This window comes from Pseudopodoces humilis, chromosome 1 (genome assembly GCF_049639895.1).
Source record: "Pseudopodoces humilis isolate 2021_Gansu_Grassland_sample_001 chromosome 1, ASM4963989v1, whole genome shotgun sequence".
Classification (NCBI taxonomy): Eukaryota; Metazoa; Chordata; class Aves; order Passeriformes; family Paridae; genus Pseudopodoces; species Pseudopodoces humilis.
The window spans coordinates 147,972,382-148,116,560 of NC_142200.1; the positions used below are offsets into that span (position 1 = coordinate 147,972,382).

The 144,179-nt window shown below is 43.8% G+C and overlaps 1 protein-coding gene across 5 annotated transcripts; it reads right to left on the reverse strand.

The window, feature by feature from the left end:
• Nucleotides 1-4,079: 4,079 nt before the first annotated feature.
• CTDSPL (CTD small phosphatase like) lies at nt 4,080-83,685 on the reverse strand. Of its 5 annotated transcripts, none has more exons than XM_005527772.3 (9): nt 83,195-83,685; nt 38,014-38,168; nt 31,455-31,487; nt 27,884-27,937; nt 24,662-24,763; nt 19,523-19,579; nt 12,307-12,399; nt 10,498-10,683; nt 4,080-8,638 (listed from the first exon to the last, which is right to left on the reverse strand). In XM_005527772.3, exons 1-9 carry the CDS (start codon nt 83,268-83,270, stop codon nt 8,513-8,515), a joined length of 882 nt encoding a protein of 293 aa, XP_005527829.1. In that variant the 5' UTR covers nt 83,271-83,685; the 3' UTR covers nt 4,080-8,512. The 5 variants fall into 5 exon arrangements, with proteins under 5 accessions (XP_005527829.1, XP_005527830.1, XP_014112239.1 ...); XM_005527773.3 differs by lacking the exon at nt 83,195-83,685 and adding an exon at nt 82,453-82,567; XM_014256764.2 differs by lacking the exon at nt 83,195-83,685 and adding an exon at nt 55,233-55,378.
• Between the last annotated feature and the right edge of the window lie 60,494 nt (nt 83,686-144,179).

Consider the following 144,179-nt stretch of genomic DNA (forward strand, 5'->3'; position numbering starts at 1 on the left):
ACCTGCCAGCTTGGCACCACTTGGATTTCTTCTTTCTTTTTTCCTCCCCCTCCTGGAGATTTAACATTTGTCCACAGTTCTCCTCGTGTGCTTCAGCCAAAGCTCAATTTAAAATGATGTTGCTTGGAAAAAAAAAAAAAAAAAGGGTGAGCAGCAAATTTTTTGGAGGAAAAAATGGTTTAGCACGTTAGGGGAGGTGTAAGAACATAATTTAGAATCCAACTATTTGAGAAATACTGATTTCCCTCTGTTATTTTCCTGTGCTGGTCACCTATTTCCACATTTTCATGGAAGAAAAAATAATCAGTGACTGGAATTACCATGAAAACTTCCCCTGTATTCAGGTGTGGAGCCACCGGTTCCTTCCTCAAAGGAAACTCAGGAATAATTGGGAAAATGAAGAAATTACTTGTGAAATACCAAAAGAGATTTTTTTACCTGAAGGAAGGCGCTATCCATGGAGCTGTGGAGCACAATCCTGCAGGGGACTCAGGCATCCAAAGCTGTGGTGATGCTCTTCCTTGAGATAATGTCCTTTAAATTTCCTCTAGGGCGCTTTTAAAAGGCAGCGCTGCACGGCTGCACCATCTCGTGGTGTGGCCGGGCCCTGCATGGCCACAGCCTTTAAAACCCTGGGGTTTTTTCCATGATTTCCACTACAGACACATCAAATCCAAATGCTGCCACTGCCAGACCATGGCACGGTTTGGACCACCACAATCCAGAGCCCTCCAGGCTTTCCTCCCTCGTGCTCCTTTTTGGGATGCAATAATCCAATCGTTTTCCAAGCATCATCATCCCAAGCATTTGCCTGATCCCTCTGGTTGTTATTCCAAGATCTATCCAGCAGCTCAGGGATCAGACCAGGGGATGATCACTCATCTGAACTTGCTCTAAGGTCTGTTACAGAGGATTCCAGTGAGACCAAGGCTCCAGTCGCTATTTAGAGGAAAAATCAGAAGGAAAGTTGAGTCACAGAGCTCCAGCCCCATGATGCAGAGCCAAGGGCAGGACCTGTGCGTGCTCAGCCTCAGCCCTACTCCTACACAGCACCTGGTCCCTCTCAGCTGTGACTCTTTTCCAACCAAAATGACTCTGTAATTCTGTGATTAAATGGGTTCTTCAGGTCTTGACAAAAATCTTCCCCTCTTCTAGATGCATTTGCTTGTGAAGGAAAAAGATGGCCCACTTCAAGTGCACTAAAAACCCCACAGATACATTTCACACCAATCTCTGGTTCTCAGTCTCTGAGGGTACAGCAGGTATTAACCAGGGAATTAAGTAGGGATTAGAATGAAAGAAACCTAACAGCACTTATAAAATATTTTTCCTATTAAAACACACACATGAAAATGCCAGACTTCCACCTTTCTGTGGGTTTGTCTTCCAGCAAATGCTTAACTTGCAACCACCTCCTTCAGCCTGATCCTTCCATGCAGACCTGACTTGGGACGTGTGCCAGGTGAGAAACTGCTCCACATGGGCACCTTGAGCCAACCCAGCTCTGGCACCAGGCAGCTCCCCCAGCTCCTCCTTTCCCCCTGGGGATAAATGTTTGGCTGCAGACTGGGTGACCCCAGAGCTGTGCCAGGCCAGCTGCTCAACATCAGCTCTCACAGCAGGCACTGCCACCACAGAGGTGACACTGCAGCCTGGGAGAAAGGCAGCGATCCTGATCCTCTCTCAGCCCCACTTACCCCTAAAAATCCAGGACAGGCGGGTGAGGAAGCAAACAGTGCTTCAGGGATGCTGTGAATGTCACACAAGGGGCTGCATGCAGGGACTGAAAGGGGTTTGTACAGAAACCCCAGCAGCCAGCAGCGCTTCTGCCCCTTTATCCTCCCCCACAATCCAGGATCTTGCTCCTTTTCTCGGCTCCATCTTACAGGCTTCAGTGGCCTTGGAAAGCAGCCAGATGGATTTATCCAAAACCTCAGCAGGTTAACCAAAAGGAACAGGAGCTGAAGCCTTCTGCCAAATCTGCTGCCAGAGGAAGAAGGCCTTGGTGCTCAGCAGTCAAAGCTTTCATCTTTATTAAAGCAGCTCCCAAGAGCTGTGAGAGGAATGGAATGAGAACTTTCTGGCCTGATTCTCTGAAGCCTTTGCTTCCCCCTCCCAATGTTTCCCCCATGGAGAATGGCATGTGAACAGAGAAAGGGGGATTTCTGGGAAAAGACCTAAACTATTTGCATTATCAGACATGAAGAGAATGAAAAAAATAACACAGATAGTTTATTGTCAAACTGAATCAAAGCATGAAAGAAAAAAATTACAAGGTTACACTGTAAAGAAATTTGGTTTTCATCACAAAAGCTCATTAAAATCAAAGAAAACAACCCATTGTCAAGCCAGCAACTCCCCAACAACCCCCCCGACCTTTCAAGTGCAACATCTACTGAAAGGCTGGGAATTCAGAGGTGGTGACATCACGTTTGTAGGGACAAAAGGATCACCCCTCATTATCTGGAGGGCCAGAGGTTCTCCGGAGGGGTGGCTGAGCGGTGACTCCTCTGTTCCCTTGGAGCAGCAGCAGCAGCAGCAGCAGCAGCAGCCGCCTTGTCCTTGCTGGAGCGCAGCCCAAGGTGAGGAGGCTGCCGGGTGCCAGCGGTGCTGTGCTTGTGTCCAGCTTCTCCGGCCATTTTCACCCCTCCAGGAGTGTCCACATCAGAACCTGGCTGCAAAACCGAGCGACGCCAATTCCAGAAGGGTGCTAGGAGCAGCACGGGGGACACAGCCACAGCCAGCACCTCCCAAACCCAGCCTGGCCTCACCTGAGCCACGGCCAAACCTCGGCAGCAGATCTTGGTGCAGAGACAGGTTCCTGCCCCAGGAACCCGGCTGATCCCTGAACAGTCACAGACACCTCGCTCCCAGCTCAGCTCCTTCCCAACAAAACCCCTGGGAGCTTCCCAAAGCTGTGCCTGCCAACCTGCCCGAAGCACTGGGTCACCCACGGGTCATTCCTTCTCCAGCAGCTCCAGAGGAACCCAGGAGAGCTTTGCCCAGGCTCCTGCCAGCGTGGCTGGGCTGGTGGGAAGCCTGGATGGCAAAGGTCCTGTGTCAGGGAACCTTCTGGAGGCTGCATCCCACCTGGAACAGCCCTATCCCATCCTGCAGGGAATTGCAGAGCACTTGGCTTTCCTTCCGAGTCAAAAGACAACAAAAAGAGGGGCAAAACCCACTGGAAAGCCTAAAGGTGTACAGAATATTGTGTATTCAGTTCTGCAGACACTTGGTTTCTGTCAGCACAGAACAACAGGATCTTTCTCACCACTATAAATGAGCTGTTTTATGAATTTTGAAACACTTCTTTTATGAAAAAAAAAAGAAAAAGAAGAAAAAAGAAAGGCATCTTTATCCTAAGTAGCAGCCAAGGAGATTGGTAAAATTAAAAAACAAAAACAAAACCAAACCAAACCTAAAAAAAATCAAAAACCCGACCAACCAGTAAAAAGTAAAGGCAGGCCAGGTCATTCCAACCGATCACAAGACTAACTAAAAAATATTTTTAATTGCAACTAATGTGCTATCTTCAGCCAGCTGCTAATTCCAACAGGCCTGAGGTTTTCTGCTCATAAAGCATCAATAATATGTGCCTTTTCCTAGAAAGGAAGGCTCTGCGTAAGTCATACTGTGTCAGATAAAAAGTCCCAAAATAGATTTTTCCAACCAAATAAAGTGTTTTATTCAGATATTCATGTGGATATGGCAGTGATGTTAAGAACAGCTATTCAAGTAGCTGAAGTAAGCCCTTCAAAAGAAGTCACACAGCTTTGAGACTTGAACAAATTATTGTATGATCTCATCCAAGAGATCTAAATAGCTGGAACATCTGCAAGAGTCGCCACCAATTTATTTAGCAGAGTTCATCAGTAGTTCATCAGCTCTGTTTGCACAAGCAGGTGCCAGGGCAGCCACTGAGGAGTCCTGCACGTGATGGACAAAGGAGAGGGGGAGGAGGGAAGGACAGAGATGGGTGATTTTACCCTCTACCATGGATGTGCATTAGCAGGAGTGAAGTCCCTGCCTGTTACTGCAGAAATGCTTTTTCCCAGACAAGTATTACATGCACAAGTAACTATATTGTTAAAATTTTTTATTTGTGACAGTAAAGAAACCATTCAATACCTGATTGACAACACTCCTCTCTCCTGCAAACACTCATATGGTATCTGTAGTGTTTCTCAAGTATTGCTGGATTGTTCATTGCATCAAAGTGTAAACAGCTCCATCATAAGGAACAAAAAAAAAAAAAAAAAAGGAAAAAAAAAGAAAGAAAGAAAGAAACATTTCCATTGCTTACTCCTCTGTTGAGGAGCTCCCAACAGATCTTTAACAAGAAATAAGAGAGAGTCAGCTGGGATTTTACAACATCATGTGAAACAGAAAACTGACAGCTGGTTTTGCATAGTTAGCCCAGAGATTTTGAAGCAATTGTCCCACGCCAGTCTCACCCGCCCCTCCTCGCCCCACAAAGGCAAAAAAAACATCACAGCACCTTGGAATCAGAGGCACAAACTTGTTTTTGTTTTACAAATAGGGCTGTGCGGAACTGTGGTTTATTAGGTTAAAAACAATCTGTCCAACAGAGGGTTAATGCCTTCGGAAGTCACAGAGCTACAGATTCTTTTTCTTGTTTTTTTTTTTGTTTTTTTTTTTTTTTACACTGAAATTTCAAAAGCTGCAACATCAGCACACACCAGTGTCATTTAGATACTTTATTGTCCCCAACCAGTCTAATCAAAATCATGCTGTAAGAAAAGTGATTGCGTACACTGACAACCAAAACGTCTCCAGGTGTTGAGTTTCTTCCACGCGTAACTTTTTGCTGTTTTAATAAAGATCAAAAGGGCGAAACAAAGAGACAAAATTATTCTTCCAAAGCTACCTAAATGAACACAGCAATATTGTACATTTGCCACCATCTCCCCATGCCCAGCCTGCCACGCTTCCTGGTGTGAGCAAGGATTCTGAGCACAGCCCTAAGGTTACAAATGGCAATTTCACTGTTAACGCTCCCGTTGGAGTTTCAAGGGTCTAAGGCATTCTGCCTTTCAGCTTAATTTAAAAATACCCATACAGGCAAAAAAAACGTTTTTTAACCCAACATAAAAAGGACAACAGAACTTCAGGCCAGGCAGCATCTCTTTAGAATGACCAACTGGGAAAAGACTTTTTTAGTATTTCTATAATATCCAGAAACAGAATTGAAACCCAGGGTTTATAACAGCCCTGGTGACCTGCATGCAGTAACTGCACTTCAAAATACGCAAGAGATTTAGGGAACAAGTTGTAGGTTTGTTTTTTTTTTCCTATTTGAATTTTTATTTTTTTTTTTAAATCTCGTATTTAAAATACAATCAAATACCCGTATTGCAAATTTTACAAACATTCCACTCGTTCTCTGACTTTATGGACAGAACTCTATTGCTTTTTTAGAATCTAGAAACTCTAAATATATAGCGTATATATATCCACACAAACTCAGCACTTGAAATTTCAAGTATGATGATAGTGTCAAAATAAACAACTGTGACAGTTTGATCCCTTTGGCCAAATCTGAATACCCAGGGGAGTCCAAACCTGATTGCAGAGCACTCTGAGTTTTATTTCCATACAAGATGGGTGGGTTAAAAAAATAGAACTGATCAGAACTTATAGAAAATACTCTTAATACTAACAGAGATCAAAGCTGTGCTAAGTTTTTTTTGTCTTTGTATTGTCATTTTAATGCTGTACTAAGTTACAGTAAGTTGGGCTTTTTAAAATTTGGGGGTTTTAAGAGCCAAAATAATACAGTCCAAGTGTGGTTGTACAGAACAATCAGAAAGCAAACATCAGAACCGTTCCTCCAGAGGCTGGTGCAGAAGTTCAGTTGCCCATTCTATGTGGATTTGAAAACAATACAAGACACTTTAATAATATAATCAACATTCATTCACAGACTTAAGGCAACTGGTTCATGAAATCGCTGCTTCCAGAGATGCAAACGGGTGACATGGTTTGTCTCACGTCCAACAGGTCACAACTGTCACACGGCCCTGTCTTGTGGCTTATTTACTCATTGTCTGATTGTTTGGTCTAATGCTAATGAGAAAAAGTCTTTGAATTTCTTCAGCCATTCCTCTCATACCTGCAAGACTAACTACAACCTGAATACTTCCCTGCAAACTGCACTGGGGCCCAGGGGCCACAGGCACAGTTGAAAATACTGCTCAGAGAACAACTTTTTTTATTTTATTTTTTTTTGGCAGCTTACAGTTTCGTTACTCTGGAGTCAAATACAAAATTAAACCATCTTAAACTGAAAGTAAACGTTAATGGACTAACCAGAATCCATACGTCCTTTTTTTTGTTTGTTTTTTTTTTTGTTATATTTTTAAACAAAGTAGGCTTTATGTTTTTTTTTTTTAAATTTTTAAACTTGACAGTTTATCTTTTTGTTGTGGCACAGATTTATACAGTACTAAGGTGATGCCAGCTGGTTAAGAAACAAAAGGGTGCTGCCCTACAGACTCACGGGTGTGACGGGACTGCGTCCAGCACCCCCTGGGCCCAGCCACAGCTGGAGCACAGCTGGAGCACAGCTGCACTGCAGGGGGGGCTCAGGTTGATCCTGCACCCACCACCACCCACTCACTGCCTGTGCAGACTGGCCTGCCCCTCTAGGATGGATTTGTTAAGCTGCTTCACCAACGCTCTTGAGACAAGGATCACAAGCCCCAAGTCCATCGCTAAGGAATTTTGGTTCTTTCCCCAAGTCATCGGGACTTTTCGAGGAAAAGAGAAAAGGCAAAGGGGGTCTACAATTCAGAATTTAGCACAAGGCTAATTAGAAGCACCAAATAGTCCATTTAGTCTTCTCTGATGACAGCCAAATGCAGCTGCACTTTTTATGTTTGCAGATTTCTGCTGTGGACTGAAATAACTGAAAGGTGACACTGGAAAGCAGGGGGGGAAAAAAAACGTGTGCCTTGTTCTCTAAAGGCATAAAGTATTTAAAAATCATTCATCTGAAAAGGTACCTATGGCACTGCAGAAGATGTTAAGCAGGCTCTCAGATTCAGAGATGAGTCTAACTCAACTCCAAAGCCAGAGGATCAATTTTAGTCTAGGCTAGTAACTTCTGCCCTTCCAGCAAGACTTGATACAGCTCCTAATCTGCACCTTACACCTTGGGGAAAAAGAAACACAAATCAAAGGTGTGGGCAAAATACTTCCTGCATTTTCACGTATCAAAGAAAGGAGAGGGCTTCATCTTAATTAAAGAAAAAAAAATAAAATTCCTTTACAGGTCACCTTTAACTGGGTTCTCTGGTATATCAGATACCAGTGGATTAATCCAGGGGGGTGGGTTATGAAGCCTGCATTTTATTTATTGCCCAAGTTTGCAGCTTACAGAAAATGTCTCATAGCACAGGCACAGTGGCAAAAACAGTATAACAGCCGATGGTCAACTCCATTTGGTGAGTATACAGTAGCAGCAATTTAAAGAAAAAAGTACTCCAAACAGCTCAATATAGATCCAGCTTACCCTTACTTGGGTTGTTTTGAGAAAAGAATGTTAAATTAATAAATAGATCTCCTCGCTGTTCTCCCAAGATAAAGGTTTTCCAAAAAAGAAGAGGCATGGCAGTTGTGCGTAAGCAGAGACAGCAGAACTTCATCTGTCTGGTATTAAAGGTGCTTTAGGTCTATCAGCCACCTCGTTTCCTCAACTCCATCACTCCCCTAAATACTCAAACAACTGCAGATATGTTTTAAAACTGTGCCCAAAATCCTCATCAGTGAAACACGTTAGTGACCCCAATTCACCTCTCCCACGAACGCCTGAACCTTCTGAGCATGACAAAGTGTAACACAACTCAATGTCATCGTGGAGACAGGAACCCAGCATCTTGGTTTCAACTTTTTCCTTTGTTATATATTACAGTGCTCTATAAATTTTTTTTTTTTTCCTTTTTCCTTTTAAAGCATTTAGACAATACAAGACTAAAAGATGTCTGGAAATACGTCTTATACAAAAATGAATTTTTATCTTAAAATAACATTCAAAAAGGCACTTCATTCTGTAAGAAAAAATTCAGAGTCAGGTCAACTGCTCTAAGCAGGGGGGTAAAATTGTCTGCATAGTGGGAGGGGAAGAAAGGGAGAGAAATTCAACTGCTGAAATACAAGCTTCTTTTTTTGGCATGTTTTAAGAAAAGCTGATCCAGTAAAAGATGTCCATTTATGAAATTAATTAAAAGAGTCCCATTTAAAATAGCTTCTTTTTTTTTTTTTTTTTTTCCTTTAAAAAAGTAGTCTGAACACATGACCTTAGGAGTCAGGCTTCTGAAGGCTTAATAGCATCACTCATGATTGTCCTTCGTGTCCAATGTAACAGGAAGATCAAGAGTAGCACTTCTGACAGGGGTGACCTCCCCAAAGCTTACACTTGAAAGAGCTGAAAGAGATGGAGACAGCCTCTAGCAACTGCAATCTAGGAGCAGGAGTCAGTCAGAGTTAAGGGCTACCTGTTGCAGAGTTTATGAAGCATACTGTAAACTTCTTCCTCTTTGCTTAGTCCTTCAAAGAAAGGAATAAGATCTAGCAGCTCTGTGTCTGTCATGTCATCAAACCAGGACTGCACAGGCACCTGAAACAAAGCAACCAACAAACACTGAGAGGCCTTCACGACGGAAGAGACACGTGAGTTTTGTCTGGGTAGGTGTTCTGTAATCATCATCACCATGCTGTAATCATCATGGCAATTAGCTGCTCATCACCATTCAGGTGGAGCAGCAGGTCCAAGCCCAAGCAGGACAGCTGACCTTCACCTGCATGTCCAGGAGACCCACACAACCCCACACTGGGCAGCTCTCCTTGCTTTGTCTGCATGGTATCCAGAACAGACTGGAAGGCAGACACAGGTTATGAAGCTGCACTGACACTTTATTTACAGGCAATTTTTTTTTTTTTTCCTTAAATTTTTTTTTTCTCTAAGAATTATCAGGGTGAGTCACCAAGCACAGGCAGGCAGCAACAACCCCTTCCAGCACAGGGTTTGGAGTTTGGTTGTTAAGTGCAGAACATTGTTCAGGTTCAAATGTTAGATCTAGTGAGTGGGTTCAGAAAACAACACATATAATAACCCTTGTGAAATATGTAGGCTGGATTTGGGGAAGGTGCTCTGTGTATCTTCACTATGGGAGCACACTGAGGTCTTTTCAAGACGCTCTTGGATCTTGTTACAAGCTCTGGTTTCAGCAGAGACTCGAGTATCAGTCAGCCAGCAGCACTTTTCTATACATGATTAAACTACTCTGACAAGGCCCTTCATTTCATCTCCCAAATTTCTACAGCTCATTATTTTCTTGGCACTGATTTCCGAGATACCAAATGATGATCTTGGATTGGGTTTTTAATTTTAACCATGAACATAAATTAGAGCTACAGGTCCTGATTATTATAAATGGCAGCTTTAAGCCATGTGTGGCACCAACCAGAAAAATGTTTTCACCACATCACTTAGGGCATCACAATATTAGGATCTGAACTTGAAAGCTGACTGCTGGAAGATAAATAGCTCATGTTACAAAAAAAAAAAACCAAACAACCAAAAAAACAAAACAAAACAAAAAAAAGCTATTCTGGAGAGGCAGGACTATGCTCTTAATAAAAGATTTTAGCAGTTCACAAAGAAGGCAGCCTAAAAACATCAAAGCAAACAGTGTACAGCCTAGTTGTCTGAAAGTCAGCAGATCTGAGAGTTCCAGCTCCTCCTCTGGCAGCTAAAGCAGATGTGAGCAGCTGCAGTGGCTGCAGCCACGGATGGAGCACCCCAGAGCTCCTGGAGCCGACACAAACACACAGGGAAATACACACTGCTCCTCATTGCTCTCCCCCACAGAACTGCTGCCTGCCCTTTATCCATACTCCTAAACCTTGATGAACTTGTTGACTAACAGTTCTAATTATGGAGTTATGACAAAAATAACTGAGAGAGGAGCCTTAACAACACAACAGGATTTTGATTTTTTTTTCGTTCCCTTACCCATAAATGCAGATCTCAGTAGCAACCAGTAAAGCATTAATTACCTTGCCTAATAAAATACTATTCACACAATAAAAAAAGATGGGAGCACCTAAAGAAGCTCAGGCAAGCCATTCTTTCTGTAATCACTACTCCAAAGAACTGAATCTGTGCTGCAGGGCAGCTTTGTTTCTCAGAGCTAGGTTGGTTTTTCAGGTTCCACACCACTTGGTGATTCTCAGAACTGCTGGACCTGGAGCCCGCAGCCACGGCTCCGCGCACACGAGCGCTCACGGCTGTGACACGCTGTCAGGATCAGTTTGTCCTTCAGCACTTGGCAGTGAACCCCAGAACCCACCTGCAGCCTAAGAAAACACCGAATCTGACACAAACCAGCGCTCTGAAAAGTCTATTTTCTGAATCACAAAACCTGGGCAAGGGCCAGGGAGATGCAGTCACGCTCGAGTGCTCTGGATACTTACTGCATTTTCAGGATGGAAGATGTAAGATGCAGGAGAATTATCTACTATAATAACTTTACTCAGCTCACGGCCCAGTCGACTCAGATCCTTCACGTAATTCCCTCGGTGGAAAACACAGGATTCTCTAAAGAGCCTTGCCCTGAACACACCCCAGCGATCCAGTAAGTCAGCTACTGGGTCTGCATACTTAAAAACAGAAGTCAGAAACATCGAGTTAGCAATGTGCAGGTGAGGCTGATTCACAGAGCCAAAGAAGAGACATGAAATAATTTCAGATAAAATGCCCTTTTTCTCCATTTTCTTCCCTGCTCCTTGTTAATTAACTCACTTGCCTGCAAACCTGAAGTGATTAATAAAGAGATAAAGCAGAAGTAGGACAATCACCTTTCTAGAGAAGGCCAACTTGCACTCTAAATGTTTTCTGTGATTTATTGATTAGATTTTATTCTCAGGGCCAACAAAGTTACCCTGAGAGTTCTCCAGAAGTTGATGGATCCAGAGATCTCACCTACCATTACCATAAAACCAGCCAATGCTAATAGAAAATCAATATGAAGCTTTTCCCCAGCTGATTTGTTTCCATGTGCCTCTGAAGATAAACTGCACTGAACAAATCTGAGCCTGACGTGGCTCTGCCAAATGATGCCCTTGGAGCAACTGAGTCAGCAAGACTCTTAAGTTTACCAAATTGCATAATTAGGGCCAAAAAATATCAGCTAAAGATGTTATTAGTAAAAATACTCATGTACAATACCAGGGAAATTCTCACTTTTTACATAAGATGATACTTTAAGTGAGGCACAGCTTAGAATCCAACAATTTACATAAACTGACCAAGAAGAAGTATCCAAATGAACTCAAACATGAATAACCACATACTTGAAAACGGTAGTTATATCTTATTATTGCACAACAGGCGTTACCATTTTCCTGTATTTTAAACCGAGAAAAAAACCTGATGTTGAAATCAATCATCTTTCGATTATGAAATAAAGCACATAATTTCAGTATGAAATTGGGGCAGTATCTAGGATTTTTTCAACATGACTGAACAGTAAAGTGGTAAAGAGAATGCAGGGAAAAAGGCTTTATAGAAATCAGGGTCCTGTCCCCTTCCACCATCTCTACACTGGGCTGGAGCAAAAGCTTGCCATTCTAGAGCATTATTTAGAAATCACCAATATCATTTTACAAACAAGACACCACAAATACAATACACTGAAGGAAGTGAAGAATTCCAGATCAGTCTACTACTGTAAGATCTACCACAAAATCTACCTACGAGCCACTACTGCTACTGCAGAACCAGAGGGCACAAAATATTCCTGGGAACGTTTCAAGCTTTGCAAAAAGGCCTCATTTTCTAACTCCAGGTTGCAATTGCACCTTGACAGAACAAGAACCCAATGGTTCCCAATTTCCAGTGAGTTTCTGAGTCACTGGTTGATGGTGTGGACAGGGTTTAATTCGGTGCTTTATTTCATGCCCAGCTTTAATGTGCTGCTTCACTCGCACGCTATTTGTTCTAATTTCTCACTATAACCATGGTAACTTGTGAGCCTTTCATATTGGCATCATGAGCAATGCATGGAGGCTACATTATGAGACAAGCCCATATGTGATGGTGTTACCATGGAAACACTTACCCACACACTAGCAGACAAAGTACACACTGTCAGACAAAGAAGCAGAAAAGAAGGGGAAAAATTAAGATAGTACCAACTGTGGAAATAATTATCCATAGAAAACCCAACCAAAAGTCCACTGACCAGCACCAGAAGGGTTAAAGAGATGAAGGCAGGAACAAACCTTGGCTAGACTGGCTGTGAAGAGTACACATTCAAAGAGCTCTCCCATCCTCTGAAGAAACTCGTCCACATGTGGTCGTTTCAATACATAAACCTGGAATGATAACAGCATTTAGGTCAGATGGTGCTCAAGGAAAGAAAAGAAAAAAAATCCAAAACCACTCCTGCAATCCCAGCACTTGAAACAATAGTTAACAGGGAAGCAGCTCAAATGAAATGCTGGGGAAAAAGAAAAGTATGCAAGATAAAAGTAGAGATCCCATAATGAGAGACTGGCAGGCACGGGCTGCCAAGCCCCTGCTGATTCTGCATCTGCAAACACCGAGCACCAGCAGGAGCGGTGCTCCTCGGAAAATCTCACTGGAGGCACAGGGAGACAGGAGTGCTTCTCAAGAAGTGAGGATTCAGATCTCTCCACCAAACCCATTCTGCTGCTGGAAAGCTGCAGAGCTCCACAGAAGGAATAAATCTGATGAAGCCTCTTATGACAGCAGGAATTGCACAACAGGGACCTGTTTTCCTTCTGTGGCTGACTCTTTCACTCCTGAAATGCCAGGTGCCAAGAGCCATAACTCATTATGGAGAGTGATCAAGCCCTCCAGCTCTACACAGAACTTTCCTCACCAAAAATCTTCACAGCACCATGCACAATGTCTAAAAACGCTGGGTTTGAAATTTGCTGACCAAGTTCTACAGCATCTTCTAAAGAGGGACCTTGCCAAAAGATGGCAAATTCCCAGGATTTCTCTGCTCTTCAGCATCCTGCCTTCAGCAGCACTCTGCTGCCCTTTAGCACAGGCTTGGCTGCCTGCTGTCAACAACCTGATTAGCAGATATTAAAACCTCCCTGCCTTCTCCTTCCAGAGCACACAAGATGATTTTGTGCTCGCAGAAGATACCAAAACAAGCAAACTGCTACTCAGAAAGCTTGGAAACAGCTCACAATATACTGGGAAGCTGAAGAGGGGAGTCTGCTTGAAAAATATTTATCTGTCTTGTTTGCAGTTAGATTAAAAGTTTGAGAGAAAACATTGGCAGCATTTTATCTTCTTTTGTTTGGCAAATAATCCCTAATACTGGAAGTTTCAAGTGGAGAAGTCTGGCATAGAGCTGAATTCAGGAGGAACTGCAAGACTGATGCTATTTCAGGAATTTCATTCTTTGATATGTAAAACTAGATTAATTGTATGTATTTTACTAGATTCCTATTAATAAGAGGTAAAAAAAAAAAATTTAAAAAATCAAGGTACCCAAAGAAAAAGCCTGAAGGAGAAAAATATGGAAAGAGCAGCTTGAACTCAAGTGTAACAATTAAAGCCTTCAGCAAGAGAAGAAAAAAAGAAACTGTGTAATTGAAATTGAAAACCTAATTTTGAAAGCAAAGGGTTTTTTAAAACACATATGATGGAGCTGTACCTTAATGACTGAAGCAGAAATATTAATTTTCCCCTTTATGCAGCATACAGATCATACCATAAAGTCTTTATCTCTTTTAAGTTATTTCTATGAAATTTATCTAAACTATTTCTGGCCACAGAAATATTACATTCAAACTTTGATACAGATAACATTTTATAACACAGATTTTTTTTTTTTTTTTAAACAACTATAGCAGCACCTAACCCATCAAACAATTGTGACATTTTATGGATTAAAGACAGTTAACAGATGCACTTCAACAGCAATCTCTTTCCAGATAATTACAGCAATGTTTCCTGTATTTCACCAGGCATAAACCAAGTAATTTCCTCTCCTATAACAACGCAATTAATTTTTCATTTAATTCTTTCTGCATGAAGTTGTGCTGTAGTATTTCCTCTCCAAATTCTACCTCTGAATTTTTTTTTTAAGACAGAAAGACAGCTGCAGTCCCTCTGCATCTGGGTATCCAGAGAGTATCCAACTTCCCAGATGTGAGAGGAAAGACAGCAGGATCCAAGTTAATAATTAAGTTCTCAATTCTTTAGCCTGAAGTTTTATTCCTACACTTTTTTTGAGGGCACAAAAGGGGAACCTCAGAGTCTTAACATCATTCTTGGAGAGCAAGTCCTGGAATTTAATATTAATTTCCCATTTAAAGCCCAGTGCTTCCAGCCTCAGAAGAAGAAGTCTCCTCTTTGCTTCCCATCCCTATCTCTGCCCCTGTCAGTGAAGTATTTCCACTTGGAATGTAATTACAAACTCCCTGCCAAGGATCTGAACTTTGCTGCTTGCAACACAACCCACCTCCTGCACCAGGAGCACACAGTAAATCAACCCAGAGCTGCAGCCCCAGAGCTCTGAGCCACAGCTTGGGCTGCATCTGCCAGTCCTTGCAATAAACACTCTTTTGGCTGTTTTTAGGGCTCCTAATGCTGCACCTAATTCAGGATTAGCTGTGAATACACAGCATTTTTAGTTGGATGGTCTCCCTTCTGCAGTTTAGGGCTCCTGATCCACCACAGAGCGCTCACAGCCTCCCCTACTTGGGTTTCTCCTGCTGCTTTGCCTTAAATCTCTCCCTACTGGGATCTGGCCAAAAGATTTGCTTCTCGTGTTAAATGCCTAATTAATAATAAATGTCATCTCTTAAGATGAAGTCTCACCAAATCTTCCCCTTAATTATTTCCCTCTGTTAAAAGCCCCAATTCCTTTGCCTTGTTTGGGTTTTTTTGTTCATTTTTTTCACTAATTTTTCTTTTTTTTTATTTTATTTTGGCAGAACAACATATCTTAATACTCTGGATAGTTATTCTCCTTGAAGTTTTCTTTGAGAAGTCCTACTTAGAGTCTGGAAGCAACTCCAAAATGTACTGGTATCCTGGGCTACAAAATCTCTTTGGTTTACTTCACATAAAAAGCTTTCTTCAGCTGACAGTGCAGCTCTTTTCTCCTCTTCCTTCTCATTTGGAAATTTTTCCCCTTTACTTTGTTAGTGGCTGGACTTGAATCTCAATGCTGCATGGTTATTTGTGGCTTGGCTTTTTCCTCCACTGCCTGATGTCTTCAGTTGAAATCTCTAGACTAACTGGCTCCTGGTATTTTTCTGAGATTTATATACTGTCTTCAGGGCATTAAAAAAAAAATAAAAATCCATCCTTTTTGTACTGTATGCCCACTGTTTTTTTCCTTATCACAGCAAGAATTTAGAGGAATATAGTCTTTTTTATTATTATTATTATTTAAAATGAACCCTACTCAACATTTTAAGTACAAATCAGGCACTAGGCATGTTTCCACAGGATTCTTACAGCTGCTAATGGCAGAACACAAGCAATTATCTTTGTTTTCAAGCATTTCATACTTCCACGTGAATTTTCTATACCCCAAAGCAACCTCAGCCTACAGAGACTCAGTATTTGTGAAACCCAAAGGCAAACCCAGCTCATTTTCAATCAATTTAACAGGACACACAGAACTGCCTTTCAAAACCAGCTTCACAATGAGGAAATCTGCAAGTAATGACCAAAACATCTGCCCATGACAACTCCAACTCCTGTAATCTCCTGTTTCATGTCTCCTCTGAGCAGCAAGCAGAAAATCCCACGTGTCCCTCGTGGGTCACACAGTTGTGGCCGTGTCCCAGTGCAAGTAACCAAGAATAGGCCAGTTAGAATGGATACAGCCTATCCTGGATTACTTGAACCAGGCCACAGCCTTCTGCAAGAAAATCCGTGAATTCTGTGCTTTACAGGAAGGAAATTTATTATTCAAACAGCCTTCCCTCCCACCTTCATTAAAAAAAAAAAAACCAACACAACAAATTTTGCATATTGTCTTCAAAGTATACATGCCAAATATTCCTTCAGCTCTCAACAATTAAAAATAAGCAATTAATTGAATTAACTCCCCCCTCGCCCCAGGCAGTCACTTAAAAATTAGTTTTACTCAATAAACAAATTATATTTAAAAATTCAATTCAAAGGTACACCAAATCAAACTCTTCCTGGCTGCCCTCATTATTCTTGGGGCAACAATAAAAAAGGCACAAAGGCACTGGAATTCAATTTGGATGGAAGATGAAGGACAGGCATTCCCTAAAAAACCTTCCCCCACTGGGGATTAAAGCTATATTTGATGCAGTTTCTGGTCTGGGGGCTGTGGTCACTCTGCACTTGGTCAGTGGGAAGCAGAGTCCAGAGGAGAGGATTGTTCCTGCGGTTAAATCGAGGTGCCAAAGGGGTTGGACATCTCCCTCCAGCCACCACTCCCACCCTCACCGAGCCTCCTTGCAGCTCCAGCACATTCCACTGGATTTCCCACACCTTCTCCCCTGGAATTTGGAGGAGGAGGAGACCAGCTCTGATTTCCTTTCACCCAGAGTGGAAGGAGAGAAGTGGCCAGAAGGGTCAGCAGAACCCTGCTCCTGTAGCTGGGCTTCACCCCCAGCACAAAGCGTGGCATTCTGCCCCAAAACTCTGCTGGCATCCAAAGACCCACAGGAGAAAGAGAGGGAGGTTCCTTCACACCTGATTTATTTCCTCCTTAAAATAAAATGACAAATCCTTTCAAAACATAAGGTAATTTAGGCTGGAATAAGAAAGATGGGAAAGGGAGAAGGGATGTTAAGAAAAGCTGTTTTTTAATCTAGTGAAGCTCGTTTACCCAAGCACCCTTTAAAGATGATGAATTGTCCTCCCTATAAAAAAATCCCAAGAGTCTTTCTGACCTTTGGATTATAAATTATATAAGGGAAAACAAATTCCCCTAACTGAAGACATTATTTTTTTAAGATCTCTGTTGAACTGCAAAAAAACCCAAAACCCAACTAGCATTTACCATGAAAAAACTTGTTAGATAAGTCAATCTCAAAACTCTTTCAAGGAGTACAGCAATTCAATTTGCCCACAACTTGTATTTTTTTGGTATATGAGATCTGAACAATCTCATACAATTTCAAGTTTCTCTATGAATGGGCACCTCTGAAATGGTATTTCTCAGTTTGTTTCCACTGGGGTTCTGCCTAAGGCAGAGTTCAAGGACAATAAAAATCTGTCAACCTCCTACCTGAGAAAGTAACAGGCTCCCTGGTAAAACAGGGATATGCACTATGGACAGTGTGGTTCCCTACACTTCTACCATTTCCCATATCCTGTTTTGCTCAGGTGGAAATGTTTCTCAATGTCAGTGAAATCCTGGAGTTTATAAACTGCTTAAGAAAATGGACATGCATTACACAGATGACAAATCCTGATAAATGACAGAAACTGTTCAGTTCATTCATGCTCTAAGTGACTACAGAATTACAGGTTTGAAGCGGGAACAGGTTGTCAGAGCTCTACAGCCTGTGTTCATGAACATCAGACTCATACAGAATACCCATTTCTGCCATTTATCACAGTGTAAAACAAAAAAGAAAAGATTCCTGAATGTCAGCAATATTACAAGAGGTATTACACACACAGGCTTTGTCTATTCTGTGTGCCACACTTATCACCTTTATTTCAAGGATCACAAATTCCTTACAATTACCTTCAGTTTTACCATCCAAACGTGCCTGAGGTATTTACCTATTTTAGAGGTTAACAACTTGAAATACAAAGAGTAAAGCAATTTCCTTGAAAATTATGCAGGGAGTTTAGAGAAAAGCACGAAGACCAATTTCACTTGACCACCTCTGTCAAAGGAGGAGGAGATGCACAAATCCATTCCCTCTGGACCCAGTTGTGGGGTTTTTGTTTGTTTGGAGGGTTTTTTTGTTGCTGTTTTCTCTTTTCCCCCACATGGAGCCATCTCCAAGTGCCAAACTGCATCATTTTTGGTGAACAATCAGAGTTTGCAGCAGGGAATGGAAAAGCAACAGGCTTTTGAAATGTTTGACTATGAAGCCCAAGCCTTTTACTGGGATTTGTTTCCAAATGTAAGTATGTCATCCTGACAAGCTAAGTGATCACAACTCTAAGCCATTAAAAAATTCACTTTCAAAAGCATTCTGCAAAGTTTTAGGAGAAAGAATTTGTCTGTTCCACAGCACCAAACACAACTACAGCCCACATCAAATCAGGACTGAAAATCACAAATCCCCCAAAACATCACTTAAATGTTGTAAACATCAGCTCTGGTGAACATTACAGGTGGAAGTACCCTAGATATTGATTTTTTCTACATAAAACAGGCACAGTGTAAAAACTGTCAAAACAACTATTACTTTAAAGCACATTTCAGTCTACTGACTGATATTCAGTAGTCATTTTAAGAGTGACAAATACATGGAGAGTTTCCATCACAGGAAATCAGACAAAATTGTGAACTAACTTTATGATCCACCAATTAGTACAGGATTAAAATACACAAACTTCTTTGTCTAAGTAGAAATAATCCATGAAGAGAATATATAAACATTTCAGAATATAAAGTACTTGAAATTTCTGTTAAATCACATCTAGGAAAGGTTTGCTCCTCACTAACTGTAATATCCAATACCAAACAGAAGATGTTTCACACAATTTACAGAGTTCATGTATTAGAAAGGCTCAACTTCACATTAACCTGTTTAATTCATCTCCAGCAAGAACTTCAATGTCTGCCTGAAGAGGGAAAGTAACAGCACTGTAATTTATTTTATTCAACCCTTCAGAAATGATTACTGATTAAAGACACCAATCCAAGATACACGGAGGGGAGTGATTTTCACATTATGGGCATTTTGCTTTTACTCAACACCATTCCCTGGAGCCTTATGTGAAGTTCTTAAAGAATAAGACAGAGAAATCAGTCTCTTCATGGTTTTGTCCACACCTTTCAAATATGCTGAAGTATATAATAAACTTCTATCAGAGGAACTTGAATTACTTACAGGAATAAAAGGGGACAGAAATTGAACATACACTGCCAGAAAAATTGAATAAATGTCTATTCTTCCTTTATACTTCCATAAAATATAAAGGACCTTTAGCATATGAGCTACCAACAGATATTAAAGCCAACTTATGCCCTATTTGTGTTGGACTGAATGAAAAATTCAGTGTTCAAGCAGCTTTTTCTGGGCCCAGCAATGTTTGAAACCCCACACATACATCATTTCCTGTTTGAAAATGTTTTAAAATTGACAAAGAGTCAAGTATTGAAGTCCTAAGAGAGAGAATCCACCTGACCACACAGGGATGCCTGTCTGCATTCCAGAATACACAGCTTCCATGCTTTCCAAAAGGAGAAATTATTGGATGTAAAGCAGCAAATGGAGGAAGAGAACGTTCTGGGACTCAGGACACAATGCTGAAGGGAAAAACAGCACTTACCTGATGTATGGTTCCATCAATTTCAACAGGAACGATGAAATCAGCATTGCTAATTGGCTAGAAAGAATGACAAGGAAATAATCAGCATTAAAAATAAGATGGTTAGAGGGAAAATTTCAGAGGTATAGAAGGGAAGAGTACCTAATTGTGAGGAATAAGTTAATAATCATTATTGACTACACATATCCACTCTGTGTGTGCTCTTACACAAGTTAGAAGCTCACAGTTGTAACTCCAGATGCTGCACTTCCCTCTTCTCTCCTATTTTTAAGATTCATAAAATCTAGCACGCTTCACTGCTTGAATAACCCCATTACCACTGAGTGTGTTCATCAGGAAAACATCTCTTTGGATAAACTCTTCCATTCAGTCTTTGTGGATAAATGACCATCAAGAAAATTAACTGTGTACTGCACACATTCTGCTCGAGGTCATCAACTGGTGACTAAATTAGAAATAAAGACAGTGGTAAAAGTAACACCTAATGAATGCATCAGCAGCTGCAACAAGACTGAAGTTGTATAGCTAAAGGATTCTAAACATGCCAATACCAATCAACCTAATAATGTAAAATTGCATTTTAATTCCAAAGGGAAGAGCAGGCACACTCTGCCCAAATCCTTGAATCTGTTTTTCCAGACTGTCGAACACAACTTAATTCTCAAGACTTACTGTGAAAAACTGCTGGTCAAGTAAAATTGCCTTGGAAAGCAGGAAAGCAGCCTTGTAGTCAGCTCAGGAGTACATAATCTAATCTTGGCTAGACAGCAGGGGTAGCTGGGAACAGGCTGCTGCCAATGTTTACTGGTTCAAGGGGACACACACTTAGGCAGAGCTCATGCACTGTGTCCATTCTGAAAAAACAGACATGCAAACACGCCTGGCTGAAGCCTGGAGCTCATTCCATCACCTGCAGCCTGGAAATGGCTGAGACAGAGCTGCCAAGCACAGCTTTAACATGACTGGTGAACAGCCAGCATCTTTCATGGATGCTGCCCAGTCTGTAACTGGTATTAGCAAGCTGAGGCTGGAAAACATCTTCACTCAGCTCTGGGAGATTTGTACAGATGTTCCCACCTGGTTTTCTGGATCAGTCAACAGGCTGATCTTGGGAACCACCAAGAAGATGGCCCTGAAGTATCTGTGGGACTGGAAACAGATTTTAAACTCATGCAGAGGGGCAAAGGTATGCCAAGAAAGCAGAGAAGCAGCCGAGGTAAAGTGACTTAAGAAGCAGATCACAAACTGGGGAGTCTGAACAGGTGCTCTGTGAAAAAATGGTGGGAAAAGAGGATCCTGCAGTATTAACCTGCCAGCAGCACTTTGATCCCACTCCCTGGATAAACCAGATCCTAATTCCACTGTCAAACAACCTTCCTGCCAGGAGAGCAAAATGACCACAAGAATTTATGTGAGGGAAACACCCTTTCTCAGGAGCAAAGAAATAAAGAGGAAGGTTTGATCTGACACCTGCAAGTGCTGGGTCTGAGGGCACAGGAGAGGCTACACATGGAATCCTCTCATCCTGACCAGCCAAGATTGGCAACCAGACCTCCAGAGCAGCTGCTGATGGAGAATCCATCCTCTTGCTGACCCCTGTGCTGGTGTGATCTGAAAAATTCCTCAAATACACACAGATCAATCTAGATTTTTCTCATCTGACACTGAACAATTTCCCCTTTCTGCTCTGGAAAAAGACAGAGGGGAGGTCCCCATCTGTTCCCTGCATGAAGCCCCTCAGATAGGGGAGAGATCTAACAGCCACAGAACAGCTACACAGAAGTTCTGATGCTTCACCTTAAAAAGAAACCCAAATTATTGTCAAGAAGCCCCAGCCACCAGTTTTCTAGTGGGTGCCAGCTCCCTGCAGACTTTGACGAGGCTTGCACACACTTGAAGGATTTATATATGCATGACTCCCTTCAGCAAGAGAAATACTCTGCAGCAGCAGCAGAAAAAGAATAGGTCAAGCTGCTGAGGTTTTGAAATCCACTGATAAAACTACAGCTTTTACAGAATTTAATCCCAACAGGAGCAACATCAACCAGATCCAGAGAAAACCACACTCAGTGTGAGCAAGTTCGTTTTTTTCTAACAAATAAAACTCACCCTCAGACTTTGTAACCAAACTATTCCCAGCTACACATTTGTTTCCCCCACCTGTACTTCAGGTATTGTGTTGCTCTCTTGCTGGCACTGTTGGTAAGGAAAGGAGCATGGACTGGAGCTGTGTGCTCCTCAGGGAGGGAAAAGAGGAGAAAAGTCTGCAGCACTCTGCTGGGTAAAGCTTTGTGGTACTGTGCACATGAAGCACATCCATGACTCCAGTGGGAACCACCTGGAAGAAGGCAATGCTTTTCCACTGAAAATCTTCAGCTCAGTTAGAACCTTTTTTTAAAAAAAAAACAACAAAACTTTCAGCACTTTTAATGTTCTAAAGGTGTTTCACTGCCACTTTGGAATAGGACTACATTCCAGGCTTGCATGTGGTTTGATGCATTTTATACAAAACCATGTTTACATCTCCTTGATTTAAGAATTTATTATTTTTTTCTATTATTGTTTTATGATGTGAATGATAACTATCCTGTCTATCTCTTCCTTTTTTACTCTTGCCAAAGAACTCCAAACTTTATTCCTTTAATATGCACCTAACATGAAAGACTAGTACCTCCTTAAAGCTTCACAAATATGCAGGGGCATAAAAAGATGAGAATTACCCTCCCTCAGATGTTGCTGCTTTCATAAAGAGCACTTTAAATATTCTGCCTCTCTGGTTGTGTCAAAAAAACATGTAATCTGCATTTGAAATATGAAGCCTATTTCATAACAGAATTACGAATTCTGAAGTATCAGGTGTTTTAAATAAAGCCTTTTGTACTAAAACTCTCAAATTTATGTATGCTTTTCCAGCTTTTAAGTGGGGACCTACCTGGTTAGAGCAGGTTTTAATGGAAGAAAAATCCCCAAAATACCCCCAAAACCCTTACAAACTAAAAATTTACAGAAGTAACTTGACTATCCAGGCAGAGCAGGGTGCACAGAGGTGTTCAAAGCCCTGCTCTGCTGGACTGTATCGTTATTTCTGATAACAATTAATGGTCTTAATTCAGCTAAAGAATTTCCCTTCATGAAACAAAACCCAAAGAGCACCACTGGGCAGTGCCAGCCACTAAACAACCAAATTCATTTCCTCCAGCACTTTGTCTCACACACCCCCATAATCACAGGGTTTCATACTGAAATAACATCCATTGTAACGCCCAAGACTCAAACACTGCACGAACTCCAACATCTGCCCAACTCTATGACCTCACACAGAAAGAACCAGTTTTCTTTCCCTCACACAAAATGTTATTCAGTGCTCATCATCAAGCAGAAAAATATTTTGGTTTTTCTTAAACATCTACTGAACATCATTTAAATACCCATTAAATATTATTTGAATGAATGGGAGGACTAAAAGGAGCCCGCTAAGAAACACTCTGCAAACCTCAGTCCTACCAGAGAGATTTGCAACTGTGTCAACCATTAAACATGCATTTCTTTAAAATGGTTAAAAAGGTAATAACCACCTAAACTGAATCTCATTTTGTTTCAAAACCAGAAAAAAATTACCCACAGCACTCAGAAAGCAAGCCTGTATTTTCACCTTTCAGGTAACAATAAGCCTAATGCTTCATTTTTATTATACACAATTAGACTTTTAAATTCAGCTTTCCCTTCTTATTTTTGACTCTTGTTTAAACAGGAAGGAATGGCTCCTCCTTTCCCAATCCAGATGTGGTTTTTATCTCCCTGTAAAGTTCTCTAGAACAAGCTCAGTCTGGGTACAGAAGATAAATCTGGCACTGAGGCTGGGAGGTTCCTGCACACCACCATGAATTGTTCTGCACCATCAGGCACAGTAGAGAAAAAAAAAATAAATCTTCATTTTGGTTTGAGGCACAGGAATATTTGTTCTAATATTTCCATATAAGGTTTTCTTTAAGTCAATAAAGAGAGGCTGCTGCCAAATTCTAACCACAGCATGAATTACAAATTTGCATTTTGAATACTGGCAACTAACACGTGAAGGATTAAAAAGTGGAGTTGATGCTTCCAGTGAAAAATGGGTTGCAAGCACCTAGAAGAGTGTAAGGGTGTTTAATCTGGTTTGGTAGTAGTAAGGTAACATTTTTAATTCTTACAAATTCTCCACTGTATAAAACCAGCAGATACTTTATCAGTATTAGGTGTACTAATCAGAAATGCTACCCTAAGGCAATTTAGACTCTGTATTTCTGAAGTCTCCTAATTTCATCCCTAGTTAAACAACAGAAAAAATACCAGTACTGTCACCACATACTGAACTCTGAAGGGTTACAGGAGTTGCTTCTTGAAGATGACTGACTCACCAGCAACACCCAAATGGTATTTGCTTTCCTGCTCTGAAAACTAAATGTCTAAAAGCAATTACTGTGATCAGGACAGAAAACAACATCCTCCAGCAAGAGAGAAGAGCCACCACTGGTGCCCAAAATCTCCTGATTTTAAGGTTACACCTAACCCAGCATAAAGCTGTGCTGATTCTTCTACACTAACTATGGCATCATTTAAACTGCAAAAACAAAACCCTATCTTCAAAGCAACAAATTTTGGACCTGTCCAAAACAAAGGTCTTTGGTAGAATACTTAAAGCCATGGAGTCAATACCTATTCCAGGCCTTGTTGTAGTCAGTGTGATTGTCTCAAAAAAATAAAAGATAAAAATAAAAATAAATAAAAAATAAAAATAAAAAAGAAAATAAAATAATAAAATTAAAAAATTAAAAATTAAATAAAAAATGAAATTAAAAAATGAAATAAAAATAAAAAATAAAAAATTAAAAAAAATAAAAAGTAAAATAAAATAATATAGCAATCTCGCTTGTTACTACCCTGAGAGCTAATTAGGATTATTAATGATCCTTAGGATCATTAATCATATGATTATTGATGAATAATCAATTATTAATTAGGATGAATAATCACAGGAGAGGCAATGAGGACTCCCAGGCAGAGGATGTAAGAGGAGTTCAAGTGTTAAAAGGCTTAACAGTTCCTGCAGCATTCACTGACAGATTCAAGCTGCAAGAGATCCCTTTTGAATTTACTTACCTTAAATGAACTGTGCACTAAAGTTTCATCTAAATCAATGACCACACACTTCTTCCCATAGTCTGATGCTGTCAGTTCTGGCAGGAGGTATTTAGCTGGTGGCTATAAATAAAAAGAAAAGAGGAAGACAACAAAAAAAAGTAAAACCTCGATGGAAGGGGCACCCTTTTGTCAACATTGCTATTCAAGTAATTACTGGGAGTTGGAATACATGACTTGAAATCAAATGCTTTTCTGGGCTCATCCCAAGTACATGTATGGATATTAATGGCTCATGCAATTGCAATACCCATACAGACTTTTCTTTTTTAAATTAGAGACTTATTTTGAATGACCTCCAAAGCACTGGAAATTAAAATGGTAAAACACTACTACTATCTAAAAAAAAATAAATAAATAAAATCATAAAAACAGGATATCTGATACAACATCTTTTTCCAGTGGCTCCTTTCCCAATGCCTGGTTTTGGTTGCTGCTGTTATCCTATTTCCAGTCAATGCCATTTGCAGCCAGATCAGGCTGATGGACATTTACACAAATCATTACTTCTGTTTGCCATGAAAAATGCTGAAATTGAGGAATCCATCCTGATGGAAGACAGCACTACTTATTTAATCTTCCAGTACATGTCTTCACTCTTGTTTTTACCACTTATGAGGGTGGTGATCAACTTCCATGTGAATTATGCTCCCAGTCAAGGCATTAAAACTGCAGAGAAGAACCTAAACTGGGCTCTTCTAACAGCACACTGCCCTTACTAAAAACAGCACCAATCCCATGAATTGACAATTTTTTCTGAAAGCACTGCAGACAGCCTCATATTCTTTGGGTCATTTCCCACTTCAACACCCCAGTTTGCGATAAAAATATGTTGCTTTAGATTTTGGTACTGGATACTTTCTGAAGTCACAGAAATGGGACAGAACGCTTCCATTTGGAGCTGAAACACTGCTGCCACTCAGATTCTTTTTTTTATGAAGGAAAAGGATTAGCTGTTTAGAAAAGCATCTATAGGGAGAAACTCAAGACTGAGAGGAAATGAAATTAATTTAGACTTGGATACACAACTCTAACTCCATTCTTTTCCTATTTTTTTATCTGTTCACTGCCACTCTGGTAAGGATTCATCATTTATCTTTCCTGTGGCCCTTTGCAGAGGTGCTGGCAGAGATCTGAGGCCATCCCTGTGCAGGCAGGGGTGACACAGGTGAGGCAGACACCTCTGGACACCCTCCAGCAGCCAGGACAGATTATCAACCACTGCCTGAATTCAAATGTCACCTTGACAGATGTGGCCAGATCTTGATAGATACTGGCCAATGAGGCCTAATGAGCTCTTTAAATAAAGCACCTAACAGATCAGATTCTGGACTTAAATTACGTGTTAAGAAAGGAGTTTTTTTGGGATTTTTAGGAGTGTTCACTGAAGTTGATGTTGTTCCTTACAATTAACATTGGACAAGAGTTCCCACCCTGCTGGAAGCTGCCCTGCCTACCACCCCCTTGTCTCAGTGCATTTCCTCTCAGCACACATCTGACAGTTAATTAATTAAAACAGCTCCTGCCCAATGCCTAATCCACCCACCACAGCCACCTGACCAGGCTGAAATTTATACAGCACCCTGGCTAGGGTATGGACAGCCCCACAGCTGCTTCAGCTCCACCTCTGCTTGTTGGCAGCTAGAAAAAGAGCTAAAGAATTTCTGTTTCTCTCCTATTCAAAGCCTAAAAGGTATTTAGCACCCCAACTCAGTTCTTCAGATTAAGAAGGTTCGAAATTTACAACCTAAATAAATGAAAAGCTTGTTGAAATAAAAATCCAACCCATTTAAAAACAATGATCTTCAGAACCCACGTTCTAATACTTCTCGTCTTTGAGGACGAAAAAAAGGCAGGAACATCCCAAGAAATCTTAAATATTCTGTTTTAAAAAAATTAATAGTTCAGTTTATTGTTGTACTCAAACCTTATCTCCTCTGAATTTTTGACCACATTAATCTGCACAAGCAGTTCAAAGCCAGAAATTCCTTCTGTTATGTGAATTCCTTATCAAATTGAAAATATCTGGATCTATGGAAAAGGTACGGAAATATATATTCTTCCATATAAAAATACACATATGAAAAATATCAGCATTGTCTTACCACAGGTATCTTAATTTTTTAGCTGAAAACTGTTGCATTTGTCACCAAGGAAAGAATAGAGTCACACCAAGGACTACAAAATGCAGGAACTTTCATCTCTGAGAGCCCAAATTCCCTGAATGCACAGTAAGGAGACCCGTGACTGTTCTTTTCACCTCTTCATTCTCAAAAGCAGTGGCTGGGAGAGGCACAATTTATCTGTGGTACCTGCACAGGGATTCTGGTTACTGCTGGAGCTCCTCTCCCTTCTCAGCACTTTAGGAGATCGTGTGCAATTACTGACCTAACTTCATCTAGCAAGAGCACAACCAACTCTCCCACAAGCTTTGGCCATCCTGAGTTCAATCTGATCGTCTTTCCTTAAATTCACACCTTTTGAAGGTCAGAAGAACAAATTTTCCATTTCACAAATTACAATTCTATTGCTCTCAACTGAGAGAGAATTCAGCCTCTGATAATGGGGATAAGGAAATTATTCTGAAGCTGAAGTCACTACAAGTTGTGAGGCTGCTAAATAGCTGGTGAAGGATTTGGGAGCAAGGGTGGCGTTTTTGAGGCTTTTAGGAACTTGAAAGGATTTGTATGCAAAGTACCAGCCCATTTGTTTTGCTGTTTGAGCTTTCTGATCTAAAGCAATTTCCACCTGTCAAGGGTAGCAAAGCTTTTAGGCAGAAACAAGCATTACTCAACATTGTGTTTTAATTTTCTCACCAATGGAGACATCCCCACAAAGAGTTCTAAATACCAGATTTCCATCACAGTTAACAGTGAATAGCTGTGGAAGTTTAATAATGTGGAAGTTGGATAATGTCTTCTATATTTTTTTACACACACAGTTTAAAGACACCTGAGATGATTAAGAATATTTAATTGTGGCTAACAGCAACTCATATTTACTATGCAACACTCCCCCAAAAGGCCAGAGACTTCCACAGAACTCAGCAGAAAAATTACACGTGGTATCTCACTGGTTTGCTCTTCAATTCCAACAAGACACAAACTGCACAGAAGTTAAACTAGTCACTGTTTGGGATTTATGCATTCCAGCCAGGTCTCGTGGCTGATCAGCTCAACAGACCTTGTAGTGAAACGACTGCTGCACTGCTTCAGTCCCGTGGAAATAGTATATTCCCTAAGAAAACAAAACAAAAAAAAAGGGGATGGTGGCGGCAAGAGAACAGGACTTCTGGTTGAAGCATAAACAGCTGGTCAACACAAATCTTGCAGAAATTCACTGTATAGAACAATCATCAGCTTTCCTCCCTGTAGGCCTGTACTTCCCACAGAGATAGGTATCAGAATTAATAAGCCTTTTTTTTTTTTTTTTTGCCTCTCTGTCCTGGCAGTGCTGTCAAGCCCAAGTGCAGCACATTAATTCAGTGTTCGTGTCCTCCTCAAGCTCTGGGCTGCACTCTGCAGGGCTAACAGCTTCTCCCAGCAGTTATGTGCAGAAATATACTCCTACAGAAGGTAAATTATTCCTACTTAAAACACAGCTGCCAGAAGATGCCAGCTCCTCCTGTGGAACAGGCAGTTCCCAAAATTTCTTCTAGAAAAAAGTTATAATAAGGATTTAGCTAATGTAGGTGAGGACAAGTGGTAAAAAAACCCCCAATATCCCTGTGCTAAGATTTAACTTCTGCAGGGATTCTGAGGGATAATTTTGATACCACTGGTTAACAGTGGAATTTTAAGCTGAACAAAAGAAGTGGACACTCCAACTCATTTAAGAGTTGTTTAGGAGAAGTTTGACAACATCTCATTTAAGATGTTGCATGAGTGTGGCTTTGTACTTCCATCAACCTCTTAATTCAAAATAATATAAAATAGTGAAGCTGCTATGGGTCTGCTTTGATTTGGGGGTTGGGATGAGATAATATTTTAAAGTTCCTTCCAACCCAAACCATTGTATGATTTTATGATTTCTCTACCATACTCCTTTCCAAACAAAGCTGAATAAAATCCATGAAAACTTGGGCATCCTGAGCTACATTTAGCAGATTTTTAATCACGTCTATCGAAATACATCAGCTGGGAATGTTTTGGGTTCGCCTTTTAAAAAATTTTGTGGTTATTTCAGCCCTAAAAATAATTAATTTTGCAGTATTAGGAAAATTATCAATTATGCTGCTGTTTAACCTATGCCTTATCTGGAAACAGTTTCAAAATACGAACTACAAACATGGTAAAGTTCATATTTAAAATAACTCAGAGTAATGCTGTTTTTATTTTCTGAAAAACTTAACTAGAAGCTGGAATATTTCTTGTTTAGCTGTCATCTTTATCAATAACCAAGAGAAAATTCATATTAAGTCAAGCTTTTAAATTCAGTGCAATTAATACAGGACAAATCTGACTGAGCAGAAGATCCATTTCACTGAACTGCACACACAAATGCAAATAAAAGCAATGCAAAACGCACATAAAGCAATGGAAGCTTTCAAACAGGTGACCTCAGCACACTGCCAGGTTTCACACACGATAAAAAAGCACAATAAAGCTCCAGAAATCCTCGTATTTTGACTGGAGGCTTCAATTTGAAAGTGGGGAGTGGGCAGAGCTCTTTTTAGAGTCACTCAGGAAATCTCTAAACACTTGAACTGATGGCATTTGCAACAAGCCCTTTAAGTCCACTTAATTGTGTCCAAGCTCTGTCTCTTTGGAAGATTTTTCTCCTGGTCTGTACAGGACCCTGCAGTTCACACAGCCCAGTTCTCATCCCTAGGTAGCAGAGAATCAAGAATTTCTGCCTTAATGGGTCTGAAACACAAAATCAGAGTTGTCTTGGAGCAAACCAATGCTCAGGACCAACACCCCTCCTAAGACCAGCAGAGCAACACTTTAATTTCAGGTGTTTTTCCTAACATTTCCTGCATTTTTCCTTCCCAGCACTTCCTGCATGCGCAGCTCCCTCGTGCCTTTATTTAGATGATGATTCTGGTTCCAGAGCACTTTGATACTGGGGAGGAAATGTCACACCAGTGCCCAAGGGCCACAGCTGCCCAGCCACTCTCCCCTGTCCTGCTGCCAGGAGAAGCATCAGATGGCACTGGACAAGGGGATGGAGTGTTTAAAGTCACCTGCTCCCTCAGAACTCTACATCATGACTGCAGGGATAAGTTAATTTTACTGACTTGTTAATGTTGGGAATGGATGTTTGCAAAATTACAGCTGAGCTTAAAAAAAAAAAAAAGAGGAAAAAAAATAGATATCCCTTCTTGAATCATTCATTTTTCCTACCACTGCCCAAATCTAACAGAGCACTGCTTTAACACTGCAAAGACAGTGCTTTAACAAAGCACCTGATTTAATTTCTGTACCTATGTTCTAGTCATTTCTCCTTCCAAAATTTTGTTCTGTTTGAATTATTATTCTGTTGGTAGCTACAGTTACTCTTGGGAAAGGTTTTCATTCCAGGTCAGAGCACAGCCAGAACATGTTCCATGTTCCAACAATTCCTAGTGGAGCAACTACAGTCACCTAACAGAATTTGGCAGGTATGTAAAAAAGAAAAGTAGTTTGAAAATCAGTATTTTCTGATTTACATTTGAGGTTTTCTATTCCTAGACTCGCAGGAATACAAATCCCATGCATGTTCATGCCTGTCTGCATACACACCATGCAGGAGCCATGTCAGAAATAACAGGGAAGCAATGAAGAGGAATTTCCAACAGGTCTCAAATCCAAGAAAAACTGCTGGGAGAGGGAAGATGTGCAGTCACAGGGATCTCCTGGCACTGCTGCACAGACAGGGGGTTTCTTGCAAGAGGTTTTGGAATGCTGGGCTATGTGAGAAGAAAGGGAAAGAAGAAAAAGAATTGCATCTTGGGTAATATCCAAGTCTTTAAAGGCTACCAAATATCTCAGACAAGAGGGCTGGGTCATTATCTCCACACATCAGCACTGCTATTTTCTGGGGAACTGTGCAATGATGAAGTATTGTAAACAGCAAAGGAGCTCAAAAAAAAAAAAAATCCTTTCAGCCTTACAAAGCCTTCATCCTTGTAAAAAACAAGAGCAGCTTTTTGACCAAAAAAGGTTAAAACTAATTAAATTAAAAGCTTCACTTTGAAGGACTTGGGTTTTTTTCTTTCTTTTATTTAGCTTTGAAAAATAATTCAGATGCCAAACAGCATTCCAGGTTTAATCCAGGGAAGATAAACAGAAATATTAAGGCCCATAAAGCAGCAGCTGATACCAAGAGCATCATCTCAAACAAGTGCAGTAATGAGCAATAGTCAGTGTGCTCTGTTTTCTTAACGTGACTTATTTCAAATAAATTATGCAGTTTCCAACTCTTCTTTTCAACTGGAATATAGGGGAAAATGAAAGGAAAAGGTCTTTGTGTCTCACATAGTGATGATGAGTCACTTTTTGCCTCTATTAAAATAAATAACTTTCAGACGACTTCATGTGTTTTCAAAATGCTAAAAATTCAGATGAAACCCAGCTAAAACCCAAACTCTTCTTTCAGTCCCTGTAGAAGACATGCAGCTCAGTTCACCTCTGGGGATACAACAATACAGACAGAACACAAAATCCTTTTTGTTAACATGCAACACAAAACAGACCTGTTAGACTGCAACATAAAATGAATCAAAGCAAAAGTCATGAAAATTATTAAAAGAAAAAGGGATAAAAATACATACACTTGGTATAGGCATGACCTGCATCTGGTCACCCTGGGGAAAAAGAAAAAAAAAAAATCACTGTAAAGGTAATGGCTTTTAAAGGGTAGAACAAAGGTCTGGAGCAGTAAATGTAGCACTCAAAACATTTTTAAACCAAAAGTTCAAAGTATTCAAGAAACCAGGGTAAAAAAAAAAAAAAATAAAAACAGGATTTTGCATTTTAGTTGCTGAAATGATCTGTTAGTATACTGGCATTTATGATTTTTAGGAGACTGGACTGATAAAACCCATGCTATGATTAATAAGAGATGGCAAAAAGAAAGTACCTGTATTTACTGGAACTTTTTCAGCTTTAAGATATACTAATGGGTATATTTGTCAATTTTCATTGCAGCAGCAAGAGACTGAGCCAGAGCCTGGCAGCAGGGCAGAACCCCACTCCTTGAACTCAACTTCATTTGAAAAAACAGCATTTTCACTTAGGCAACAGCAGAATGTCTGAGAAGGACACGATGATGTCCTGATCTGAGGAATCCCACTTTCCTCATCCAGCAGTACTGGTGCTGTTCCTGTGGCCTCACTTTTGCACTACACTTGGGTGAAGGCAGGAAATTCTTGGCCAACCTGACCTTTCCTTCTCATCTTTGGACATCCAGAAACAAGGACAGCTCCAAAATGCACAAAGCCTGGCTGAAATGTGTAACTCTCACTCAAACTATCACTCAAACTCTCACTCAAACGCGTAATTTTTGAAGCTGGAGCTCTATTTTCAAATCTCTCTAATCCTTCAAAATCAACTTTGTTTTCTGGTGGGCACAGCACATGAAAAAAAAAGGGAAGCTGATCCTTCTAGCATAGATGTTGCTTGGGTAGATGATTTTATTCTTTGCTATTTGGACAACACAGGCTCTGATCTCCAGCAGAGGACTATTGAAAGGGCTGTTTTCAACACTGGAACAGCCTCTTCCAGCTGAAGGAGCCTCCTGCTTGTTTGTTTTCAAGTCTACCAGTGTTGACACATCACTGACAAACAAATAATTCCGTATTATTTTTAAAATGCTCCTTTTTAGTGCTGCTCAGCAGAATTTTTTACTGAAGTTTGCCCAAAATCCTGAGAAGCTGAAAGAGCAACTACAGAGCAGCAACTGTCACGAACTATCAAAAATTTGGCACTAGTAAAAAGCACCTGATTTCTAGAAAAACAAAAGTTGGTAAGAATCCAAGTTTTCCTCAGGGTAATAGCAATAAGAATAGAAAAAAAATGTAATTCAGTACGTTAATGTCCTGTGGACATGAGTGGAACTGACTTTCATGGGAACTTAAAACCAAAGTTGCTAAAGGACTTGCATTACTGTTTGCCTAATTTTTCTCACAGAATTTCTTAAATTAAATTTTAAAAAAAGGGGGAAACAAGCAAATTTCTTACAAGGAACCCTAGAAATACCTATGCAAAGATCAAAACAGCAGTAACAGTGATGAGAACAGGAAAAACAAGCAGAAAGAAGTGCAAGAGTCTGCTGGGAAAGCAAAAGTGTTCAGGAACAGGCAAATGCTTAAAAACAAGCCTGCTCTGGGAAACTTCTTGCAAGTGTCCTGCCTCATTTCCTAAAGCCTTGGAACAGGAAGGGAAATGGGTCAAACAGCATCATTTGAAAGAGATGACGGATGACCGCATTTGTTGAAGGCTTTCCACGAGCTCCTGATGTTGGTAACAGAACAAAGCTGTTCCTAGAATGCCAAAATTCCCCTATTGTATCCCTAAGACAACCCAGGAACTGATTTGTCCCCAGCCATTGAAATCAGTTTTTTTTTTTTCCCACAGATTTTATTTTTTCCATGCTATATACAGATGGAATGATAAATCCTAGCTTTTCCTTTAGCTGCATAATTGTTAGCTTGAAACAACAATATCCAGCACTGTGCTCCTCACTAACACTGTCTATGGTCATGTGTAGCCTCAATGAGCACCAAGTGACAGGCCACACTATTTTGCTTTTATTCACAACAGTCTGTACTCAAAGATAAAAATAAAGAGCTGTTTCACTTTAGAGAAGAAGCTGACCAAAATAACAGATTTATCCTATTAGTTTCTTTAGTACCAAGGTTGCTCTAGACCATGACAGGTTCTTTAAAAGCAGTAGTACAGTTATTATTTGACACTTGAGTGATTTGACAAACTCTCAAGCTGTCTCTTAATAAAGAAGACTTTTTGGGAGGCAAAGAGGGTCAGAAGGAGTGGGCAAAGAGAGGAACCAAGCACAGGTGTGGAGAGGAGATCTTGTTTTCTAAACACACTTTCCATACCACATCTTGATGGTGACCAACAAAGCCAAACTTGTGGAATTTTCTTGCTCCAATCAGCAAAGGTTAAGCAGGAGAAAAAGCACAATGTTTTACATCAATCTCAACTGTCTTCCTCCACAATGGAGAGCGATTTCCATGTCTGCTCAGAAAGCCTGTCATTAATGATGTCCTCATCCCAGAGCCCACACTCCTGCTGCACCTCCAGGTCTCCAGCATGAAGCAGATTCCTCTTGTCCTCAAGAACTGCTCCCTACAAGCTGTTTTCCTCATTTTGCTGGGCCATATTCATGTGGGACAGACAGAAGATCCCTTTCCCTGTGCTGTGGTATAAATAGAGATCCCTGAAGCAGAGAAGAGTGCTGGAGACACGACCACAGGGCATCTGCACAGCTTCCCAGCATCACCTGGGAGATGATGGCATCATGCATGGGGAGAAGGAAGCTTTTGGAGTGAGGTGGAAATTCAGTGACAGGAAAAGCAGAGGGAGCAGCTGCTGCCCCCAGAAAAACCCTCCTCCTAATTCTGTCTTCTTTCCTGTTAACTGAGGATCAAGAGCTTCTCCTCTAACCCAGCAAGTATGAGAATCCTTTTCCTCATTCATGCTTCATCTCATCATCTGGAGCCATCTGCCTGGTCTGGATCTCGCTGTGAAACAAAAGCCAGGATGACTCCAGTGGAAGTGGGTTAGGAGTGAAATGGCAAGGTGCCCACAGACTTGTCAGGGCTCCCTCACCCAGCACAACTGAAAGCAAAGGGAAAAAAAGAGTTTGTACCTTGCTTTTCTCACCTTTATCTGGATGCCCCTTCATGCCTGAATGAATCAAATCTGTATCCACAAACACCTCAAAAGTCAGGTAACAAACTTACCAGAAGAAAAAACTTACATCCAGAAAATACAAAAATTGGGTCAAGTTGCTAACTGAAGAATGAAAATTGAGATTTTAATTTATCCTGAAGAGAACAAAATACAATTCTCTCTCCCAACACTCTAAAGAAAAGAAAAAAAGTGGCTGGAAGGTGTTGGGGAGCTGCCTGCTGCTGAGGAGGTAGGAAAAAATTACGGAAGAGTTCATGAGGCTGAATATTTTGTGCTCCCAGTGGCACATCTGGCTCAGCATCCGAGCTGCAGGCAGGCTGATATACCCATTGTCACAGATATCACATCTTACAATGCATCTTCTGCTGTGCTGAATAGCTGCTGCATTTGAAGGAAAACAAATATGCCACAGTTTCAGTAAATACAAGTTATTATTGAAAAAAATGTTGTATTGGAACTTTAGAGACAGAATGGACCATTCATTACCAGTATTAGAGTCACACTTGGACAAGCAGCTGCTCTGTGAGTAGAAGGTTTAAAAGTGAACTCAATACTTTAAAGAAGTTTTTGGGCTTTTTTCTCCCCCCCACTTACAGAATAGAATTCAGCACTGAAAATAACTGTTTAATCAAAACCACACTCAGTTTGGTGTTTCTTCCAATCCCATGAAGAAGTGACAGAACACTTGATGTGTCAAGCACCATCAAGTCACATCATGAAGTACTGATTAATCTGAAGCACTGATTTCATTTTTTTTCTACTAAAGCCAAATAATAGTAACAAGAATTGTCTCACACATCACAATTACTCTGAATTTCAGTGCTGTGTTTTCAACTACTTCATAAAATACCCTCCCCCGCTTTCCCTCCTTTTGAACAGGTCAGCATTTACAAAAATCAAGATTCCTAATTAGAAGGAAGTTGGCTTATCACATCAGCTTCAGAATGTGCCAGAAGCAACACAAAACACTGAATTCTAGTGAAGCCAGCAGAAGCTTCCCTCATTCCTTTCCTTCCTCTGAAGTCTTTATCACCAGTTTTCATGTACTGACTCCACTGAACAGCAAAGACATAAGAGAAGTACATCCAAGCCATTTTATACTCATTTCTAGTGGTAACTGCTTGACATTATTGTGCAATTTTCCTTGTCCATTTTTAAGGAAAGGGTCACAACACATGAACTGACTGGGCCCAGCCAGAAGTGAAAAGTGCTGTGAAAAATAATTAGTAAAGCATAAAAGAGAGAGCAGATTTAACTAAGTGACAATCTGAGCAGCAGCTTAACAGAATTGAAGCAATTCCTACCTGGCAGTGAAACTAATGCAAAAAAAGAGCTTTAATGAAACAGCAGAGGAATTTAAGCAGTGGGTTGTCAGGTTTTATTTTCTTTCCTGGGAGGCAATTTTGTCACTCCTGGACATTTTATTTCACCAATTTAGAATCCAAGGCCCACTGTTGTTTCCCCCACCTTACTTATTTCTGAATCTAGACAAATGCTCAATGTAAACTCCACCAAATTCAAGCAGCCTCCACAGCTCTGAAACAGCTCCCCTGGTAAAAATCACTAGTCTGACAGTGTAACAATATTCAAACATATTCAACTCTTCAATGCTGGTTTTATTTCCTTAGAAGATTTTTCTACTTATACTGTGTTAGCACTCAAAAAAAACCAGTATAAACACATATAGAGTTTATTAATCTTTAACACTGCATTTAAAAGAGCAATGTCACAGACCTTTTTAACCTCAAGAACCACCTAAAAGTTTAGATATACTGAATTCTTCTAAAAAGATATGAATATCTGAGTGCTTTTCATTCAGTTGAAGAGAACACTCTTTAATTAGATTCTCTTCAATATATTCTTTGAATTTTTTTAAATCTTGCAAGTTTTGATCTGGTAGTTTTAGGAATGCTGTGATTTATGGCCTGGTCTTGTGTACAAGTATTGCACAACCCCAGAACTGCTCACTGAGGCAGCACAGAGTGAGGATGAGAACTTGTGTGGACACACATGCAATCTCTCAAGGCATAAGATATATTTAGAAAGTAACTGCTTTGTAAAATGCAATCTGGACACTACTGACTCCAGACCATTGTAACTCACGTTTTTCTACAGAAAAAACAAACCTGGTTTTATGTTTTAGTTTGTACTGAAGTCCCATTTTCTGTCAGCTGTAATTTTGCCAGTAGCCTCACTTCTGCCTCCTTTCCATTCCGCAGCATAATGGAAAGGAAATTTTAGTAGCTTCCCATCCCGTTTTTTCCTCAGATGAACGTGTGCATACATGCTACACGCTCCTCAGCTTTCCCTTCAGCACATCCAGGCTAGATTTCCCTCCTTTCACTCCAAATGTACCTTGGCTAGCAGAAGAAGTCTAAAAATACATGTACAGTCCCTCCCCTTGGCAGGATTTTCAGTGCATTTTACCTCTGTGAGAGCAGTTTCAGCAGGAACTGTTATAGCTCAGACTTCACTTCCACACCTACTCGAAATCTCCCATCACTTTCATCTGCTCTCCTTCCCTCTCTCCCATCAAACAGTTCCTTGCTCTTTCTCCTGAGCTTTTCAGAATTCAAACACAACCAGCAAAATTCAAACCAGAATAAAATGGACTGGAGAAGGGAAGAAAGGAATCAGCTGCACTAGACATGAAAAATTGTGCAGAAAGCAGAAGGGTAAAAAAACCCATGGAGACATTTCCATTTCTGCCATTATTCTCCACCATGGGTTCACCAGTATTTGCAATCTCAGAGTCCTGGAAACTGTGTGGAAAATTTGGCATTCCTATGTTTGTCATATTGGACTGAAATTCTTCAATTCATAACACAAATGCTCTCAGTGTTATCTTTATAAAGAACATACAAATTTGTTGCACAGATTGTATTCTATCTGTATTTGCATCTAATATCTCCATCCATTTAACTCATTAAGCCAAACTTAATAATCTGGAAAAATGGCCAAAAGCTGTTATCCCTGGACTCAGCATGTATTGAATGTAAGTGAACTGCTTAAAAAAAAAAGTCTAAATAATATTTTTTTTTTAATTTGTTTTTATGTCACTGAAAACCCTTTGAAGTCATGCTCAGAAGGTTCCACTACGCTCCAGTGGGACACATTTTAACCTTCCTGGAACCAGGAAAGGGAACCAAAGTTGTGGACAACTCAGCAGCTGAAATTTTATGAGAAGTCTCCATTTTTTTTTAGTATCTTAGTCAGGTTTTAAATGTTGGTTGCTTATGAAATGTAGAGTGCCAACACCCATAACAGAAATATTAATTTTATATTACAGATGAATAGTCAGTATTAGCAATCCACCATCAAACCAGTAATTTTTTTTTTCCTGTAACTCACAGCTGTTCCCCACGCGGAAAATTTGTAAGGACAAACCTTTGGAAGCAGAATTAAGCCTTGCTTACAAAACACCCACATGACAGCAAAATAAGACAAAATCCTGACCTTCTGAAGTCCTCCATTCTCCTCCACCAAAGGAGGCAGAGCACTGGTGCTGTTGGTAGATGGTGGCTCGACATTGTAGTCACGAAAGCAGCAGAATAAGGTGCTAAAGATACTTCGACTCCTCTGCTTCTTCAAGCTGATATTACATTGGGACACTGGGGAAAAAAAACAACAAACACAGCAGAAAAATAAGTTCACGTGCTACAGATCTGGGTTTCCAGATTACAACAACTGAATTGAAGGTGTAGGGTTTTTATATCCAGAAATCTTTATCAAGTCTTAAGACTACTGAGATTTTCCAGCATACTGAGACCCCTTTTCTTCTTTTTTAACACATTTTTTCCCTTGCCAGACTCATGCAGTGACATCCTGGAACTGCATAATCACACTGAGACAACACACAGAGCTTTCCCAGTATCATCCAAGGTGGATACTGTAATTACACAAAATAACTGGCTGCTAAAATTTGTGTCGGGACTGAGGAAGCTGAAGAGATTTAAAAACCAGAGACGCACTAAATGCCTACTGTAGTGTTTCTGCACATCTACACAACCCTGTGTGGAACATTCAGAAGTCCTGCAAGGGTCAAGGAAAGCTGTGAGATGTTTCTGAGTTTCCTCTCTTGCTGTCTGTTCTATTTGCTGGAGCACAGAAGACACAACACAGAGGCTGCAGGAATATACTATTTATACTACTAAAGAAACAGAAGCCCTGGCCTTGACTTTCTTATTGGTCTACCAGGATAAAAAAAACCAAAAACCCTAAAGTGGTAAAAAAATTACATACAGCTGAATGAAAGCAAGTGTAGCATTTTTAAAGAATGGAAACTGTAGTTACAAGCAACAGTTTAGAGAAAAGAAATGCATGTAAAACATCTAGGAGTTCCCCTAAGGAAAAAACTCCTGAACACACATTAAAATAAAAAAGAATAAAATAAAAGGGCTGGAGAAAAGTTTCAGAATGTTTTAAGTAATGCTTCATTTGTTCACCAAATATTTTAATGATCTATTATCATACTTGTAGATAATATTTATTTAGAAGTATTTCTTTCCTACTTTGTATAGGAAACTAAACCCCAATCATTTCAAAGTTAGAGGGTAAGTGAAATTCTTAGTAAGTCCCATGATTTCCATATTTACCAAAATACTTTTCCACTTTAAGGCAGTGAGCACTGCCCAGGTTCAGTTACTAATTGCTATTAAGAGCAAAGTGTACCAATATCAAAAACTAAACAGGTTTTATAGACTTTCACCAATTTAAAAAGCGCTCCAATAACAGGATAAAGTCAGAACTGTGCAGAGATTTGTGTGCTTAAGGAAGTGTTTCATTACTTTAAAAGACATCTGCAAACTGAAACCAATCCAGCACCACTTTATCAATACTCCAGTTAAACAGAAAACACATGAGGAACTCTGGCCACCACTGCTACAAGGTACAGTAAAAGACCTAATTCTCAAAATGTCATATTCTGTTTGCAACAACACAGCTTTAGAAATCCCCAAAGCATTCCTGGGCAGTTGGGAAGGACATTTTCAAAGCACTCAGAAGAAATGATATTGCAACCACAAGCAAGTCAGTTGCAATATAATCCTGGCAAGGAGAACGCCTTTCCGACATTAAAAATTGAAATATGCTGAAATTAGAATGGGAAGAACAATGCTGTGTGTCCTGCTGCCTACAGCTACTGCCAAAGAAACCTTGCTAATCATTTCTGGTTTGTTTTCAGCCTCTACTTAAAAATATGAGGGCAAATGATCTAATTTGAATGCAGGTATCAATTACAGCAGGGTGCTTAAATTCCTAACTCACAGCCTCAGCTGCACAACGGATCAATGGGAACACCAAAACCACTCCAGAACTAATACTTGTATGGTTTCTACTTACTACAGAAAGAGACAGTAAGTTGTCTAAATAAACATTCAAAAATCTCTAGACAAAAAATACCAGTTAGTCCAAACCTTCTAAGAATACTTGGATCCAACCATACATTTGAAATCTGGCCACTCCCTTTCACTTATTGAAACATTTTACTCAGAAAAATAATCCTTCATGTTGGTTTTTAGTCTTGACAATTCTGCCATTCATAACACACTGCTCTTTTAAACAGGTCTTTACACTAATTTAGATGTCATTTTAACAGGATTTTCTGTAATAAACTATTACAGAGGCTTTACAGTGACTTAATAAGGGATAACTTCGGATGCAGTACAGAACAGAAATTCTCAGGTGGCTTTATGTGCTGTACTACGTTAAAATACAAGTACTGCACACACAGAAAATGTTTGCAGCCATATCTCATTTTTTAGCAACTCTGACAGTGCTGTGCATCATGGAAAATAGTTCCTCCTTCCTTTAGTTACCCTGAGCCACCTGCAGTCCATGTGCTGTTTGCTGGATTTGCTCTCCTTGGAGCAGTGACAGCACAAATATAACAACTATAAAGGTGCAAAGGAGCACTGATGTTGAATTACCAACACAAATTTAGGCATTCTGGATGGCAGCAAATTTTTAAGAGAAAAAGAACTACTGAGGACAAAACCTGGCATTCCTTGAAAGCTCATAGGTGAGACTAGGTACTAACAATAATGGAAGGGTAAATGGAGTTATCCAAACTGCAAGTCTGAGCAGCACCCAGCATATGGAATTTAAAAAAAAAAAATTAAAAAAAAAAAAAAATTAAGATTTTCTTTTCTCCTCCCTCCATCTGTTAGAAGTTACAACCTCAGTTTTTGGAGCTGATTTCCTACACCCTCCCCAGACACACTCAGTGCCGAGGACACTTCAGTGACGTTTCACATCTCAAACCCTGCACATGGAACACATCGACACTGTGTCCCAAAAAAGCCCAGGCAGAACAACCCCACAAAGTGAAAATATGTTATCTGTGAAAGCAGAGAAGCCTGAGAGCAGCAGGTGTCTGCAGGAGGGTTGAGGAAGGATCAGGGTGAGGCTGGAGAGATGCTTTCCCCTCCCACCACTCCAGGTTCACTCCAAGTGCAGTTTAAGGACCTCCTCACCTGAACACGCCAAATGTGTGTGTGCAATAATCCTCAAATTCCTCCTCCATGGCTTTGCCCCATCACTTTTTGATCCTAGAGCAACTCCTAGAGCCCAAAGTATCATATGGCAGGAAGATCCACAGGTCAGCCAAGAGTTCAACTGCTTCAGATCTCCAAGCATCCTTGTTTCTTACCTTTCTGCAGTCCCTGATTTGTATTTTTGAAGCAGGAAGAGAGGGACTGGAAGCACACACTACATCCAGGATAAAAGGAAGAAATTCCACCATGACTTTATACACCCACGCAATGCTCTGCTCTCTTGCCTTTCTAATAATTCCTAATATCTTACTTGAGGTTTACAACAAGTGAGCATTGGGCTAATGTGATTTTTCAGATCTGATTACAACACCAAGATCTCTTCATTAGTAGGGATTTCAGGCATCACTGCAAATATAAATCAAGAATTCTTATATCTTCCCATGCAGAAAATGTCACATGTATCTACATTTAATTACATCTGCTATTTTAAAGGCCAGTCATTCAAAGTCATGCTGCCTTCCTACAACTTTTCACAGTTAAGTTTTAAATCTATATACAGATGCACATACATCTATTTACATGCACCAACAAATACATCACCTCTTCCCTCACTAATTTTGATCACTTTACTTCCTTTTCCACAGGTTTATTTCCTTTTCCACATGGTTTAGGGCCACACTGAAGAGCAGAGTTCACCAGGGGTCTCCTGGTGGGCTGCAGGAACCATCAGTGAAGCACTTGGTCAAACTACCTGAATTTATAAAACACTGTTTACAGCCAGGGTCAGAAACAGGAGCACAGCTCTTGCTGTCTAGAAGGGAAGTAACTCTGCTGCAGACTGCCCCCAGTTTAGGGTCTCACCTGTAATTTCCAGCTGCCATCTCTAAGAACAAGCCTCAGTGCCCACGACCCCTGTGCCACCCACTGTCTGAGGATGTGTTAATCCCTGAATTGTCTGGAATCCACAGTCCCAGAGCTGTGCTTATGGAAGTCTTCTGGCAAGTCTTAACAAACCCACAGAACTGCTGAGGCTGGGGAGGGGCTCAAGGAAAGATAAAGGCAAGTTTTAAAATAAATTACTGCAATCACATAAGCTTAAATGGGAGGTATGGAGCTATAATGGGTGGTTTACAAGAGAACAGGGAAAAAAAGGCCACAACAAGCAACAAGTATTAACACACACAGATATAATAACTCAAATGTTATAACAGAAATTAATACAAGAGGTGCTAATAGAAGTAATTTACAGCATCTTCTCCAGGCTCCTTTCACACCAAGGAAAGAGGAAGCAGAAGGGGTTGTAGATAGAGGGTTCTGGAGGCAGAAGGGTTGTGCTGCTCTACCCCCAGGACACTTCCAGCAGCAGCACAAGTCACACAGCCAAGAAAAAGATTTTCCTCTTGTGCACTGTACTCTACAAAAGTTTAGTTGAGGGCTTCCCCCATCAGATTTTGCTGTAGTGGTGAGAAATTACAAAAGCAGGTTCTTGTGCAGCCACCTTGGGTGACTGGAAGGCTCCAGTCCCACCCCTCTGCAGCCAGGAGTGAGCTAATTAACGCTGAACTTTTCCTAATTAAATGAAAGCAATATCCCGCTCTCCTGGAAATAACATCAGCTGGGGAATGAGGAGACTTCCCTGCTAACAGATGAACTCGCAAAATGCAATAAAATGAACATGTGGGTATGGTGAGCTCTCACCGTAAGTTTGTTTATAACACAGGATGGGAAGAGGAGAGTCAGAATTAAGTGATATTAAACAAAGCCTTTCTTCAAAGGAAGCAGTTTTGAAATCCATACACGATTAGAAATGTCTCATTTCTCCAACTTCTTAAGACGCTGTATCTGATCTTCTCAGAAAAATGAAATTTTATATCCCACACGTCTCAAGATAGAAACAGTTAAGTAGAATATCATCAACTTGCTGACACAGCTGCTCCTTTTGTGATGTGACCAGGACAGAAATTGTTTTACAACACTTGGTGCCAAATCTGCATGTGATGCTCTTGTAACTTTGGTTTTAAAATGCCATTTGCAGTTTATCATTGAAAGGTTTCAACTCCCATGTAAACTTTGCAGCAAATCCAGCAATAAAAGCACGGTCACATACCTGGACCAACCACCCACAACTGGTTTAACCTTCAAGCATGTATAGCCCAAGCTAAATTAGCTAAATGCTTAAATTCAGTGTTATACCCCAGAATTACCTTAATTTCAACTGAAACTGGCAATCTTTCTCCCCCCAGCAGCACCGTTAAGTAAAAGTAAGGTTTTCTACTGGAATGATTACTTTGAAGGGAGGGATCCCAGACTAGTTTAGTGAAATAAAAATCTCTCCAAAACATTTGACTCTTCTTCTCCATCAACCTATTTCCCAAGAAATAGGATGGAGTTGATTAAATAATTATGGGCAAGTAAAAATGCTTGAATACGTAAGGCAGGTGGGGACATGAGGGAAAAATAACTCATTTTTATTTTTGAAATAATTTCTTTAGGTCAGTGCACTTGGATCTGCAAAAAAAGTCAACATGATTTAGGAGCTTTTAGGGAACTTTAGGAAAAAACTGAGCATTACTCTTAGTAAATCATTCCATGATGTTCTAGAGAACAAATTTTCGAGTTGCACCTGTATGCTAGGATGAAATAGCTACACCAGAACTGCTTTTCCTGTAATTTATCCTTCTACCTACTTATTCTAACAGAAGCTATCCAGTGTATATCAGAGCACTATAGTTTCACTTCCATAGATCCCAAAGTCCTCTGGAAATACAACTTTACATAGTACCTAGGACAAAAATCATCAGGATGGATGCTAATTCATCCATCAATTCATCTAAAGCTGTATGAAGGAAAAAGAACTCTACCAAAGCAAACAAAGCTTTGGAAATGTTTCTGTTGCAGCAGCTTAAAGCTAAAACGACCCCCCCCACCTTATTTCACCCTGCATAAATTATTTATCAGTCCTCAAATCTGGGTAGATTAAATATCTGCTGTTGGCTATTGGATGCTCATATTTTAAGGATCAAAGGTAGTGAAATTCCAAAGTCACTTTTAAAAGACACGACTGAGAACTCCACTGCTGTCTCTGTAAGGGCTGTGATGCTTCATGAAACGTAGCCAGTAAATGTTAAAAACACCAACTGCACACAGAATCCTCTTAAATGACAAGGAGGGATTAGAAACCATGAAAAGGCTCAAAACAGCACAAGAACCTGATGGATCTCAAGGCAAATTCCAAAACCTTAAAGCTGTTGCTGTACTTCAGCCTTCACACTGTGGTTTGGCTGGACACATATATATGATGGTATAACCTTCATACATGTGTCAGCTTCTCATTTAGGCCATGATTTAAACATCTTCTGCAGTATTCCACAAGTGAGGAGAGCTGCTACTAGGCAAGATCATGTAAAAATAAATTCATCTGTCAGAGCAACTCTGGCATTTATTCAGCCCTAAGACTGAAGGCAGATCCACAGCTTCAGGGGCATCCACATTTCAGAGCGAAGCTGAAAAGTTAAATACTGCTTTAAGAACCCAATTAACCTGCTGAACCATGTTCTGAGCAAAATACCTTCAAGCCCAAATTAAACAGAGCAGACTTTGGCCACCTCCTCCCCTGCTCCAGTGCCTGACAAGCTGACAGGGCTACACCGAGACCACTTCCAATTCCAAGAAGCAGCACGTGTAGATCTGTATCTCCAAAGGACTGAAAAGTAGGGCTCCTGTAATCCAGGAAGGAACTAATTAACAAGCAGCACTTTCATTCTTGTGCCTGCATTGCTTGCCACCGAAAGAGCCGCTGGGACAGAGGATGGATGAGAATACAAAGGAGAAGTCAGGAGATGCTCACCTCCAGGAACTCCCCCAGATGAGGAGCCAGGGAGCTGTCAAACCTTTGCCTTTGACATAAATACCTGGACTTAGTTCTTAAAGAAGAGCTGAATGTGCCCATCCAGCCTTGCCTGTGCTCTCCTTGGAGCAACCAGGATGGATGTGCCCCAATCTTCCAAGGTTTACCTGTGCACACCTCCTTTTCACACAGGGCTGAAAAACTACTGAACACACTAAAAGAGGTGCTACAGGGATAGACAGCAATTTTTAATGCACAGCTCACAGTAAAATCTTATCCTAGTAATTGCTTTTTTTTTTGTAGCACTTCGTAGGTTCCAGAGCAGCCTGTGAACACACATGCTCAAAATATACATCTGCTTAAAAAAAAATAAGTAAATGATTAAATAAAATAAGTAAGTAGCCACACCCCACAATCACCCTTCCATCACCTGATAGTCTGAAACATGTACAAAGGACCAGAACCACTTCAGGGGGAAAAAAAAAAAGATGAAAAATTAAAAGAAATAACACACTCATCTGACACTACACTACGCTCGTTTCACACTACACTCAAGGCCAGGTTTGCTGGCAAAAGTGATTCAGCTCCAAGCTTTTTGCCTTGAAATCTTTCACTCCTGGAGCGAAATTCATGCAGTGCAAAAGCGATGCTTCAAACCAGTTTAAGGGCAAAGTAAAATCCAGCAAATAATGAGAAAGTAGATGCAGTGCCACGGGATTGCCATGGTTTGTAACTGGGTGGTAAAACCAAGCTAACTGAAGTATGCAAGCAATGCTATGGGGCTGTATTGTGACACAAAATAAACAGAACTTTCTGCAGTGGCATTATGGAGCCATCTCCTGTAGCAATTCAAGGGTTTTGTCTTAGCCCAATAACTGATAAATATTACAGAGGAACAGCCCCAGACTGATACTTTTACAGCACTGGCGCACTATGATGGTTCACTTTAGAAATGATTAGGTTTTTTTTGGTGAAAAACAAAGCATTTTGGACTCTGCAGCGTTTCTTTGCTGTTTGAGCAAGGTTGGAGCTGCTGGATCTGGATATTTTCCCAGCGCCGAGGTCTGGAGCAGCAGTTGAACAGGAAATACTGCGCAGTCTGTGCATGCATTACATTCCTGTCCCGCCCCGAGCAGCCGCCAACAAACAAACCTTTCTTCTAGTAAAACAGAGAGAGAGAGAAAAAAAATACACTGCACAAAGTTCACCAGCAGATGTGGCCTGTGAATGCAACCCAGCCTTTTCTGCTGATAAAAAGAATTTGATGTATTTGCAGTGTTGGTGTAACGTCATAGTTTGGTGAAGCTGGATCAGCAAAGATCCAGCAGTTTAAAGCTGCAAAATCTGCAGTACTGAGGCTCTGTGAGCTGCTGCACCCATGGCAGAGGGTTTCTCTTGAGGAGGGTTTGCCAAATATTAGCAGCAGCTTACAATAAAAAGGATTGTTTTATTTCCATTTTATTCAGCACTTAAGCTTGTTTAACACTATCAGTAACACACAGCAACCGGATCAGATGTCCGTGGATCTCAATTTCCAATCGCTCCAAGGTTGGCCTCTTTGAAAAAAAAAAAAAATCTGGAAAATATTTAATAATGATTTATTAAACACTTGGGAAGGAAGACAAAGGAGAAACAAACAAATGGGAGCAGGAGCAGCACACAGGGTCAAAGTGGCCGGATCTCAGCATTTGTCAGTCAGGGCATTGGGAGAGGATCCGAGTCGGAGCGGCAGGGAAGCGAATGTAAACAAGCAAGTGTTTGTAGAGCAGAAATATGTCCAGCATCCTGCTCCGGCCTCTGCTGACGTGGGACACGGTGGGAAAGGCAGGGAAGAACAACTTGCTCCATCCCCAGCAGCTCAAACTCAGGGAAAAAGCAGAAACAGGCGAGCAATGGGCAGCACCTGGAGCTGTCACACAGCCCAGGCAGTAACTGCTACCCCCACACACTAATTAACTCACAGCTGGCATAATAGTAATAATAATAATAGTAATAATAATAATAATGACTGAAGTCTTGGAACTAATGCTGATTTTACAAGAAGGAGGGATAAACAAGCTAAAGAAAAGCCCTTTGGGAGAGTGTTTCTTATTGCACAGGGTATGGACAGAAGGACGGACACTTGCATGTGGCATGGACACACACAGCTTCTGCACCCCCAGGCCACATTTTCCTGAAGAATTTATGCCAAGAAATTAGTATGAAGTTACTGAAGAGCTGTAAAAACCTCTTTTTCTGTGCTCCACAGGCACCACACAGTGTGTAAAACACCAAGCTACCCACCCTGACACACAGCTTGACTTTTCAAGACAGATCCAAACCTAAAGAATATTGCTGGACATGGTACCCATAATCAGCTCCTTACCTCATCAAACCTGTTCAGTTTAATAAACTGATCTTTACAAGGATTTTATTAGGGTTTTCTTTTCCCCCAGTGACCAAATTCAGAGCTTGAGCTTGTGAAATTAAGCAGAGCTTCTTCCTGCCTCCTGCCTCCTGCCACAGACAGGTTGACTCAAATTTAAGTGACAGTTTTAGTTCTTTTTTTTGACTTGAAAAGTGGAAGACAAGTCGTTCACCAAACACAAAGGTCAAAGAAATTCCTCTACTTTCTCCCCTCAAAAATACCACTACACCTCCAACCAAAGCCTTATCAAAACCTTGCTCATCTGAGGGGAATAAGCTTGATTTAATTTTCCTAAATATAGCCCAAAAATGTTCCCATAGAGACAGCAACATTCTCTATGGTACTTTCTGCAGCAAATACTTCACCAAGACATCAAATCCAAAGCATTAGTCTATTTTTGCAAGCTTTCTTCTCTCTTTCCTAGGAACAGCTCCTCTCTAACAAATTCATCTTGCAAAAATATGTTAAAGGGTGCTCCTCTGCAAAGAAAAGTTTTGTTTCTCCATTTTGCCTTATGAATTTTTCATTCCCTCCCTGGGGATATTTTTGGGACAGGCTACAAGTCTAATTCCTGCCAGGGAAATTCACTCATCCAAAGTTTGCTCCCCAAAAGATACATCCCTAATAGCAAAAAATAAAACTGGGACATTTTTTCTGCAGTTCCTTTGATTTCTCTTTCTAAACCCCATTTATTTCTCCCAACCCACTGGTATTTTGTGGCTATTGAGTGCAGATCTCATAAAACATTCACCCTGTGAGAAAATACACATCTAAAAAGATGCTGCTTCTGGTGTCATGTTCTACAGAACCGAAGCCATTTACATCATGTAAGTTCTGGGAAAGATTCTAAACGGAGCAGGGAACAATGTGTGACCATGTACGAAATATTTACCTTGTTTCTTTGGAAGAAAAATAGAGGTGGCTTAGCTTCAAAAAGACACTGACTTAAAGAGAGATGTAGATTTATTTGGTGTGATGACTGTTTTTCCCCATTCCTCCATGCCCTCTTTAAATTTCTCTATATTATTAAACCCAGATATAAAGGAATAAAGAAGAATCCCACTCATTTGGAAGAGGAGACTTTCTCTGAACCACTGTATCATCTGTGCTTCAGTCATCAGCAGATTCTAAAAGTAACAGCTGTTTCTAATAACAAAAAATGCTCTTAAAATCAATTTCAGGCATCATACAGCAAGTATCACTTAGCAGGTTACTCAAATCCAGCCCTTCTGGGAGCAAAATAATAACATCAGATTTTGATTACAAACTTATTTGTTGCAGGGATTTCTCAGGAAGAGGTCTGGGTTTCACTGGAGTGTATCTGCTGGGACAGAATCTCACTTGGAGAAACTGTTGCCAAGGTAATTTCTTCTCCAGCTTCAGCTTTCATGAAGCAGATTTTACCCTATCTTGCATTACTCTTCATAAATTCTTTTTTAAAGATAATTACAATATTTATAGACATGCAATACAAATGCCTATTACAGAGAGAAAAATGGAATTTTATTTGCTGTCTTCTTCTTCAACCTGTTGAATCCACCCTCACCAGTTAAGCTGGAAAGAATTTTGATCAATTTACGTTTTCAGTAAGACCTACACATCTTCTGCAACTATTTTAGATCTAAGGTAATTGCAGTATCAACTACTGTGGGTTTTCAGTTCAATTGAAGTGTCACCTGCAGAACAGCAGCTCTGCCAGGTATCTCTAACAAAAATTGAAGCTGTAACAGAGCATCTATTGTTACACACTAAGTAAAGAAGTAAGGAAAAATCCCCCACAGAAGCACATTGCAAAGTCTCATTAATAATTTGCTAAAATATCTCACATTGCGCTGGTGCTGCATCTCTCCTTCCCTTTTCAAACTCTTTTTTTTTCCCTATCAACTGTGTTTTCAACTGATCCCAAGAAATCAGCTGGAAAATATTCAATCCTAGCTCTTCTGACCTTGTACTTTAGAGTCATGAGTATTTTATCCATTCAGCATTCCCAGACCATTAAAAGCAGCACATTCCCACCTGGAAATATGATATTTAGAAAGCTAAAACTAGATTAAGAATGAAACAAAAGATACAGGAAACTGCAAGCTTTGTATGATAAAGTGACTACAGTTTTGACAAAAAATAAAAGCAGTGAAACTTGATGAACTTCCAGCAATTCCTTCCTAGAACAAAGCCACAGTTTACCTCCTGTTGAGAAATTCAGCTAATAAGAAAAATTATTTTTTAAAAAGATTTTTAAGAGGAGGGGATTTTCTGAAAAGCATTTTGGTGTCTTAAGCACTCAGATGCCTCCACCACACTGACAATTCAGCTGCAGGTTGGAACAGCTGCAGATACATTTAATTGCCTCTCCAAATACTCACAATGTGGAGTACTTTTGACCTATCTGAAATATCCTAAACTTTGTACTAAAGGAATGCACAAGATTTAATGCCCTTGCTTCCACTCCTGACAATCCTGTGGCACTGAGAGCAGCCCACTTGCTAATTCACAGAGAAGGCATGAGAAATCATGAATAACTGAGTGCTGTGTAACAGGATATTAAATAACCAGTGTCTTCAGAACTACAAGTTTAGAAACATTAAAAATAAACTGTTTCCTTAATTATATTAGGGGGAAAAAAGCCCAACAAAACCAGTACAGTAATTTTTTGCTGCTTACTGGAGCAAAAATTATGGTAATTGTAACTATGTGGATTCATCTTCCAAACCCCACTCCTGTTATCCCCAAACAAAAGCCACACAGTGGCCTTTGCAAAGGCAGACTAAAAGGAGTAGAAGAATTGCACCTGACCCCATTAAGAAGGCTGAAACTCTTCCCTAGCTTACTTCTTCAGCATGTGCCTTTGTGCTAATTTTAAAAGAGAATCCAGGCGTGAGGCAAGAGAAATTATTCTAATTCTGCATCTTGCCCAAGCCCCAGCCTCTCTTAGCCTACATTCCTGCCCAAGCTGTTTATGCAGAACACTTCAGATCAGCTGGTCTCTGCCCAATCTGGCAAAAAAACCCTGCTGTTTTCCTCCAGCACTGATGCAGAGGCAAGGGTGAGCTGTGTATTTAGTACATGATCATGCAGTGGTATCCCCACTGCTCTGCATACTTTTCTCTCTTGGCATGGAAGAGCCAGATTTTCACCATTTACATTAAACAGATCATCGAAGCCTAGAATGGTTTGGGTTGGAAGGGGCCTTAAGGATCAGCGGATTCCATCCCTTTCACTATCCCAATGCTCCAAGGCCCATCCAAGCTGGCCTTGGACACTCCCAGGGATGGGGTGAGAGACCTTACAGCCCTGCTGGTAAAGGAAGCCAAGTCTTTCAGAGCACACTTCATCCCCCAGGGAGGCAAGGGCCTCACCATCAGCACTTGGAATAGCAGAGGTCCCACTTTGGCTCAGGGCACAGAAGCAGCGATGAGCTCAGGCAGGAGCCCCGAGCAAATGACGGATCCAGCCCATTTACTGCACTCAGCTCAGATGGGAAACCCCAGGCATGAGGACACATAAATGCTAGATCACATTAAGTCTACACTTACAGACATACCCAAGCACTTAGAGAGCCTCCTGAGTTCCTGCTGCTGCTCCTCTCCCAGCAGCTAACAAGCTCCAAGCCGAGGGAGCCTCGCTCACACCCAGCATCGCTCCTCTCCAGCCGCCTCCTGCTCCCAAAACTGCTCTCACCACCTCAGCCTGTGTCCCTCTGCACTTCAGGGGTCTGCACAGACCCCACACAACAGCCCCCTGCCACGTGGGTTGTAACTTGCACTGTAGGAAAGAGGGACACAAAAACAACAATTTCTAACCAAAAGCCCTCTGGGTGCCTCCAGGACCCCCCTCAGCTGTGTGCACTGAGAAAAGCAGCGCCTAAGACAGTCACACCTGCACAGCTGGGTGTGTTGTTTATCCTGATAGCTTTAAAAATCCCTTTTGGCACAAACAGTAAGTATTATGTTCTGTACTGTACCACGGCACAAGCAATTTGAAAAGCCTTTTTCTCTCTCCTGGCTGAGCGCTATCAGTTTGGGCACAGCCCATTTGGCTCCTTCTGCCCAGCCCCAGCACATTCAATGAATTACTCAAATCTAAACAGACTCTGCATTTGAATTGCTCTCCCCAAGCTCTACAGAGCTGCAGCAGGAAAGCTCTGTAAGCGCTGGCAGCCCTGCTGCAAAGTAAGATAAATATCTGGCACCTCTCCCACTGCTACATAACCAAAACGAGGACAAATAGCTGCATTATTGGCTTCATTAGGGCCTGTCTTAGATCTTATTTCTCCTGATGACACGGCGCATGTGACAAGGGAGACACTGGAAAGGGTTGCCCAAAGAAACAGTGACTGTCCCATCCCTGGAAGTGCCCAAGGCCCTGGAAGTGCTGGATGGGTTCTGGAGCTACCTGCTCTTGTGCAAGGTGACCCTGCATGCATGGGAGGTAGAACTGGATGATCTTTAAGGTCCCTTCCAACCCAAACCATTCTGGAATTCTGTGAAATCCATGACCCAACAGGACTTTCCCAGACCAAAATCTAACAAATATCAAGAGTACAGATCCAGGTGTAACTCCTGCAGCACTGCAGGGATTATTCTCCTTTCTGCTGAAGAACTGCACTCCAGTGCCACAGGAGCAGAAATCAAGGCCTGAGTCCCCTCTCACAGGTCCCCACACACAGACGCAATTCCAGCCCTACAAAATAAACAAAGTAAGGTCCAGTGTGTTTGAGACACTCACTGCCAAAAACCTCCTGCCAAGACCCAGCCAGCTGCTGGGGAGAAGTCTCTGGGTAGGAACGGGTCCCGACAGTGAAAAAAAAGTGGTTTATTTTCTTGTTTTAACTACATCATTATAGCTCCCAAGCAGTTTCTGTGAATATTCTCCTCATCCTCCAGGCAGCTCGGCCACCAGCCCAGCTGACCACAGCAGAGCTCACAAAGCCAAGCTGATAAGCACTTGCAGGACACAATGCATCTGATTTGTCTACACCAGAACCCACCCTAAAAATGCCAATATAGCTTTTCTTCTCTCCCCTGGGAACCCCTGATGAACAGCTCAGCTGTTTATATTGCAAACATTTACAGTTAAGGGAAAGATCACCACCCCCTACACCACTGCTTCAGTCCTTCCTGTAAGTCACTGGAGCTGGCCAAGGCCAGGAACAGCACAGCAAAACTTGCTTATCCTAAAAATGCTGTGAAAGAACCCCTTCATTTCATCCTTCTGCTTCTGTGCCCAGTGCTACTATTTCCTCACTGCTCCACACTGCTGACCTGCATATCCGAAACACAAATGGAACATGTTGTTCATAAGGAAAACAAAACACAGGACTAGGGCTTAAGGTGAGGTTCCTCAGCAAGGCTGAGCAGGGAACTCCGGGCACACAGCACAGTTCGCTGCACCTCTCAGGTGCTGCTTCCAGGATTCCTGAGGAATCCTGGCAGTTCTCCATGAGGTGCTGAGAGAAAAATGCCACCACACAAAAAATTCTGATGGCAGAACGCTTAATGGAAGATTGTTTGCTTCAAGTATTTTGTGTAGCAGCTGAAAGACCACAACACGATTCCCAAGGGAAAGAGCTTACACAAAACTTCTGGATGGGCTTTCACAGCAGTTTTTTTTCAACACTCTTCCTTCCTCCTTTCGCCCAGAGGTGAAAGTGGAAAGTTTTCTCAGGCAAAGGATGCCTTGGACACTAAGCACTTAAGCAAACACATTATCTGAAAATTTGGGTTTTTTTCCTCTCTCATTTTAGAAAATTCAATTGTTGAAAGGCCTTATTTAATCAGCTGGTGCACACCTACAGCTGAGCCCAAGCACTGAGGAGGCTGTTTCAGCCCAGCCTTTAATGAAGGATGAGCACAATTTCCAAACACCTGTGACAAGCCACATGTCAAAACTTGCTTCCACCACCACCTGATAACACCACCAGGTGATTACAACACTCCTGCGATGTTTGTACCTGCTCTCTGGCCAGGTTTTAAGTTTCCCACCGCTATCTTACATCTTCTCTTCAATCCCAAAGATTATTGTATTCAGGGTTAATATTAATAAATCACAATTTCTATAAATCTGAGACATTCCTCCTGTTCTTTTGCTTATAGTACTCCTGTATTAGTTTGTAACTTATGTCACTGAAAGTTTCACAACAAATATTAAGGAATGTGCTCCAAGTATGTATCAAACAGGTATTTTCTCTTGCAACCCCAAGTTTTGGACACTCCCATCAAAAGGAAAGACAATTCAAAAGTTCCAAGTAATGCCAGAAGGTATTAACTGTTCCAAGTGACAGCTGGGAAAGTGGAGTTGATGCTTCCTAAACTCTGGATCAAGTGGCAAAAAGACAACACTGCATTGTACTTCTTCATAGCATGTATGTCCTGCAAAGCACAGGGAATAAGGCCAGCCCCACCCATGAAAACCAGTTCAAATATAAAGTGAGCCTGATCCACTTTTCTGCTTCAGTCCAAATCTCCATTTTTTTCCACAAGCAGCTTCCAAGTTTTTGTGCAACAGTTCCTTGTCCATAATTTTTTAAACCCAGTGTAAAAACCAACTGCAGAACATTCTCTGCTTCAGTTTTATTCTCAGGTAAGGCACAGACACAGCCTTTCAGTAGGACCTTGGGGCTGAATATATATTAAAAATTGAGAGATGCTCATAAAATTTAATAGCAGGTTCTAGAGAAGTATTTAGCTTGTTACATCCTAACTTTATTCCCTTACTACACAGAGCAAATATTCCTGCTTTGTCCAATGTCTAGAAATGACATTAACCATGTCTAGGAAATCCTGCAACATGAAGTCTTAGCATTTAAGTAACAATTTAAGTTCTGCCTTCTATAAGATATAATTGTGGTCTTTAGATATTACTAATTACTGATATTTTTCTTTTCCAAAAGCTAATTGTTGTGTAAGATTCTAGCAAGGCAATGGAAAATATATCGCTAGAGCTGCTTAAACATGAAACTTATTTTGTTTTTTTTTTCCTGGAGTCATCTCAGGCAACTAAACCAAGCATGATCTAGGAATGAGAAAGTACAAAGGAAAAAGAACACAAAAAATTATGTCACTTGGCTTACACTTCTTGTTTATAGTTATACCACAGCAGGAAATACAATTACAAGCATCAGTTTGCACTGGGTATAAAATATTCCATACTGAAAAGATGCAGTGTATTACATAATACTATATAGTTTCTCCAAATTCCAAAGCTCACACACGTTTCTGCTGCCTTAACAACCCAAAAGTACACACAGATCTGCAGGAATACATGGTGTGCACATACACACAGTATCTGCCAAAGCCAGCTTGAAAGTGCCACGAGTAACAAAAAATGCAGCCCAGCCCTGTATCCAGACCAGAGGCAATAATTCTTAGACATGGAGTTTAAAGCAACTTCAATAAACAATCACTCCATCATTCTAAAAAGCACATTCTAACTGGAATTACCCTGACTTATTTTAGGAATTGAATTCCAGCAATGTTGTACGAATTACTTGATGATCCTATCAGCTTATTTTCAACCAAATTTTGTTTTCTTTTCCCTGAGGAAATTCCAGCAGTACTTGCATGCACCACACCAATATTAGCAAGAGATAGAATCCTTTACATTTTTTCTTTTTTCTATACAGATAATGTATTCTTCAAGCTCATTTCCACCGAGGGGAAGAAAAAAAGCTTTCAGCTTGGCTTTCCTCATGAATAATACATTAAAAATTTAATATTAGAGCACAAATCTTCTTTTTAAGCCTCCAGAAACAGTACTATATTTGCCCTATTACTTTGAAAAGATTCATGTACATATTTAAATAAGGGTAAACCATAAGCTCCTGTTCTCCATAATTAAGCTGCAACAAAATATTTCACCATTTATCAGCCCAATTCTGAAACAATTCTGTAAAGCTTTGTAACTGTCATTAAAAAAGATAATCCCTTACCGTATCCACAATAAGGAGTGTAAGACATTTTGTTCCATAACTCAGTGTTACAATCTGAAGCGGGGCAGATTTTTTTCAGCCATTCACAAATGAATTGTTTTGTTTTTTTTTACACAGAAGAGAATCCTGATTTCAAGGAGGCATCTACAACCCCCGTTACTAACGGAAGATGTAAATAAAACCCAAACCCACAAGAAAAAAACAGCTGCAAAAATGATGTAAGGGAGGAGAGGGAGGGAAACAAGCGCCTGTTGAAATGCAAACTTCTAGGAAGAGCAGAGTCCTTCTAAGAACAGCAGCCGCATCGATCCCGTGCCACTTGTTCCAGGCCTGACTCCACAGGCTGAGGGCTCTGAGGCCTCAGGCTCCCGAGCTCGTACAAAAATAAACAAACTGTGCATCACAGCAAACATTCCAGATGTTTCAGGAATCAGAAAGCATGAGTCCCACGACGCAGCTACGGGAGAAGTGTTTTTAAGTGTTGGCGTCTGGCGCGGCCCGGGGCTCAGCTCCCTGGAGGCCTCCAGCAGCTTCTCCAGGAAGCCAGCAGCAAGTTCACAACACTCGGAGGAACTGGACAAGGTGTCCTCTGAGAAAGAGCACACGGGCTACAATCTGCAGCACAAAGGACAAATATAACCAGCACCAATTTTGCTCTCACCGTTTAGGGCAGGGCCACCGGAGCAGCCTCAGCACAGAGCAGGACTAATGGCTGGGTTCAATGCTCTAAGAGGTTTTTTTCCAGCCCAAATGATTCTAGGATTTGCATGCACTGCCTGGTGGAAGGATGAGCCAAATGGGAGAGAAGAAATGGCAAAACAGTTATTTTTATTAAGGTGACTGGAAGAAATGTTACGAACTTGACTGTATGGCTGTAACTACAAATTTCAGCCAACCATCACCCCCCCATACCCTTTCAAAATAAATTCTAATTTCTCTTTAAGGTACCATGCTCCACATGAGTTAGGATACTCTGCTCATTACTACAGCAAAACAGTAGGAAACAACGTTTTCTTCTTCACCTAATTTATCACAATTTTTAAAATTAAGTTATCTTCATTCACAGATTTCACTCTGGTTTGGACTTCTAGGTGGCTCTTCATGTTCTCCAAAGAAAAGGAGATTTAAGGCGCAAGACAGGGGAATCAGAGACACTCTCTCATGCCTGTTCTGCAGAGAATCATCTACAAACACAGTTTGCTGATCTGCTCCCAGATCACAGATTGTGGAAATGAGCTGTAAACCCCGTCACAAACACATTTCTAACCCAGCTTTCAAAGGGAAGTGAATTCCAAGCAAGGTTTGGAATCAGCACTGTGAAGCTGCTCCGTTTTGCAGTGTCTAGGAAAAAGCTCCTACAAGCCTGTGGTGTCTTCCACTAAAGACGCGTGAATTTCTTGCGTTACTTTTTTCCCCACAAACTTCTGTTTTCCTCCTTCTCTGCCACAGTCTTAAATACAAAAATCCATAAGGTGCTCTTGCACCTAAACCCTCTCAGAAATAAACTCCTATTGCCTTTTGAGGTGCTAAACCCATGAGGAGCTCCCTCAGCCAGTTCCTGTGCTCAGCCTTGCTCTGACAGTGACTGTCCCAAAGGTCCCCCATGTCCCAGAGCAGGACGTCCCCCCAGGAGCAGCTGCCCTGATCCACACAGCCTGTGTTTGTCCATTACCCTTTTCCTTCTGGCTGCTGCCTTGGCTTCGTGAGCTCCTCTCCCCTTACACAGGAAGCTGGGGCCTCAAACTTAATCCTGCACATTCAGTTCTCTGCTCTTCCAGCTACCACTACAAATGTACTCTCCCAGAAAACAACAAAAAAAAAAAAGGCACACAAATCTCGCAATCCAATCTTTGCTAAACTTCTCTACTGTGAGATTATTTTTTTTTTTTTTCTGGGAGAAAACTGAAGGAAAGATTAACAAATTCCTGCAGCTGAACAAACACACTGAACATTATTCATCAAGACAGAGAGCAGATAATCCAAATCTAAAAGGTACAAACAAACTTTGCAACACTGCTACGGCCAGAAAATCTGGAATGTCCCAAGATCTTTATTCACAGGTTTCCAGGTTACTCATCAGCCACTTTCACTCCTGTGGAGCTGGGAAGCAGCAGCAACAGCACTTGTAGGAGATGGGGAGGAAGATGGAGAAGATGTGGTTGAAAGAAGATTGAGCTTGGCCACAGCAGCGTGGGAATCCAGAGCATCAGATCAAGGAAGCCAAACACGGAAGGAGTCATCTCCAACTCTAATTCATCACCTTTTTTTCTCTGAAAGCTGCTGAGTTTCCCTGCCTGCTCGCTCCATGCCAGCCTCTGGACTGCACCATCAGCCCCTTCCATCCTCAGGACAGTCTCCTTCTCAACCTAAAAGCATCAGCTTTCTTCTCCTGTCTCTTGGCCATTACAACATTGCCAGGCTCACCTCAATATGTTACAGGGGAAAAAAACCCAACCAAACAACCATAAATTGAAACACAGTGTTTTGTAATGTTATTTGTGTGTGTCCCCTCCCAGCAGCTTCCTCAATTCCTTCTTCCTGAACCTCACAGCCCAAAATAGAGTAAAAAAGCCTTCCTGTCATCCTTTCCAGTTATTCTGGCACTTCCTCAATTACTGACTGTGGGTAAAACTCCTACACCACACACAAAGACATCTGCAATTTGTTTAAATGCATCCATGGCACTTTGGAAGGGCAGGATTGCCTGGATCCCAGACTCACCATTCCTTCAACTGGGATCAACAGAACACCACCACAACTTTTACAGGGTTTACACTAAATAATTTTACAGCATTTGAAGATGCACAGCAGCAAATTACCGTACTGTTATATCAAGAGCCTCATCCAAAGGAGCTGATGCCTCTTTAATGCCTGGGCTTGGCTGAGGAACAGCAGCTACTCATGGACATACCAGGGGATGTGTAAAGGGCACCACAAATCAAAGGTGCTTTAAGGCACCTCCTTAAAATATTCTGCCAAAAGCATTTTAATATGATTAAGAGAAAAGGTGGTTTCTGAAAAGGGAGGGAAGAATGGGCACTGCTTAAAGCACCAGCTGAAGTGATTTATTTCAGGTTGTCTGAACTGCTGATTCAAGGTGCTTCCTACGGTATGAATGAACCTGATGCTTTTAAACCCTCACTCTTTGTGTTCAGCTACAGATGTAATGGTTAATAATGGAATAGGAACAAGAGGTGGGAAGAAGGGAAAAGAAGTGACTATATGTGGACTACCTGCAGAGTTAACCACACCAACACACCTTCTCTACAAGAAAATCTGCGCCAGTATCAGCACTGCTGTGATTTCTACTGGCAAAGTCACTGGTAAAATGCTGTGGTCACATCAGCCACAGAAACCAGGGGCAGATATGTAAATAAAGAAATAAAAATCATGATACCCCCTCCCAAGATAAAAAGAAGAAATTCTCAATTTGTTCAGCCTTTTATTGCAAGTCAGATTTTCTACTCTGTTTTCTCCCCGCTCCTTGGAAAGCTCTGAACTCCAAATCCAGAGGACAAAGCTTTACACAGCAGCTCAGAGAAGGAGAAATCTTTCCAAAACAGGGTACAGCAGGACGACTTCACCATTCCTAGAAATCAGCTGTCACGATGGAATGTGTAAACAGACATGTATGTCTTTTTTTTTTTCTTATTGCTACGTGTCAGATCTGACTACTACAAATACCTCAGGATTTTCTAAGGTCTAGCATCGCTTCCAGCTGTCTTCTTGTTCTCAGTTTTTGCAGTGATTTATTCCACAAAAACTTGAAATAATCTGATTAAGTAATATGAAATCCACACAATTTATGTTTTTTTAATTTATTTTATATTTTATGTTCATAATACTAAATACATTTTATGTTCATTATATTTTATTTGTTATTTTTATTTTATATTTTATGTTCAACCAGTCCCTTTCCATTTTTAGTGTAAACACCCAGTATGGCTCCTTTTTCAGCACCTGCAGATTCAGAGTCTGCTCCACTGCATTACCCAGGTCATCAATGACTGACCAGACCTGGATACTCCCACCTGCCACATCCCTCTAAAGGCCCTGACTATTGATACATCAGCAAAGACTTCTGCACTCATTTCATAGCAGCTTATATGCAGACCAACATTTTTCTAGTTTATTCTTAAAAAGCTTCTTTTCAGCTTGTGGAAATCTACTCGTCTTTCCTCTCCATGTTACCACGTTACAGAATTAAGTTTGGTCTCTGTGGCATGGTTTATTTTTGAAAAGAAAAATCTGCTGGGTATTATTGGCTTCCTTGGTTTCTTGCAATATTTCTCAAGTTTCTGTGCTCCTTTCTGAAAACTGAAATTGGAAATTATGAATAAGGCAGCCTAAGCACTATTTTAGTTCTTGGGGGGTTTTTTTAGAAGCTTATTTACTCTTCCCAAGGTGTCAAAGGTAACAGCTCACAGTTCTGAAGTTGCACAGTTTCACACCAGCCACTAGGCACCCAGTGATTTAATTTACCATCTGCTCCCAATTAAAGTCATAGCCAAAGACTGATACAAGCTTCCCGGCCCCAAATTTAATACAATATTTTAGCATCAGAAGTTGGTGACTTCCCTTTTCCTGCTCTAAGCACCAAACCAAATCTCCTTTGTCTTCCTTTCATTACTACAGTATTTTGCCAATGATTTGCCTTCTCCACAGCCACTGCCAGATGCATGTTCTGGCAAGCACAAGACAGGGAACATAAAAAATTAATTAAGAAAAAATTTAGAAACAACATCCAAAAATATCAGGGAAGCAAAAATATTCTTGCTCAAACTATCCCTATTGGAAACTAGGGCAGACTTTTTGCAGGCTTCCTTCCTTCCTCTTGTGCTGGAAAAACTTATCAAGTTAGTGAACTACTATATTTTCTGTGCCTCATTTGAGCTGGCACAGCCTGTGCCCGTCTTCACAATAAAATATCTCTGTTAAACTGCTACATCATCCTAAATCCTATTTTTCTTTCAGATTTGCATATGAAGGAACTGAGTCATGTCTCCAGCTTCTCAGAGCTTACTGAAGTTTGCCACCCTGCAGCTCACTATTTTAATGGTTTTGCTGTTTCTCTCTCCAAACCTCTGATAAATGTCCCAAATTTCAGCCACCCTTTCTGAGCCACCTCCCACTTTTGTCCCGTGGGCTGTGATGCCTTTAGGGATCTCTCTCAGCTGCCCTTCCTGCATCAAAGCCTGCTGGAATATGAGAAGGATGTGCTGCACATCACAGCCTGCTGTGTCTATTGCCAAAAAAATCCCTTCCCCAGCACCTTGTGTGGTTGGAATCCCTGCAGCACTCACCCAACACGGGGCACACGCTAAGGGCAGGTACTCCAGTGAAGGCACAGTGAGGGTGTGTAAGGTTTTCAAAGGAAAGCTCACACTGCAGTGTGGCTGTGCTGACCCCAGCAGTGCTCATTTTACAGCCTGCTCTGCTGGGACACACGAGCTTTAATGAAACCTGTCCGCTGCAGCAGCTTTCTGGTGCTGCAGACATTCAAACCATTTATTTGTCAGTTTTGTTATTTCTAACATTTCATCTCAATCTTGATAACCCCAGAAATTAAACACAAATATTAATAACAGCGTCACAGAGACCCTTCACAGGGCTGGCTGGGTGCCCCAGCACACAAGAACATGATCCCGAGGGTGAGCAAGGACAGAATTAGGGTACATTGTTTTATGTCCCACAGCCCAGGGCAGCAGCATTCAAACAGCAAATGCCAATGTCACTGATGTGCCCTGGATCCTCACCACTGCTCCTCTCCACACCTCAGTCCACCCTTCAACACGTACATGAGTCTGAACACAGGCCATGGACAGCCTCCTCCAGCATCTCCAAAGCTCTCCTGGGGTTTAAACAACAGCCACAACGTAAGAAGGGCAAGGACCTGCTGGAATCACTGTCCAGAGGAGGCCACAAAGATGCTCCAAAGGGCTGGAGCCTCTCTGCTCAGAGCCAGCCTGGAAGAACTGGAAGTGCTCACCTGGAGAGGAGAAGGCTCCAGAGAGAGCTCAGAGCCCCTTCCAGGGCCTGGAGGGGTCCCAGGAGAGCTGGAGAGGGACTGGGGACAAGGGATAGAGGGACAGGACAAGGGGAAATGGATTAAAACTGGAAGAGGGCAGGGTTAGATGGGATATTACAAAGAAATTCTTCCCTGTGAGGATGGTCAAACCTCGTCACAGGGTGCCCAGAGAAGCTGTGGCTGCTCCTGGATCCCTGGAAGTGTCCAAGGCCAGGCTGGATGGGGCTTGGAGCAACCTGGGATAGCGGAACCATGGCAAAGGGTGGAGCTGGATGAGCTCCAAGGCCCTTTCGAACTCAAAGCATTTTGTGAGTCTGTGATTAAAGAGGTGTCACCTGCCACAGGTGAAGGACTGTCCACACCAAAATCCCCTCCTGTGACAGACCCTGCATTTTCCTGCCTGTGGAGGATCCCCTCCTTTCACAACCACAGCTTTTACCAACCACATCTCCCACAGCTTGTGGCTCACACCAATCCTTTCTCACCAATGCACAACTCAGATATTTAAAAACCTAAGTGCTGTAACAAATCTTCACGTCCACATGAAATATGGAAGTCATTTTGAGAGGGGCATATTAATCCATAGGGGATGAATCTTACTTTCCTACCAAGACAATTTCAGGTTATGTTGTTCAGAGTTTAAAAATTGCCAGAGAGGGAAAGTAGCACACAAAAGTGATCTGGAATTCAGCTCAGGTCCGCACAAAAGCACCTCTTGACAGGGTACATGTCCCCTCTAATCCAACATGGGCCAGTTCTGCCCAGCTGCTTCAAAGAAAGCTGTCACTGGGACCAAGGCTCCCCTTCTGGAATTAACCACACCAAATCCAACTATTTTTGTTTGGTGAATGTTTTTTAATTTTTTTTTTCTCTCTTGGTTGGTTAAGCATTTTTTAAAATTAATTATAAAATTAAATGTCTGTGAAAGAGGATTAAAAACAACAAACAACCAACATTTGTGCAATTTTGTAGTGTTTTTAAGTGAACTTTTGAGGACAGTGTGGTGCACATCGGTATAATACACGTATGCACAACACCTATGCATTTCCTTGCAGTTTTCCTTACAGGCAGGATATAAACTGGCCACCAACACTTTAATCAGTATTAAACATCCTTAGAAGAAAAGATAAAAATTGTTTCATGATTGTCCCAGGCTGATTTTTTTTTTTTTTTAAACACACTATTTCTGAACATTACTTTGTATGCTCAGCTGTTTATAACACTAAGAAATTGAGACCTGAAGAGTTCAACAGCGCAAAAAAAAGAAGAAACAGAATGTTCCAGGCCAATAATGACAACTCAGAGGGACACCAATGGGTTCCCATCACGTCTCAAGCAATAACCACTGTCACCACACAACAGAGCTGACAGAGGAGGTCCCCAAACTTAAAACAGGCTCTTGTAACAACAAATGTTTCTACCACCACACTCAATCTACACTATCACTTGACACAGGAATGCTCAAATCTGTTCTGCATATATATCCATGCCAAGCAGATGAAGAGAATCACATTTGTAGTGACGAATGAAATGACTGGAGGCACATTTGTCGTGTTCTGTGTCGCTGGTGACATGTTCATCTATCAGGTTTTCAACATAAGCAATCACCTTTCCATCACGACATGTCTTATTTCAGACCCCAGCTAAAGCAACCACAACAACAAACAGCCTGTTTGGCACATTTGTCTCTACAAGTGGGTCATGAAGTCAAAAAGAGAGTGGGCTGGATGAATCCTAAGGAAAACCAGTGGCACTTGTGAAGGTGATGGTGAGAGGTCAGACCTGAGAAACTTCCAGCCTGATGATCCCTTTTTTAAGCAATGGGGCTGTAACCCGCCTTAAGGAAGGCCTAAGTGCACATTAGGAACCCAGATTTTTGTGGACAGTGGTGTAAAAATAACTATTAATCGCACTCCCAACACACCATTTGTTTTAGGAAATGAGAAGCCACCAACTATCAGTGGCAGACAAGAATGGACAGCTACCAGGACTGCACCACAAGGCTCCACGGTGAAAAAAGAACCCCACGTGTGTTAAGAACTTCTGAAGCAGCTTTTCTGAAACCTCAGAGCACAGGATTTCTAAATGCTTTTCCTCATTGAGCTTTAAGTGGAGCACTGCTAGTAGATAGCCCAGTGTCCTACATTTTTTGGTACTAGTCAATACAGGAGCTGAAGAGAATATGCCACTCATGAAAACCCAGAAGAGGAGCAACCACCATCTGTTCCATGTGGAAACACGTTTTAAAGGCAAAGTTCTACAAAGCATGAAGAAAAAAAGAAAGGTTGTGTGGTTTAAGTTTGTCTTTGCCTAATACAACTCCTGTTTAAACTTAGGTTATAAAGGGAGCCAAACTCATGAAGGAACAGATGAGGCTGCAAGCAGGTGGTCACATCACAGAATCACTGAACCACAGAATCATTTAGGTTGGAAAAGACCTCCAAGATCAACGAGTCCAACCATTAACCCAGCACTAAACCCTGTCCCAAGGGCCACATCTACATGTCCTTTAAATCCCTCCACTGACCCAGGCAGCCTATTCAATGCCTGATAACCCTTCTAGTGAAGAAATTTTTCCTAATATCCAGTTTAAACCCTCCCTGATGCAACTTGAGGTCATTTCTTTTGGTCCTGTCACTCGATCCCTGGGAGAACAGGTTGAACCTTGCTACACCCTCCTTTCAGGCAGTCATAGAGAAGGTCTCTCCCAAGCCTCCTTTTCTCCAGGGTGAGCCCCCCCAGCTCCTCCAGAGCCATTCCCAGCTCCATTCCCTTTTCTGGACATACTCCAGCCCCTCCAAGTCTTTCTTGTATCAAGGGACCCACAACTGAACACAGGATTTGAGGTGCAGCATCCCACTAAAAAGAGATTTTTTTGTGTATGCAATTCTCTGTTCCATTTAAGTGAAGTGCTTAACTCCACGGATACAACACACATGGATGAGCTGCTGGGGTTTTTTGGCTTCATGAGGCTTTCATTGACAGCAGTTTTGCTGAAATGAGCCCCACAACAAATGCTGGAAATAGCAGCAGAGCAAGCACAGAATGATTTCCAGTAACAAGTCAAAAAATACTGTCAAAGATTAACTTCTCGTCTCTAAAAGCAAAGATTCTTTAACTGCTAATCTCCCTAACTGCAGTTATTAGAGACCTCAATTAATCCATACCAGAGACACAGAACACAATCTATTATAAAATATACCAAATAGTGCTTATAAATCAGTGAATACCTTTTCCCACATCATGCAAAACCTGGCTGCATGGATTAATTTGGTACTGAAAGTCCATGTTTTGGAACATTTGGCAAAAATAGACAAATAATCCACCTCCACAAACATGAGCTTTACTGTAGATGCTTCAGTTTGGGCCTTGCTATCCCAAAACACAGAGCCCCAAGTCACTGACTAATTTACTTTCAGAGATTCTTTTTTTTGTTGGTTTTTTTTTTTTTAACTTCTCTTGACTAAATTGCCAGACTATGCCCAGCCTTCTTCCCCTGCCATTTTACTGCACAAGAATAAAGACTGTCTTATTATGCAGCTTAATGATATGTTAATCTTAATGCAAAACACTGAAGGCAAACACTAATACTCTCCCCAAACAAACAAACAATCAGAAAATGTGCTATTGAGTGTAACAGAGCTGTTTGCCCAAATAATGTGAGAAACCCAAGCAGTAATTAACACAAATTGTTTTATTTGAGAGAATTAACAGAGTATAAGCAACCTGCCATCATGATGCAGTTTGGACTTGGCTTCTTATGGACTAGATGCTATTAGAGCAATGAAACAAAGGGCTCTGCAAAATGTAAAGCTGAAGCTAAAAAAAAAGTCAATTTTTATTGGGAGATACAAAGAGAATTTTATATTTATTTTTTTTTCTTTGAAGACAGGATTCACAGGGATTTGTAAAATGAGGTGCAGATTTTCTACAGGGATATCTAGCATCTAACTTTTCTGAATCTTCTGCATTGAAAAATAATATTCATAGTATTCTGATTAAAAGCTAAAATAATTATTATTATTAAAATTCTTCTTGAGGCTGTGAGAACTGCAAGCTGTATGAAGCATTAAGTTATTTTACCTCTGCAGATCCTGTGGTAAAATAAGACCACAGGGTCTTATAGGCAAAAAGCAGTACCTAGAATATTGTTGTCCTAAGTGTCCTAAGAAAGTCAAGCAGCAGGAAAATTATCCTACCCACAAAAGCTAAAACAAAACAAACAAAAAAAGGCTCCCAGAACTACTGTAACAAAAAAATTCCCTACTTAGTCTCCCCAGCTATTTTCTGTAACCTCAGAAGGAAGATGTGAGTGGCAGATTCAGCAAATAAGAACAGACAGAAGGGAAGAAGGGTTGAAAATGTCCCCCAAACCCAAAGCACCAAGGTCTTCTTTGCTGCCATTCCCTCAAAACCCAACCTTCTCTACATGAAGCCCCCACAGATACCACCTTACAGCATGACCTCAAATTCTATTTTAAATTTATACATTTATAAAAAAAAACAAAAAACAACCAACCACCATTAAAAAAAATGGAAAATGTTGTCAGATCTAAATTTATTTAGAAGTAACCCCTCATTTAAGCTTCTTGCTCTGGAACACTGAGCTGTTTATGGACCATCATCTCATTTCTGGAGGAGGCCATAATCACCTTGTGCCATTAAAGTCCCCACTCTAATTTTCTGCAGAGCAGGAACACTGCTGCCCAAAGCTTCTTCACATTCACTCTACACTATATAAGAGGCACTCTCATACTTGCTGAAACTATAAAGACTCAGATTCTGTGTGCTTTACAGAAAATGTATCAAAGTGCCATGCAAAATTGCTGCGGGATATTAAGAACTGCCAGATTTTAAAGCAGAGGAAGTAGAATTTCAGAGGTAAAGAATGTCATCTAAATTTTGAATCCAAACTTCATCTGAAATCAAGACTGAGGATGAATATATACTGTTCATACTAAAATAATTTTTCTATGTCATTGGGCAAATACAAAAGTTGAGAGTTGAACAGTTTGGATTTTTCTGAAATACTCAGTAACTTGGGTAGAGCGTCTCAAGAACCAGCACGGTAAATCTTTATCAAAAGACTGCTGGAAAAGATGGACCCCCCTTCCAAATGAAGTGATTTAACAATTCTGAGGGGGTTTTGACACGTAGTATGACTTAGTTGAAAGTGGGATTTTCATTTACTCTAAAAAATCTTAAAAGCTGTGCATACACAATAGGGCAGCTACTTCCAACAGATGATTACCCTAAACCAAAAAATGGCTTAGATGAGAGCATGACAAAATTGTTATTATTTTTTAAGGAGGAATCTATAGCCACAGAATCTTCAGGAAATAAATGCAGCCAAGGCCAAGTGTGAGGATAGAATGAAGTGCTGGCTTTAAACTGAAAATCACCACAAACACTGTGGAAGAGAAGGATCTTTGCAGATGAATTATATTTAAGTGAACACAGAACTGCCTGAGAGGGAAACACTGGACAAAGAAGCATTTTATTACCTCTTTGCACATCTAGGTCAACATTTTAAGCAGATACAGATACTGAGGTTACAGAGAACACAGACTGAGGTTCCTGGTGGTACAGACAAGAGCAGCAGAAGAGGCAACAGATCCAAGTTGCAGCAGGATAAATTCCTCCTAAATATTAGGAATTACTGTGGTCAAACACTCAAATAAGGTTCCAGGCAGACTGTGAAATCTCCATCCTTGGAGATACTCCAAATTTGACTGGAGAATGCTCAGAGCATCCTTAGGCCTGCTTTGAACAAGGACCTCCAGAAGTCCCTTCCAACCTGAATTCCAGAACAGTGCCATGAGCCTGGAACCTCCTCTCACAGTACCTAACCCAAAGGTAGGCAACAGGTATTTACCTACAGTTGTTCCATGTGTATACAGGAGCACAAAGTAACCCTTAGCTATTTAGAGAATTACACACAGGCATTTACCATAGCTGAAATAACATTAATGGGTTAAAAACCCCACTGCTTTGTAAAGCAAAAAATCCCTAACATTAGTCTGCCAGTCTTATGAACAATAAGCCTTTTCTTTTAAATTCTTTTCCACGGCAGAAAATTAAATCTTAATATTTTTATCTAGAAAACCTATACTGCCAAGGAAAAAAAAACCTAAAAAGGGCTTGTGTGACACCTGAAAGGTGATTTCCTTTTTTTTTAAACTGACATTTACATCACATTGAATTCCTTAAAAGCTTTCCTCCATCTTTCCTCCAGTTTTCTGTTAGTTACCTTGCTCTCCTTTTTCTCAGTTTTCTATTTACTGTAGAAATACTGGCCTGTCTTCTTTTTCTAGATCCCAACTATTCAGGCATCCTCATTCCCTTAAATGACTTCCTGGGACAGTAACAGTAGAGGCAGAGCAAGCAATCTCATATTCTGCCAGTGGAAATAAAATACCACCTTGCTAATCATTGATCACAGAAAAAGGGTGAACAGTGTTAGAGTTCCACTAACTGCTAAATGCCCCGTAAATATTTCCAAAATTGCAAACTTTGATCATGAATCTTACTCTGCCAAGCTCCAGCAGTGAGCTAAATTTTATCCTTAGTGCCACAGACCAGCCCCACTAAAATCACACCGAGCTCACAGCTGAGTCTGCAGAATGATTTAATCTGGTCCTAAGGGGGAATTTCAGGGCAGGGGTTTCAAGTTGGCCGTAAATTCAACTCCCTCCCAACCCAAAACATAAATACCTGTGTTAATGCCTCCTCTTGAACCAGAGCTAAGCTCACACAAAGTCCTGTACAGGGGCCAAGGCACAAATACCTGCAGGATGAGTCAAGATTCCAAAATATCACAGCTCTTAGTTCACAAGAGGAGAAGGATGGGTATGAGGGAGACAGCAGCCATGGGAACAGCTCTGCCAAGTCTTCCCCATTGCTGCATCTTTCTTGCCACTGACAAGAGCACCCTGAAGACAAAAATCACTGAAAGTCCAAAGAAATTCATTAAAAACAATAAAAAGTCTTAGTTCTAAACAGCTATGAAAATTTCATTTTACTGTGAGTGCAGCAAATTTATGCTTCCTGAATACATTAAAAGAGAAATACAGCACAGAATAGGACAGTATAGAATTCTTCTAGTGGGATGCAAGCTTTTGATTTTTTTTTTTCCCATTAGCAGTCCCCTGGACTATCAAAATGTATAGAAGATGTATCCAGTCAGAATCCAGTGTTCATGTGATCTCTTCCCTCACTTCACAGCCTCCCATTTCCCTCTACAGCCAGTGTTAAGTCATTATCTCTGATGAATCCCCCTCCCTTTTCAGAACTGAGTATTGATTTCCCTTAGATGCACAGGAAAAAGAGCAGGAAATGCTCTTCCTTCAAAAAAGCAGGGAATGAAAAATTTCTTACAAAGACCTTTCCTGAATAATCATGCAAAGCATCCCGATCTTGCAAAAACAATTTAATTCAGAAACAGGCAATTAAGACAAGATTTTGTGGCGATGCTGAAGGATAAACATAAAAAAAGTTGGTGGTACTCACTCAGGAAGGCAGCTGACAAAATCCATCAGAGAAAGAATTAGGAGAGGTGATTTTTTTATCGAATTCACTCGCAGCTTTTTGCAATGGGTGATTTGCTAACATCCTATAGAAACCGTGAAAACCATCCAAAAGGCCCCTGGAATAATGCAGCCTTTCCATTACCCTCTATATTGTTCTCCTGGCTGCGTAACAGACACAAGAAGTTTCTCTACAGTGGCAAAACAACGAGTCCCTGCTGATGCTGAGATCAGGTTTGCTTCTATGGAGTAGAGCGACGGGACTTCGGTGTGACATGAAACTTCCACAAACCGCAATTTAAATACTCTGCCTCCAGCTCATCCGTGAGCAAAAGACACAGTTCTTGCCTGCAACGGGGAGAGCTTTTAGATCTCTTCCATTTTTACTGAATTACTGATTGAATTCACCCAGGTGTTGGGGGTTTGGCAGCACTGATGGACTTCCAGCAGGCTGAAGCACCACATTACCTAACACTGCTCCCAACACGGGGTTTCAAAATCTGAAAGCTCATTTTTAACCACCACCCCCAAGGCTGCTAAACTTAGAGAAGCAGAACACCACCACCAACCACTGAATTTCTCCTGCCAAGTCTTCCTCTCTTCTTCTCCCTCTCCTGTGAAGAGGAGCTAAATGGTGGCACTCTGCAAGTCCGTATCCCTGGTTACACTGCGACAGAGCCAAACCCCAGTGCTGACACACAGCCTGACAAAGCTGGTGACAAAGCTGTCAAATTAAGATTTTGAACTCCATTTAACTTATCTTTGCACAGAAGTCAGTGAAAATCTGTACAGGCTTCTTCACTGTTAATGGAGTGCCCAAGATTCATGTCATCCTACAGCAGACAAGTGCAACAGTGGGATCAGCTGCATCCTACAGCACCTGTGTTTCCTCCACCAACTTTTAAGACAAACCCACTTTATTTACATGCACATGGGACAAAGACACCCTTAAACTTTTATTATCACAGAATCACTAGGCTGGAAGTGACCTTCAAGCACTATTTTATAAAAAAAAACTGCACCAAACCCAAAAACTATTCAAACATCTGGAATAAAATGGAAGATGCCCTCACCTCAAACTTTATCAACCAAAAAAAGGAAAATTCTCCTGTTCCTGAGCAGCAAGTAAGGAAAAGGCAGAGCAATATTTCCTTTTTCAGATATGGAAATGGTTCCAGCAACAGTTGGAATACTTGACTGAAGAAGTCTTACCAGATTTTTAAGTACTGCATTATTTAGGACCCCTCCAAGAAAGCCAAATGACTGAACTGAAAATACCAGTGATGGCAGAAAGCCTTGTCTGGAAGACAATTATTGCCAAACTGGGAGGATCAGAGATGAGCACTGCCTCTTTCAGTCACACATCCACAGCTGAGGGACAACAGAACATCTGGCTCAGCTTCTCCTGAGAAAGGCTGAAATGGATACACAGTGGTGTTTGTGAACAAACACAGAAAAAAACCCAAACCAAACCAAAACCCCAGCCAGTGGAGAGGGCAGCTAGTGATGGGCAGGGAGAGCCCCAGGACATCTCCTGGCACCTCCTGGCTCCACACAGGGCAGGAATAACGAGATGTGGCCACCCCAGCAATCAAGAAAAGTGGCATATTTGGCCACTTGGACCAAAAGGCAGCTCATGGTCTAGAGGCACGTTGGTATAATTTTCTGTGACTGTTCCAAGGGCTGCATTTATCCTCTGGGAAGTGCTATAAATAGATGGGATGTTCTCCAGAGAAAAGGGTGTCAGTGGTCACTTTTACCCAAACATTGACAAAGAAGTATCTTTAGGTCCAGCATCCAAGCCCTCCCTTCAGCTACAGGTTTTAATTGTTTCTAGAAGAACTAAAAAGTGACCCCTCTAGCAAATACTTGATGGGCCCTTTCACTAAAACACAAATCAAGACTTTAACGTGTTCATATTCATTTCTCTCGTTTGATATATTTTTTGCTATTATTTACCATGCAACACAACTGATTTCAGAGAAGCTAATCCATGCAGACTTTGCATGGAAAGAAAACAACAATTTACAGGTGTTTTAGCTGCTTAGTAAACAAATTTGGTGGGTTTTTTAAACATGTTTTTTGGATACTGGGTGCAAACAGTTACTTTATCACCTGAGGAGAAGACTCAGTATTTATTTTGTTACAGCACAAGACTATCAAACCTCAATCAATGTCTGATTGCTTTGAATGAATAAATAGAAAGCAAAACCAAAAGGGTTTTCCAAGACATCTGCCCACTGGACTTGCTAGTCATTTCCACAACTGCAACATTTTATCAGCCATTTGAAAATACAGGATGCAGCTTCCCAGACAATCACAGCTGCTGTACACATATGGTCCTAATTAAAGCAAGAAAACCAGTTTATTCCTGTAAAACACTTCCTAGCAGCAGCAGCTGCCAATCACCTGATAACTCTGAACGTGTTTTCCACTCTGCATTCTGGTGCCTTTGAAACTTGTTATTATTATTATCCAAAAGAGAAACCTTTACTGACCTTATTAGCAGAAGAGAAGGTAAAGCCATTTGTTACTTGAAGGCTTTCATATAAAGACCACCTACAGTGGGACTTAAGAAATCATCTTCATAACAAAAATTGCAGAGTATTTTTTCTAAAGGGCAGCATGTATTGGGCTGACAATTACTGGAAAACAGTTTAAAAACAGCACCATAAAATTTTGTTTTCCCATCTGACTCCACCTGGTATTTTAAGTGGCCAGTGGAAACATTTTACTTCAGCCTTTCACCATCAGCAATAGAAAAAAAAAAAAAAAGTTGTTTTTGTTTTGGTTTTTTTCCTAATTACTATGTGCATTGTTTGCTGAAAAAATGAATTTTTACCTATGAATTTCTAAAATTATTTCAAGTGAATTCCAACACCCCCTATCCACAGCACAAGGATAAACAAAGCCTAAACTAAACAGGTATTAACCTTAACAGAAATTCAGGATTATCTCAGCACATTCTGCAATGAGTCAGCCCAGACTTATTTTACTCTTATCTGTCCTTTAGTGTCCACTGAAGGCATTTCCAAAATAAAACCAGAATTACTTCTGTGTTTTAGTACAAACATTACTCAGACAAAAAAATCACACCCTTGTACACCAGCATCCCCCTTTCTCAAGGGGCTGGAGAGTGGTTTGTACAGGCTGAGTGCCAGGTCACCTTGCTATAAACTACTGCTGTGTCCTCCTGGTCACCACCTCAAGGTCACCTTCCACATTTCCAGGAGTAGTTTCACGCTCACAAGCTTATATCCCTGCTAATACTGCTGAGAATTCTTTCTGTGCTTTATTTTGGTTTGCTTCATTTTATTCTTGGGTGGTGTTTGTGTTGTTTTTTTGTTTTCTTGGATTTAGGAGTACAGGTAATTATTTTTTATGTTGCAAAGCTCCAATCAATACTTTCAGATTTACAATTTAAGAAGACTGCAACTGTTATTTGGGGAGATTTTGGTGAAACAAATCATTTTAAGTGACAAGGGAAAGAACCAGAACAATCTGGGGCACCAGAAATTCACCACTGTGGAAACTGTGTTTGAACAGAACCACAACTGCACAAGGTCAACATTAAGTTTTGTACTTCAGGACTTAATAGAGCATATTACACAAAATGAAATGGCAGAGTTCTGCTCTATTTAGGACTTCTCCTGAAAGGACACTTAAAAAAATATAAAGCAAAACCTCCTTCTTACCTCTTCTTTTTAGTTACTAAATACTACTCCACATCCCATGGAAATGGCACCTGAGTGAGGGATCCAGGGACACCTGGTCCTCAGGAATCTGCTGAGATTGTTTCCTGCATCTGGGGCAGCTTTGGTCTGAAAGCTCATTTTTCTCCTTTTAATAGTATTACAGTTCTGTATCATGAGATAGTAACAGTATTTAGCTCTTATGTTTAAGATAAACAACTGACTGATTTAAAGGCACTGGAAAGAATCCATCACTGCCACAAGTGACATTTTTAAAAACATTCTGCTCTCAGAGCTCCCTTGCCTGCCAGAACGATGCTAAACAGGTAATTTATAATGATGTGCAGCAGTAACAGCACAAGTAAATACAGGCATGAGACCCGAACAGATTCCTCTTTCAAAACTGTCAAGTTTGATTTCTAGTTTTGTTCAAATTTTTGTCTTTTCCCCATCATGACATGTTTACCAAAGGGAAAGTGGAGGCAACTGTAGGGTAACATGTTAGGCACCAACAAGTATGAAAGATTTGAAGAAAAAAAACCCCAAACTATCATAATACTAACACCGAATGCTCTTTGTAGCAATACTAGTTACCATGTAATTAGTGCATAAAATTGCTTATTAGCAACCTTCCCAATAGAGACAGCAAGAATTTGCTGGAGTGTTTCAGATTTCTTATAGGGCAGCAGAAAAAAAAAAAAAAGACAAAAAAAGGCATTTGAATTTCAGGGCCAAGTTTGCATTAAGCTGTCAGTTTTATCATGGTAATCTGGAGCCAGAAACATTCATGTATTCAATCCACTCTAAAATTCAGAAGGACACTTCCTGGTTTTTCTTAGATTTCACTTTCAATCTCCATTAAACTTCAAGATACATCCTTCTTTGACATATTTAATCTCAACATAAGAGGGAATCTTCCAGAAAGACAGGAGATCCTGCAATGTGAGGAAAAAGGAAGCCCTTAACTATGCACTCACGATAAACCCGATTAAATAAATCCAGTTAAAATCTCATTCCTTTGTGGATAAGCACAGACCTCTACACAGATGCAAATTGTTTTCCAGTTATGCTGTAAACCCCCTCCTTCTGGGACTTTCCAATTTATGTCAATGTGTAATTAGCAAATGAATTGCTCTGCAGATTGCATTCAGTATTCTTTTCTTAATTCCCCAACTAACATAACCTTCCCCCCTTCTTCACTTCCAAAACTCTCAAAATCATTTCTAACTTGTGGATTCTCAACAAAATCAGCTTCACATCATAAAAAGTAATGAGAACTGGCAGCTGGCCACCAATTGACTTGGCAGAGGTAATCATCTTCCAGCACCCCTAACCCAGCACAGGAAAACTGCCCGTGAGTTCAGGATAAATACAAGCACAAACACTTGAAGTGCTCACTTGGTCACTATGTAATGAGATTTTACCCTCCCTTCCTCTACTGCCCCATCCCTAGAAGTGTCCAAGGCCAGGCTGGATGTGGCTTGGAGCAACCTGGTCTAGTGGAAGGTGTCCCTGCCCATGGCAGGGGGTTGGAACTGGGTGATCTTTAATGTCTCTTACAATCCAAACCATTCCATGACCGATTCAAATGCTGAAACATAATCAGTACCTTTATAATACTGGCTTTCAGTACCTTTCTAAGGTTGCATCAGTTATAACAAATGCAAATTGCTGCCAGTTAATCCTGTTTAGGAACTCCCAGATAAGCAATTTTGGAAACCATTTCTTCACGGGTAACGCAGGTCACCCGTATGAGTGCACGAGCAAACACTTCCTTTAACCCAAATGGGACATTCTGCCTCTCACTCTGAAGCCATGCTGTACCCTGGGAAAAGCCCTGGAGTACTTACTCTATTATTTTGGTTATTTTTCATGCATCTCCTCCCTTTAAAACCAGCACAACATCCACTGGAGGTGATAAAAGACCTTTATCTTTCTAAATTTCAACACATCTAACATCTCTCCTTGTAAGACAGCTCCTACACCACCCTGGCCAACTTCCCAGGAGACAATCTGTCCAGGGTTCCACCTCACTGCACCACCTCAGCCCCAAACGTCCACTGCAGCTTCTCACAGAATCACAATGCTTGGAAAAGGTTTCTGAGATGGAGTCCAACCATTAACCCAGCAGTGACACACCAGAACCACCCCTGGACACCACCACCAAACACCTCAGCCCCTCCAGCTTCAACAGCACCAGAGCACAGAGGCAGCTGTTGCAGTCCAGATCTTCTGATGAGAAGATAAAAAAGGCAAGAAAAGAAAAACAAGGCAAAAGAAAATTTAAAAAAAAAAAATCAAAAGGTCAAAGATTAATTCCAAAAATCCCTGTGAAATATATACTTGAAGCGTTTTCCCTGAAATGCTTCACTTTACACTGCATTCATCAAATTTTTAATGTGTATCTTTAACCGATTTTAGTTGAAAGAAGTCCCATAAGCCCACTTTTAGAATTTTTTAAGGGTTTTGTGAAGGTGTAATGAGATACTTTATAATTGTACCTTTCTCTCCAGGTTGTAAATGTTAGACCTTTCTTTGTGCTTGGCTGAAGCAAGTACATAAATGATTAAATATTTTCTAGGAATGTGTCACTATTGACCTCTCCTCTGCAGAATGCCTTTATCTCACTATCACCAGGAAAAACCAGCAAACCTCACACTGCTAACCAACTTCAAAATCTACACCTGCCATTCTGAGCTTTACCAAGGTGGACCTCCTGCAGAAACACCAGGAGGCCACGAAAAAGCTCAGAGAGATGGAGAACCTCTGGCATGGAGACAAACAAAGGGTTGGGGGTGTTAGCCCGGAGAGGAGAAGGCTTTGGAAAACCTCAGAGCCCCTTCCAGTGCCTGAAGGGGATCCAGGAGAGCTGGAGAGGGACTGGGAACCAGGGACTGGAGTGACAGGACAAGGGGGAATGGCTTAAAACTGAAAGAGGGCAGGGTTAGATGGGATATTAGGAAGAAATTCTTCCCTGTGAGAGTGGTGAGACACCAGCACAGAGTTCTGGGTGCCCAGAGAAGCTGTGTCTGCTCCTGGATCCCTAGAATTGTCCAAGGCCAGGCTGGATGGGGCTTGGAGCAGCCTGGGATAGCAGAAGGTGTCCCTGCATGTGGCAAGAGGTGGAACTGGACGGGCTTTAAGGTTCCTTCCAACCCAAAGCATTCTGTGATCCTGCGAAAGCTTTCCTGTAATCAGATCCCTGGTAACCACATGTACGTGCACTCGTGGGTAACGAATGCAAGTATGTAAATATTCAGGCATGAAAATACAAGACAGCTTTTGTGGACAGAAATAAAGCAGCACTGTCTGCCAACTGTTAAATGCATGCTCAGAATGACTTTGTATAATATTTGTATCTTTAAAAAAAAAACCCTTTACTAAAATTGCTTAAAAAAAATACACCTGGTTTCTTCTACACGCATCCACTGTAACAGCAACTTTGTGGCAGAATTTCTTTATGGTGATTATGAGCATAGAAACTGATTTATCTGCCCCAAAGTGTTCCCAAAGGCAGGAGTTCATCCTCAAGAGCTGGAAGCACATCCCTCCCTCTGGCTCCTGAAGGCCAGGGGAGGAGTCCCACACACCAAGGGAACGGCCAAGCTTTGCAAATCATCAAATAAACAAGAAAGTTTCAAATTTTACTGCAGATTACAGCAGGCCAGGAAACAGCGAGATTCGTTTTACTGCCAATTCCGCTGGGAATCCTGGAGGACAAGTCAGGAAGCAGAGAGCTGCGGAGGTGGGGGAGAGCATGGCAGGGAATAAAAATCAATACTTCTCTTTGCTACCAGGAAAATAAGGTTTGCAACAGTGGCAGCAAACAACTGGCCAGTTACTCAGCAGAGAGGACTTGACTTTAACCAGTATCATCAATATGCAAACTGCAACTGCAGGCTGAGGTTCATGAAGTATTTGCCTCCTACAAACCCGTCCTGATATTTTAGAAACCTTTTAGAAGTTACATACTGTCCCAACCCCCAACACATACACATTAGATTTTGACAGATCAGGCATCCATTACTTGGGGCTGCTCCTCTGTACAAAGTAGGTCCTGCAGAGTCTTATTTTTCCATCTGTCAGGCTTTAAATATATTAATAAACATTCAGAAGAGACTAACAGTTTCTTGAAAAAAAAAAATAAATAAAATCTCATTTCAAACCCCCTGACACTCTCAGAATCCAAGTCTACCATATATTTATTCAGCTTTAACTTGCCATAAATTTTCTAGATAATAGAATCCTTGTTTCTAGTGCAGCCAATCACTTCTAATAATTGGGTTCTTTTTTTTACAAATCATACTTTATTATCTTGTACAAAGAAAACAAGAAGTGCCACTTTGCAAGTGATCATTTTGGTAACAGGCTGAATAAAGCCAACAAGCTTTAGAACAGGACTTTCTCTGCTCATTTGGTTAAAGTTGATATTTTTATTGCTTGTATCTGTGTTACACAGTAGCAGCTGGCACTGAAAGGGCTGGACTGTATAAGACTTGGGTTTTTTTTTCTTGTCTTACAGCAAACATTCCAGAAATACAAAAAAAAGGCCAAAATTATACCACAGCAGATCACGTGGCACGTGTTTCCATTCACATCTATTTAGATGCTACTTATGCTTTCCATATTCATCCCATCCATGTCCGTTTTATGCCTCAACCTCTCCAAGTAAAAATAAACCAAGCTCCCCTCAAACTCCAGCAGAAGCAGAATTTATAGATTAGCATTTCCAATGTGAAACTCTTGAAAGTGTCTGTGATGATATTAAAGCACAAAAGGCTTCTTTGCTCTGTGCCTGCCCACAGCTCTGGGAGACTCAGCAAACAGTTTAAACCCAGTGAGATGTCACCCTGCTGGAGCTGAGCACTGGAAATACAGCTTAGATCTGGAGCAGCCGCTAGAACCAACTTATGAAGACTTATGAGATGTTGCTGAACGTTTCTGGGAGATTCTTCCAGCCAGGTTTCCACCCACGGCCAGGAGTGGTCAGGGCAGGTTGGGAGCCCATCTCAAACACCAAAATTATTCCCAGTCCCACCACCAGCCTCAGCCTGGGCTCTACAGCCCCAAAAGGCAGGATTTCATCCTCTGCTCCTTCCTGGTCCTACACACATCCACATTCCTCACTGCTCTCCCTGCAAGATATATCCCCCAGGCAGGGAGGAGAAACAGAGATGAGCCACATTTTCCCTTACTGATTCATACAGTGGGCAAAACCCAAGGAAGAATGTAGGTAATTAGACCTGACTTTGTTTTCCCTATTCCTTTTTTTTAAAATCAAATGTTAGCTCCTGTGGACAGAAAAACTTCAAATACAATTGTCTAATTCTCTGTTGGCTGGGCAAGAGTAATGGACAAATTCAACCCTTAAGTTATCATTTCCATATCCAGGATTGCCTGAAACTGGATTTTTAGTTAAAAATGTAATCCTGAATCCCAACCATGGTGGTCATTGCCAACAACTCAGAATTCAGTAGATAACAAAACTGCACTTGCTTACAGTGGGAATAGCTAAGATTTGACAAATATACATAAAAATTGTGGGATAGAGATAATTTGCAACCATTTTCACATCAGAACAGTAACTTTTACATGACAGTCAAACTTATAAATTAAGTGTTCCATGAGGTGAAAGCAATCTCCCCACAGTCAAACCTATCTATGAGGGCAACAGAACGTCCTTCGCAACCACGACCAAGTCGGGGAGTTTCATTTCTCTTGGCCTTTTGCCTTCTCAGCCTTTCAGTTTTTATCCCTTTAAAAAAAACAAAAATGGGCCCGTTATCCAGAGGCTTATTTGGAATGTTTGGCTTAAACTCTAAAAGCTGAAGCGTGGCATCGATCACGCCGCATTTTACTGATTATGTCAGAAAATGCTATTCGCATTTCTGAATACCGAACTAACAAAATGTAGGTCAACTTTGTTGGGTTTCTTTCTCTTTTTAAAGGCACTTAAACTTCTGAACACTTTAGTTAAATCACCTCATTGAAGCCAGTATGAATGTGAGGTGACGACAAGCACTGTGAAGAAATGATCACACTGCAGGTTACAGACTGACCGAATATTTGATATTCAGGCAAACTATCATTCCCATCTGCCAGTGCACTTCTGCTCTTAACTGCAACCCTAAATCAAATCTTGGGTTACTACAGGTTACTACAGTCTCCCTGGAACATAAAACCTACTGTATGGCTACTCTGGTTTCATATAACAACTATGTCACTAGTTAATGATTTAAAATTTTACCCTCTGTAAGCAACTCACATTCCAGTGGATTTTTTTTTTCTCTCCTTTAAATGCTACTTTTGCGTTAAAATTCAGAAGTCAATATTATAAAAATCTGTTGAGACAATGTCTCGGGATCATTAACATATGTTCAAGTGTTTGAGTACTCTGAATCCTGGTGATGTAATGGCAAAAAAGTACATTCAAAGTATTTCCAGCTATATTCAAAACTGTTTTTTTTATTGAAGACACAAAGACACTTATTTTGGCTTTTAACTTGAGCTCTTCAAAGCTCCTTATTTAAAATTATAATGAGTATTGCTCTCATTGCTGGTTTTTTCCAACTCTGTTTTAAAGAAAAGGAGGCAAAAAAGTTTGTGAAAATATCCTCAAGAACTCACACTGCGATTTAAAAAAAAAAACTCTAATGGTTCAGGTTCCACTGTGAACCTTTTTCATGCAATTTATTGCAGAAGACAATTCACATCTATAGGAACACTAAAATATTCTGTTACTCTAAATAACTGAAAATAGACACTCAGCTGACAGGCAAATTTTACAGAAGTCAAAAAAGATGTATTTGAAGACAGAAAACAAAATCCCACAGCCTGAAGGAGGTACCTAAGGGACTGGACTATTTTTCTCTACTATTTAACTTGGCACTTGGAACCAGCAAGGAATTTGCATCATTTATGAGGATCAAATTAATGCAGGCAGGTAAAAAAAGGGAAATGGATTTCTTTGGACTGAATGCCTGTTGCCCATCCGTGACCACACTCTCAACGTGACACTCTGAGCAGCTCTGTCAGCAATGCTCAGTTCCCTGTACATTTAACCATACAGATTTCACATTAGAGGTCTACGTGTAATGGGAGATAATAAAATAAAAAAAACAGTTGATTTTATCTGTACTGATTTGTAGAGATCCAGACTTTCAGTTTTAATTCGTACTTTTTTATTTCTATTTTTCTTAGCTGCTCACATTTACCCCTGACAGAACAAACCTCTTTTCACGTACTTAGGTCTCCGTTTTAGCTTCAAGTTTGTTAATGTTCCCAATTTCCAGAAGTGTCAGATGACCACAACACAAAATATTTTGGCAAAGAACTACTGCTTCTGATACTTAAAAAACTAACAGGGAATGGAATTCTCCATGAATTTGGTGTTCAAAGTATCTCCAGGCACCTAAGTATAACTTCCCAGTTGGGGAACCTAAGCTTCTATTTCCCAGAGCTAACTTAACAACATGGATAGGGACAAAAATCCCCCAGCAGCACCGACACCATACTCATTTGAGAACATTACAATAATAATAATAATAATAAAAAAATATGATTGTAGCAAACCTTCCATGCTCAGCTTTCATTTTGACAGACAGCTAAATCCAGTGCACCACCATGTGGCAACAAATTAGGGAATGGTTCACATACCAAGACCTGTTTTTTTTCCACCTTCAAATTTTTTTGCTATTTCTTAAAAAATAAACGTTAGCAAATTCCTCTTAGCGTACCTTAACAAACTACCACAGCTTCTTAAAAGCTATTTTTTAATACACCTGGACTAGCAAGAAAATGCTTGTGCATTTTTATTTGTAAAACACAGTATTTACCTAAAAACATAACTGCCTCAGGACCGGAGAACCAGCTCTGTTTCTTGCCAACCTTGCTCCCTTGCACAGAAGTCTGCCAAAAGCCTCTACTGCACACTGAATTCCTCTTAAAACATAAATACATTTTGAAAAAGTCAGACAAGCTAAATGACGGTCTCATATCTGATTAAAAGCTTTAAAAAAAATTCTTGTGAGAAAAATCAAAACTTTGGAGGTATACACATGCATTATTTAGCAGCTGCTCAGTTACTCTGGAACTGCCTCTCTCCAGCTTAACAACGAGAAAATAATTTATTTTTTTTTCCACAAGAAACACCAACACAAGGTCTCAACAACCCTAAGAAAACCCTGATTCCCAAAGCCACCACATGCCACTTAGTACTCTGGAATTTACTTCTGCAGCCAAATGCTAAACTCAGAGGAAAAAAAACCCCAGCTTTTCATTAAATTGGACAGCCTTGGCTCACACAGCACAGTGCTGCTGGATTTCACCGTATCACAAAATTCCAGAATTCGGGCTCAGCTGATCCTGGATTTCATTAAACAAAGAGTTAATTCATTAATGCCTTAACATGTTTGTGAGCCATTTTGTACCAACACACTGAGCTCAACCTGAATTAGCAGCAAAGACTCACTCGGCAACAGCCTCCTGCAAAGGAGCCTTATCTGGATTCCCCGTCTCCGCTTGCTCTCTCTCGCAGCTCTTCGGACCTAAAGGCTCCGCTAAAACCGGAATTTCTGTCCCAAATTGGACAGAAAATTGGGTGAGGTGATGTGCAGCCACGCCAGGGAGAGCAATGGGTTCCCACAAGCTCCGTACCTCGAGCGCTGGGAAAACCTGTAGTGGAGGAGGCTGGAGCAAGCAGCACTCTCCTTCCAGAGCCCAGGACACACAGACCCGCAGTTCTCCCGCTGCAAAAGTTGCTCTGGAGTGATTTGAAAGTCTTACCACAGAGCTCATCGTCAATCCAACGCATGCACTGTGACCACAGTGTAAGAAAAACCAAAAAAAAACTCACCCCAAAAAGCCGAATAAAAAGATAATTCACCTCCTGCTTGAAGATGACGCTGGAGTTTCCTCATCCCCAACTCCAGCTCCCCTCCTTCCCCTCTCCCCCAGCCCAGCCCTAACACGAAGCCTGAAAAGCTCCTTCTCTGCAGCAAAGACCATCATGATCTTCTACCAAAGACAAACCAATAGCAAGAACACAATGCACATTATGCAAGTTACTGCAGAGTTATGCAAGTTAGATGCATATTTTCACTCACTCTGCCGAGGACTCCAAAGCCACTTGTTTGATGTGGATGCCTACTCTTATTCCGAGCTGTCAAATCTTCCTTTGCTTGTCTCAACTGGCTTTTTTACACTAAAATTTCAGGCAGCTGCTACGGATATTAACAAAACCCTTCCATTGCATACAATAATACAGGCCATTAAAACCACAGCACCTGAGCACAGCATCACATATGTGTACCCCAAACCAGGCCTCAAGAGACATGGTGGGCAGAGCACAGCACCTTATTTACTCTAGATACCCCACGATCTACATTGCCAAAACAGAGGTAAGCATCAGAAATCTCATGAGCCAAACCAGGCCTCGTGGTGGAAGTACCACCTCACAAGCAAAAGGAATTAAAGAGTTACATAAACACTCCTATGCTGAAAATAAGTAATTTTTTGTTCAAGCACCCCTCCAAATGTGACGGCTTTTTTTATTTTTTTAAAATCTACCTCCGTACTTCTGCAGTCAGCACTAGTGAAGCAAGAAGACAGAATTCATGTATGGCCTTACAGTCCAAAGTAACTGGGAGCAACTTCTCCAACAATACAGGAGCCCTCACTATTTCCAAGATGAGCCACACAAAAATGCAAGCTTTTTGGGCACTAAATCCATCAATCTCAGGAGGAGATCTATCAATCTACCATTTTAGATGACCACTTAGAGATCTGACTGTACCTACCAAGGAACATGGACATAACTCTTTATTTCCAATTTCTGCCCTTTCCCCTCTATTTACCAGCTTTGCCTGTAACAAAACATAAAAGTGACATCCAAATAACTTCCCAAAGCCCTGAACAAGCCCACAGAGCTCGAACCCTCCTGCTCACCCACCAGACACAAAGACACAACCACTTACAGCCCCAAGCTGCTCCAAGCTTCCGAAAGCAAACAAGGTTAAGGGTGCTCGTCAACATCCAGACTTTTGAGGGAAGCAGCTCCTTTGGCTGGATTCATCTCATCTGGGAGTAAAATCCAGTCCAAGTGTGATGCCTTACGCAAGCAAAAGCTATTTATTTAAGGAGTAAATAGAGCCTGTTTTTACAAGCAGCCTGTGTCTCGTTCTGAGAAGCACAAGTAACCTCCAACAAACCTGAAAGCTGCACAGATTCTGAAATGGGAGGCAGGGAGGAATACAGGAAAGAAATCCGGTTTAAAAGAAAACAAAAAAGGAGAGGGGGAAAGAATTTAAAATCTTTACAGACTGTATTTCAAAACCTTCCAACACACCCAGCACAGGTATCCCTTCCCTGGAGCAGGGCACTAACTACAGTGACCACCTTATAAAGTTACCTCCCCAAACCTCAGGGAACAAGAGTATGTTTTTTAATGACTGATGAAATTCGGTATTTAAACACTTTTAACAAGTTCTCAGCTGTATCCAGCAAGCAGTTTCAGAGATCCTTCACACAAATACCTTCTTCCCACAAAAAAACCAACAAAAAACAGCCCAAACCCAACAAGCCCTCCTCTATTCCCAGCAGCCTGGAGAGGATTATACGGCTACTAAAGAATGCGAGTTGTTACTACGTGCAATTTGAAACAGAGGGGGGGAAAAAAAAAAATAAAAAAATCATGGAGAAAAACAGAAAGCAACTCACCTTTATCCTGAGTGCAGGACAGGATCTCCTCCTCTTTGGGGTTAGTCACCTGGGTGATAATGGACGGGTTGTCCATGGAAACAGAGTGAGATTCCACCTGGCTATTTCCCTCTCAGAGGCAGGCTTGTGTACGGGGGGGGCGGGGGGGGTGGGGGGGAGCGGGTTGGTTTGTTTGTTTAAAAAAAAAAATCAAGACTCAGGCTTGTATTTGGAAAAAAAAAAAAAACTATTAAAAAAAAAAAAACAAACCAAAAAACAAAACAACCTAAACCTCAACAAGCAACTCCTCCAGGAGCGAAACCGAGGGGAAGGGGGTGGGAAGGACGCCAAACGCGATGCCACCGCGGCCTCTTGCCGGCGCCAATTCTGCACGGCCAAGGGGGGGGGAAGGAGCGCAAACCCCCCCCCTTAAAAAAAAGAGAATTAATCCAATTCACCCTTCCGGGAAGCCCGCCGAGCGCTTCCCCCCGAGCCCCCGCCGCCGCCTCCCGAGGCGGGGGAAGAGCCCCCGTCCCTCCGCTCCGCGCCTCCCCCCGCGGCCTCACGCCGCCCCCCGCATCCACCTGGGCCGCCCCCACATACCCCCCCCCCCGCCCGCCCCCGCGCTTATCTCATCCCCGCGCCCCCCTTCCTCCCGCGGGCAGCGCTCGGCGGAGCGACGCCGGGCCGCCCCCTCCACCTCCTCCTCCCCCCGTTCCCCGGTCGCGGGCGAGGAGGGAAGCGCGGCGCGAGGGGAGGAAGGGAGGGGAAAGGGGCCGAGCCGCTCCCCGCGCTGCGCCACAACCCGCCCGCCGCCGCCGCCGCGCCCCGAGCCGTGAGCCGTGAGCGCGCCCGGCCCGCCCCGCGCCGGGTCCGGAGCGAGGGGCGGGAGCGGCAGCGCCCGGCGGGGGGCGGGAAACAACGCGGCGGGGCGGGGGGGGGCGGGGCGGGGCGGGGCGGGGCGGGGCGGGGCGGGGCGGACAGCGCCACAACGCGGCGGGGGCGTGTCAGGGGCGGGACTTAGAGCGGAGGGCGGGGCCAGGGAGCCGTGAGGGCGTGGGGCGGGCCCGGCCGCCATTTCCCGCCTCGGGCTGCGCGGGAAAAAATAAATCACGGAGTCGGAATTGTTTGGGTGGGAAAAGAGCTGTGGGATCAGCGAGTTCGACCTGTGGGCCGGCGCCACTGTGTCAGCCACTGGGTGCCACCTGCGGGATTTCCTTAAACACCTTCAGGGACGGTGATTCCACCACCTTACTGGGGCGTGTTATTTCTGATCTCTAATGTCTAATCAACTTTTCTGTGAAGGAATTCTTCCTGATGTCCAACCCCTGGCCCAGCCTGAGGCCGTTCCCTCTCCTCCAGTCCCTGTTCCCTGGGAGCAGAGCCCGATCCCCGTCTGGCTGTCCCCTCCTGGCAGGGACTTGTGCAGAGCCACAAATTCCCCCTGAGCCTCCTTTCTGCCAGGCTGAGCCCCTTTCCAGCTCCCTCAGCTGCTCCTGGGGCTCCAGAGAAGGTATATGAACAGGTATAAACCATCTGATGGAAGATGTGTGAAGTATTCTTACAGGTGACTGTAAGGTGTCTTTTTCAGAGGCAAGTGTGTAGCTCAGATCACAGACTCACTCCATTTGGAAGTGACCACATTGGGTCATCTGGTCCCACGTTCCTGCTCCGGCAGGGAGCCCAGCAGGGCCATCCCGAGCACACGGCACAGGATTGTGTCCAGGTGGCTGTGGAATATCCCCAGGGAGGGAGACTCCACACCCTCTCTGGGCCACCTCTTCAGGGCTCACTCACTGCACAGGTTCTTCCTCCAGAGAAGGAGGAATTTCCTGGGATCCAGGGGGAATTTCCTGGGATCAGTTCCTGCCCGTTCCTCTGGTGGCACTGCTGGATCCCATAGAGCAGGGTCTGTGCTCTCAGCCCATCCTCAGCAGGTGCTGACAGACATTGATGAGGTCCCCTCTCAATGTATCCTCTCAAGGCCGAACAGCCCTAGCTCTTTCAGCTTTTCCTCATAAGAGAGATGCCCCAGTCCATTAATCTTCCTTGTAGCCTCTGCTGGACCCACCCCAGGAGCTCTATGTCCCTCTTGTACTGCAAAGGTACCGATGGCAGGCCTGGCTGCTTCTCTCAGAGCTAATACCCTCTGTCCTTTTCCTAAAAGGCATGTCTGGCTCTCCAGGAATTCCCAGTGCTGCTGTTTGCTGGTGCATGACGATATAAACTGTGGTGTACCTGTCCTGCTCCCACCCTCCTCGGTACCTGCCAAGGGCCTTGGGCTGGATGGTGGGGAAAGTACATGGGGAAACCCACCCCAAATAATGGCTCTTGTGGGACTGCCAGAGTGTAAAACCAAGAGAAAACCTTTAAAAAAGCATGGTGCTGTATTTAACATAAATAAGGAATTGTAACCTCCTTTGCCTCCTAGAAAAAAAAAAAAAATCTAATGTATATTCAAGACTCTATTGTAACCTTGCTACACTAAAGATAGGTATAATTTTAAAATTAATTAAATAAATAGGGAAAATCCTTCTGTAGCCAGCATAGACCCAGGCAACGTGAATTTTAGTAATATTGGTTACAACTACCTTCTTTTTGCACTAAAAAGAGGAAACCGCTGACCATTTGCATTAACAAAATATTTATGAATTTATCTATGAACAGTTTTACCTAACAATAACAAAACCCTGCCATTGACTCTCCGTCCCTGGAAGTGTCCAAGGCCAGGCTGGACAGGGCTTGGAGTAACCTGGGATAGTGGAAGGTGTCCCTGCCCATGGCAGAGGGTTGGAACCGCATGATCTGTAAGGTGCCTTCCAACCCCAGCCACTCTGGGATTCTGCAATTCCTTTCCAGGCTGGGTTGTAGAAATGACCAATGTGTTTAATTCCAGCAATTTAAGCATCTGTTTTTGTCACAGCTCTTCCTCGCTCTGGAAGAAGGCTATGGGCCCAGCCTCGAGGAATTTCTGTTCTGCAGCAGTGCCACATCCAGTTTCTGGAGAAAACGACTTAACAGCTCACGGGCCTTGTTTCATTCCTGCAGTCAACAGATTTAAACATTTTGCTGTGAGCCTTCAAATCATTGTGTTTTTTCCAGCGTAGAAAAAGTCATTCCAAATCTACCTGTGCTTTCTGCCTCCAAAACTAACACTCCCTACAGAGCAGCACAGGCAGAGATACCTGTATTGCAGGTTTCTGGGACTCGTATTTTAGGTTTTCCTGTCCTACTCTTATGACAAACACTTGTACGGGGAGTGAGCGCGATGCCACTGCTTGCATTGTATCCAGCCATGCAAGTTCCAACCTGCTCCTTGGCTTTGGCTTCTCCAGACAAGTCCTGCAGTTACAAACAATCCCTCACAGGCTGGATCGGGCACAGAGGAGCAGGAGTTGGTACATGTTGGCTGGTGGAATTAGCCCTGCTGCCTGTGAAGGCTGGGAGCTGCTGCTCCTGAGCTATTATGTGGCTTTATCGCAGCGCTGGTTATGTTGTAACCCTGCAAGTGCTTGATCTTTTACCCGCCCAGGCACTGCAGGCATTTTTAATTATCTGAGGGTTAATTTGCATAGGAGCTTTTGCTGAAACAATAAATTCATACCTCTGTTATTATCTGGTATGAGTTTCTGTATCAATATTTATATTTGGGTAAACCCAAAGAAGCTTCCTGCTAACATTAAGACAAAAGAATTGCTTCAGAGCAGGTTCAGGAGTCAGCCAGCACTATGAACACCTTCCACTTCTTTGCAGGGAAAGGGAAATTGTGATGTGTGGTTGGAGAACACGCATTCCAATGCCTCTTTTCTATGCAGGGATGAGGAGACAGAAACATCTTGTCAGATGAAAAGCACGTTTTGCAAGGCTTGACAAATACAATGTTCACCTGGAGCCAATGTGGTCTGTGTGATTTCGATGCTGGTAGGATTGTTTCTGTAACTCATATTGTAAAACTCCGGTCCAACAGCTCACTCACTGTGTGTTCATCTTCATCAGGAATTTGGTAACTGCTTCTGTTTAGAGGGGGAACTGCTGTGGTGATACATAAGAGGGAAGTAGGGTGAGAGGATGTGCCAGGAGGGGCTGTCTCTCCCCGTGCTTATCCCTTTGCTGCTGCCATGCAGCTTCCTACCCCTTCAGCCTAAGGTGGAGAGCAAAAAAGCAGGATACTGGCAGCACACGAGGAGCTGTAGAAAGTCCATATTCTTGCAGGGCAGTGGGAAGCAGAATGGAAGCTGAGGAAGCACAGCTGTTCTTGTCCAGGCAGCACTGCTGTAACCTCAGAAAGGGGTCCCTTCCCCTGGGCATGGGATCAGCCTCTCCCACCCCCACCACTCCCATTTCTGTGCCTGTTATGAGATAGATGTTACAGAATCAAGAGCAATCCATGTTGTATCCTTTCTGTTTTTACTTTAGGAACACTCTGAAGTGTGTACAGTATCTTCTATCTATGTTTCTTTGTGTGCTACATGAGGTAAATCCTAAATAATCCCATGGAACGAGGGAATGGTTTCATCTGCCTGCCACAGATCAGAGGTGGAGGTACAGACAAAACAATACTTAGCAGGGAATTGCAGCACCAGCTAATAGGAGATCCAGGTTTTCATCACGACTTCTGACATTTGTCCTTGCTACTAAAATGTGCCCCTTTCTCAATGCCACAGGATGTTTTATAATGGGGGGGGGGGTGGGGTGGGGAGGAGGGGGATGTTTTTAGCAGAACTGTTCTACATTAAAAGGAAGCATTTATTTTCTTTGGTATCAGCTCTGTGAAGTCTTGACCCTGGGCCCACAATGGGAGTTTTATCCTTGACTTTAATGGGAGAACAATCAAGGTCTCATGATATTACATCCTAAAGAAAGGAAAATACTGCAGTTTGTATCAATAAGATAAATGTCTCATACTTAGTGTAAGCGGCTATATTCTTGCAATAAATGGTTTATTAGATTGATTAAATGTCTTAACTTCACCTCAACTATTAATCACTTTTGGCAGCTGTTTACTGCTTTGTATACTTTGAAGTAATGGACATTATTCCTTAATTATCTCATTGCAGCTCAGTCATTGTTTCCTAAATAGTGCCATTAGAATGGTAAATTGCAACAGTAAAACAATGTCAATAGGAAGTTATGAAGTTCCCATTTTATGATGCATTCATAAAGTTAACTCAATCTACTAAAATGTGGCTATTTGCTATGACAGAAGAGATTCTGATGAGAAAACAGTTGAGCTTTAAGTGTGCTGGGCCTCTGCTTTTACCCAAGTAAAACTCAGCATATCCCCTGTTGGAATATGTGTTGGAATATGTGTTGGAATATGCATATCAGAATTTATTAAACCAGTGCTTGTTTGATCACTTTTGGTTTCACTGAGTGCCGTGAATTCCAAGGATTTCATTCCTTTGAATACAATGCGTTTATTCCCATGGAAAAAAATGAGAAAAGTCCAGTGCTATAATTTAGATGTTACTATTGTCATTTCACAGAAGGATAAGGGAGAACCAAATCAATCAGAAGGAATGGCTGCTTTTAGTTTTATCTCCAGATCTGGCAGCAAGTCATAACTTAGAAGTTGTACAACAATTTCCATGCTGAGTCCCTTTTTCAGTCAACTGTAACTGTCCTGAACTTTAACATTATGAGTTGTCTGTTTCAGGCTGAGTTGTTTGGGTGGAATCAGTATTACTGTCAATCTGAGAAAGAGTCATGAAACTGGCTTTCAAGTACTGTAACAGAAATTGTCTCTCTTCTTTCTCCCTAATAAAGGTTTTTAGGGAAAAAGTAATGTTGGAAATTATGAGTTCTCGTGAGTTTTTTATTCTCCTGAGATTTTTAGTGTGCACATGATAGAAAATATAGTTCCTTACCTTGGGCTAAATTAGTGCTGAAGACAAGGTGAATGAGTCTTTTACTAACATTAACAATTTATGTTTAATCCCAAATTTCTGCAGACTCCTAATCCAGAAACTTTGATTAAGGAACTCAACTAAGATGAAGCCTGACTGTGCCAGATGTCAGACACCCCCAGGAGAAGCAATGCCTGGAAATTGTTCTACCCAGAGGGAAGCAAACGTATAATTAAAATGCCTGGCTGTAATTTCGGTTATGGGTTGAATTCAGCTGGTGACCCACAGCTGGAAGGCTCTGAGGGCTCATCACCAGGTGACCTGCAAGTGACACATCCAGTTCTACCTAACTGCAAATGCTACACCTCTGCAAGTCAGCCTGCTCTTTTTTATTTATTTATTTATATTTTTTTTTTGGCAAGCAACCAAATAATGTTTCTGCCTTGTCAAAAGTCTGGTGAAGACTTCCTGTGCTCATTGCACCTTGTACTTCATCTGGTCAAGCTTAAACAGTCTCCTGCTGCCCTAAGGTGCTCTCCTCAACCTCTTAGAGCTGGAGGGGAGTTGCTGCTGGGAATCAGCTGGCAGAAACATTTGTAACAAAGCTCTCTCTCAGTCAAACACAGGTGACTGAAGGAAACAGGTTAAGTTCTTCAGCCCAAAAAATTCATCCTAGATGAGATCAGGGTTTACTCTGAATCTTTCAAACTCCAGAAACAATAGCACAGGGCCAAAACACAACTATTTGGGAGGCATCAACAATTTCAAGCAGTGCAACTACTTGTTTGTCTGCAGCCTTAGACCATATTCATGCTACACAGAGGTGGTGGATGCCCCATCCCTGGAAACATTTAAGGTCAGGTTGGATGGGGCTCTGAGCAACCTGATCTGGTTGAAGATACCCCTGTGCATGGCAGGGGGGTTGGACTAGGTGACTTTTAAAGATCCCTTCCAGCCTGAACCATTCCATGATTCTGCAACCTTTTGATGTTGGTGAGTGATGAGAGGTGGGACATGTCAACAGTAGCAGGGCTTCACTTCTGATTGTTCTGCTGTTTCACTTGAGCACAAGAGTGGAACAGGATAAAAGGTGGCTTTGCCCTTATCTGGTTACCCATTGTGAGCACTCTGTTCTCCAGTATCCTGCTGCAGCATTCCTGCCAATGCTGTAGAGGCTTGGTTTCCATTTCAGTTTCACTGGTTGTCAGAGAGTTTATCTGTGAAACAGATATACCAACAGCTAATCTCGTGTTATGGTTCCGTGGCTGTTTATAACTCCTATTAATAGCAGCCATGGAAAGCCTGAGAGTAGATTTTATAGGGCACTGGGGTAACCAGTTACTGCACATTCCCCTGAGGCTACATAGCATCAAGTGTAGCAGCTTGTCCTTTCCAGACTAGGTCATGATCATAGCTCTGGCATTCCCTATCTTTTGGGGATTTCACTTTGTGCATGCTCTTGGTAATTCTTTCTGAGACATCATTCGGAAGCAATTGATTTTGCTCTATGATTTATGCTTACATAGTTGCCAGCTGATTTGCAAGAGGCTCCATAATTAAGCTCTACCCTGTGCACCAGCTCCAGTGAGGATTTCACAGCACTTTAAAGGGATTGGCTGGACTTTCACTGGAGGGAAATAGGATGGGTCCATGATGCTTTGATAAGTCTTAGGGGTTCATATTTTTAAATGCTTCCAAACGTTCTGCATTCTCATTCCAACTGCTGGTACCCATTTTTAAAAGCTTGTGTTTTATCCCCCAAATGTGGGAAATGTTCATGTCATACCTGATTCAGTGAGGCATTTACCATTGTCACATATAAAACAGGACAAAAAATACCTCCTTAGTGATAGGTCCATGATGGGGTTGCTGAGTTAATAAGAGCAATGGTCCATACATGCCACGTTAGTGACACAGGTATGGTTTCTCATGAGGCACAGCAAACTTGGGAAGGTATTTGTCTGCCAATTCTGGGGGAATCAGCTGATGAGCTGTGAGAAAGTCCTGGCTTTGTGGAGGATGAAACAGGATAAGAAAGTCCTGATGAAGGCCTGAAACAGCCCTCGGCAAGGTCTTCAGGTCATCTTGGCACACGGGAGCAGTAATTTATTCCAGGAGTCACTCCTGAAATCATTAGTGTGAGCTGTGGAAAAAAGGCAATAGTATGAATAAAGGCAGTAGAATCTGGCCTAATTGAGAAACAGAAAAGAAGGAGTGAGGAACACGAAAGGTCTTGTAAGTGCAATGTACTGTCAGCTGAGTCAACTGATAGTCATGGTAAGTAGCCATCTAATTTATTTTTTAAAGGACTCCTCACAGGAAAAACCTGCTGACTGTTGGGAAAATAAAGTCAAAATGATTAAGAATTGCAATGAGAAATTCTAGTCACTGCCTAATTCCATGCCTTTCATTTCAAATTGCATAAATGGTAACTTGGCTTTTGGTCTCATGCCTAGAGAAGCACCTGAGAACACATTATTGCATCATCATCGAGAGTCTACTGACCATTTTTAATTATGGGCTGGCTGTGGAAAGTGAAGTGGCTTGCTTGGTTAAGGCTGATACTAGACCCTACTAGCAGTGAGTGACTACCACAAAAAATGCTGGCATGGAAACCACAGGCACTCTTTGAAGCCTTCGGAGCTATGACGCTTCCACTCGCACCATTTGTCTAATTGAAATTTCATTCACGTGGCTGCTAGTGGAACCTGAGAGTGTCAGGAATGTGAAAGAGCATTTTTCATGATGTGGTGTGGTCTGTGTGGCTGGAAGTGGAGAAATCAGAGTCAAAGTGGGGAGGTTTGAGTGAAGGAAAGAGGACAGATTTATGAAAGGCATTTGTGAATTCTGTACACAAGCTATGAGGGGAAAGTGTAGATGGAGGAGATGGTAAGGCAGAGGAAAGGAAAATGGACTACAGAAAGAGGAGGAAATAGGAAATCCTTGAAAGAAAAGCTATTAACAACTCTTGACATTTCAATCCTAGTGTCTTTCCCCTCAGAATTCCAAATGTAGGGTAGACTTCAGCACCCAGTTGCTGGAGAGCTGCAAAGAAACCTGGTGACCGTTGTTGGGAAAAGGTGCTTTAGATATTGGAAAAACAGAGATTATTTATTAGTTCTGTGGTTGTCCTTAGAAATAGTATTTTTGTCTTCTACAATTGTTTCTTTTTCTGCCTGTGTATTAAAAAAGAATCCAGTTTTGAATGCACCAGGGGCTCCATATAACTTTGCTTTCCTGAATATGTAAAGCAACACAGGTGCTGCTGCTTGTCTGGTTTCTGGTGATTCCCAAAGCCAGAGGCACTGGCCATCCACCAATAGTTTGGAGCTATATCCTCCACTTTTCACTGTAGGATTTCTATTCCAGTAAAAAGGCCATGAAGAATGTTCCCTGATAAATATCTACAAATAACAGAAGTGTCTAAGCATCAGAAAGAAGCACTGATGTGGGATGACCAGGATGAAATCGAGCTTAATAAAAATATTTTATTGTGAGATCAAGATAATTCAGTAATCCTGTCAAAACTAGTTTCATTGTGCTGAGTTCTGTACAAAAAGTAGTAGGAAGTGACCCACAGCATAAAAATCTACAGTTTTAAGTGTCAAAGGAAATATAATTTCCTGTGGAAAACTGAAGCATAGAAAGAGTAATTTGACTGCAATTACACAGGCAATTTCTGGCAGGGTTGGGACTACCCAGTCTGCTTCCCCTCCTGTCTGAGGCTAAAGCTACCCTTTAAGGGCTTGAAAATCAACTTGGTAAAGGCACAGGAAGGGCTGTGGTGTGATAGGTTGTGTACCCCTCCTGGATGAAAGGCAGTGTCCATAACTCCTGGTGCTATCCCCCAGGCATCAGGAAGAGAAGCCCCATGTGGATCAGTGGGATGCGGGAGCTCAGCGCTGTGAGCAGACACAAAGGGCTCACGGAGCGTGCACGATCGCCTCATGCAACCACAGAGCAATCGTTTGTTAGAAAGGTGCCAAGTGTGAAAACATAACCAATGCTGGGTCAGTGGGTCAGTGGGAAGCCTCTGCTTGTTTATTTTTGGATTCGCCATCCCAGCAGGATCCCGCTGAACTGAGATTCTCGCAGAAGCCATTCCCAACGTAAAGCCTGTCCCAAGCCACCAACTTAATGAGTGCCAGGGCTGTCATGCACAGCAAAGACGTGGCTGGAGTGGAAGTAAAGAGGTGCAGCACTCTCAGATGAAGATGTGTGGGCAGCAGGCCTGTCACGGAAACAGAGTGTTGAGTGCTCCAGAGACTGATATGCCCTGTTAATTCAATTAATTGCTTCTTCAGCTTGGTTGAGAGATCAGCCTGTGAAGTACAAATATCTCAAGCCAAACAATTTTTTCCCTTGTCTGCTGTGGGTAAAGTGTTCTACACATGGCTGTCTGTCAAGTGTTCAGCTGCAGCACCTGCATTTTGATGTTCCCAGGTGATTTTCTCCAGGCTTCACAGGACAGCCGTCCTACATTTCACTTCCCCTTGGGTCAGTAAACAAAATATTTTCCTTGCATACTTGTGTTGTGTTCAGTTAGGGATATATTTTTGTCTGGGTACAAGTCAGACTGGTATTTGGAGGCTGTGATAAAGCTGGAAAACAGCATGGCAGTGTGTTGGTCCAAGTGTCCCTTGCAATGCTTTGCCCCAGGCCAGTCATCCCGCAGCTCCATGCAGAAGGAACATTCTCCATCCCATTTACATGCAGGGGAGACTTTGGACAGAGTGAATCTTCCCCTTGGCTGGAGGCCCTGTGCAAGATCCACACACTGTTCAGGTTCTTTATGCATTAGCTTTTACCAGAATAGTTAAATAATTAAGACAGACCAATATACTGATAAATGAATTACTTGGGCTTCCATTGGCTGCTATTTATGTGACCATGTGGGTTGTTGTTTGCAAGTATTTAAACAGCTCCAGATACAAGTGGGACTGGTAGAGTCATGGAGGGATGGTACTTTTTGGGAGAGTTGGGTTTTGACCTGGTAGGGAGCCCCGAGCTCTCACCCTGAGGAGGGATTTGTGGTTCAAGGGTTGGGTTGTATTTGCAAGGTTCCTGGGACTGAGACAAAACCAACAAGCAGCTCTTTGGACACCTGCTTGACCTATACTGCTTTGATTTAAGGAAATTAAGCTCTACCCCATAGAGAAAGAGCTGAAATCCTGCTGCTTTTGGGAATGTTATTTCAATGTACTTGTTCAGTGAGTTGGCCTGGTAGTTTACAATTCAGAAACCCCGGAGCACTTGTGAATTGTGAGGGAAGTACACTATTCATTATCTGCTGTCAGGCATTCATCATGCCAGCGAAAGCTTCAATCCTCTCATCAGGATGCAGAACATTACTTATGACCAGTCACAGGCCATGAATAATGGCTTAACGAAATGAACAGTTCTCCAGCAATTCAGACCCAGGTTTGTTAATCAAAACTATTCAGAGCCAGATTCTGGCACCCCCTCAAACACTCTGAATAACACCTACCCCCAGTGCACCATCTTTGGTTTTAATTGCATTTATAGTTTAGCAAACTTTTTTCTTTTTTTTCTTTATTTTTTTAATCTGACCTCACCCAACAGGCTCACGGAAAATGCTGAAGTTTGCCTGCACCAAAATAAGTAGTTCTTGTCTCATTTTGCATTAACACTTGCTGTAGAAAACCACTTTGGCAGTGATGACAAATCTACATGTCTTTTCCATGCTGGTCAACAGCTAAATGCTGCCTAAAGCTAAGCGCTGACTTAAACTTATCTTTTTTTTTCTTTATGTATGGAAAGTAAGTCAAGTGACATATTCTTTATAGGACCTCATGCACAACAGTAAATTGGCGTGGCCATATTCATCCATGTGTAGGATTAGGCCCTGTTCTGGTTGGTGTTTCACACCAACAGCAGTTCTCTCTTGTATATTGCCAAACACACTTCAGGCTGCTGGAAAGTGAATAGCAGTGTATTTGCAACCCAGTCCCCAAGTATTCCTCTACAAATGTTCAAGGCAGCTGGTAGCTCAAACTCTCTTCCCCACTTGTAGGAGGCATCTTAATTTTTTTGGTGTTCTGAACTGTGCCAGGGAAGCTGGTATTTCATTTCCAGAACCAGGGGTTGATTAAGATGGAACATTTTTCACATGTGCAGATACTGATGGGGCAAGGGGAAGTGGTTTTAAACTCAAAGAGAACAGGTTTAGATTAAATATCAGGAAGAAATTCTCCCCTGTGAGGGTGGTGAGGCCCTGGCAGAGGTTGCCCAGAGTTGTGGACTCCCCATCAATCCCCCATCAGTATTTGAGGCCAGGTTGGACTGGTCTCGTTTAAGGTGTCCCTGCCTATGGCAGGGGGTTGGAATAAGATGATCTTTAAGATCCCTTCCCACCCAAACCATTCTAAGATTCTATAACTCTATGATTTCATTAATGGAGAGCTTTCTGGGCAGTTGATGTAAGGTAAAGCCATGGAAATATTCAACTGAGTCTCGTATCTCCGGTTATCTCTTGGCATTGTGAATCACAGCCTTGGCTGTCACTGCCACTGTCAGGTTAAGACCCCAGGAGTGGTTCCCCAGTGCTGTTTTGGGGTATGGGATCCATCCAGCAGATGTGGAGGTGGAATGATATGTTCAAGATGCTCAATGCACTCTTCTAATATCCTTGGGATGAAACTCCCCATGAGACTCTCAGGGATGTAGTTACCAATTTGCATTGTGGTCAGACTCCTCTATGTGTTTGAACAGAGCTCTTTATTTTATTTTACATATTCATTTTTTAAAATGGTTTTCAGGGCATAATCTTCTATAACCAGTTCTTCTTCCTTAGGATCATATTTTGGGAAACAGCCCCAGTAGTTTCACCCCTGGAATGTATTTCCCCATATGATTAAATGTTGGTCCCTTTGTGTGGGTGAATTAGGGTTCAAAATGAGGAAGAAAAAACCCTCTGGATCCATGTCAGAGGATCTCTCTATCAGCAACGTCTGCTGCAGGGGAGGCAGAGCTTGCTCTGGGTTTTTTTTCCACCAGATTACATTTTGATGCACTAGCTGCAAGGAGTGGGAAGGGAAGAAGCAGGGAAAAGAGAGAGAAAAAAAGAAAAGGCTCTCATCCAGAGAAAAACCAGGAGTGCTTATCTCTCCCTCCTCTGCCTTGCATTCACTGCGTCAGGTCTTCATCATCTCTTTCTGCCCTCAGGGGTATAAATGTAGGCATCTGTGGGGGAATAACCCAATACAGGGTTTCTCCTCCTCTTGGAAGTTTTTCAGCAAATTTTCATTTTGGCCATTTCTTTTCTTCAGGCATTGTATGTTCTTTATTTGAGAAAACAGAGGAAAAATGCAACCCAAACAACATTTCAGTTTCTCCGGAAAAGTTTCTATTTTGATTTATTGAAAACTTGTCCAACCAGTTATTTATATTTTATCTGTGAAAGACTCAAAAAATTTCATCCAAAACAGATATTTCCATGGAAACGTCCATCTTTGATGAGATGTCATTCCTCAGATGTTTCAGCTGAAGAATTTTGTCAGTTCTGGCATAAAAAAAAAAGAGTGGGGGACAGAACAAAGACCAAGCTCCCAGGAAAACATGCAATGCTTCAAGTTAATGGGCTAAAATGTCAGCTGGTAAACTGCCATAAAGCCAGAGAAGTCAGCCGGTCGACCCGAGTCAATGGAGCTATGCTAATTTACACAGAGGATCTGGCCTTAGATTTTAATAGAACCAGCCTAGCAAGCTGTTTCTCCGCTTACCCATCCTCCTCCCTTTTTAATAAGCTCTCAGTCATACTTGGCCTATCCTTTAATAATTCACCCTTCTCTCTTCACGATCCCTCTTTCCTCTCTGGAGATAATGGGATGGGATTTTCTGCTTGCAGCCCTCACAGAAATATCGTAGACAGGTTAAACTCTGCACAGCTGGCTACTGGCTTCTAACATATCCCTCGTGCCTCTTCCTGGACTCTGATAAACATCTTCTCTTTGGTCTTTGCTTAGGCAGTGCCAGCTGACTTCGGTGCAGTTTGCCGTACATTACGGCGCAGCGCGTTGTGCTGTAATCTATAGATCCCGGGATATTGAAGTATTAAGCTCACAGAGCAATCAATTACTTTAATGGGAGTTGTGTGCGTCTGGCCGCAATTCTGGAAAACAGATCCATGAGATAGCTCCAGGACACAATCCAGCCTCTGGACCAAGAGGCTCCTCGACTGCAGAAGTTCTTCTAACTCGGGGCCAAACGCAATTGGCAAGACACGTGTTATGGTTTTTTTGTTGTTCTGTGTAACTGTAATATAAATGACCGTGTGAAACTGCTCAGTCCTATGTAACATGGAGCTGTATTAAACAAATACTTGATGATAACCAGTTACAGAGTTGCAAGTTTCTTACCCTGTTCCCTTAAATTTTTTATGACCCGCTAGACTACTGTTCTTAATCTAGTTCTAGTTTCCTGGTGACCATGTTCTTCCCTCTTTACTGCTCTGGTTAAACACAACAGAGAAATGTTGATGCAGAAAGACCCCCTTGCAGACCTTAAAAGGCTCGAGTATCTTGGAAGATCTCACTGAAAAAGGAGTGACACCTGATTGTCTCCCATAGAAGTAAATAGTTCAGAGTCCCCAGAGAATATGAGCCCTTATTTTCAGCGAAATATTTCAAATACTTCAGTTATTTGTACCTGCTCTTGTTCACACGGAGGAGTGAAGATACCATGCAGAGTCTGAGATGTGTCCTGTGCTGATTTCTCAGACACTCAGAGCATGGAGCAGACCTTGCACACCTTTCCTCCAAGCAGCTGAGATGATTTTTGATTGTTCCAGGTACAGAGCTGGTAACTGCATCTTCCAGAGAACTAAAAAGTAATGTGTGAGAATGGTTCCCTTACTGAAACCCTGTGGACTTTGCATTGATTAAATCAGCATTTTGGAAAAACAGAAGTGTAATTGATGTCATTTGGATTTCAGCTCAGCATTTTGATTGGCATTTTTTGTGTAATGACTTTTCCTTATTTGTTGAATTTAATTGATGGTTGTTGCATTTATTTCTAAAGAACGTTGCTTTAATTAAAAAAAAAAAAAATCTCTGCTCTACAGAAATTAATATTCCCCATCTATATGGCACAAAAGGGTGTGTGGTGAACATAGAGGATAATTAGTAGCTGTAGGAGGAGAACTTATGAGAAGATGACTATGAATATGTAATAGAGGAAATAGACTACAAGGAAATTAAACCAATAAATTTATGAGTGAATAATTGACCTCTGAGTAAATATGAGCATTCTCTCAACAGCCACTTGACGTGTTGTTAACCACTCAGTATGTCAGAACATTAACCACCCTTTTAACCAACCAGTTCTTTGCTGCTGGCAACGACTCGCTCTCCGGAGTCGCCTTCCTGTCTTGCAGGGTGACTGCTTGCTGTGTGCACAATTCCATAAACACACATGGTGCCAAGGCTTTGGGAGGGAGTTCATGATCTGTTACACAGGTGTAAACCTACCCTTATCCAAAGGACACGTTTGCAGGGAATAATTAAATCTACTGCTGCAAAATTACGCTGTTCTAAATGAGAGCAAAATTTTATCAACTGCCGCCAAATGAAGTCTTTCTACTGCTTAGGGCATCAGCCCAAAGCTGAGATTTTTCAGAACTGATGGTGAAGTTTCTAAAGTTGATTTTCAAAAATTTCAAGATTTCCGTTTTCCCTTAGATGTGACAAATTAGGAATTGTGACTTCAAAGAGTTTAGGCTAGAGGTGTCATCTTGTTCCCAAGAAAGTCCCAATATCCCCCAAATGAGAGGCCTGACAGATGTGAGCAGATGCATTTGCCAAAAAAAATGGACCTGATAATGTTTGTATTTTAGAGGAAGTTCCCAAGAAACACAGAGCATCCATGAGTAAGGGCTAGGCCTTAAACATGAGTTGTGAGATGTGGTAAATGGTGTCACAACTCTCTGAAGAAAGAGAAGCTTTGAAGATTCAGAAATCATAATGATAAAAGATAAGACGGTGGCATTTGTTTGTTGAGAAATTTTTGTATTGGAATGGTCCCTGGGAATGAGGTATAATGGATGTATATTGAGGATAAAGACTTTTCATTCCAGAGAGACAAGCTATTCCATCTGGTTAGGAACCAAATAAATTGTGAAATTACTGCCAGTTTTACACCAAATAAATTGATAACAAAGATGTGATATCAGTGGAGCTTTGCATTTCCTCCTCCTTCCCATTAGCTGGTTAGTGCACCAAACATTTTTTATGTCCTAGAATAGAAGGCAAGTTGTTATCTAAAAAATTTAATGATCAACTACAATATGTGACTGATTGAATCAGAAGGGTAGTGTAAAAGATGAGGTTCACTTGCTGGCCTTGGCCTCTTTGTTTGGCAAAGAGAGATAAGAAGACAAAGCTCAATTTTATCAGAAGTTAACAAATGACTAAGTAGATGAAAATCTTAAATCAGCTCTTTATTTTCTGTGAGCCAAAGTAATTAATGGACTTGTGTTGGGATGTGGTAAAAGACCAAACATAATAAATTGGTTATCACCCCGTTCATCTTTGCAGGAACGTGGTGTTGGGAGGTGCTGTCTGTATCAGGGAAGAACAAAGTAGAGCCTTTGTGTTGGAAGGGAGGTGGGCACTGAACTCTTTCTCCTTCTTGGAAAGTTCTCATCTCCAAAGCTGTAATCTACGTGAGCCCACACTCACAGTCCCAAGTCCCACCCTTGTCTGTCCTGCTGAAAGTCATCAAGTTGGGGAGTTGAGTTTATGAGCTGTAAGAATGAAATCATAGTCTTATCCCAAAGGAAAGAGGTGGATGTGCTCCTCTGCAGCACAGCCTTCATCAGCAGTAAACACTTCTCTTTTTTCTGGGGAAAGGAGAACAACTCATAAAAGTAAGTAATCCAGGAAAAAAAAAGAGATCCAGTACGGTTTTCCATTATATATGTATGGGAAGGTTTTAAAGCATACATCTACAACAGTGAAATAATTATGAGCCCCTAAAATTTGCTTTCTTTTGTTAGAATTATCTCTGGGACAACCTAGACCTGTCCCAAACAGTCTCCAGTTGGTGTTTAGAAGTTCACATGGTTGAGGGATCTTTCCCCATAGGCAGTCGTGATGGAGTCACCCTCTTCTAGAGGCTGGAGGACTCTGACACATCTGGACTGTGGCAGTTGACTTCTGGACCATAAAATGTCCCCTGGTCAAATTTACTCCACTCCAAGAGGAAGCCAAAACAGACATAAAGGGGAGATCTCTCCTCAGTTTCCTCTTTAGCTAAGAGCATCTGGGATAAGATGTAAGAGGGAAAGGGAAGATGGGAGATTTCTTACACAAATCATCCACATTAAAAATGACAAGACTGTTTGGAATACCTGGCATCACTTGAGTTGAAGTTTAGTTCTTTATGGAGCATTCTGATTTTTTTGAGTGCTTGTGGAAAATACAAGGCATGATAGAGAGTTGGGATGCAGGAATTGAGGGTATATTTTGAGCCTTTGTGTTTGTGCCCTGTTTCAAAACAAACAATCAGCAGCAAAGGCTTAAAGGTCAAGTTCAAGCTGGGGGCTGAGATGCAAAAGGAGGGAGCAGTAGTGCAGATTCCAAGAAAACATGCTTCTGCACCTCTTCTAACAGGTAAACACTTACCGGTCTGGCTAGATGAACAAGCTCTGTAGAGATGAGGACAGGGCTGTGCAGAACTAGAAATGTGATGTTGGATGAGTTTGATTCTGAAGCTCCTGAGAAGGGACTTCTGCCAAGGTGAACCTGGCTGTATGGGCAGGGGAAGTTAGAAACTAAGTGGGTACACAAATCAAAAGATACAAAGAGATTATCCATAGGAGGAGATTGGAAGAAGTACAGGTAAGCCTTTTTGAACCAAGATTGACAATTTCGAAGTTAGATACTGGCTTAAATGTTCTGCATCCTAAAACAGTGTTAAACACAGTGGGCCCATTTCATTTTTACTGACACAAATGAGAAATAAACCTCTCCACTCACTCGAGCTTCTACTGCATGCAAGATCAAAATCAGAGCCAGAGGCATTTGGAGTCTGAAAGAAATGTTTTTGTTTTTGATGTCTATTTTTGCTGCCTCTATTTAGAGCAAACATAGCCAGGGCTGCAAGTGAATACAATGTCTCTAAAGAGGTGAGTTATTCCCAGCCAATCTGTAGTGGCAGAATGTGGTACCTTATGGGTTTGAAGTAGACCATCCTCATTAACTACATGTTGGGCCAAACCTGGTTAATTTCTACAACCCCTCAGGGCTGAATTTAGCCCATTAGAGCTAAGTGATAATATCATTGGAAGCTATTTTTGTTCCCTGTGCTTCAAGTTGGATACTATGATACAGCATAAACTAGCTAAAGCCAAGATGTTTTAGGCTTTGGGGCATTAAGTAGTTTCTTAGTGTTTATCCATGCTTTTCTCAAGGGTTCCAAATGCTACTAATTAGTGTACATAAATGATGGCTGAAATTCAGGGAGAATTTCAGCAGCAGGTGTGTTGGGGGTACTTGCAGTGTCTTCAGAGCCAGGTCCTAAATGGCTTTGAATTGAGCTGTGTGATGTGGTGGGATGTGGGGCAGTGATCGGTGGGACTTAATGAGTGGGGATTGTGGGAGGCCAGTGATATGGTGTGAAGCAAAACTAGGCAGGACTCCAGGCAGGATTCCTACTAAAGTCATCATCATGGACCACCTAGGGCTGTCATGTTGTGTGCTGACCCACACCTGCTTTAAATCACAAAAGAAGATTTAAGTAAGATGTTAGGAAGAAATTCTTCGCTGTGAGGGTGATGGGGTACTGGCACAGAGCAGTTGTGAATTCCCCAGCCCAGGAAGTGCTTTAGGCCAGGTTGGATGGGGCTTTGAGCAATTTGGCTTAATGGAAGTTGTTCCTGCCCATGGCAGGCATGTTGGAATTAGACGGTCTTTAAGGTCCCCTCTAGCCCAAAGCATTCTGTGATTCTCAAACAAATGGCCCTTCCCACTAGGGGCACTGGGTAGCTTGGAAGCAGTTGACAAACCTGGTCTATGTGCTATTTCTCAAGCCCTATCCTCAATCTGTCATTCCATTGATCGCTTATCATGTGGCATTTAACCATCACATGTCTCATGAGCTCAGGAGAACCAGTCGCTGCTGGGGTTTAGCAACACAAATAGAACTCATCAAACTTGTCCCAGCAGTCCCCAGAGCTCCCAGCTCACTGTCCCGTCCTCCTGCTGAGGTGGAGCAGGTGAAGGTGACATGTGACAGTTTGTTGTTACCTGATGCTCTTCCCTGTGTTGTTATCCCCGTGGCAACGGCAGTGATGATTTGCCAGCTCATGGTGCCTGACGCACGGCCGAGCCGTGCTGTGCTGGCGTTAGCTGGCTTTACACCTGCTGGATAATTGCGCTCTCGCTCGCTTCAAGATCAGGCATGTGAGCTTCAGGCTGGGAACAGCTCCACTGGAGCAAAAAATCCGGTTAAAGGGAGAAGCAGAGCGGGCGGTGAGCTGCTGAGTTGCTCCCCAGCCCTCCTCGGGTAGCCTGACACCAAGGCAGAGGATCAAAGGTGAGGTGACCTCGTGCATCGGAGGTGAGGGGCTGGAATGTGCATTAGCTCTGGAATGCAGACAGGCAAACACTGCCTCTATTAGCAGCTTTAGGCTGGGGTCTAAGATCGTCTGTCCAAGGGGAAAAAGCTCCACGTGTGTCCAAAGCCTAGAGAAGTCAGTGGAAATACTCCCATCCACTGTGACTCAGGTGCTCAGAGAGAATGTTCTTGGATCTCTTCTTCTGATCAGAGCTGGGGTTAGTCTGCGTGATGCTTTTTGTCCACTCTGTTTTGAAGCCAGGTGAAGCTCTTGGAAAGCCTCAAAACCTCTCTTTAATTTGCTAAATAGGAAACTTTCATCTCATCCTGTAATTCCAAAGTTCTCATTATGATCTCCAAAGAAACATTAAAATGGGTTGTGTTTCAAAGATCATTGTTTCTCATCCCATCTCCAGCCCACTCTATTTATTCCAGTGGACTAAATACCAAGGTTGTTATTTCTGGGTGTGAATCTCTCGTTCTGCCCTTGCTGATTTCTATACCCCCTTCTGGCCTTGGTAATTAAACTAAGCAAGCTGTTGTCTACTTTTAGAGGATTTTCTGGCAAGGCCTGTTTCACTGCCTTTTCACCTGGATCCAGGGCAACAAAGAGACCAGTGCTGTTTGCCACCTCCATTTCTCTGAAAGGTGTAAGAGAGAACACAAAGGTGTTGGCCAAGATGAAAGAAGGACTCCTGTTGTTAGATCCCTTGTTTAGTTTTGGGCTCACGGGTGCTGCTACATGGTAAGATTCACCTCTCCTAACCTCAGACATCTGCAATGTGGACATTTTATTTCTGAACAGTCATCCTGGACTCCCTTTACAGTCCAGCAATGTACCTCATCCTGAAGTAGACATTTGCAATGCTTGCCCTATTGGGTTATGCCCTAAAACTCCTGGTTGTCTTCCTGGACTCTAGTGGGGTCTGTCAAACAAGCTCAGAGACATACATCCACAGCTGAGGTATTCACAGTTGGTTAGAGAGCTCCAGGTTCAGAGTCTAGTTTTTACTGGATCTCAGACTCTAAAACAAACCTCTGTTCAGTCTGACTTCCCTTCAGTAAGTCACCTTTGGAGATGGATTTGCCCTCTTTCGAGGATATGATGTGAACTCAGTCCTTAAAAGTTTGCCCTTTGCAGAAGCCATGCTTTCACAGGTTTCTTGCCCTGGGGCATCCCTGTCTTCCCAACCATCCTCTAGGATGAATTTTTAACAGAGGAATATAAAAAGGATGATTGTGCTTCTTTCCATCATTTCTCGGGACACCACCACTGACCAGTACATCCATGAACAAAGAAGCCACCGGGGCAAAAAGCCCAGATGGACTTCCACAGTCCCCAAAGGTACCCAGTAAGAGGGACTTTTGACCAGGGCATGTAGTGTTAGGACAAGAGGGAATAAGCCTAAATGGGAAGAGGTCAAGTTTAGATGAGGTATTAGGAAGAAATTCTTCCCTGTGAGGGTGGAGAGGCCCTGGCACAGGGTGCCCGGAGAAGCTGTGGGTGTCCCATCCCTGCAAGTGTCCAAGGCCAGGTTGGATGGGACTCTGAGCAACCTGGGATAATAAAGGTGTCCCTACATAAGGCAGGGGATTGGAATGAGATAATCTTTAATGTCCCTTCCAACTCAAACCATTTCATGATTCTGGGATGTCCTCATGCATGAATGTGTTTGCAGAACAGGAGGGCAGCGTCTGGATCATGCCTCATAACACACTGAGGGATCCTTAGGATGAAAGAAGCTGCATAAACATGAACTATCTCCATTGATTATAAATGACAGGGAAAGGGAAATGCATGATTTAAAGCAGTGCCAGCTCTGGTTTAGCAGCAGATAAGCAGCACTGGGGCTGTTGGTCAAACAGCACTGCTCACTCTTCACTGCTCACGTTCAGATGAAATGCAGGAGGATATTTTTTTCTATCAATGCCACAGAACTCTGAGTGTTCCTGTATGTCTTTCCTACAGAGATAAAGATATGGACACTGCTGACATGTTACATTCCCCTTATCTGGAGTGATTGTGCAATCCCACTGGTGTAAATCTCCCGCTTCCTAGCATGATGCAAGCAAGCTCTGCCTCTGCAAAGATTGGGGGCAGTTTGGCATGGCCTTGCCCCCCACAATGCAAGAGGTGTGACTTGTCAGCAGGAAAATCATGGAAGTGATTCTGCAGGAGGTGACAAAAGGCTGGAAGTTAATGCAGGACTTTCCAAGAAAGCCCCATGCCATCTCCACAGCAATTCCTCCTCTTGCCGTGTGTCTTATGTAAGGTAACAAGAGACTGACTTGCTCAGCTGGGCCACCTCCCGAAATTCTGGGCAGGGCTGTCACGCTGCAGACTGCTGCTACATGATCCATCTTTGGAAATAGAGGCCCATCAGGAGCACTTCCAAATGGTGTATTTCCAGGTCCTGCTGACCCGGGGACTTTGGGAATGATTTTCACCTCATGCAACTTCAGGGGAATAAATCAGTGACCAATTGCTGCTTTGGGTGCCCCGTGTTAGCAGGGACACGAGGCTGGCAGGTTTGAGATGGGACCTGTGTGACACCCCTGTCCTTCTAGAAGCAACCAGAAGCCAGGTGAGATACACCAGGGCATCCCAAAGGGCTTGAAATGCCTGTATTAAGGCACCTGTCTTCCTTCCTGCACATCCACACCCTCTGTCTCCATCAGAGCTGGGCTGCTTCTGCAGCAGTGACATAAGTTCTTTCAAGGTGAGGTTTAGCCAAACTGTTCTAGACACCTACTTTAGTGAGTTGTTCCCTAAACACCACGGGCTGTCATAGCTAGACCTCTGTGACTGTGAAGGGAACTCAAATTTAGACATTTACATGCAATCAGCCAAACTCCATCCCAGATCTGCTCTGTCTCACGCTGACATTAACTTAATACCAAGAAAACAGCAATCCACGGACCTGATTTTGCTTGTAATTACAGCAGTGTTGATGAGATTAGATACAGAACCACTACTTGGCAGTTGTCCCTCAAAGTAAGCTCTGACAGATCTTCATAATGGTTTCAATGTTTTCATGGCTCCTTTTGTAAAAACAAGAGTTTCAGTTAAGAGTTATTTGTTTGGATTCAAGCCAATTGCGAGCGGCTTCAGTTTTAACAGGGTGTCCCACGATGCTTTCAATTACAACGAGGTGAGTAAGAGATGTTTTGGTTTGCTGGCGATGCTGAAAGATAATTGCACACGTCTAAATCGTTCCTGATCTAATAAAAAAGTTTCACTCCATCCCAGAGAAAACATTTCAGCTCACTCTTTAAGGATTTTTCACGTTAAGAAGAAAAACAGAGCGAAAGGAAATCTCTGAACAAAGACACATTTCATAGTGAAATCCATCTCAAGCAACTTATGTTTTTTAACTCTAAATGAATTCACTTGGCAAAACTGACAGAAATTCACAGTGTTTCTACTTTCTTTCACCAGAAAAAGCGTTTATCCCCCCCCAAAACACGCCCACACTGTTGCAGCTGCAGTGCTCTAAAATCTGCAGGGCTTTGGACCCTTGCTGGCAGGGCTGGGGGGCCTGGGGTGATCCCTGAAGGTTTTTGACAGCAGGCTGACAAAGGGCCCTTGGATGCCTTCCCTCCATAGTGCTTCCACAAGGTAAATGTTCCTGGTATTATTTGCAACACAGTCATATGTCACAGCAAATGCCAGGTACAATAAGACCCAGACAGCAAAACAGTATAAATAGATGAGGGAATTCCTGGCATTCGTTCTGGAGCAGTTTGGGACTGGAACAAGTGAAAAAATGCAATTTTTCATAAAGGGAACTTTCTTGTAAGGAAAAAGAAAATCTCCCCCATTTCTCCCCTCCCTTCTTTCTCCAGATTGTGCTTTTTCAGCAGGGAGAATCCCACTGCTCCAAGTGAGTTGAACCAGAATTTCATTTTGCTGAACTGGCCTGATTTGGGATGCAAACCACCTCTGAAAGGCTGAGATTTCCCATGGGAGCAGAAATTTTCCGAATTTTGCTCATCTCTGGTTACTGCTTGCACAGAAATGGCCTAAAGCAAACAAACAGCCCTCTCCTGGAGCAGCCAGCAGAGCAGCCTGGAAAGTAGGTTAATTTGGATGGGGTTCCCGGGTGGCAGCTCCTCGTCCTCTCTCCTGCCTGGGGAAACCTGTGCAGTGATCAGCTCTGCAGACAGGGCAGTGACAAGCCTCCCTTCAAGGCAAAAATAAACTTCCATGTTTATAAACTCAGAGATCCCTCCCTACAGGAATCATTCCCACCCCAGGGCAGGCTGGTGTGGCCTGACACAGCTCTGCTGGCCTCAACAGAGCACCCCAGGAAAAGGATCACCTCATTCTAGATGTGAAAATATTCCATTTTAGAACAAAGCCAAGTCCTCAGAGGATTTTTTTTTGGTAGGCTCTACAAAGTAGCTGATAGCCCAGATGGGAATTCATAGCTGTGGTTGGTTGCTGAGAGCCTGCCAGCTGGTGATGCATCCCTGTTGGTGAGGTATCAGTATGTTATTGGTGAGGATCAGCAAACATGCCAAGGCTGGGAGCCTGGGGGGATGAGAGATGGACACGTGTGAGAGGCTCTGGATGGAGACAGCTGGTTCCTTCTCACTGCCTCATAACACAACTGTGAGGAGACATCAGCCTCCAGAGCTGCTGAGAGGCTGGGGCTGGGCAGCTTGGGGCAGCTGGTGGGAAGATCTGGACCCCAGGTGCAGTGCTGGAAGGTTTCTATCCATATCCACAGGGCATGGCATGTAGGGTCAAGCTGTTGCCTTTCCTTGCAGCAAAGACAGATGTGCCCTCTGAGCACTGCATTCTGGTCCTGAAGTGCTCCTGGCCTGCCCAACCTTCAGCCTTCCTGCAGCCTTTACTTCAGTTCTCATCTGGGGAGAGAAGAGTGCCCTGCAAACAATTAACACTCAAAACCCCCCAGTGAACTAGGGAAGAATTATCTCCTCATTTTTACCTGTCTGGAAAATGACACAGAAATTAATTGACTTCTTCAAGGTCACTCAAAGAGTCAGTGGGAGATTTGAAAATGGGACCCAGGAGTCCTGACTGCTGGTCTTTTCTAACCACTAGATACTTAACTTCAATTTCTAGAGAACCTGCTCTTAGGATTTACAATTTTGATTAAATATTCAAAAAATATTGAAGCTTTAAAGGAAAAATAATTCACTACAACTTTACCAAGTGATGTGTGGCTGGGCACAGCCCCTCTGGGAATACAGGTACTGTTTCAGAAGAGCTCAGCTCGATGCTCTGCATACACATGAGGTCCCAGGCTCAATGCCAACAGACACAGGCACAGGTCTGGCTCCTGCCACCACAGGCAGCTCAGGAGGCTGCCAGGGCTCTGCTTGTCCATGTCCAGAAGATGAGGTCCTGAACTGAAGCAGCAGCAAGCTGTGGGTCTACACCTCATGCTGAGCTTTGGTTGTGTTATGTGTTCAAAAGTGCTTTAGCTGCTAAAGATGAGCAACCAGGGCTTTGAGAGTAAAACATGGAGTTCAGCGGGTGCATCTCCTGCTCTGAGTGCAGAAGCAGAGCAGTGAGTTGGCTCCTGGCTTAAAATCATCCTGTGAGGGCAGAAAACACCTTCCACCAGGCTCCTCATCCTCTTCCCTGGGCTCCCATCCCATGGCCCAGCTCCCAATGCTCAGCAACCCATGTCTGATGTCCCCTCATTTCTTCTCCCATCAGTGCACGGAGACCCCCTCCCAGCACCCCTATGGCTCTGTCCTTGGGGCAGCCCAGCCCCACAGGTGCCCCATAGCAAGGACAATGAGGGGAGTGCAACCAGACCCGTCATTTTCTCTTGCCTGCTCTGACCTCCCTGGAATCACCACCTCCAGCCATCACCATCAGCATGACCTATCCCAACAGCTGGCCCAGCAGCCTGACTCACTGTTACCCTCTAGTGCTGGACCAGCTGGGAGACAGAATCTCCCTGGAGAGCTCAGTGCTCCAGGCAGCACTGGCTTGTCCTCTTCACTGCCAGACACCCAAAATTCAAGTCCTGGCCCCAGTGACTCATTGTAGGATGCTGACTTTCAGCCCCTGCATGGTTTGCTGAGCCACTTTCTCTGCTCTTGCATCCCAGACAGGAAGATTTGTCACCCAGCTGTTGGTAGCTTGGACAAGCCCTTTGGTTTACTTGATTATGTGCCTGCTGCAGGTTTTGCTCTTCCTTCCTTTTTATTTAAAGGTCTCCCTGTCATCTTGAGTTTTGCTCTCCAGACCTCATTTGCTGTGGTTTTGGTGGAGGGACCAGTAGCAGGTTTGCCCAAGGAGAGGCTGATGATGAAACACCTTACAGGAACAATTAGGGAAAACTTGTTCTGTTGGAAACTCCTATTTTTATAGGGAAAGCACAGTTGGTGAGAGGGACCAGAGTTTGCTCCCAGTCTGCACCAGTAAGAGCTCAGACTCAGGAAGATGGCGAAAACATTAAAGCCCTCTTGATTTTTCCCTGTGGTCTCTGACAACATTGACACTGGTTTTCAAGGAATCATTTTCCCTCTCAATTGGGAAAAGAGGGGTTGAACATTGTTAGAGAAGCCTTTGTGGACAAGGCTGAGGACGGCCTGTGGGGCTGAGAACAGAATGCTGAGATCTGGCCAGGGTGGAGTGAGGAGCTTGAGAGGGGGACAGCTTTCCTGGGAAGGGTGATGAAAAAGAATCCCTTGCAGCAGCAGCAGACTTCTAACCCTCCTCCCTCTCTGCTTCCAGGGGAAGAGGGTTAGCATTTTTCCCTAGCAGGATTTGTCAGTGTTGGGCACCCAAATTAGAAGCCTTCTTGCCCTAACCAGGCCACAGCCCTGAATGCCAATGATTCACCACTGGAAATACTGGTAAAGCTACTTTCCTTTTCACGGTTTTCCGTTTCTTTTCTTTCTTAATGAGTGCCGCCAATTCCTTATTTCACACATGCCAACATGGATTATAACTTGCTCCTCTGAAAAGAGGCCAACAGCCACATTGGCCACGGGCTTGATGCTGTGCAATCAAGAGCTTTCTCTGGCTCCTGACACATTTGGACCTGTTTTTCTGATAAGCTGAGCTTGTTTATGGCCATGCATGAAACGCATCTTGTTTGACTGTATTTTAACTTCACTGAGTGCTCCCGTTGATAGAATAAACATTGGTATTCATATAAATCATTTACCCTTTCAGAATCTGTGATAAAGCACAGGAAAAGTGTCTTGCCTGCACTAATGGGCTGAGCAAAGCAAACATCCTGGACGATAGGTAAGGATCATTTGGAAATTTTATGGCCAGAAACAAAGGCTTTGAGTCTGTGCATTTGTGTACACACACACACCACAAAAACTCACCCCTGTATTTGTGCAATGTATCCAGCAATGCATTCTTGAGTAATGCATGTGTTCCTGGAAAACATACAGGGCACTGTTCACTTGTTTAAATGGAGGTGTATAGGGGTTCTTTTGGGATGCTGTGAGAATCCACACAAATCTGGCAGGAAATGGTGCAGGCCTACAGGCTCCCTCCCTCTTGGAGCAGCTGCTGAAAGCTGGGGAGGACAGCCCCAAGACCCTTCAGGGGTGTGAGATAGCGATGTCTTGTCAGCAGAACTGAGCTCCCTGCATGGTATGAAGGGTAGAGTTCAGGGATGGAGACACAGCTGGATCAGAGTCTGCAGGATGGTGTCCAGTGAGCAGTGGGTGCCTGTCCATCCTGTCCATGGAGCCCAGGGAGGAATTCCTTTGGCCACAAGAACAGCGCTGTTGGCTGCATTAGGAGGGACTCAGCTTTCTCAGCACTGGCATCTTTTAATCTGTGAGATGCTCCGGCCCGTCCCAGTCAGCACATTCCATGGATTCCTCTGGCATCTGCAGTGGCAGACATGACAAAGGAGGCCCAAGTCTGGATGACATCAAATTCCAGAGAGATGAAGGTCTCCATAGGTCGTTTATCATGTCAGCTGACAGGTATCTGTGCAGGTACCCAATACATCCAAAGAGCACTGGGCACTCCCTTTGGAAACGGACCTGAGCATCAAAATTTGAGTTAATTTCTCCTAACTAGACATTTATAATGTAGTTATATCTAACGTGGCCGCTCCCAGCTCCTTTTACCATAGGTGGGAGGAAATATGCACTCCAAGGGCACAATTCATCTGCCCAGTTCTAGAAGTGTCCTCTAGAGAGATAAGAATAACCCCTTGGTTCTCCTGAGCACATTGACTAGAACTCTCTGGGGTCTTAATGAGCACATCAAGACAGAGTTAGTGTTGGGTTTTCCCTGTAGATACAGGCATTAATCAGAAGAATTGCATCTTTAGGACATATACAGTCCACCACTTCCTTTGATAGATATTCTCTGTGACTGGTAATTGTCTCATCTGAATTTGCCTGGCTCAGTTTATGTCCTGCTTCTCTTCTGCAGATTGAAGGATCCTTCAATACTGCAGTGAGTCACATATTCTGATCTTCCCATTGATAAAATGAAGAGCTAGAGCTTCTCAAGGCTTTGACAGATGGCTTAAAATCCTTGAGAACTGAGATAAGATATGGTTGAGCACATTGTTTCCGTCAATGAGGACAAATGGAGCAAATTATTAAGTAATTCCGTGTTATGAGATAACTGCCTTAATAGCATCATCGTGGTACAGCCATCTATGACAAATCGGAGCAAAGCTATGTCCAAGCAGCTTGTGGGTGGGAGAGTTTAACAGTATATCGAAGTGTGTGTGTGTCCAAAGAGAGCCAGAAGGACCACAAAAATATAGGGAGAATATCCAATGGATGTAGTCACAGGAATGCTCTTAGGACTTGCTGAGAACATGGAGAGAAGGGGATCAATAATTCATTTTACTTTTGTGTCTTGAGTTATCTGGAAAATGGATTGGAGCTGTGAATCCAGAAACAACCTTCAGTTCTTTTTCATCATTTCTAGAGGAAGAAAAAGGACAGGAATGCTCTGTAGAGGTCTTGATCCTACTGTAAGCTGTCCTGGTGGAACATGGAGTGGCTGTGCCTCAGTTTCTCCATCTGCACAGTGGAGCTGTAGGATGCTTTTGAGCATCTCCTCAGCTGTGGGGGGTCTGCCTGGTCTAACTCAGATCTCTGATGGTGTAAATCAATTCCTGTGGTACTTACTGACAAGGATTCTGGCCTGCAGCTTGCAAAGCAGCCAGACATTCCCATGCAACGTGAATCCCACCCCTGGGGCAAAACGCACTGCCAAATCTGTGAGCAGGAGAGGGACTTCCTTGCTGGAAACGTCACAATGTTACCCTGGAGGGTGGAAAAGAAGAGAAGACCATGTACTGCCCTGTTTCCGGGCAGAGTTTAGTGGAATTTTAAACAGCCTCATTCTAACCTCCCCCCATGACAGCAAATGTCACTTGTAAAGTGTGTAATTTGTGCCTGCAGCCCTGTGCCACTCAGGTCACATGCAGATGTGTATTCCCTGCTGTTCCCTTCTCTGCTCTGACTCCCACAGATCTCTCCATGGCAAGGGTGGGATGATGGGCCTTGGGGAGGTCCCAGTGCTGCACCCGTGGTGAGCCCAAATGTCCCCACTGCACCCACAGTGACCTCTGTGCATGCCCGGCTCACCTGCTGGCACCAGGTGTCTGCATCATCCATGTCACCGGCTGTTGCGGCCTGTGAGCCTGCAGGGTCTGCTGTGGGAGAGAATTCCTGCTTTTCTTGGGCAGATATCCCTTCTTTTGGCCTTGGGCTCGTGTTCTCCCTGGCTGACAGACCGTTCCTCCCTCCCTCGGCATCGCCGCACTGGCAGACAGTGCTCTCAGCACCCTCATTCCCAGCCTGGCCTTGCAGCCATCTCTTCCCGAACTAGAAAGACAACACTGATGGTTGTTCTGCCTCGTACAAACCCCACCTGTGCTGGGAGGGAGCTGTGAGACCCGTGGGAAGCCCTTGGCACCTCGTGTTGTGACCTATCACAATGGGAGACCCTTGGCAGATCCTCAATGCGGCGCTGGCCACACAATGACAGTGTTGGGGTGGGCAGCTGTGGTGCTCACTGTGCTGCACACTCCTGGGTCTGCCCTGGTTCATCTCAGCATTGGGCAAGAGCTTCTTCTGTTGGAATTATTTAAATATCAAAGAAAAGCCCTAGTCCTCAGCTGTTAGGTCTTTTCTCACAGTGAAACCTCGGCAGAGTTGAATAACTTCATGGCTCCATCCAACTAAAGCAGTGTTAAACAAGTGTTTCATCATTTTGGGAAGCAAAACTTGAGCTTCTACCACGAACCAGCCCACCAGATGCCTTCTGAAGCCTGTTTGTAACCTTAGTAGGCACATGGCTCTGCTGGAGGTCAGGGAGATGTCTGTGAGTGCGCCCTGGTGAATGAGAGTCAGCAGCCACTGGTGGGTGATCCTGTGAGGCAACTCAGTTGCTGACTGAATTTCAAAGACCACATGAATGAAAGGCTCTGTGGCAGTCTCTAGAAACTCCTGCCTGGGCTAAGGCCCCATTTACCAACCAGGAATAATGAAAGTGTACACCTTTTAGAAGACACATCAAAATCTTCTTGTTCTAAGTATCTTAGAAAAGCCAAATACTGCTATTATTATTTATTCCAATGTCAGAAACGTGTCCACACCTCATAGCCACCACAGGGACCTGACAATTCCATCAGCCAAATGATGGAGTGTCCATGGAGTGAAAAGGAGTATCCATGCCTCCCTAGCTGTGCAGTGTGCATCTGAGTGAGGCTCAGTGACTCACTCAAGGCTACCCAGCAATATGTGGATGAGGCAGGACTGATTTCAGTGCCACAGTTCTTGAGGCTCTGCCTGCACTGAAGATCAGGTTAGCAGAGCAAAGCAACCCTTGCAGAGAAGGTCCCGGTCCTTTCTTGTCTCCATGCAGAGCTGTGGTCATGCTGGGAAGTGAGCCTGTGGCCAGCAACCTTCCTTCTGTAGACCCCATAACAATACTTTATTCTTTTTCCAGCTCAGTCTAAGCTTCTGCATCCCTGCTGGAGCCCAGCCCATGCATGTAAATATCTGTGACAGAGGAAAAAACTTCCCTCTAAAATATTTTCAGGATCTAAAGTATTTTTTATAGGTTCTTCTACACTCTCTTCTTTTAGGTGAAACATAGACTTTGAACTTCCATTGGGAAAGGAACAAAACATTTCCATTTGAAAGCCTGAAACCGGGTGAGGGACACCGGGCTTGCCCAGCCCCATGGTGTGTGAACAGGGAAAGAGCTAGTCCTCATCAGATCTAACACCTGTCCTTAATTAGACACGCTTTAATTGGTGGTGATTGAGTAAAAGAGAGCTCAGTGGGAAGAGGGAAGGTGCTCACACCGTGGTGAGTCATGTCCTTGGTAGCTCCAGTGGTGCCAACCCGAGGGCAGGAGGAGAGGATGCTCCCTGAGTGCAGTCCTCAGGCAGCACCGGGCTGAGCTGACGGGGCAGGCTGGAAAAGCTGGTCCTGTTGGGGCTTTGGTCAGACATCAAGAGAGGGCTTCAATTTTCAGGCATGTCAACCTCATGCTTCCCATGAAGGGCAATGAAAAGGAGTTTTGTGTTCCAGGGCTGTGCTCTGCTGGCCCATCACTGGACTCAGGTTCACCAAACCTTGCAAACCCCCTGATGGATCTGCTCCTGCTCCCACTGAAAACATTTGACACCAGATCAGCTGAGATCAGCTCTAGATCTGTAGAGGGAAACCAAGATGGGTTTTTTTGTTTGAGGAAATATTTTTGCTAAAGACAGTTTATTTCATGCACTTTGCATTTTGTTATTGCATTGCTGAATCCCTTCCTTAAAAACCAGTAAGATGAGCAGGGACCCTCTTTGCAAGGCTTTTTTTCTACTCTACTCTGCCATAGATCTGCTCTTCAATGGGTGCCACTCATCAATAAATCCTCCCTTTGTCCTCTCTTCCTTTAAGCCAACCCAAGGGAACTAGATAGCACTTTAGCAAGCCATTATTAAAGTGATGGTAAATACAAACCCTTGATGGAGAGCTGTGGCGTAGGAACAGATTGCCCAATTTTCTTAGAGCGATGGAGATGTGCGTGTCATTAATAAAACATCTTGTTGTATGGTTCTTAATTATTTTTCCCATCTCAGTGGAGATCGTTACCTCTGCTCACATGAAAGAGCAGATAACTTGATGAAGGTTCTTGTAATAAGCATTGTTGGAGGCATCATCTGCCAGAGCATCTTGGTAATTAATGGTTTGTTTAAATTCCAGTGCATAATTGTCTTTGCGTTCCTGACTGTGCCTGTTGCTGGGATCCTAATGGGACATCTGTAGGGAAAACAGGAGGGCACTGGGGGTTTAATTCAGCACAAATGCTCATCAGCCAGGTGAGCTTCAGCAGTGTCACATCCCAGAGGTGCCACCTGGAGAAGGCTGGCGTCGCTCAAGGAAACAGGACCTCTTTGCTGGGCTGGGATCTTCCAGCAATTGGAATTACAGCGCCATGGATTTAGGAATAGGGCTGAACATCTTCTGAGCTAAGATCAATGGGATTTTTTATCTGGTGGCTTCTCCAAACACTAAACACCATTCTGTGTGACAGCACAAGGTGCCTGTACAGGCAGGACCAGGAGATCTGATTCTACTAAATAATTTCTGCACCAGCTCTTTCAGTCCTCAGTCCAGCTAGGGCTGGGCCCCAGATCACTGCACTCACTGGGCTCTTTCATGCTTTTCAGCATGAGAAGACCTTTGTCCCTTATCCTTGCTGCAGCCCTGCAAATTATTGGCACCCTGTTTCACCTGATTTTACTGTGAGACCTGAAATACTCAGTCCCGTGTTCCCCACTCCCAACTCTGATGCTTGGTGAAGTAAAGAAGTGTAGACATAAAAAAGAGCTTCTGAGCCCTGTAAATATGGAAGAGATTTTGAAAACATGATCCATGCACAGCCTGAAATTTTTAGAATGTGAAAAAGAAGTACCCTGCTAAAGCAAAAAATAAAAAATGACAGTGACATACATCTTGGGAGATGCAAATCCTGAGGAGAGGAAAGGGACCAACGTGTCTGTTCACACTGCTTTGAGGCCAAAGGGTCATGGCATTAGCTGTGTCAGGACTGTCACTTTGCAGCCAGTAAAGCATTTAGTACAATTTCAACTTGACAAATCCTGAAGTGCAGAGCTAATTTCAGTAAATGACAATTGCAAGCTGGGTGCACATCCTCACTGAAGAGGTTAACACTGTTAGCTGAGCGATAAAAGCATTGCTGAAAACCTCAGCCTCTCTGTGCATAGAGAGTAAACAGTGAGAAATTCCTCTTTGGAAGATTTCTGTGCCACAGGAGGCAATGGCTAGAGTCAGGATCTCAAACAGTAAATAGAGGTTTTTATACCTCAGTGACTTAACAACCCATTAGAGCTTTCCTGGCTCTCTGCTGTCACCAGTTCTCATGCTTTAGGACAGAAATTATCCTGGTGTCAGGACGGGATCTCTCCTCCACTGCCACAGGTCCCCACAGGTGACCAAGGAAAAGGTGCCTCATGTAAAACTCCCCTCTGAAACACCCACCACCAATTCCTGCCAGGTATTTAATTTCTCAGCCAAAATGTTGAGTAGGTGCTAATTCCAAGATGACAAGGGAGCGGCTCGGAATTGCATTGTTTATTTTTTTTTAGGAAGCCCTCTGTTACTGTGGTGACAGCCTAGAAGGAGTGAGTTTTCTATCTTAAATGCCTTTGGGCACTTCTGTGTGTGAAAACGTGCTGTGTTCCCAGCTCCCCTGGCATCCAGCTGTGTTCCTGAGCCAGTGGAGCAGCACAAAACGATTCCAAGTGATGACTGGGAAGAGCGTGAGCATCACCAGTGGTGACTGTGGGTGAGCATCTCACCTCGCAGGATAGAGGTGTACAAAATATCCAGCTTGTCAGAGATGCTTCCATCACCTTCTTGGGGATGTTCCCAGGGAAATTGGAGCTGTGGACATGTTGGGATGATGGGAACTCAAAGAGGTCTCTCTTCCCAAGGTCCTGTCCTTTCAGAAGAGGCATCAAGCAAGAATCCCTTTGTGAGTTACCATGGGGGAGTCAGCTTGCAGAACAAGGCCTAAATTTAGCTGCTTTTGAGTCACAGAATCCTAGAACAATTTAGGTTTGAAGGAACCTTAAAGATCATGTCATTCCAACCCCCCTGCCATGGGCAGGGACACCTTCCAGCAGACCAGGCTGCTCAGAGCCCCATCCAGCCTGGCCTTGGACATTTTCAGGGATGGCAAAGAACAGCAGCATCTCTCCCCTCTCAGGCACCAGTGGCTTCTCTCTTGTGTTAACTGTCATCCTCCTCCTGCTTCTGCAAACACTGTAATTCGAAAATAGAAAAAGGAGAAGAATGAAACAAAATAACTGCTTAAAAAGCCCTGTAAAAAAAAAAAAAAAAAAAAAAAAGAGGAACCTAAGATATAATTATGCCTCTTGGATGATATTTTCCTCTGGAAAAGTACTAAACATGTTCATGTGACGTTCTGGTGTACAAGTATCTGCAGCACGTCTCCCTCTTGCTCTTTCTTCCTCCCTCTCTCTTGCTCTGTGTTCCAGGAGCTGCCAGCACGTTCTGCAGACAGACCCAGAGCCAGCTCAGATGTGAACCTGCAGCTGGGCTCGGATTTAGGGATCTCTCCACAAACATCACGAAACCCACGGGGTGTGCTCACAGCTTTTTAAAAAAAATTACACTTTGAACCTTCTTTCCACCCTAATTTCTGGCTCATTTCTGAGAAGCTTTGGTGGAACAGAGGCACTGAGGGGCTCGGAGGTGCTGAGCCACCCCTGATCCATCTCCCTGAAGGTGGACAAGCCCCGAGAGCTCACAGAGCGAGGCAGGAGCAATCCCTTGCAGGATGCTGGATGGATGCAGGATGCTGGATGGATTCAGGCCCAGGGGATGGATTTGCAGGAGAGAGCAGCACGGTTTAAGGGAGGTCTGAGATAATACAGGCAACAGAAGCTTCTGCAGCTCAGTGGCACATGAGCCAACAAACAAAATCCCCCCTGATCCTGCTCGCATTCCCTGCCGGATCAAGCCCGCTGCTAATTGTGCTGTCAAAGCTCTGTGGGATTCCCTCCGCCGTCAAACAGAGGTGTCTCCCGACACTCCTGGGGTTAAAGGATCCCAGGATTCATTTATTCACTGTTCTCAGACCCAGGACCTGTGCTTTCCCTTTCACTTCCCCCCTGAGAGACGTTTGCAGTAGCTGAAATTCAAACCCTGCAGCAAATCACCATGTTTTGCACTAATTTAACACGAAGTTTCAGGTACTTAAACATTTCTCCAGTCTTTAAGCACAAAAGTGGCCTTTTTTCCCCTTCACCACCATCCCCTCTGTTAGTCAAACCCCATTCCAAAAAAATTTGAGGAATGAGCCATGTTGCTTACTCCTTTCTGGCACATTTCATGTTTTAAGAGCAGTTTTTCCACCACGTTGCAGAAAAAGACTCATCACTGGGCATAGTCCTTAGCAAGCTCCTGAGAGCCCAAGCTGGGTTTAAGGCTGGAGAGAAAACCTGAAAGAAGATTTGTGTCCCAAAAACCCAGAGTTTAAGTGTGGGATGTTTGCAAATCTCAGTTTTGGGGACCTGATCACGGCTCTGATGCTGCCCTGTTGGGGTGAAACCTCAGCACAGGAGGCAGGAGTCCTCCACAAAGGTTAGATGACCCCATAAGGATGCAGCCTTTGTATAAAGCTCTTTTTTTCTGTTAAAAACTGAAGCCTCACATCTATCACAACACTTCTTAGGCACCATTTTCTTTTAGGTAACAACCTGTCAGAAAAAGAGATGAAAAAAGAGCAGACCTTTCCCCAAATAGGGTATAGCTTAGTGGAAAGTCAGAGCTGAAAAAAATGGAGATGCCAATAAAAAATAAGAAAAGGAATGTTTTCATCTTTTTAAAAGTATTTTTTTTTACCTGTTATTTTGCTTAAAATCAACCAAAGGCTCTTCCTTCCAGCTGCAAAGGTGTCGTCCTAAATTAAAGCTCCCATGAAAATTCAAGCTGCCTTGTCCTCATCAGGGTTTTAAATTGAATTAGTCAACTGAATTAGGAATGCTCTTTGCTTTTCTGTGTTTGGTAGTGGCTGATAAGCCTGCAGCCACAGAGAAGGCTGGGTTTGATCCCAGCTGCTGCCTGGACCTGTGTGTGGAATTGGTTAACCATGTGCAGGAGAGCCCTTCTGAGCCAGGCCCATATTTCCTCCATAAATGATACTTGTGACAAATACCTGGTGTCATTGATATTCCATTAGTTTCCTTCAGTGAAAGATCAGACAGCTTTAAAAAGCCAATAAATTCCCACAGATTGTCTCTGAAAAGGAGAGAAAAAAGATTCCTTGGCAGGCCACACACCATTAAGCCCAAGCAGTGAGCAGTGTTTTATGGTTAGCAGGGCTGAGGTCACTGCTTCTGGATGGGTGCAATTAAGATTCACTGAAGCTACCAAAACCCCAGGATTCTTCAGGTGCTGGGGCAAAGACACCTTGCTCAGACAGCAGCAGCCTCAGCTTGGAGGAGGGATGTTCTGCACTGCTACAGCTCCAGGCTCTGCTGGCCTTTGGCAGCACCTCCCAGTGCTTAGAGGTACAAACCAGCACAGATCCCACTTAAAAAAACCCAAACCTTCATGAAGGTGCAGGGAAATGCCTTTGAAGGCAGAGATTCTGCTTGCCTTGCAGACCAGAAGCCATTTTTAAAAGGGGTTTTGGAGTGTTGTTAAAACTCTGCAGCTGACAATGTGCCCACCTTGTGGTCAGCACATCTCTGTCACTCCAGAAAATGTCTCAAAGCCACGTGGTTTTCTTTTTTTGTATGCGGACAATCCGAATGTGCGGTATGAAATGGCAGCAGCTTCCTCCTTACCCAGTGTGCTCAGGAAATCTGGATATTGTCAGGTTTTGGGTGCCATTTCCTGACATTTGGGTGTCCTTCCATCCATCTGTCTGTTGAAATGATTTCCCCAGATCTTGCTCTAGCTGCAATCCTTCGGCAAGTCCTTTGTTTCTATTATTCTGCTTATGCCTGAAAAATTATCTTATTCATGCCCAAAAATATCTTTCAGCCATTTTCACCCAGACTTTGAATTTCAAGAGCCATTGATTAGGCTTTTGGGGGGGGGTTGTTGATTTTTTTTTTTTTTTAATATAATTTTCTACAGGTAAACCAAATCTTTTTAGCTAAATACCAGAATAAATGAATATGCAGATTTTAATTTTTTTTTCCTCCAAACGCGTGCTTTGATGAATGACTCATTGCCTTTGTTACAGGAGAATTGTTGAAGCTCTGGTGTTTTCAGGCACTGAGCAAGGCAAGGTTGGGAGGAGGAGTTATTGTCTTTTATTAGACTAGATGATATAGTTGGAAAAAAATCAGGGAGGATTTCAGGCATGTGATCCTTTCCTTCAGGTTTGGAGCTGCTTTTGCTGCCTTCAAGCTGCAAGTTAAAAACAATTGTTGCAGTATTTGGCTGGGTTGAGCCAAAGTCAGTGCAGTTGTCCTCAGCTTTTCCTCCTGACCTGGGAAAAGAGTCCTGGAGTTCTGTGCCAGCATCACCTCATGCTAAAGCTCCTTATCATTTCACCCCCTTTTGAACATATTCACCCACAAGTCTGCTTGGCTTCCTCTTGCTCCCTTATACCTGATAAATAAAATCAATTGGAGATAATGGGTGGCATTTCTGCCTTCTTCCTCCTGACATTTGGATGGAAACCCAACCTTCAGGTAATTCCAGTCCCATACAACGTTTGTACAGGAGGAAAAGGAGGGAGGGGCAGATGCTGTAATTTAAAACTTCTGAAATAATTTAGGAGGGGAAAAAAAATCTCCAAGTTGACAAACCTCTGAGTTAACCTATTGAGGAGTCTCTCTCTCAGAGCAGATCCTGGGGCTGGAAATCTTTGCCATCTCGGGAAGGACCAGCACGATGAGGAGACACCCTCAGGTCAGGGCTGGGGTAGGCTGTGGCTGGGTGGGTGGAAGCCAAGCGCTTTGCACATCCCTGGCTGCCAGGAGGAAAACTTCCAGCCCCCAGGCAAGATGCTGCCCAATGGATTTTGGGGGAGATAACCCAGCAGACCCCCAAAACCCTTAGGGTTTGCACAGGCACTGGTGTTTCTCAGGCGAGGTGTCTGCTCTGGGCCAAGCCAGGCGCTGCCTGTTTGTTTCAGCCTGGCTGGGTGTGGGAACGCTTTCCTCCCCCTCTCCCACTGCATCTGACTCAGAAAATGTTTGAAAATCCCAGGTTTCTGCTGTCTCCTGCCTCTCCCACTCTGGGTAACAGGAGGCTGAAGGAGAAGCAAACAAAGGCGTCCTTATGCTCTGGAGAGCTGATGGGTCATGAAGCAGCAACTCCTCCTCTTCTCCTGCTGCCCTCCCGGGAATCTGGCCTCCCCATTGTCCAGACAGGTTAAAGGCTTCCTTGGCGAGGCTGTCACATCCAAGCCAGGGCTGGGGCTGAGAGAGGGCTGTTTTTATCAATTATCCAAGCTGCAGAACACGTCTGAGACCTTTGCTGTGCCCATGGTCCATGCGTTCGCTGCTGGGCTTTGATGGGTGAAGAGGTTACAAAGCCAGGGGAAACGGCATAGCAGGCATCTCATTACCCTGCTCATCTGCACTTGTGTGCTCACTCCAGCTTTAATATCATCTTGCAAGTTTTGTTGGAGGCTGAATTTCCCTTTTTTTAATGTTTGTGTAGCAGCAGGTGCTGCAGGACCCTGCGCCATGTGCAGGAAGCATCATTTGAACTGAAACTGCCACTGTGAGTCCAAGGGACAGAGAATGGCAGGTGGTTTATTTCCAAAAATCCACAGAAAAAGCAGGGACCAGATCTGACCTCATCATGGTCTGCAGCTTCCTCATGAGGAGAAGAGGAGGGGCAGGCACAGATCTCTGACCAGTGGCAGGACCTGGGGGAATGGCCTGAAGCTGGATGGAGCGAGCTTTAGGTTGGATATCAGGAAAAGGTTCTTCCCCCAGGGGGTGGCAGGGCATGAAAAGGCTCCCCAGGGAAATGGTCACAGCACCAAGCCTGATGAAACTGGATTTAAATAAAGGGAAAGACATCTGAGGTCTACACAAGGCAGAGCAAATCTCAGACTCCTTTTCTCTGCCTCCCAGGACTCCCATCTGCAGACAGAGATCAATCCCTTGCTATTTTGCTTTTTTTTTTTCATTCTTCAAATAGAGGCTCAGATGCACGAAGAGCTACATCAAGCCCCTGCTGCAGCACTGGGGTGTCATAAAAACACAGGGCAAAAATCACAAGCTCTAGGTAGGGTCCCTGTGCGTGTTCAGGTTGGCACCTGGGAGAGATGAGGAGAAGCATTTCCAAGAGATCTGCTGGGGAGGTTTTTGAAAGCATTTTCAAGCCCATGACCTTGTCAGTAGAGCTTCTGAACCCTGTGATGGCCAACAAACCTCCATCCCTGTGCAGTGTCCTCATCTTCTTTATATAAACTCAAGCCCCAGGCCAGGGCAGTCGGCCAAGCAAACACACACAAATTCCTTCCTTCCCCACTTCCACCCTGCTCTGCTCAATGCTCGGGCCCAACATGGGGCCTTGGACAGAAAGGTCAGGACCATTTGGTGTCCTCTTACTTTGGCTAGTGAAAGGGTGTCTCTGGCTGTGCAGCCTTCTAAAAATAAGCCAGGCTTGCAGCGAGGTTTTGCTCTCCACCACACACAGGAATAAAAGGATAGGAGAGGCAGGAAAGGTGTCGGGCGAGGGAGGTGTCCGAAGCCTGCCGCACTGCTTCCCTCCAAGCCACACATATGCTTCCTCCTTTGTGTGAGCATCCTGCATGCTGAGAGAGGGCAGAGAGGGAAGGAGAGGCCTCAGAAAGCCTCTCTTGCCACTGGCATGGAATGCAGACCCGCTGGAGGGGCCACAAAGAGAGCCCTGCCCTGGTGAGCAGGCTGGCAGCAGGGGCTGGGGACAGGGGCAGCATGCCCATGAGTGGGCAGGGTGACACCACGGCTGCAGTGGAGACACAGAGCAGAGCCAGTGTGCTGAGAGGGGCTTCTGAGAGGGGCTTTGAGTGGCCATGGTTTGGGGGAGAGCTCATGTGAGAGAACCATGGGCTGGTCAGAGCTGTAACAGCTCCTGCACAGGGGAGCTGCTGGGTCGGGATGGATACGGGGAAGACACAAGGTGTAATCCTTTGGGAACAGCCCCTAGGACAGGTCACCGAGGGAGATTTTAGGGCTTTAACTCCTTCAGGACTTTGAGGGGTCCAACAGCACAGAGCAGGTTGCAGAGGTGGCTGTAGCACTGATATTTCAGGTCCTGGTGAGGATCTCCCACCACCAGAACTGATCAGTGTAAACCAGTTCACATCAGTGCTCATCTTCATAATTTTTTTTCCCCTTTGGCTTACCATGCAAATATGTCCTGTGACAGCACTTCTCCTGTGATTTCAAATACTGAATCCAGCTTGATGTTCTATGAAAGGCATTTCTCACTTGACTTTTCCCAGGCAGTCCTGCCTCGACCAATTAATTGCTCATCTAAGCCAGCCCACAAAGTGTGACAAAGTCAGCAAAGACAGTGGGGAAAATGTGCCAGAAAACTGTGAGTTTACCCTGGCTTTCAAAATCAAGAGAGTGTTTCCATCATGTTTATGGAGAGCTTAGAAGTTTTCATCCTGAATGCTGCATGTGAGTCCCCTGGGTAGAAGGAAGGGGATTTCAACCCAAAGGAGTGTGAAGAAGGTCAGAGGAAGGGAGAGCCAACCCTAGGAGAAGGGACTAAATCCTCCTGGTGTTGTAGATGGATTTTAGTCATTATATGAGCAGTTTTATATTTTATGGCTGCCTGAAACAGCTGATTGTGGGATTTGAGAAATCACTGGCCATATATTCTACACTGTAATCAGGAATTAATCTGGCCAGCTGCCCACAGCTCTGTGATTGCATCTCTCCAAAGAGCCTTATAGTATTCCTTGAGGTCTGGGTGGATGGCAAACACTGGGAGCATTCATCAGTCTCTGACAAAGCAGAGCAAGAGATGGTGACGATAAATAAGGTGGAGGTCAATCCAATTTCCTGTGATGGGCCATTTGTGAGAGGGAAGGGGTTTGTCTGTGTGAGAACCACCTGACACTGTCCAGGCAACCACCCTGTTAACCATCCCCTCCTTCAACAGGTAAGGGTGTAAATGTGCCTATCTAAATCCAGCTGGGATTTTACATCCACAACACAAGTCTAGCTCAGGAGCTGTGGAAGTGAATGTCAGGAACACGTAGTGACTGCCCCCTGGATGTGTGTAAGCCAAAACCTGGGGAAAAATGGTTTATGGGAGAGGAAACAAAGAGTTCTTCACTCAGTTCCTTCTGGGTAACTGCTGTGCTGTAGATCAGAGCTGCCCCACAGCACAGCAGCACTGGTGCTTACACTGGAGGAGAGTTCATCCAGCCTGACTGAGCTGAAGAGTAATAAAAGCCATGGTAATAATCTGGGAAGGTTGCTGTTTCCCCAGGAAAACAAAGGATTTTGCTAAAGGCAAAGGCTAAAAACCTTCTTGTCCCCCTGTTTTTGACACTAATCACCAGGAAAGGCACGGTGCTGGGCTGTGATTGCAGCTCTCATCCCAGCTCTGAGCTTGGGCCTCTCGTTCTGCCCTTCACTGTCCCCTCTCTGTAAGATGGGGAGATTCATTAATGGCTTTAAGCTGAAAGATTTAAATTGGATGTGAGAAAGAAATCTTTCTCTGTGAGGGTGGTGATGCCCTGGCACAGGGTACCCAGAGAAGATGTGGATGTGCCATCCTTAGAACTGTCCAAGGCAAGGTTGGACAGGGCTTGGAGCAACCTGGGCTAGTGGAAGGTGTCCCTGCCCCTGGCAGGGGGTGGAACTGGATGATCTCTAAGGTCCTTTCCAACTCAAACCATTCCATGATTCTATGGTTCTATGAATCATACTTACAAAACATTGCAGGATTCTTCAACAAGCATTTGGCAACCACAAAATGATCCTGTTAAATGTGAGTGTTGGGTTGATTTGGATGATGTCCTAACCAACATTCATCTCCCAAACAAAACTGAGGCGAGCCAACTACTCTTCAGGCTATAAACAATAGCTGTGGTGGGCAGGGGATAATGCAGGTAACACTTCCAATTCTCAGCTCAGCCATCACTTTGGAAACACCTTTGGTTACAACCAAACAGCTCCCAAAAGCTGATTTGATTCCTCTTTGCTCCTCTGCCCCTGGGTGCTGCAGGGACCCCGTTTGTGCTGTTCTCTGCAGAGAGGGGGGAAAGGCAGCCAAGGGAAGCAGTACAAAACCTGCCCCTGGAGGTTCATTTCACAGGGAGCTGCAGGGACTTTCACACACGTTTAGAAACTTATTAACAATAAACAGAGTAGTCTGGAACATTCCTACATCCCGGGTAGGGGTTCGTGCTTCCAAGTCAGGGAAATCTCGCAGATGAGCATAGAGAGACTGCGAGGATAAACGGGAATGTTGGCATAGGGCTGTACCCAGAGGCTCGAATCTCTGGAGGAGGGGATGGGGAATTGCCTGCCCCCGATTCAGGAGAGCCAGCCCAAAGATCAGAGCCAACAGAGGCTGTTATTGCTGGCAGGAGCAATGAAATTAAAGAGATGTTTCGCTATCCATCATCAGGTGTGTCAGTTTTCAACACTTAACAGCTGCAAGTTAAAGCCTTTCTCGGCTGCATTTCCAGTCATTGGCTTTTAATTTCGGGCACAAAGGAGGGAATTACATTGGAAGTAGGGCAGGTGAGATTTCCTCCCTCCTGCCACACATTTCCGCAGCAATGCATCAGTGATGAGACTTCATGGGCAGCGTCTTCCTTGCCAAAGCAGAATAATTAATTCAGTTCTTTACCTGGTTGCTTGTCCAAAATTGCTCTGGGGTAATGGGATAGAGACTATGCCAGTCCTTTCCTCTGGTATGTGACAGCCAAATGCCACACACTGGATCACATCACCACCCTCCTTGCAGAGCTGGGGTGTCTGAGGGGCAGGGCACCGTGCTGAGATCTCACCAGGAGCCTGTGGCTTGTGCTCAGCCCCTCCAGGTGTGGTCCCAGGCTTTCCTTCGGCATCCCAGGCTGAGGCTCATGCATCCTTGGGCACGTCAGCTCAGCTCACTCCAAGCGGTGTTGAAGAAACCCTGCTGCAGCCTCTGCCGGAGTGAAGGAACAGAACCACACAGAGGGTGAGAGCAGCAGCGTATGGAGCTTGGGAGGACTGAAGAAAAGAGCCCCTTCACTTTCTGACACAGAATGTGTGTCAGAGAGAGATACAGGCTCCTTTTTGCCATTTGCCAGACAACAGCAGTTTTTCAAGGCAGCATCATATGGGTTTTCCTTTTATAACCATCTCTCTCGTGGAAATCCCCACTGGTCCCTGCTATTCCAGCACAGGAGAGTGTCTAATTCAGCTCATTTTCCCCCAGGAAGATCCAGCTGATTATGCAATAGCAATGTGTACCAGCACGTTAATGGCGCTTGGCACCTTCCTGGGCTGCACGGGAGGCAGGGGATATTGCTGTCATTATGGAATTAGTCATACTGGAAACACCGCGGGGTTTGTTTAATCCAAGGAGAAAAGAAAAAGAATTGGTGGGGTGGGGTGAACAGAGGCAACAACAGCAGCTTTCTGAGCCAGACAGAGAGGGAGCCAGGGCAGGACCTGGCACCTTTGCCAAGCAGGGGGTGTCCCAGCAGCTCCCCGTGTTCCGGGTGCCCGGGGGTGTCCGTGGGTTTCAACCAGCTGCAGGCTGCAGTTTGGGGATTTTTCACCATGCAGGGCCCCGTGGATGGTCTGGCTGGATTTTAGCAGGTATAAAAGAGTCAGGGCACTGCAGACCCCTGTGGGAGGAGTGGTCTGGAGGGAAAGACGCTGCCTTGCCTCTGCTGACTGAGGGGACACACACAGGTTTCTGGAGAACCCGTGGTCACACATTGGGGATGCTGTTCTGCAGGTGAGGAGAGGAGGGTCCAAGCCAGTGCTCCCTGCTCTGCTGCTCTCCCACTTTCACTGCAACACTGCTGCACAGTCTGACACCCTGCAGGTCCCCTCTGCCTCCCCAGGCCTTTCTGGGGTCCGGCACCATTGCCACACACTTCCCCTCACATCCTCCCCTCTGGGAATAAGGGCACAGCCTGAGGTGATCAGCCCGGTGACCTCGGTGTGAGCCCTGCATCCTGACACCTCCTGGCCCAAAGAAGAGCTGTGTTGGCTGCAGGTGCCCCATGAGGAGCATCCAGCTCCTTCTGACCATTCAGGAGACATCTCTGCAGGTTAAGCTTGCAGCAGCTGAGACCCAAGCTGAGACCCACTCTCGCTCTGCTGGCTCATCACCCCACCTGGGCTTCAGGCACCTCTGTTTCACAGCTGCACTTGTGTGCAAGCCCTCCCCATGCCACTGGCTGTGTGCTCAGTGCCAAGGCACAGCTGGGATCGTGCCAGCTGGAGACTGCCTCCAATCTCCTCCTCCCAAGCCAAGATTTAATGGTTTTGCAGCAATCTCAGTGGCTGCTTGTCCCCCACCTGTGCCTGCCTAAGTGCTGCTTAGATTTCATGTGCTGCCAAGGGCCTTCAGATGCTGCCAGCTGAGCTGGCCCTCACAGGGCCAGGAGAGGATTGGTCTGCACTAAATTAATGCACAGACAGGTCCCTAAAGCTGCTGTGAGCCACTCAGCCCTCAGGAAACACTGCCATGTGTAACGCCACAGGGAAGCAGGCCAGAAGACTTGGCCTAAGAAGGGATGTTTGTTCCTCCTTCAGCTGCTGCCCACACCCTATCCCCTGCCACCTCCTGGGTGCAAGGTCCTGACAAGGGACATTTTGTACCAGTCGCTTCTGGTGCCACAAGAAAATGTCTGCAGCAAGCCTGGCTGTGTGGGGGAACATATCTCCCTCTCATTTCTGAGGGATGTGGAGCAGAGCTTCCATCAGCTCTCTCCATCCCTCACTCGCGGCGAGGGGGAAGCAAGACGTGGTGGGGATGTGGTCTCCCTGCTGGGTACTGCTAATTAACATAAGAAACAGTACCAGAGGCTATGAGGCATCGAACCAGAGTGTAATTAGCTACATGGGATTTGCTAAGTGTCTCAGCAGTCTGAACAACAAGCAGGGAACCTCAGGGCCAGCCTGTGTCAAGGAGCTGCTGTGTGACAGCAGAGTCCCCCGAGGGCTGCTCAGTGCTGCCCTGGGTCATTCTGTGCCTGGTCCAAGGCTGTGTTGGGTTGTGTGGAATGGCCAAGTCCCTGCTCCTTGCCCCAGGTTGCCAACAGCACAGACATCTCTCTCCTCCTCACTGCAGCTTATTTAATATTTATGCACCCAAGTGCTCAGGAATATCCTAACACTTTGCATGCTCAAAAGTCCAGAGCTCTGCTGAGATATTTTGCTGCCTGTGTTTCCTTTCCCTCCTTTTCTCCTTTGCACTGGGCTCTGCAAAGGTGCTGTCACTGGGTCAGCCGGTTCTGCTGCCTGGGGATGGAGTGTCTCCTTGCCACCTCCATCTGCTTCTCCCAGACACAGCAGGAGGGATGCCCTGGTGGGATTTATTCATCTCAACTCCCTCTGCCAGGCCATGGAGATCTAGTGAAGGCCAAGAAGAGGGTGTCCAAAAGATGCCAGGTGAATCACACCTCCAGAAGGACCTGAACTTGCCCACTGAGCACCCAGTGACATCCACAGGTGTCCTCAGTCAGACCCAGACAGGTTGTCACACCCCTCAGGACTTGGGGATTTTAGGGACTATGAGCCCAAGGTACAAAATATTTTATGTTGCTTCTGGTCTTTATGGTCACCTTGTGATGGGCTGGATTTAAACGTGCCTGGTTTAGTCTATCCTTTTCTGGGATAATAAACCCACCCACTCGAGTCTCTAAAGGCTTTGGAAGGCACAGACAAAGGGATCTATCCTCAAGAGGCTAAACCAGAGGCAGTAGGACACCTCCTCTTTTGGATTAGCCAAAAGAGGACAAAAATAGCCTCAATCCCACCGTAACCCTGAACCTGGGTTGTGATTCATGCCCTGGCTGGCTGCCCATGAGGTTTGCACAGGAATCTGTGAGGGAAGCTGTTGGGTTTCTGGCCCCAGCTACCCTGAGTGCCTGCAGGAAGGATGAACCCTTCCCAAAACATGCCAAGGCTTGGAAAGGAGCATCACGTCACGCCTGGCAGGAGGAACCTGCTCCAAACATAATGCAGCTTCTGTTCAAGGCTCTCTTTTCTATTTTTACATGTGTGGAGTGGTGTAAAATGTGCTTTTTTATTTTGCTTTTAATGAAACCCTGCATGCAATGAAACAGAGCAAAAGGACTGGAGCCATGCTGGAAAAGGGGTAATGGGGAGAGAGAAAACAAGGCAGCAACCAAAAATCTGTCATCTGCTGGTGATGTTAGAGATGTTTGGTCCTATTGCTGCTCTCCTGCTTCCAGCCTGGCAGCCCTTGCCTGTTCTCCAGGAAAAAGGAGTCAAAATGACTCACAGGAGTAATGCTGACCCATTGAGCAACACCAGGGGCTTCATGGTGAGGATCTGGCCTGTGACAGCTTTGGCACTGAAATAATTCTCTTTCCCAGGGCTTTTTGTACTGATTTTAGACATTTTTTTCCCTACCCTAACGGAGGAGAAACAGATCTGTATGGCCAGAGATCAAAAAAGCCCAAATGGGGGAAAAAAAATTGTATTCACTTGCTTAATATTTGATAAAATCCAGTTCTGTCTGAGCCCAGGGTGATTTGGTTTAACCAAAGTGCACAGGGGAGATTTTTTACATGACTTTGCAGACAGAGGCTGAGTCTCTTGGGTCATGCTGTTATCTCATGAGCAATCACTCTTGTCCATGCTGGGGTAAATGAGAAAAAGTTTGGGATGAGGGAAGGGGCTCCAGGTGCAAAGGAAACCCCAGGGATGGTTTTGAATGGCAGCTGATTGCCTGCATTGAGATTTGCCCAGAGGGTGAGACGTGAGTGCTCATCTCCTTTGTACACAGGCTGGGAGATGCTTTAATCATCCACCTCACATCCCCAAAAAATTAATACAAAAATTTCCCTGGGCAGGAAAGCTTCATCTTTCTCCATTCCCTGTGTTTGCAGTAAATAAAAGCTGCTCCCTGCTGCCCCTCTCACATTCCTGATCTCTGGTGTTTCTCAGCCCTGGCTTCACCCCAGCTGGGGCTTTCTGCAGGACAGATGCCACAGGGAAAAACAGCACATGTGGCTGGGGTGGGACTCCCTTTCCAGCACTGGGCTCTCATCTCTCAAATCCTCTTTGCTTCTTCTCTTTTTGGGATTGAGGAGCTTCCACCTCCCTCTGGAGGCTGAGATCTCACCTGAGGTGAAAGTCACCCAGATGTGGGCAGGACTGTGTCTCAGTGTTTTGGCAATTAATGGACTAGGTGACTGCAAATTCAGTCAGTTCTAACCTCAGCGTGGGTCTCTGCTCTGGCACTGGGAGCTGAGGAGCAGGAACTGGGAGCTGAGGAGCAGGAACTGGGAGCTGAGGAACAGTTACAGCTCCATTTTGCTGAGGATGGTGCTGTAGCTCACTGTGTTGGTCTAACACCAGGAAGATCCTGGAAGAGCCTTTTAATCTTGGCTTTTAAGGGCTTTTGTCTCTGTCTTAAAAGCACATCTGCTGTGTCTGTGTCACCTAACCAAGATCAGGGCTGCAGCCTGGGCTCCTGTGATCATCCATAGCCTGATCCACAGCATGTGTGCTGTCCCAGAACAGTTCATTCCCAGTTTATTCCCCCCAGGAGGTGCCCAGTGTCCCTCCCAAAGTGCAGGCAGGACACTGCAGCCCTGTTTGGGACAGCAGGAAGGTCAGTCAGGTAAAAATGTTGGGTACAGACTCACCTCTACATGGGAAAACAGCATTGTCCCCAAAGTGAGCCAAGGACTGTCCCCCTGCAGAGCTGCCTGGGCTTTGAGAGTAGATGGATGTTTTGGGAACTATGATCCAAAGCAAAAAATAAGCTGGAAAAAACAACCTGGGAGCCAAGCCCAGTGGAGTTCCTTAGTGCCTCATTAGCCTCCCAAATGCTGTGTCCAATCTGCCCAGAAACACAGAAAATTTCTCCTCTGGATTCAGCACCAACCATAAAACTCCTGGCAAGGACCTGGCCACCAAGGCTGCCTTTGTCTCCACCACCATGTCCTAAGTCACTGCTGCTGAGCTCCACTCACACACCCCCTGAATCAGCTTTATTTTTTAGTGTAAAAGCCCAAACAAGAATTGGAATAAACTGATTTGGGCCCAGGTTGGGTTGTTGCAGTGGGATGGGCAGAGCGTAGGCATCTCTGCTGGGGCACTGTGGGCAAGGGGTTCATCCCACCCTCCCCTCCCATGGCTGGTGTGAGGCTGGGTGAGACCCTGCAGCTCACAGGCTGCTCACAGCCCCTGCTCATCCCCTAAACCTTCTCTAAGGGGGAATTTCTGAAGAGCATTGGGGGGAAAGTTCTCTTTGTTTGTTTGTTTGTTGCTTCCTCCCATCTCTGGAAAGAGAGAGAGAGGGTTTGTAGAAGTCAGTCCAACTCCCTTATTGCCTTGCCTGATACGTTTCTCTCCATCCTCACTTTGAGGAGTTCAGACAAGTGCCTGATGCTAAACCCTGGCATGTGGAGGGAGGCACACTGGGAGTAGGAAAGTGATGCTCAGAGAGTGCAATGCCACTCCTACAGCTCTTCCCACTGGGAGACACCAGCACCAGAGGCAGGGATGGGAAGAAGGTGCCCTGAGGAGTGCAGGCACCAGTTCTGAGGATCTGTTCCCCCAGGGTGCTCACAGAGTCCCCTCACCTGGGCTCATTCCAAGGGGCTCCATCAGCAGCTCCCCTTCCCACAGCTGGAAAGGGCAGAGGATTGTTTAAGGAGGCTTTGCCTTTCTGGAGGTTTGCCTGGTGTGAGCAGTGCCCTTCACCCTCACTGCAGGCAGGGCTGCCCTCTCCCCCCTCCCTGGCTCACTCAGCACCTGGAGGTGGGGACCCAACAGGTTTTTGGGGGTAAAATTGTGGATTGATCACTGCCATGGCCCAAATCAGAGATACTGCCCAGAATCAACCTGGCTGTACTTTGGGTGACTCCAGCTGAGACCTGCTGAGATCAATCTCCACCACAAGTGAAAAAGTGGGGCTTGGTTGCCTGACTGCACCTTCTGTGCTGCTTGAGTGGGAGTAATGAGGAAGACAGAGTAAAAACCAAAGGCACAAACAGCCACCTTCTTAAACCCGTGTGGTATTCAAGCAGAGAGAAAGCCTTTTGCAAAGGCAATTACACAAATGCACATCTGGGTTGAGAGCTGAGCCTGACCTACAGCTCTCAGGGATGGACAGGCATTGTTATTAAAGCTCATCAGGACAGACCCTGTGCTGTGGAGGCCAGCTGAAAACATCAGAAAGATATTTACTATTTGACTTTTCTCCCTCTGTCATAAAAGGGAGAAATAAAATAACTCAGCATCAGGACAGTCCTTTGGGTGGAAGCAGAGCTTTGGCACTGGGGGTTTAAGAGGGAGGTGACCCAGAGGGTTTGGATAGAAGGGAATGGCTCCTTCTTCACATGCAGTGATGAACCACAGCATGAGGTTTTATTTTTATTGTGGCTAGCCCAAAAATTAATAATCTGAAATTATTGTAGGAGGTTATTTTACCAGGGAAGAAAGAGGTATGTGGGATTTAGACAAACTGTCAGATCTTCTCTAAGAGACAAAATGTAATTTCTCAGCAGCTTCGTCTAGGCCACCCTTTGAAGATCTTGCTTTTCAAAGTTTCCCTTTTTTTTTTTTTTGTCTAGACTTGATCAGTTCTGTAACACACACATTCATTTCCCTCTCCTCTTCCAAATCATCTGCTAGTGACTGACATTTCAGTGGAGTGCCATCTTACTGGCATATAAATGAAGAGCTTTTCAGCATTCTTAGAAGGGGTGGTCGTCTTCTGAGATTCTTGGAATTCAAGTTGAAGATGAAAAAAATATTTTTTTTTAAACCTGCAAAACTTAGGTTTTTTTTCTTTTTCCCTAACAGATGCTCTATGCAAATGTTGAAATAAGTGTATTAATATCAAGCTCAGCCATCTGCCTAAATAATTTCTCAGGGAAAAAAAAGTTGCAGCATAAGAAACATGAAAAATTAAAGCTGGGTAGCAGATTTAAACAGGGTATATCCTGTCAGGCTGCATGGATTAATGGATGAGGCAGTCAGGGCACAGAGCAGCCCCAAATCCAGCAGAACTGGTGGTTTTCCAGCACGTGCTGCACCTTGGAAAATCACCCTCTTTCCCAGTAGCTCCAATTCCTGCAAGACCAGGGTGCTGCTCAGTTTTCCAGAGTACGAAGGGTCTGATCCAGCACCCAAAGATGTTTCAGCTTCCATCCCAGGCTCCCATTGGAGCTGGTGAGGAGACACAGGTGCTCGGAGGATGTGAATCACCTGCCCTGCTTTGGGATGGGCTGAATCATATCCTGGGCCCTTGGAAGGAGTGGGGGGAAGGAGCTTTCCAAAATCCCAGCCTTGCTGCTCAGTGGGAGGAAGGAGGTCAGAGCCCAGTGGGTGCCAGGCAGTGCCCTGGAGGATGTGGAGAACAAAGCTTCTGCAGGGTGAGGCTGGAGGCTGTGCTGCCTTTCCCTGTGCCAGGCCCTGCCTTCCTGTAGGGATCCTCCATCCTCTGGTCTCTCTGGATTTGGAGCTTTGCAAGGGCAAGAAGAGCTTTTGAGCTGTACCTCTGACAGGTTTTCCCTTGGTTTGATACATCCCTGTATCCAGCATCACTCTGGTCTGGGGTATTACAGCGAGAGGCAGTGTTATAAATCACAGCACATACATTCCTTAATTATTTTGTCAGAATGATTTATAAGCTGTAACTTACTGGAAAGTACCAGCCTGTACCCGTGGACCAGCCTTTTCTGGTCCTTACCTGTGTTAACTCTGCTCAGCACCTCTTCCTCCCCCATTCCTGCTCAGGGGATGGTGCTTCCTTCCCTGAGTTTGGCAGTGCCTTACCTTGGAAACAACTGTGGGAACAGACCTGGCACTGCAGAGATGTTTTCCAGCTCAAGCCAATGTGCCACATGCATCCCCCCCCTCCACATTCCCACCCTGGGGTCACTCGGTTTATCCCATAACAAACTTTTCTGGCAGGGTGTCAGCTCAGCCAGAGTAATAAAGATTTACAGCCATGGCTGAGGCGATGCCAAAAATACCTGGCATAGCAGGCTGCATCCCAGAGCACAGGTAAGGGGGCTGTGATTTACCTCCCGTGCACTGAGAGAGGAGAGAGCTGAAGGGGTGCTGCTTTTTGAACGTTTTCCCAGTGTTTTTTGCTTTTCAATGACCTGCTTAACCCGTGGCTGAAGGGTGTAATTTATGGCTCCGAAATATAACCAGGGGGTTCACGGCCTTCATGCTTTGGCTCCCTCTGCTTTATCACCCGCTTCATTCCTCACAGTTTTGCATGACAGCACAAGGGCTGAGAGCCATGAATGGTATGCAGATAAAAACAGGGGGGAAAGGCTTTCCCTCAAAGCCCAGCCCTGGTGGAAGAGTGAAGGGGAGGGGGGTGGAGGGGAATGTGCTGGGGGAGGCTCTGGAGAAGCTGTGAGACGCCTCTGGAGCAGGCAGTGGGAGATATGCAGAGTGCTGATGGAAACCGAGGGCTGGATCCAACCCCACGGACACTGAGGGGCAGGAAAATCACTTTGGCACTGGGATGGTGGGGCAGAGGCAGCGGTGGCCACACAGGGGGCTCCCATTTTCCAGCCTCTCTGTGCAGCCACAGGGGTTTGCTCTGGGCTTGTTTTGGCCTGCCCTGCTCCAGCCTCAGCCCCTGCAAAATGAAGAGACCCTGCAGGAAAGATGAATGCTGTGCAGGGAGAGGCAAGGAGGCATCCCTACACCTTCCCTCACGGCAGAGTTTGGAGGGTCACGAGTCCTTTTCCCCTCATCCTTTGGTGGGGGAACTCTGCCTTCCCTGCTCTGCTCCTCCCTGCTGAGCTGCCTGCCCTGCAATTCCAGCACTACATTTAGATGAGAGGTAACATGAGGGACTGCTGACGTGCCAGAGGACTTGTTTCCTCCTGGCATTTCCAGTCAGGAGCAGAGCAGCAAAGCCTTGGGACCGGTTATCTCCCTGCAGACGGACCCAGAGGAGGCTCCTGCTCATGTCTGGGGGCTGGAGCTGAGCTCCTGCACCTCCTCAGCTTTCCAACCTGCTGGGAGCCAGGTTTGTCAGCAACAGTGGGGCCAGAGCTTACAGCTCTCTGCTCTGGGCTGAAGGATAAGGTTATTTCTGTATTTCTGTATTTCTCACCCCAGCTCCACCACACAATTTTACACCACTGAAAACATTGAGTGGTGGATTGTCCTTATGCCAGTGGAAAATCTGTGAGGAAGGTCCAGGCCAGGCTGTGGATAGTCATCCATGCCCAGTCCTCTCCTTGATCTCCATATATCCACTCAGAAAATAAAATCACGCCACTTTGCTTCCCTCATGCTTTTTGTGGGAGTCCGTACCCAGAAATGTGCTCCCTTGCTCTGTCCATTTCCATAATTAAAGCAATAAGCAGTGGATGTGATTTAAATCAAGCCTGAGCTCTTGAAAAGCCACCTGTGGTGTTAAAAGCAAGTCAAAAAGTGTGTTAATAGAAGCAATAACATTTCAGCCATGCACAGACAGCGTTAATTATAACATTCCCCATCAAGCAGGGCGTTTCAGTGTCCCTCAGTGAACAGGCAGTGGTGATGGGTTTGGGTCTGAGTGCTGGGCTCAGCAGCAGCACAGGTCAGGAGGGGAACAATGCCAAGATGGGCAGGCAGAAAGCATGGGAGGGGTGGTCTGATTTGCCAGTTAGACTCCCTAAATAAAATATCCCACCCTGGGTCCTAGAGCCACTGGCTACCTGCAGGATAAAAGGGATTTAAACATACCTTTGGCACATTGAAATCATCCCAGGACAAGAGAGTGGACTAAAGCATCCTTTAGGGCATCAGTACCAGCACCCTGGGGAGAAATTCCTGCAGGCTGTCTGCAGCCTTTGCCATCTCTCCCTCAGGTTGTCTGTCCTGCTCTAGGGCCCCAGAGATCTCCTCTGGCACAACCATGCAGCTGGTCCTTTGCTCATGAGCTTGAGTCCAAGTTATTAATTCCATTTATATCCCCGCTGCCAGGCAGGAATCATTAAAGGTCTGGGAAAGGGTATTCCAGCAGTGAAATGAGCACAGGCCCCTCTGCCATCAGTCACTGCTGTTCCAGGGATGGTGTTTTGGGGTACTTGAGAACAATTTGGCCCCATCTTGGCCCCAGAAGAAGTGCAGATGTGTGAGGATGTGCCATGCCCAGCTCTCCCCTGGGCTGTTGCAAACACCTTTACCCATTTACAGCCTTCCTTTGCCCAAGGACTTGAGAGCCCAGTCCACAAGCAGCTTGACATTGATACTGCTCCAAGTGGAAAGCAGAGGAAAATAAAAACCAGGAGAAGTTTACATTCACCAGTGCCAAAATGTTCAAACCAAATAAATTTGTCCTGAGTTTACTGTCTGGAAAAGCATTTCAAAATGGTTTGCTTTTCCAGCTTTTCCAGCCTGCTCACATGTGCACAGGGACGGGCTCCAAGGAGAAACAATAACACCAGGACCTTCTCAGAAAAAAACCCAATTAAAAGGATACTTGGGACTTGCTTAAGATTAAGCATGTGCTTAAATCCATCCCCCAAGAGCACAAGCCTCAAACATAGTGGGGAATCCATCCTGGAGCCAGCCAGTAACTGATTCTCCAGAGCCATCAGCTGGGACTTAAAGCATGTCCTCAAGTGCTCTGCAAGGCAGGGGCCAAAGTCCCACTGAGTCAGCTGAGTCTCTGTCTCTCCATTTTTAATTAAATTCCATTTTTAAAGTAGGGAAAAAAATGCTCACAAGCAGTTGATTAGAGCTTTTTCAGGTCTTTTGATCAGCATGGGACAGAGGACATGTTCAGTCTGTTATTAAACATCCTCTGATGACTTCTACAAGTCACATATTTGTCTTAAAAATGTGTTACATTAGAGTTCTCTCTCTTCCATGCTTGCTGCTTCATGATTTCACCTTCTCCAAAATCTTCTTGGTGTGTTTGGAGGTCAGAGAAGAATTTCTGCTTGCTCTGCCTCACAAAGTCTGTGTTCTACACAGCACAGATCCTGTTTCTGCAGAGTTTTAGGGAGGTGGCATCCTCACCCTCACTGTACACACACAAAATGGGGTGAAGAATAGTCCAAGGGCATGTAAAAGCTGGCAGCACTGCTGGAAATTGGGATACTTTGACAGCAAAGCCCACTGCTTGCTCCTTCCTCATAAGACTCTGCTGTCTTCCTGTCTCCATCCCTCACCTTCATCCAGCACCTTAAATGACTGATTTTTCTTGCAGGGAAAGTCTGGTAGGATGTGGAGAGCCTGGTACTCCGACTGTTTCTTTGGTATTGCTTTACCATGACTGATTAAAGCCCTTGATAAGCCCTCCCCTGCCACTCAGCACAGAGGCAAACTTGCTGTTTCCATCCTGGCTGCTTTTGCCTGTGCTCAGACTCTCCAGGCATCTCCCCATTTGGCGTTCATCACTTCCAGATCATTTATTTTTCACGCTAAGATTGAAAAAACTTCAGTTTCTTGACTGCTGTCCCCTTGGCCTGCCACTAAATATTCTTCATCTTGGGCTGTGCTCTTGAAAAGCACATAGATTCAAGTGCTGTCTCTCAGGGCTGCCGTTTAGCTGAGATCTATGTGTTATTATTCATCTCGCCGTCTCTCCGCCAGTCCCACTCAGCAGCATGGCTGGATTCCCCTGTTACACATAACACCTGCCTTTTCCCTGGAAGCAGGTGTTATTTATTGCCTCTTGCTTGGCTACAGTGAGGATAAAACCATCCCAGCAGTTCCCAGGCTGCTCTGAGAGGTGCAGTGGCCTCGTTCCCTGGGACTCTGGCGCGAGCTGCGGCAAACACTGACGGCAGAGATGAGCTGTGAGCACAAACCATGTCAGGCTCACCAGCTTTTCCCAGATCCACCAGGCTTTCCCAGGCTCATCAGGTTCTCCCAGACTCATCAGGAGACCATGAATAACCTTGAGGGTGAGGCAAGTGCTGCTGGTGGTGATGGGATGGGCAGCAGCACCAGAGAAAATTTCTGCCATGGCCGCTGACCACAAAGAGGGTGAGTGCTCACTCCTGTTCAGCAGTGCTTTGAATTTCACTGATGTCAGCCATAAATTCACTCAATCCAGCTCAATTAATAAATTTCTGGGACCCCTGAATGCACACAACAGAGTGTGCAAGATGTGTGGACCAAGCATCATGACCAGAAGATGAACCCACCTCCCTTTGTCTCCCGCTTGGTCCAGTTGTCTCCTTGGTACTTCCACCTACAGCAGGGGAAATATCAGCCAGGCTGCAGGCTGTGACTCCCCAAGGACTGTGCTCCATGGGGCAGGGACCTTTCCTTGCAGGAGTAGGCAGAGCAACAACCCCTGTCCAATTTAAGCATCCCCAGCCTCACTAGAGGCCAATTCATAGGCCTCTTGCTGCTTTGCTACTCCCAGAAGCCTTGAACCGCCCCAAAATTTTAAGTCAGATTTTACAGTCAGAGATTAACTGAGGAAACAACACCTCCATCAAATTTTACTTTTAAAAAACAAGATACATGGGGTACTTTGCCTGGCTAGCTGCACTATTTGGGGCTGGGCTATGTGGTGCTGTGGTGCTTTTTGCTTTTTCATTGTTCCTTACAGGGATGAGAGACTCATAAAATCATCTCAAAAACCAAAATGATGTGTCACACACAGTTTTCAGCTTCAGGATCCGTGGGCTCATTTAAATAATAAGCCAAACAGATTGGGGGAGCTGGGAAACATGACTGGGGAAGCTGAAAAAGCAGACTCCAAATTGTACACACGCTTGCTATCAAATGTTACCACCCCTAAAACAGACCAAGAGAAGGAAAACCCAGGGAGAGTTAAATCCCTCTGCAGAGCTGAGCAATCCAAGGCTGCAGAGTCTGTTGTTCCCCTAGCATGTCGATTTGGGATGAATACTTGGAGATACAGTCATTTTCCTGAGCAGGACATCAGCTGCTTAATGCCTGTTAGTGCTAATGAAAATCATACAGCCCGAGTTGTGCTCCAGCCAGGAATTCCTCTGAGCGCTGCCATCTTCACTGTCATCTCGGGGAAGCTGCAGGAGCAGAGCCTGAAATATTGAACTTTAAATCAGTGCCAGCTTTAAACAAAGCAAAGCCATTGCAGAGGATGCAGAGAGGTTTACTGGGTTGCCCTTGAATTTTATCTGGCTGGGTAGGGCAGGCCACAGTCACCTGCCTTTATAATGGTCCTAATAAAAATAAAAGTGCAGAATTCTCCACCAGATTCCTAAGAAAACTCTGGGGTGCCTGCAGGGAGGGAGCTCTCATCCTGCCATGTGCTCACGGGCTCCTGGTCCCCCCAGCTCATGCAGGGATGGTGACACACCAGCCCTGTTCTGGTCTCTGCAGGGGACAGTAAAGCTGGTGGAATCTCCCCCTTAAAATCATGACTCAAACCTTTACCCTTTCTTATCTGCCATGGGCAAGAAGCCAGGTTAAGGATTTGTTGGTCAGGGGTGTCCAGACCACAAAGATCACACATTTCCTCTGTGATCTCAGCCAGCCTATTCACCTCTCAGCCTTAGCTTCCTTACTTTTAAAGTCTAGGCAGTAACAGCCTCTTGGAGGAAGGAAGTGTGAGGATTTGTGTGTTAATATTTGTAAGACACTCGAGGGATAAGTTGAGGAGCTCCATAAAAATGTCTAGCAGTGATGAGTGATGACTTTTCTGAGCGTATCTTGAATCCAGCCCAGGCTGCTATTGTTCCCAGAGCACCTGTGGGTACCAAGCGTGGGGAGCACATTCCTCAGCTGCATGAAGATGGGGAAAATGGGAGTCAAAAGGAAAATCTCACATTGCTCCAGTGGGTAAAGCCTTCACTCACAACTATGTATACCAAATCTGCACTAAAATCTGCATTAATACCGAAGATTTTTCCATTTTTGCTCTATTTCTTTAGTGTTTCCTTTGGTGACCATGCTGGTAGCTGGCTGGATCTGATGTTTTCCCTCACTTGTTCCATGATTAGTGATCTCTGAAGCGTTGTGGCTCTCCTGACAGATCTCAGCCACAGCTCTCATTTCATGCAGGCGTGGGGCTGAGAGTCCCTGCCTGGTCCGGTTGCTCTGTTGGAAACATGGGCTGAAAAGCAAAGGTGTTGAGGGAGAGAAACCTGAACTTCCCATTCACGTAGCTGGGAAGGGAATTTATTCCAAAACATGCTATTTTAAGCCTTATTTCTGCACTCAAAGAATAAGACCACTGTGAAAATAGAAAAAGCTTTCACGGAAAAGTGGCTGCCTGTTGGTGGGCAGTAGAAGGTGATCCATGACTTTACTAATGAATAGGGTGGTGTTCAGGAAACAAAATTTGAAAGTGTTTTCCATCCTAGGAAAGCACTGGAAAAGCCTGGCTCTTGCAATAAGACATTACTTCACTTGCTTTGCTGGGGTGATCTATTGCTTTGCAGAGCCGTGCAGCCTTGCCTGTGGATGCAGCCACAAGGACAGAGTTGGGAGGAACTTCTCTGCTTGTCCTTCTGGATGAGTTGCCTTTTCATGCACTGATTAAATATGTAGCACTGTGGAAAGCCTGATTTTCTGCATGGCAGCCTGGAAGTGTTCGGCCTAGGGAATAAAAAGATCATTTATCAATGACACCTCTTGTACCCAGAGTCCTGGTGGAGGGATCAGCTCCTGGGTGTGATCGTGAGAGTTCAGGAGAAGCTGCAGAAGTGCAGCAGGGCCAAAAGCAAAGCACAGGACCTTGGGATTTTGTCCATCTGTGAGGAGAAACCCTGCTTGAGCAGCGAGGAATGGAGAGGCTGTCGCTGCAGATGGCTTGCACAGGCACCTTTGCACTCCCTACCTCCCTGATGGGCACAGGGATGCCAACAACCACACAGTCATCTGTTCCTCTGCTGCCAGGGTGGCTTGGAACTGGTGTGAGAGCCCAGCCCTGGCGTGGTGACAGGGGCAGCAAAGCAACGGTGACACCATCCTCGAAAGAGAGAGCTGCTGAGGACATGGGAACTGCTATAAATAACCTGGTGTTCACTGTGAGCTCTGCAGCCTCCATGCAGATGGGCAGAAATTTGCCTCGGGCCGGCATCCTGAGACTCAGGGTTGCTCGTGCTTACCTCTTATAGAGCCAGGAGGCAGAGGAGAGCTGGATTAGGCCAGAATGTTGATTTTTAAGGCTTGTGAAAGGTAGCTGTCAGGCCTTCCGTGTACATATTTGCACGATGCAGAGGCAAACACCAAACCAGCTGAAGCCCAGGGCAGCCCAGTCAGGAGTCCTGGAGGGTACAAGACAAGGTCTTCTTGCGCTTCAAGGAGACAGCTTGTGGAAACAGATCTGCTCTGGCAGAGGCTGGTTTCTGTAGCTGGGAAAAGAGTGTGAATCCCAAAGCAGAGGGCCCTCAATGAAGCGCAGCTTGCTGCCAAGGATTCCTCCTCCCTCCCCCTCTCCCTCCTCTGAGGCTCTGACACTGGAAATGGTCCTGCTGATTAGACAGTGTCAGAGCTGCTGAGCCCGAAGCTGGAACATGGAGTACTGTTCTGATGCCCACGTTTTCAGAAGGAAGTTGAAAAATTGGGGAAGGTGCCAAAAACAGCCACAAAAATGATACACGGGCTGAAAGAAATGGCTTATGTGAGACTTGCACAGCTCGAGCTGTTTAGCTGATCAGGAAGAAGATGGAGAGGACATTGTAGCTCATAAGTACCTTCTCTTGAACAAAAGCAGGTATTAAGTATGTCTTTAATCTATCAGAGAAGCCACAGCAAGAAGTGGTACTGGAGTGCACGGCCAAACACCAGCCAGGGAAAAGGATCTGTGTATTCCCCTTAACTGTGAGAGTTAAAACCACTCTGGGGAGGGGACCATGCTCCATCTCCTGGGATGCAGGCAGAGCATTTTCTGATCATGCCACCGGTTTCTGGGTGCTGGACCTCAGACAGATGGGGTCTGCTGGGTCCTGGAGCTTGGAGGAGAGAATACAATAATCCCTTCTGGCTTGAGGCTTTCTAATCCTTCCCAGCAAGGCAGGAAAAAGGAGACCAGCTGTTCAGTGGCCACAACCCACACCACAGATTTACCACTCAAAGCAGGCTTGTATCCTCTGACCAAAAATACCAGCCGAAGGCCTGATCAGCAGCTGCAGACCCTGATGTTCAAAGGGCTGGTGCCCAAATGTGGTGACTTTGGGTGTTTTTCTCCTTTGTGCCATGAGAGACTGAAAATCAGATGAGTCTTGGTCCTGCTGTGGGCAATCTCAGATCAGACAGGCTCTTGACCCACCAGTGGTGATTTTCTCTGGTGGGACTTCCAAGCTGGTGCCCCCACAAGAGCCTGTGCATGGAGAGCTCTTTGCTTTTGCTCTGTGGCCAAAGCTGGGTTGAAAATAACTCCAGGCTTTGTGTGATGCAAGCTCAGCAGCGGCCCCCAGAAATAGGCAGGACCCAGTGGCGTGGTTGCACATACCTCTGTGGGGCAGGGCTGGCCTAAAATAAGGGCTGACCAGAACAAGAAAATGACCTACTGGAAACAGCCTGGCCCTGCTCTGCACAGGCCCCATTTCCACCTGTGTAACGAGGTGTAAAACATTCCCCAGTCGAAACATTAACTTGTTTATATGCTGTCTCTGACTAGGTGTAAATACTTACTCAAGGCACGGAGAAGGAAAAAAAAATAATAATAAAAAAAAGCTTTAAATGCTTTAACATTCAAGAAAAGTACTGTGTGTACCAGGAGTTTCAGTGATCACTCTGGGAGAGCCAAGCGCCTGAGCAAATTAGCCTTGGATCTGAAAAACCCTGCAAACGGCTGTCTGAGAGTGAGCAAATACCATGTTATTAAAGACAAATGAAAGTAGCAATTCAACTGAAGAAGACAAAGAGTTTTGCTCATGTAGATGCTTAATAATTTTTTCCTGTGAGTGCTTCTGCGATCAAAGCTGATAAGAGCCAAGCCTCCTTTATACTCATCGGCCCTCAAACGATTGTTTAGTGAAGGTCTGATGCAAATTGCACGTGTCACAGTCCCCACCGCTATCTGGAGCCTGTGATTCATTTCAGCCTGAAGATTATGGTGCAGTGTTAGGCTTGTTTGTTCAAGAAATGCTCCTGCTCTAACCTTCTCGGAGGGCTCCATTAAACACAGCGCTTCCCACTTCGTCAAGAATGTGTCTCCTATTTCCAATAAACAGCAAATTAGTTAGGTAGAGGGACCCAAAGAAAACAAACATGCTTGGAACAGATGCTGGAATTTCTGTAGCCTTTGAAATTCAGGGGAGTTCTTGCAGCTGGGGAACACAACACCAGGCAAGGACCATCTCACATCATTGGGCCGGCCACCTGTGAAAGCCAAGGCCAAGGTGCTGTGTCAAGGCAGAATTACTCCCTCCATGAGCCCAGATTTCTCTGGACGTAGCCAGAATCCCGTGAAAACTTGTGTAGATGTGTTCCATAGGGCTTTAGACCCCTCTGGTGTATGATATAATTTTTTTTTTTTCACAAGATAATAAAGAGGCAACACGCTGCCTACTTTCCCTTCCATGTGTTTTCTCCCTGAACCTACTGCCAAGGGAATTATTTCTGTCCAGCTGAGTCCTAAAGCCTTCCTACATCAGCACAGATAGGGTCTGGCTGCCATTACACAGAGCATCACCCCTAAAGCATTGACCAGGAGTCAAAGAGGCCATGACCAGGCTGGTGTGGAACAGGCCATCCCCATCCCCATGTGCTCCCAGGAAAGCTGTGCAGTCCTGGCTCCCAGGTGGGCTGCCAGGGAAGCCAGATGTGCCTGACACATGCTGGGGCTGAGGGCAGCACACTGTGCTGAGATTCTCTGGGGGACCCTGCAGCAGCAGGGGACAGGGAGCTCGGCTCCATGTGTGGAGGCCTGAGGGACACCAGCTGTGGCCAGGCAAGTTCCCTCCTCTGCTGCTGCTGCCATGCACGGGGCCAGGCTGCTCTGCACGGGCTCTGTGCTCTGTGGCGTGGCCTTGGGGCAGTTCCCCAAGGCTCTTGGGTGGCTGTTCCCCTTCGAGGCTCCTCCTGCCTGACTCCTGCACGGATTGGCATCATGGCACCAGGTCCTGCCATGGGGTGTGTGGGAGCTGCAGGAACATGGGCTGCATGCTTCACTGGTGCTGCTCCTCTGGTGTCACTGCTCAGAGCCTGCCTCCTCCACATGGATCTGCTGCTGAGTCCTCACTCCCATCAGCCCTAAATTTCCAGTTGAAGCAATCTCTGCATGGAGCCTGCTGTGCTCTGGCTCTGGAGATAGCTAATCTTGCCCAGGACTCCTCCTAGCAACAAATATGTTTGTGCCCAATGTGATAGTAAACACGAGAGGTGGAGTGAGAAGCATGCAGAGCCAGGAGAGCTGGAGGCAGGGGCTCCCTATCTTGAGCAGAGTAGCTGGTTTGGCTTCTCTTCTTTTAAGCTTGGGCTGATTTCATGGGGAGAACAAGGCATCAGATATTTCCCTTTCCTTGTCTAAGTGCGTCAGATCTTTAAGTCTCCATA

Bases quoted from the DNA above. Each gene is read 5' to 3' on its own strand.
- CTDSPL (XM_005527772.3), bottom strand. From the start codon at position 83,270: ATGGACAACCCGTCCATTATCACCCAGGTGACTAACCCCAAAGAGGAG. The intron at 31,488-38,013 runs GTCAGGATTTTG...CTTTTTCCCCAG, and splicing joins AGAATGGAGGACTTCAGAAG to GGTGACCAGATGCAGGTCAT. The intron at 8,639-10,497 runs GTAAGTATCCAG...GCTTTGTTTCAG, and splicing joins TCTTCCATCCTGAAAATGCA to GTGCCTGTGCAGTCCTGGTT.